The 106,848-nt window shown below is 39.8% G+C and overlaps 1 protein-coding gene across 6 annotated transcripts; it reads left to right on the plus strand.

Annotated features, from left to right (window-relative positions):
- The first annotated feature begins 1,560 nt into the window (after positions 1-1,560).
- LOC117546426 (protein unc-13 homolog B-like) lies at positions 1,561-103,928 on the plus strand. 6 transcript variants are annotated; one of them, XM_034216654.1, is made up of 36 exons: positions 1,561-2,056; positions 17,430-20,265; positions 21,088-21,110; positions 21,821-21,870; positions 21,989-22,064; positions 23,208-23,213; positions 25,416-25,490; positions 27,903-28,122; positions 29,156-29,383; positions 33,011-33,152; positions 34,269-34,438; positions 34,827-34,942; positions 35,941-36,104; positions 37,958-38,108; positions 54,238-54,306; positions 54,803-54,892; positions 55,444-55,584; positions 56,409-56,680; positions 57,115-57,200; positions 60,747-60,873; positions 61,441-61,537; positions 63,341-63,484; positions 72,658-72,735; positions 73,014-73,091; positions 81,608-81,628; positions 82,611-82,637; positions 92,316-92,404; positions 92,522-92,659; positions 93,999-94,122; positions 96,078-96,122; positions 97,879-97,950; positions 98,229-98,376; positions 98,544-98,600; positions 99,045-99,128; positions 100,610-100,769; positions 100,863-103,928. In XM_034216654.1, exons 2-36 carry the CDS (start codon positions 17,571-17,573, stop codon positions 101,143-101,145), a joined length of 6,546 nt encoding a protein of 2,181 aa, XP_034072545.1. In that variant the 5' UTR covers positions 1,561-2,056; positions 17,430-17,570; the 3' UTR covers positions 101,146-103,928. The 6 variants fall into 6 exon arrangements, 5 of the variants coding, with proteins under 5 accessions (XP_034072545.1, XP_034072546.1, XP_034072547.1 ...); XM_034216655.1 differs by lacking the exon at positions 81,608-81,628; XM_034216656.1 differs by lacking the exons at positions 81,608-81,628; positions 82,611-82,637.
- Positions 103,929-106,848: the final 2,920 nt, after the last annotated feature.

Here is a 106,848-nt window from a genome sequence, read left to right on the forward strand (position 1 = left end):
GATTTGAACACCCAGCCTTTGCAAAATAACTTTTTCTTTGTCTCATAATGAAGAGGTGCTAATTGCAGGTGTGTCTTTAGTATTTGTATCACTTCTATCCTGACTCTATAAATAACTCTAAAATTAGGTGAAATCAAATGTAACATAAAATTGTAACATGAATCAGTTATGCATTTGGCAGCATTCAAATCTGCTTTATGCTTGATATAGTTTTCAATCATGCTTTCCCTTGTCTCATAACAGCGGCATCATAATGGTTATTAGCACAATGAGCTTAGTTGTCAAGGCTGATTGCCTTGTCATGGGCCAAAGGCTGCGTAGCCAGCAGCCCTTGCTTTGATGCTCTTTTGCACTAATAGCTTTTTAATGAGCCATAAGTCACATCCACATCCTGTTGCTTCAAAACATTTCGTGCCTGTATCTTAGCCAAAACAAGGCGGGATCATTTTTGACTGGATAAAACATTGGTTAACATTGTTGTGTGAAGAGGACAAACTATGCTCATTTTCAGGTTCATCATTCTAATGTGTGCCTCTACTGTAACATGTTTACATGCTTTAATGGAGAGATGCTTCTAACAGCTACCATTTAAAATGTGTTTCTTCTTTTTCATTATACAAAAGGAATAAATCTAAATCAATGGATTCCTCGAATTTTGCGACAAATAATCCCACAATGAAAAGTGGTAGTGTATTCGTGCTGACATTATGGGTTTAGAGAGGCCATATTATGTATTTGGGGTTTTCACTTTCCTGTAGTGTGTTTTGGTGTCTTTGCATCAGAAACGCCTCCATTTGACTCCTTTGTTTACTTCCGTGACATAATGACATCATTATGTAACACTTGCGCTTTTATTGACTAACGCTCCAACACATTGTGCGGTAGAGCAAAGGGTAGGACATTTTCAACACACTCTAAGCAGTTGACCAACCACCAGAGCAGACTGGGCTCTGGTTTCAGACAGAGGGTGAAAAGAGGTGCTGCAGCACCTCTTTTTGTATGAGAAAAAAAAGACCTCTACATAATGGGCCCCTGTAATAATTCCTTAGTTGACCATTCCGAAAGTTATAATTGTAATGATAATTTAATGTATCTACGAAATCATTTCAATATTAATTGTTATTTAAATATAAATATAGTTTACCAATTTGTCACTTTGAGGTTTTTTTTAAATGGCCATTTTTCAATTATTTCTTACCTTTGATAAATATGATAACATGAAGAATAGAAAAAACACAGATATTGCTTTAGTTACTACATGCACCCTCCCAGAGCCTTGATTTGAAAATTGTGAAAATATTAAGATCAGTTGAAGCAGTAAAAACTGAAAAGCAAATAGTCATAGTCTTTAAAACACCTTCCGTATTGAGGTTATGTGCGTGCTAACTGAGTAGCATATGTTTGGCTGCTGGAGCACCAGAGTGTGTGAAAGTAGAAGTGTGTGAAAAAGAGAGAGGCTGAGGTTGGTGAGAAAGAGAAATAGAGAAGGAGAGGAAGCGAGAGAAAAGAGAGTGAGCGCACAGGACGTGGTGCGTCTGTGCAACAAGCTGCGATCAGCGAGCTAATGGCAGAAGGGAAAAGCCTGGAAGGAATATAGAGATCAATCAGGAGATGTGAGGATGTGAAATAGGGAGAGACAAGAAAAAAGAGAGATGGAATGAAAGAGAGGGAGAGGAGGAGACAGAGCGGCGTCTACACCCAATGAGAGGGTAAGAGGAATAGAGCGTTGGGAAGCGACTCGGTGAGAGTACAGGAAATACAGGGAAAGTGACAGAGGGCTTTGATTGACGTGCCCATCATGATAAGAGCAAAGGAGAACCTGGTCAAATATCTGATCCACTAACATCTTCTGATTTATCTTGGAGCTGAGCGGATCACACTACGAGGGGGTTAATTTGCTTTCCTGAACTTCAAACATGTTTGTGTTTAACAAAATGATGTAAAGCGGTGCGATCAATCTGTAAATGTTCTTTTGGGGATTGTAGACGCTCTGTTACCGGCTGCTTGGATTGCGCTCTGAAACTTGACTCTGATTTTTCCAAAACCTCCGCTTCAGGTAGGATTTCTTTTTTTAATCAAGGAGAAGTGCATGGCAGAGATATTACTGAAATGACAGATATATAATCGTAAGTGTGAAAAGATGAAGACATTTGAGGAATCTCAAGGGGATGGAGATAAACTATCATATGTAATAAATCAGGGATTTGTTCTTCATGCAAGAAGCTCTAATATGCCCTTGGGATCTTAGAAGACCCTGTGATGAACCTCTTATTTTTGTAATCTAAGATCTGTTTGAGGTTAAGTGTTGGAACAAAGGCAAAAAAACACACATTTTCTCTCTTTTCTCACACTGCACGGTCATGACAGAAATTCTATTTTTAACCAGAGCTGGTGAATCTACATGTTCTCTCCCTAGAGCTATCATAGTGCTGAGTGGGTACTTTTGTGCATACTATGAAGTAATTCTCCCTCTAGTTCCGTACACTTCATAATATGGCTCATCACGGACAATATTGAAGGGTATTTGATCTCTTCCAGCGCTGTCCATCCAGAACAGCTCACTGTGTGGGTACAGTAGTCATGATCCCCCTCATGTTGTGTGTGAGGGTGTGAGAGTGGTGAGCTCCTGGGCGTCTCCAGAAGCTCCAGGCTGCAGCTTCCAAATATAAGTAATAATGAATTAATCAGCATCAATGCTTCATTGCATTACTTCTCAACCTGTACCCTTCTGTGGGTGTTGTTGTAAGATGACACTGGAGGAGTGATTCATGTAATGTGAATTATCATATTTGCTAATTTAGAAGAAATAATCTGAATCTTTGTTCTAAATACATCTATCAGTATTTAAAACAAAGTCAATAAGCTGTACATGGGAGATTGGAATTATTACTTAGTACTTAGGTTTATTATCGTACGTTTTTATTTTTTCAGAACGGGAGGGTTGCTCTGAGGCTCTAATTTGTTACTGGGTGTACAGGAATTGAATGAATGGCTGGCAACTGACCTGGTATTTGTTCTAATAGTCAGATAACTACATGTATGGTGGCCGTTAGGTCCAAATTTGCTACAAAACAATAGAAGTCAAAAACATTTCCATTTGGAGAAACTTGCTACAGCTTCAGAAACGATGGAAATATAATTGATTGAATTGATTGAAAGCCTTTATTGTCATTGTTAAAAAATATACAATGATATTTTGGATTGTAACCAGTACTCAAGTTGAGGGGGGATGAAAACGGTCAAAATCATCCCCCTTCTAAAACGTCCATTCCCCCTTTCCATCCCTTATGTAATTGTATCAATGAACGTGGCACTGGTATTACTGCTATTTCAACATTAATTTTGCGCATTTTGAGTAAAATACTGTGGGCGAGGGAGCACCCACACACGCAATGACATTTTTACCAAGTCACTGGCGCTATGCTATGCGAGTGCCCTAGAGGGCGCCAGAGCGCCGTGATGCGCCTGTTTGATCGATGCCAGAAGCGCAGGTGACGGTCATCACAATGGCCAAGCAACCAGGAGGACAACGCGATCTGAGGGACTTCATATTTAAAAATACTAAAAATAATATTTCAGGGTTAGGGTTAAGTCAAGAGTCAGTAATCTTAGTCATTACTCATTACTCACCAAAGGTAGAATCTATGGACATAAGCAGCAATAACAACTTAGTTTGGAGTTATACGTTTTTCTCTCGTGTTAGCTAGCTGGTAAGACTCAAAACTGTTGATGAAATGATACCACCAGCACCAGAAGAGCTGAAACCCCTCCTTCAAGCAGTGAACACTCTGGTCATCTCCACAGCTGAGTGTGAACGTGGGTTTAGTCAGATGAACATTTGAACCACAACTAGAAGCTCCCTAGAGGTAAAAAGCACGTCAGCCTTGCTTTTCATCAAGTGTGTTAGCCCTCCACTGAACAAGTTCAGACCAGAGGTACAGTATATGTCAAGACTTGGCTTCAAAGCCATTGCTTAGCTAACAATCCGAAAGCAAGAGCCAGAAAAATTGAGACCAAAAAACATGATTATGAAAATCTTTGGAAACTTCTATGAGATGGGGGAGAGTGGAGTAGGCAGCCATTGACAACATTGGTCCTATTTTGTATTATCTGTATAATCTTTTAATATATTTTCATATTTTGTAAACAATTTCAATTTGCACTTAATGCCCTGTTAAAAAAAGTAACATTGGGAATGTTAACATAAAATATTTGTATTTGAACTGCAATAAAATGATGACGGATCAATATTTTTCTAATTTGTTTCCTAAATGTTTTCCTGAAGTGTTTAATTTACATAATGATTTAATGAATAACGATAAATGTAACCCTTTAGATACCAGTTTTGATCGTATACCAGTAACTGCTTTTTTGAAAAAATACACAATAATTAAATATTCTAAAAACTATTTTGACTTTATTATTAGTATAATCAGTTGATCCATCTGAATAATAAATGAGGGACTGTTAACCTACAAGATTTGTACCATAGACTTCCATTATAACCACATTTTTGTATCCCCTCCCCCCCTTTAAATTAAAGTGAAAAAAAGATGTTGCACTAATTGTCCTCTGCATTTGACCCTAAATGTTAGTGGTGCCATGGCAGCCGGGGGACCGACTCTAATTCTGAGGTGCCTTGGTCAAGAGCAATGAAAGGAGTATCTGAACATCCATAACATGCATGTTGTTTTAGGAGTATGTATAATAATGATCTTTATGCTGGTTGGTCTCCCACCCTCTGCGGGTTATCAGCACAAATTATGTCCCCATATGATAAAATCCACCATCCTCCCTGATTTTTTTTTACAACTTGAGTACTGATTGTAACCCTGTCACAAATGTGCCAAAACAAAAACTTGACAACCCATGCTCAGCATTTAGAAAACAGTCACCAACTTCACGAAGCATGCACAACGTTTACTGCATAAAACCAAATGCTGCAAAAGCTCAAAACACAATGGAAAATACTGTATATGATTGATTCTGATCAAATGGCCACAATCTGTTCACTTTAGTCCTGGATGTGTGAGTAATATCCAGTTTCGGAAGTTGAGAAAGTTATTGTAAGGGAAACTTCTGTGTAGCAACGCAGTGGGAGTCACCGACTCAGGAAGGAGACACGGGAAGAGCAGGAGCTTTGATGTCAAAACACTGATGATTTATTGGAGTTTCGGCCGGAGCATTCACATCACAATTCACAGCAGTCACGGTGAGACTGCACAGGTGGGTTGTCACGTCAATTCTAAAGAACTCTACCTCAGACCCATGTATTTAACTAGTTCTGAGAGCATCATAACAAGATTAAATCATAACACCTCTATCAGCTGACGCCAACAGGCAGGAACATAGAATCATAACACCTCTATCAGCTGACGCCAACAGGCAGGAGCAGGGAGACAGAACACTGAGAGCACAGCAGCCAAGGTTACGAGGTGCGTGTGCTCAGTCAGGACAGTTTGAACTGATAAACTGGGTCAAAGTTATGGGCCTTGGAAAATATTTCCACAACAGTTATAATGATATAAAAACATAAACAAATTGAGATGCACAGGCTGCAGTGGAGATGCTGCGCACAGCTGATCGACAGCTGGAACACAAACCACCAAATACAAAAACATAATTCAGATCCAGTCGTCATGACTCCACTCCGGAGGGATTCCCTGATCATTTCTTACAGTCTCTCATCAAGGGGGTGTCTCCTGTCCCCGGTACAAACACACTGCCTGAGGAAGGCTATGTGTATTTATTTTGTCATTAACGTTTTTCGAACCTCCATGCTGCTGCTACTCTGGTTCAAACTGCATCCACCAAACAATGTGATTTGTCTCCACCTCCCCAAAATAACCAAAATCTGACACGGTGTGAAATCTTTTTTTAGCTGTTCTGTCGTCATTTCCTGCGATCTCCTCATGCAGTCAGTCAAAATCAGTGTTGGGACTAACGCCGTTATTTTTGGCAGTAACTAATACTCTAACGCATTACTTTGTAAATTCAGTAACTCAGTTACCGTTACTACATGGTGCGTTACTCCGTTACTCCGTTAGTTTTTTTATATAGTCAACAGCCAGGCGAACAGAGATGAGAACTGTACTTAAGTACTTGAGTAAATGTACTTTGATACTTCCTGTGTCACATGCGGAGACGCGCTGTGGGCGTGTTTGTGTTGTATACTAACAAGACTATCATGGCGGCGGCGGAGCTCAAGTCTAGTTTCTCCACCTGGAGATATTCTCACTATTTCATTTTTGTCGAGCACAAAGAAAATAACGTTTTAGTTAAATGTAAGTTGTGTCTTGGCGGGTCAAAGATCCTATCTACTGCCCAAAACAGTCATTCAAATCTCTTAAAACACCTGCAAAAACAACATGCTGGGACGAAGCTAATAGCTAAGACCACAGAGACTCAGCCGACGCCACTCCACCTCCCCCTAAGCAACAGCGGCTGGATTTTAACCAAGGGACTGCTAGCCAGGAAAAAGTCGATAAAGTCATTGCACGGTATGTTGTAGAACACATGCAGGTTATTGCTACAGTGGAGTCACCCGCTTTCAGAGAGCTAGTTAGCATGATACCATGTCCGGGCGGCACACGGCATATGGGACGGAAAACTTTTTCCAACTACCTGGAGAAAGAATATACAAAAATGGAAAGCCAGCTAATATCGATGCAATCCAGATTGCATATAATGCATGTCAAGTTGATCAACAGATTGTATTATTCTCCAATGCAATAACAGTACTGAAATGAAGGCTATAAGGGCATTAATGGGAGCCCTTTTTTCAACTAACTAAAATGTTACTTTTCACAGTAACGCATTACTTTTGGGTGTAAGTAACTAGTAAAGTAACTGAGTTACTTTTGACATGAAGTAACTAGTAATGGTAACTAGTTACTGGTTTTCAGTAACTAGCACAACACTGGTCAAAATGAATATTAATACGGGGCGTTTCTTTGACTATTTATAGGCAAATATGGGCGTTACGTGAAGCCCGCAAAAGCTGTGCCGCATTTCGAGTTGATTGTGATTTATGAAGGGACATCGGCGTAGGACCGGCGCAAGTCCTGTGCCGGTACGCAGTCTTTTATGAATCGGGAAGTGTCGGTGCGTATTTATTTGCTTTGTCCTACGTAAGCAACATTCCCACACCAATCCTACGCAAGGCTTTATAAATGAGGCCCCAGGGCTTTCTAGTGGACTATTGATGTACTGTACTGCAATTTCATGTTTCCTATTGGCCGGCATATATTCCAAAGCCTCTATATATCAGCAATCACCTGATATCAGCTGATATATCGATATTATATGTGATTAAGCACTTTAGAGAAATATTTGTAAATGTTTGTCAAGTTGTTCTTGTCACGGTAGAGCGAAGGAAGCAGGACCCAAATGCAGATAAACTGATAATACCTTTATTTCAAGGATAGTGAAATAGAACTTGGACAGACAGAACACTCACCGGTGAACACAGTCAACAACAAAAGACGAACCGACCAAGACAGACAGAAAAACCAGAACTTAAATACACACAAGACTAATCACACAAACAAGACACAGGTGAGGAGGGAGGAGAAAACACAGAGGCACCAGGTGAACACAATCGGGTAATCAAGGAGGGAAAACAGACAGAAAGCAACAGGCAGGAAACGGGGGTGAACAATTTACAAAATAAAACAGGAAATCCAAAGATAGAAAAAGACAAGACAAAACAACAACACAGACAGATCGTGACAGTTCTATTCAATGAAGTCTGTAAACTTTAACAAAGCACCCACATAGTTTTGGTTATGTTTTTAATAACTTCAGGGGGGCAAGGGGTTTTTCAGGAAGTTGCCATAGCTCAATCAATAATGGCAATTAAATACGAATATCATGGTTTACTTTGTTAAACCAATGATGTTGTACAGATTAGAGATTCATAGATTTTATACAAATAATGATTAGGCCTACTGTATCTGCCGGAATAGGCTCAGTCAAATTAATGAGGAGGGAGACTAACTCCTTACTACTTTTAGACCCTAGTGATTCGAATAAGCACTTTAAAAGTTGTCATACTGTTTTTTTACTGTTGATATAGTTTTTTTAAATCCTTCGCTGATTTACAAAAGTATCTTTCCCAATGTAAGTCAATGGGAAAAAGTATTTTAGCCCAAAAGACGTCACGCACTGCCACGCGTTGCAGTACCACTGTTTGGCCACTACGAAAATGTGGTTCAACGTCCGGTGCACTTTGTGGGGAATTGGTAAAGGGTTGGGCTTTCCACCAAAAATAAGAACTACATTGGTGTTAATATTCAGCGGTGTAGACTTTGAATTTTGGTTTTCTTTGAGAGAGTTATGGTATTTTTTCTCTAAATCAATTTCTGTATCACTTGTTCTTACCCAGACGTCTCTTCATTTACTTCACTATAATGTGCAATTGCCCTCATTTCCAATATTTGTTTTTACTTCTGCATGTTAATACTGTACCTAGAATATGCCAAATGCAGGTAAGCTGTGTGAATAACTCAAAACAGGGTTTGTAAACCATGGGCCAGTCAGGAGAGAGAGAAAAGAAAAGTAAGACGGGCATACAATCCTAGAAGGCAGGTAAAAAGTAATACCAGCAAATGACAGGTAACAAGAAGTCTCCATGGTGAGACAGTGAGGGCAATTGACATTCAATTGAAGTACTCTATATAACGAGAAGTTGAGTAGGGGTTGGGAACAGATGCACCAGGGGGTGTGGAAGTGGGTGGAACCTTTGAAAATGTCACTGCAAAGTTAGGATCTTTGTGCAAAACTTGTACAAAGACAGCTAGTTTTTGCAAGATGAATATACCTGCTTTGCTAATGAGATAAGAACATCATTATTCAGAGTAATTTTGAGAGGTTTAGTTTGCCTATAACAAAGCACAAATGACATGGCAGTTTTGGACAGTCACTTCTTAGTGTCATTCACAGTCATACGCTCAACTGTACACAAAAAGTAATTGGGAAGCAGTTCACAGATCCAACAAGCACTTTCTTTAGTCATAAAAGTACAGACAAATACGGCCGTTTTTTCTCTCCTGAGGATATTTACTTGGTACAATTTCTACAGGTTTATAGTAGTCTTCTTTTAGTCCAAAGTTTCTCCTCTTTTATCATAGAAAAAGCTGTGTGAAAACACTTTTAAAACATTTACCTAACGCCAGGTGAATCTACAGGCAGCATTCTCCACCCCAATCAATTCATCACAGCGAGCTGTAAGGGAAAAAGCATTCTGTCCGGCACAGAGGTTTTTCTCTTGGATTGGCAGGAACAGCAAGTGGCATCAATGTTTGGCATCTCTGAAATGGCTGAGAGAACGCTAAATCAATTAGTCTCAGGAGGCATTGTCATTCGCATCGGGTTACTGGTGGCAGGCGGCCAGCAATGGTTCATGGAACAGACTCACTCAAGGAAACGGGGAGGAAGGCTCGAGCAGAGGGAGTGGGAGCAGGCCAGGCTTATTTAATTTACCCAGGAAAGTGATTACACCTTCCGCTTCCCAACAACCCTCCCTCCCTGTCAGAATGTTAGCTTCTGTAAGACGTTGACACACCTTGCCAGGGCGCTCCTCCTGCTTTTACAGCTTTGCTTGAGAGCCTTAAGAGCCTTCAAGTGCAATCACTTTACCTTGTATCACAATTGGTTTATGTTGCAAACTGAATTTCCTTGCAATGCTACCAGCAGAGTGATAGACCATGTTTCTGTGTGATTGTGAGTGAGAGATTAATGGAAAGAAGTACCGCTTATGTCCATCTGCACATGATATACTGAATGGATCTGGCTGTGAGCACATGTGTATGCTCCAATGTGTGTTAGAAATATGACTGATGGAATTGGACAGAGGTGGAGTGGTGATGATAAATCAATTAGATTGCGCAGTAGGTTTAGGCTAATGAAGGTGACAGCAGGGCCACGGTCTCACTCAGCATGACTCAGTCCTAAGAGTGGGTGTGTACGGTTGCACACGTTTGATCCTACTCGATGAACTGGTGCATTTTGCCTGTTGCAAAATCTAATCAGTTTTAATTAAGATAATGGATGCTTCCATGCTTTAATTATCAAAAAGGTATTTATAACTTGTGATATTTAAACAAATATTTAAATATACATTGTAAATGTCTTTCTGCTTTTTAAAAAATATATCTATTCATTCCAATCCAACAATATTATATTATAATATTATATATAATTCAATAAATCTCTTAGACAAAACATCTTTATTCTACCCTTTACAACATGTTCTAGCCATCTGTTCTAGAGAATTACATCACTGCCGAGACACATGCATATTTATATACACCATTTTTTAAGTTGCACACTATGGCAGTGCTAATAATTAAATAAATGTTCCATGACATACCCTTAAGCCATCACTATGTCCCGTTATCATGGGCTTTACCACATCGGCCAATAGCGTGACATATATTTGAGGGGCGGGACATCTAGAACAGTAAGGCGTCATCTGATTGGTCATCTATATTAACATGCAGGGAGTGAATGCATGGGACATGGAATAGGTCATTTATTGCAGTTCGAGCTGTCTTTGCAATATGTCTATCACAAACTCTTTTGAGTTCAAAATCTTTGACCTCGGATGCCACCGAGCTTTCAAAGCTCAACCAATGAGATAACAGCTGGATGAATTGATGCAGCAGGGGAGGTAACTATAGAAACAAAGCTAACTTGCTGTTTTCACCGCAAGGCTCTGCACTCTGACAAATGTGGGCCCTTATTCAAATGTAATTTGTAAATATGGTCCTTAAGAATATGTAATCTGGGGATGGGAGTTTTTCTTGCTTTTGTCTTATTTGGAGTCATTCATCCGGAATAAAAATGCAAATCATGAACACTTAAAAAACACATTGTCTTATTTTGCTCTAATTATTTTCTCTCTAAATGTACCCCTCTAATTACTATCTATTGTATCACTCTTTCAAACAGCTGTTATCAGACTTTCTTCTTGTCTTTTACTCTGTCTAACCATCTCCCTTTCTCAGCCAGCTGCCCACTATTCTTCCAGCTGTCATTATTTTCTTCAGGATTCAATCCCCCTCTTAATAGTGGTGTTTATTTTCTGTCAGGCTCTCTTTGTTCCAAACAGAATAGCATTCTCATTACAATTGTTCACACTTTCAAGACGCTTGTGAGCATGTTCTTCTTATGAATAGACATACGCACATGCTAACTTGAGCTGTAATGTATGAACTTGCTTTGATTATCCAGTGGTTAGAGTTAAATTAGAGGCATTTCCAGAACAGCTGGGCAGAAATGTTACCTGTTTTAGATTTGTAATTCTATCTTTCATTAGTAACGGTACGTCCACACAGCAGCTTTTCAAAAATCTTGAAAATCTTGGAGCTGGGCGTGTCTGAAAGCTTAGGGATTTCGCGACCAACAACCAATCACATGAATCTCCCGCCCCCGACATACAAAGCAAAAAACCCCGGTTCTTCTCCACTATTTCTTTTAACATTTTGAACATTTATGAGATTAATGTCTATGGTGCTATTTTATGCTACTTTCCATGCTGGCTAATGATACTGTCTATGCTTGCTAGCAACGAAGTAAACTAGCAACGAAGTAAACTGGATATAAAATCCCCAAACAAGCGAAAACCTACCAGTTTCACCCACTGTCTCTGCCTCCTCCCTCCATGCCTGGTTCCTCCGGTTTGTATCCCGGTAAGTAATTAGGGACTGGTCATAAAGAACCGGGTGATTTGCTACCGCAATAACTAAGTTCTCCTCCATTTTTGTGGAATATAGAAATGAACTGCGGGTCTGGTTCTCCCAGCTTGCACGCGGTTTGATTGGCTAGCGCTTGAACTGTCAGATTTGCATAAACGGATCTGATTGGCTGTCGCTTCCAGCTCAGCCTCAAAAGTTGAACATTGTTCAACTTTGGAATCCTGAACATCCTGGAAATCCTGGAAATCTTCGCCTCGCCCCCCCACAATGCAGTTCAGCGACAAGCGAGGGAAAGTGATGTCATCCCCATTCAAAGTCAATGGGCGGAGACGCGCTGGAAGCGGTGGACAAATCGCCAAAAGCTGCTGTGTGGACGGGCCGTAACTAATTACAACATCCAGAGCTAGTACATTTCCATACACTTGGTTGCATTTGGTTTTATTGGTACATCCAAAATAAAACCATTCAGTGTTTCAATTAAGCCAAACAGTCTTAATCGTTTGCTGCTAGATCTTCTAATGTTCTTAGTAAAAGGATGTATTTATCTTGCAATGGTCAAGCTACAGACATTCTTTGAAGAGATACATCCTCTTTAAATCCTTTTTGAACAGGGATGTGCTTTTCTTACAATAAGCTTGCATTTTCGTGGCTGTTTTGTGCGTCCCTGTATTGCAATATTTGTTACCAAGCAAAGGCTTTTCGTGTGGGACATTCTTTATTGGTGTTATGTGGTTTACACTGTAAACCTCTTCTCTGTACAGCACTACTACTACATACAGTTGTTTTTGGGACATTGAAACATTGTTGCTGAGAAACTAGACTGATCTAAGTGTTACGCAAACTCTAGATTGGTTAATAACTTGTAATGTGATGCAAGGTATCATGGAAACAGACTGTATGTTGGCTCCCAATGCTGCTCTTTGATTGATAGTCTAAACGTGATATTGGCAGAAGGGATTGTCTGGTTACAGGAGAGCAATTAAGACGTTGATCAATAGGTTAACAGCCTTTGAAAAGGACAGATGCTGAGGATCTTTTACAAGGCCCTTGGACCAGTCGAGGAGAGAGCCATTTAGCTAGAAGGCTCTGACTCAACTGATGAGGTCAGTCAAATCAATTGTAGTGCCTATCATTCAGAATATATATTCACCATTCAATACTTGTCGAGCTCGTAAGCCAAGCTGACTGTAATGTGTCAATGCAGGTGTGATAAACAAAAGCAGAGAGCCACATAACAGTGTCAAGGTTAACATAAAGTCAATAGGGATATAGGCGAAGAATATTACGAAAGAAAGGATCAAATACATTTTGCACAATGTAGAGCAGTAACTTAGCTTGCACTTTAATGAGGTTTCCAGTAAATGTGATATATCAAGGTCACTTTGAGTATTTGTGCATATTAAGAGATATTAGATTAGATGTCCTGGACTTAGGCCAAAGGACTGGGGGACAGGAAGAAAAAAGGCAAACAGTCATGGAAGCCACATCGAGGACTTGGTGTTAAGGCCCTATTATGCTTTTTTAAATGTTCCTCTTTTCAGTAGTGTGTAATATACGTCTTTGTGCATGTAAATGGGCTGTAAATGCTTAAATCTCAAAGTTTACGCCAGAGGGAGTTTCCCTACAACACACTTCCGCCGTGCCTGAAGCGCCTCGATTGGCCTCCTTTGTTTACGTCTACATATTGACATCAGTATGTAACACTCATGTTTCTGTTGGCTAGCGCTCCAACACATTGTACGTGATAGGCTAAGGGGTCACCACAGAGCCAGCCAGCTAACCAATCAGAGCAGAATGGGCTCTGGTTTCAGACAGAGGGTGAAAGTGGTGCTGCAGCACAGGCAGTATGAGAAAAATAAAGCATGACTCGAGCGCACAAACCAAATCTGATGTCCTTTTCCCTTCAGTATGTTGCAGAAAGACATAATAACACTGTTTTATTGTCTATTATCTTATGGAAACATAATGCAATTCAAATGAATCACTGTTATTTAAGATTTGGCCATTCAAACGAGTTGACCAGGACCATCTCCAAATCTTTGAAACTATTTTGCGTCCTGTTCTTCCCCGTTTTCAGCAGTGACATGAATGCATGCTGCAGCATTATACTCCAGAGAGAAAGAGGTACTTCTCCAAAGTAATCCTTGTTATTTGCTGGCACTGAAGCAGACACTCAGAAAATCTCCCCTTTTGGCTCGAGTACAAGTTTCTCCTTTGGTTTGTGTCCAATGTGCAATGACAGAGAAATAGAGCAAGGCAGAGTTGCCAACAAGAACACATAAATAATAGGAATAATGTTAAAGAGAAGAGAGTAATAAACTAAATAATAAAAAGGAGATTTTTTATCCGAAGCAAATTGTGATTTTGATAATAGGAGCATTGATCATGAATGAGTTTCACAAATAGAGAGAAGAGTCATAGTTATAGAGGTTGTGGGTTATTAACATGGTTAAGTCTCCCAATGCACCTGCCCTGAGCTTCCTCCCATCCTCTCTGCAGCTCACTATTAAGTAAGGCCGGATGGGGATGGTGTGGCTTTCCAACCTGCCATCAGCCAGCTGCTTTATCAGGCTCCCGGGGACAAACACAACAACCGGTATGAAGCAGTGGTGGTGGTGTTGCCAGGAAATAAAAGCATCACCATCATTTTCACCATGTTGAGGAAATGTCACCCTTAGAGAGCAGCATGTTATGGATTGGGGCTCTGTGGGTGTTGTTTGGGCAGATTGGTTAGTATTAAGGTCGGATATAACTCTTACTTTACAGTACCCATGAGCCTCAGCTGCTGTAGCCATGCAGAATAGAGTTGTGCAGAAATTAGTCTTAAACCCCGGATATAACATTGTACGTGTCTGTAATCACCATACATGTGAATGTCTGAAGCATCTCTATATCATAAAAACGGTGGTTGCTAACAACCGACTAAAATATACTAATAAACATCATCACACCAGCACGAGACCGCCTTTACTGTAGCTTAGCAGTGGTGATGCACAGCGCTGTGACCATGATGTAGTTCGTTTATAGCCTAGCGTTAGCTTTTGACTTCTGGTAATTGCTTATACACTTCAAAAATCATGTTTTGTTGTGTTAATATGTGGAGATGATGCTGAAAACCATGTGTAAGTATCATGAATATGTGTTTGCCACAGAGCATATTTCTGCCGGAATCCAACGGAAAAATCACCTTGCTTTTTGTGGAGGGACACCTTAGCGATGCCAACTTCTGCCTACAAAACTACGTCATCGCTGCACCACTCTATAAATATAATTATTCGTCATTGTAGTTGTAAAACAACCTGGCTGTCTCTTACAGATTTTTTTTAGTAAGCAATTTAATTTATTTTGTCTCTTTTTTCGCTAATTTGGTAATTCCACAAAATGTTCCCGGCCACAGTTTTGCCTTTGGAGGCAAACATTTTGCATTTTGATCAAGTGTCTGTGAGGTTCTGTCTTTGAATGAACATGGAACGTGTGTATAATTAAAATGATAGTTTTTTTTTTTTATGTTAGCCATTTTTGTTTTTACTTTGCCAGATAATATTTTGGTAATTCCACCTTGTAAGAAGCAGATTAAGAAAACTGGTGTTCAGGGCCTCTTCACATTGTACATTGTAAACTACAACCTTATGTGTTTGTCTGCGGCTGATGTTCCTCAGTCTAACACTTTCTACAGTGCAGTAACTTATGTAAGAAGAGTTGGAACATTTCTGCCTTAATGTGGTGGCTGGTCTGCACTAAGGGCGGGATGAATTTAAGTTTGACTTCATTACATTGTTCTGTCCTACTTCCCTTTTACACTTGCTGATTAACTACAGTATAGTTACTCAAATCTTCCTTAACCCCTTTAACTAAGATCAACAGTATTTAATACTTTTACGTATACGTATGTATACTTTTACATTTGTTCCTTCACTGGAACTTACTGTAGAAGAGTGGCAGAAGGGGATAGAGAAAGATGAAGACTGTTTGGTTCAGAGGTTATTACTCTCTTTTGGATCTATCCAAGCTCTGCTACAGTAAAATGTTGATAACATAACCTGCCATGTGTTGACTGTGGTCTAACTGTGGTCTATATGTTGACTTACCCCTTGGCATTGAAACCCTTGTGTTGTTACACACCAGGATACATGATTTAAGAGGAGTCTGAAAATAAAGAACATGTTACAATTTGAAACATTTATTTGAGGCCCCAGACAAAAGAGAAATAGTAAGGTGTCATTGTTTTGAAAATCAGCATTACATATACAGTAGTCAATATTAAAACGTGTAAGCGTCGTTACAATTCATCTGTGACCAAAAAAGATCACGTAAAACAGTGAGAAGAAAAGGAAAACACAACCATGTGTTCAGAATTGTTTCATGAAAAGTATTGTACATTTGTCAAAGGTAAAGTTAAAGTAAAGGACAGTCTTCTGTAGTTATCTGAAATTGAATGATGTCCTGCAGTCATTGAATAAGATTTGGAAATGGCAGCTATTGTATCATGTGCTACAACAACAGGGACCATGTGGGTCCAATAATCATACAATTCTAAAAAATTCATTATAAAATGTTATGAATGTCCTGAAAGCTAAATTGCCTTCCGATAAATTGGAACATTCCTCACTATGATGTCCTCTTACCTGTAGAACTTCAAGATAAATGCTATAATCATTTCCTGGATATTACTTTAATTCAGTAGAAATATAGAAATAAAAGAACCATCCAAAATCAAAACTAAGGTTATTTATTTTAGCCACAGTAGATTCTAACAATTGAACTATCCTTTTGATTTTCAGCAGGGACCTTTACTTATTAGATTCAACTGATATTGTCTGTTCTGACAATTGAATCTGAATATTATTGTTTCAGTATACAGTGACACCTGTGGCAAGCTATTAACAGGCATTACACTTTGCCTTTTCTTTTTTAGTGTAGTGGAGCCTCACTTCAGAGTGTTTACCGCGACCTATCTTTGGTGTTATGAAGTGACTGAGCTCGTGAAATGTCTACGGGAGGGCGGGGGAGCATCGCTGCGGGGCAACTGTGGACCTCTGTCGCCTGTCAGCGCAATTTATATGATGCCGTTTAAAAAAATGAAGGGCGGTGCCGGGCCGTCAGCGTACCGAGCCGGCCGTCAACGGCCCGCTGACGACCGGCCGTTCTGTGATTCTCCAGGTCCGCCCTGTATTCCACCGGGTCACCGCAGCACCGCGGTGCAGACGGACCCGCTGGAATACAGGGTCTACCGCGTTAAGGAACCGTTAAGCAGAACCGAAATTGTGTATTTTGTATGGGTACCCGGTACCCGGCATTTTCTTATCGGTTCTCATCTGGAACCGAGTTTCGGTTCCCAACCCTAGTGACAGCACAATATATTTGTTTACCACATTATTGACAATCAGCGTATCAAATTTGTATGTTCAAAAACTCCTTGGATTAATATGAATAAGAATCAAATGTTCATATTTTCAATAATATTGACTTCTGCTTTCTAGGGAAGGTGAGGAAATGTCTTTGAAACAAACAACTGATACATTTTTGTGTTCAGTATTTTAGACAAAATTATATTTCACTTTATACTTCAAAAGTTCACCAGTAATAGCTGGGAGTTTTTTGTGCACATAAATAATGTATATATAAATCGTTCCTCAGATGTCTTCTCCTTTTCTTGCACTCTTTAACTGACTATAATGTTACAGTTGTATACATGCTTACAAGTGTGTTATCTTTGTCTTCTCATTTTAGTCATGGACCACTGACATTGAGTGGTTTGGCTGAATAAGCTTCCCACAGAGGTGATTAATGAACTATGATACCGTGAGCAGTTACATTTGAACTCCTACAACAATGTGGGAAACTAGATGAGACCAGGCTGCTCTTGAGAATATGTTCTCCAGGAATCGCTTCAATGGACAGCATGGAGCAGGTGTTGCCCCAAAAGAAGGCACAAAGGCAAAAATCCATTCACCCAAAAAGAGGGCTCCGAACCCCAAGGTAGCACTAGTTATCAGGGGTAAAATACATCGTCTCTTGCAAGGTTCTGCCGACCATCATGTCCCAGATTCCCACCTTTACTATGGAGGTATTGAGGAGGAAGAGGGGGAAACACAGGAGAGCAGAAAGGAGCACGGAAGCAGATATCCAAAGGTTGGCCCGAGGGCTCAAGCTTATTCTCCAAAATTGTCAAATGGTAAAGGACATGGAGTAGCAGTGGGCCTACCATGTGTTGGAGAGGTGGAGCTTAATAGGGAAGGATGTTTAAGAATACCTTGCACTTTGCAGCAAAAAAGCAGCAGATCTCCAGGAAATCGGAAACGAATCTCCTTTGAGGGTGAAATTCGAGCAGCTCCTGAGCAAATGCAAACATGTCCACCCTACTGTCCGATAGAACCAGATATGAATGGAACTAAATTAGCAGGGGCAGCCAGAATGGAATTTACTTCACCCCGTATTCGGCCAAAGAGACCTTTTTCTACTGGTGACTGTGTGGACTACAACTTCAACAGAGCTCTGCCAGGCGCACTGCTGGAAGAGGACGAAGATAAAGAGGAGGAGTCAAGTGCTATCATTGAGCACATTCTTAAAGAGCTAAGGGGGATCAACAAGATACAAGAGGAAATCTCTGACCTCAGGGATTATCTGACCTCAGTTCGAGGGTCAGTTGAGGAAGTGTCATCTTGTGTAGATGCTGTCTTGATGGAGATTGAGGGTATTCGTTCTAACAAGGCTGGTTCAGGGGTTCATTCAGGTACTTGGTCGGGGGTGGGGTGCAAAGATGGACCATCCACCCGAAGAAGGCCTGCCAGTGCTTATGGAAGTTTAGGGAGTGCAATGCCAAAGTCTGCTTCAAATCAATTCCCCCAGATCGGCAATGAGCGCCATAGCATCCATGGAGAATTGCTGTTATCAAGGCCTGAAGAGTCTAGTGTGTCACCAATTGCTGAATCAGTGGATCAACAGGATCTGGAAGAACCAGAAGATACCTCTGACCATAGCTCCGATATCCCAGTAGGTGCCATAGCAAGAAAGCTCAGCTTTGGCTACGTTGAAAGGCAGGATGGTCATGATTGTCAAAGTACCAGCTCCTTGTCTTCTGGTCATAGTGAGTCAGACCTAGAGAGACCATCCTCTAGTCATGGTACGAAACAGCAAAGAGCAGATGACAGCGAGGAACATTGGCCTAACAAGGGACCACCATATGGTGCCTCTGGGGAATCCGTGTGGCATAGGGAAACTGCTTACCGCAGAGACAGATGTCGAGAGGACCATGAAGGTGAGAGCCCTCTTTGCTGTGAAGGAGCTGGTAGCTGGGATCACTACAGAGGTGCAGAACATCTCTCTCTTCGATCTGGTAAACATTACAACTCACCAGCTAGTACTTCTAGCAGGGATGAGTGGCGGTCACGGAGGAGAAGGCCTCAAACCATTTCTGCCATTACTGTTCCAACAGAAACAGACCTTGTAAAGCCCACTGCGGGATATGAATGTCCTGCTGATTGTTCCTACCATCAAAGTTCTGGTTATCATTCAGTTGATGGACATGATGGAGAAGGAGAGGAGTTTAACTATGGGCAATTAAATGACCCGAACTATACGACAGACAGTCATGTAGATAGTTATGAGGAAACGTATTCAGCATACGAAGATTCTTCAGTAGTGACATGGACTGAGGCATCCTTATGTACCACTGTGGCTGATGTGGATAGGGATTTTATTCAAGAAACTGGAGCCAACAATCAAAGCTTAGAACACCAAGTGTCTCACTCTGGCAGTGCAGATGTTCAAGCTGGTGGTTTCAATGTCAAGCGCATAAGCCGAGCTGTGCTGGATTTTAGCTCTGCCTTGCGGGGAGCATTGCGCAAAGTTGAAGTACCTGGAGCCCAGAATGATGGAGAGGAAGTAGACTTTGAAATATCTACGACTACTGACCTGCCTACAGCTGACCTGTCTTTAAAACCTTTAGTCTATGAGGCACAATTTGAACAAACATGCAACAAAACCTTGAAAGGTGATTTGGTTAATAGTTGTGCTGTAGGGGAATTGAGCAAATACAACACTCTAGACAAATCAGATATATTCTCTGTGGAGCCAATGATGGAAAAAGCCAAGAACAGCCTTACAGACACCTGTCAACACCCTTCTTTTTCGGACAAGATCCCTCCATTCCCAGATGAACTTTCAGTCTGCCCTGACCCATATTCCAGTAGCACCTCAATACTGCCTCCACCTCATGGCCTTATAAAACAACCTGCTGAAGGTCCTGCAGATCAGACCCTTAAAACCCAGCTTTCGCAATGCACCACTACAGAATCTCTCTCGATCTCTTTTTCGGCTGATGAACCAGCAACACTAGAGGAACAGGGCGAATTTGAAGTGCCACTGCCACAGCATCCAGCCAAAGACAATGTAGCCCCAGAAGGCAAAGCAGAAGGTGATGCAGCAGATGTGGAGATAAGCCAGATGGATGAGCGCAGGCTGAAGTGCATGAGGACCTTCCAGCAGATTCTCCGGGAAAAGAGGGAGACCCGACGCAGCCTTGCCAGTATGACTATGACCTTCTCTCAGGAGGAGTACGAACCAGGTAGTCATCGCTAGATTTTAAGTTGGGTGCATCTTCTGTTTTACCAGAAAATAAGCCATCTATTAGTTTTGGTTGGATAGGTACACTAACAGTACAGCATTCTTTGTTATTCCAACTATTCATGTTTTAATCATCGCGTAAGATAAAAGAGCATGATGTTATTTAGATATTTCAATGTATTTGAGTGACTCATGTTGAAATGATTATATCACTTTTAGTGATCGTAGAGGTATAGGCTTCTTTGATCATTTCAACCCCGGCTTTTGCTTATCAGAGCCTCTAAATGTTGCAGAATCTCTTTGATCTGTATATAACCGTCAGTATCCTGTTTGAGTAATACGTTCACAGCTGTTATGAATAAGACCCAGCACTTGAAAGTCCCTTAGCTATTTACTGCACCAAATGGTCTCTGCTGATACTATAATTCTTCTCCCCTCTTGGGACTAATGTATCACCTGCCACTCACTGGTCCCTTATTCTTCTTAGAGGCTCCAGCAGTAGCCATTTGCTGAATTAGAAAACATCAATTATCTCCTTGGAAAGCTCACATGACATAAAGGACGAAGGAGAAGGGATATATTAAGAGTCATTTTCATGATAAATTATACATGTTAATGAAACATTTTATGACTTAACACCCCCTTCTATCTGTAAACTCAGGGGTGCAGCTGCTTTAAAAATTACCAGCACATTTATATCATAATGAATCATACAGATTATCTTGTTATGTCAGCATGCTGTTTCATATGATGAGTCAAACTGTTCCATGACTGTTTTTCTTTTTCTGTCCGATCTTTTTTTCTTTCTTGTTCTGTTTTACAGATGGAAGTCAAGAAGGAGATCAGGTTACCTCTTTCATGGTTTCTCTCACGTTAACCATTTTTACATGACAGCATAAAGAACGTTGTTCGTTCTGTTCAATTCTCTTTATATTTTGGACATTTCCACTTGTCAGTGTCTCTTAGTTCAAATTGTTTTCTTTCAATTTCTGTTAAATGCTCATTTGGTCCTGAAAATACCATGTGTCATTGTAAAGCTAATGAAATAGATATAGGTTTAACGAGGCACCCTCAATACATCTGTGTACTATTGAGTCAATCTTCTTCCTGTCATAAACATAAAAATGCCATGCAGAAAAAAGGTTAGTATTGATTACGACGCATGTTGATGAAAAATAATATTGATGTCACTATTGTATTTTCTTTACTAGCTGTCAGACCAGAGAAAAGCATCTGTTAGGATCCCAAAGTCAATATTAAGTGTGCTTTTACTGGGAGCATGTGTTGTTTGCTATGTGTTTACTTTACGAGGTGAAACCAGATTTATGATGTTCATTTATGTATGGGGGAAAATATGATTGATTGAAAGGGCCTTGTTGGCATGTCATACTGAAACTCAACCAACCCAGTGCAGTCCCAGTGTTTCTCTCCTGTTGTTTTTTCATCTCACTTTCTCGTTTCTCCTGTTCTTGTGCATGCTCCAGTGTCATGAAATTATAAAAATCAATAAATGCCTTCAAATGGCTAAATCAGTGACCTTTGACATTCTATTGCAGAGCCGAGATCAAGATGGTGACCCCAACAAGCACGCATGGGCCAAGCCAGGGTCAGTAGCACATTTTTGTGTTGCCTAATTGTGTGTCTGAAAAAGACTCAGATGATTCAGTGTTTGCAACTTCATTTTCTTCATTTACATTCTGATCTGTGTTTGTGTGTGTGTTCAGGGGAAACACACCGTTTGGCATTGACAGCATGCCAGACCTCCGCAAGAGGAGGCCCATTCCCCTTGTTAGTGAACTGGTGAGTACATATCACTTAATGTTTGTTTACAGACTTTTTTTGATAAATGTGACCAAATTATAAATATTTTTAAATGACTAAGAGAAAGAAAAAAAACAGTACAAGCAATACAGTTATCACCTAAACCCTAAATAAACTACAAAAACAATAAAACCCTATATTGAGGATTTATAGACGTATAAATTCACACATTGTACATTTCAATTTAAAGCTCATTGGTTTACAAAATGAATGATAAGTTTAAACATTTTATTGAGATTAGTTTAATGTGTAAGCATAACCAAAATATGTTTTAAGTCACTAATTACTGACATACACATACTTTACCTGAAAATATTAAAAACATGACTACATTAAGTCATTATATTAATGTGGTACTCTGTTGAAATGTGTCATTGATAAACATGTCTTACCTAACCACTATGGGTGGAGCCACATCATTTCTACAGCTTCAGATACAATGCAAATATACATCCAAAAACACATGAAAAAACATCTTCAGCAACTTGACAAAACATGCGCAGTGTTTAATAAAAGCACTGCACGAAAAGCTGCAAATAAAAAACGCTGCCATGAACTCAATACACTCTATAAAACATGGATGCATACAGCTGGGAGCTGAGAGCTTGTCATTCATTTTTCTTATTTAACTTTATTTTTTTTTTACATAAACTAGTAACAAAATGTGTTGGTTCGTTATGCTGCAGGATTTACTGCGTATACCTTGTCAGTTTTTGTTTCTCCTTGCAACTGCTCTGCCCCAGGTTCACGGTCATCTCGGGTTTTTTTATTTCAGCTTTAATTGCCTGTTAACTTTGGCCTCAGCATTGGAAGAAGCAAAGAAAAGTAATGTTAACAAGCCGGCTGAATCACACCAGCGTCTGGAAATGTTACAATCAGCTAATTTGATCCTTCAGAAATGATTACTTGTAGTCTACTTTAAAGAAGAAAGATAGTTTAAAAAAAGAGAATTTCTGCAAAAGCACCCGCTGTGTGATTTGTTTGCAGGCGCTGAATAGCAGGATTCAAGTTGAACGTGGCTGATCCTCTCACAGGGGAACTTGTTTGTTTGTCTCTAACCTTTTCTTCCTTCTTGTTTTCTTTCCTTTCACATGTTGCCTCCCTCCATCCGCCGCCCCTCAGGCTATGGTGAGTAATGGAGAAGTGAGATTTCAGCTGCTGTGTTTCAAAATGTATTTGTTGCAAACTCTCTAAGGGTCCTGATCGTAGAAAAGGATTTGTGTGGAGGTTTGTTATGTCTTTTGTACTTATAGAAACATCAGTCATTGATCACCCATATTTGAAAATATTCTTACAAATACAAGAAACATCAATTCCTTCTTGTGAGTGCTTTCAGCTTTCTCTCCGATGGGTGTTTTAGCCTTTATTCAACAGGTTTGTCTTGCTGTGCTTCAGAGTGACAACAGCTCCATTTTCTAAAATGCCCACCTGTCTCTCTAAACAAACTAGTGCTGATAAATGTTATGGTAATTGTCTCGCATTGACTTTGAAGTACTTAAGGGAGGCACTTATCTTACTTAAAGGAGGCAGAGGTGTTCATCACTGGCTGCAGTCTGAGTGATTAGAGCTAGGAATATTCAGTCTCTGAGATCTAAGAGACCTGACTCATCTGATTAAAGAAACTCCTTCCTGTTTGATTTGACGCAAGTCCACCAGAGGAAAGGTCACACTCAGCAGGGTCTCAGGGGAAAAAAGGCACAGTTTTTAAATTCAATACATAAACGTACACAAACGATGAAGAAAGAGAATCACAGATAAGAGACATGAACAAACACAAAGTTGTGCAGATGGAGCCAAGAATTGCTTTAAAAAAGAAATAAGAAGACCTGGCAATAATAACATAACATCTCACTCGCACTGAGGAAATACAAAGTAAATCTACAATTTGGTTTTGTGATATTATTGTAAGAGTCAAAATTCCTCACATAACTTGAAAGACTGGACTTATTCTTTACAGTAAGAGTTCTCATTTTCAAGGTATTCATTTTGTGGGGTAAAAACCTTGAGTAGTGGATATGGATGTCTATTCACCACATGACTCTTTCTCATTGTGTTGCTGGCGTTTGATGCTTTTGCTTTCTTTGACAATGCAGTTTTGATCAAATATGGACTCTTAATATAAATGTTAGGAAAAAGGCTAGTGTCTGGATATCTTTTAATAAAACCACAGTGTATTTTCTTCACCTACCAGCAATGTCACTGGAAGGACATAACATGTAGGATGTTTAATATCCTGTAGTTCCACTTCCAACACTGCACCATGGCTTAGACCAACCCAGAAACAGGTGCCATCATCCACCTGTATCCTGGTCCTAAACTCATATTCACGCAGTAGGAGCAGGTCGCTCTGGCAGTTACCTCCAATAGCACATTATGCCTCACCATGATCGTGTTGAATGGTTGAACAGCATCTGAAACTCACAAATGAAGCGATGTGTATTTAGATGATGAATTACAGAGTGCTGTAGCAGATAAATGGCAGTGATCACTTTAACGTAATGAAAACTGAAAGCATGCATTGTGAGATGCTGTGAGCCGAGATACTGGGGGTTAAAAAATGGACAATTCCCAGGTTGTCCCAGCTTTGAGGTGCTGCTGTAGGATGAAACATGCATTTGAACTTCCGTATTTAGTTTATGCTGGAGAAGATCAAAGGCTTTCCCAACTATCCTGCTACAGCACTTTGGCAAACTTCTCCACATCCACTCATAGCATAACACAGAAAACTGAAATGGGTGCAGTGGGCAATTCCATTATACACTGTTGTAAATGTGCGTTACGTTACACGTCCATTTTGTCAGGATTACATTACTTGAAAGATTAAAAACCACTGAGTTGACAACTTTCACTACAGAGCCAAACATCAAGCATGAAAAAAAAAATCTAAAATTACAGCTACGGTTCAGGCATCAGCTCCCTCTCAGCCAGTTATGTGCAGCCCTGCATATATCCCCCAAATGTCAAACTATTCCTTTAATGCATAAAATCACTCTTTTCGTTTTGCTCACTTCAATACTTAATATTATAATATCAAAATCAATGACAAAAAGGTCCTCAAGGAGTGAGTCAAGAATGTGTTTCGAAAGCTGTGTTGAAGACAGAAGAAAAAAGTATGTGTGTTTTGCTCTTTTAACTTTGAAGGTTTTCCACAACCTTCAAAGTTAAAAGAGCAACACATCACACAGAAAATGAATTTCCTGGATTGTTTGACTGAAAGTTGTATTTGGCTTTCTTTTCTTTTGTTACCTTGTTTGTTTTTCTGCTTTGTTTTTCTCTCTCGATGTTTATCACTGATGCTTTTTGTATATTTTTCTCGTCTCTTGCTTCTAGTCTATGATACAATCCAGGAAAGCTGGACTCGCCCACACGCTGGCCACACGGACGTCCTTGAAAGACGAAGAGCTTGTGAGTGGCAAAATTCATATAACAAACACACACACACACACCAACAAACACACACACACACACAGCTTATCCTGAAGTTATGATGGTATCATAATCTACAGAAAGACCTGCTGTCACCTCAATGCCAACTACTCATCCAGAAAAATCTTTACACATATTTGACACATTAATACTCCCCTACTGCATGCCTGTTACACCAATATGACTCCTTTATTACAAGCATGTTTCACCCTTATTGCACTTGTATTACACCCTACTGTAATTATACCCTTTTGACACTGTTATTTCAGCCATATGGGACAGTTATTGCACCAATATAAGACCCATGTAACACCAATATTACACCCATATTACATCGTAATTACACTGTTATTACACGTATTTTACAAATAGACACAGCCTGTGAAATGGCTGTGTCCCCAAGGATCCAGAAACCATTTAAGAGTTATAAAGCTGTTTGTTGAAGATCCAAAATGCTAAAGGATCTAAATCTCGTCATCTTTAAGCAGCATCAGGGTTTATTGGAGACATGATCAGCAATTCCTGACATTCATTTTTGTATTATCATCGTTTTTGTGCTCTGCTAAGTGTTTGCGCAGCTTACTTCCGGGTAAATACGTCACTGTCAAAGAGGCGTTTCAGGAAGGGAGGGGGGGAGTGTGTGGGATAGAAACCCCTGCTGGAGGGAGCTTTGGGATTTTAGCCTTTGCAGACCATTTACATGCACAAAAAACCTATACGACACACTACAGGAAAGGGACAACTCAAAAAGCGTAAATGGGGCTTCTGTGAAAATAAATTCACAGAAGCTCACAATTAAATCTGCACTTGATATTTATAAAAAGATTTTTGTGTTTGATTGTAATACAAGGTAAACAAGAATGATATTTATGGTCATTCAGATTTTACAATTGACTTCTCTGAAGTAGCGCATAAACTGACATGTATACCAAAAACGTAACCATCGAACATGCATATGCCTTGTAGGTTATTGACCTCCCCATATTGACAGATGGGCGTTACAGAATACAGGAAAGATATTAACAAATTCATAATGTTAGCTGTTCCATCATTTGATTCACTGACAGATGGAAACAGCATATGTACAGAAATGTACACAAAACATTTTGTTCTGACTCATGAACACAGACACTATTGACAACCTGTGAAAAATATGAGCGAATGATGCTAAAATAAAAGTTTTAGCCATCCATTCAACCATATGTTTTAAATTATAACAATAATATATAGCCATAGTGGAAATGTAATTATATTAAAAGCTTTTTTTATACAGGATGCTTTATAGTGACAAGGAAGTATATCAAATGTAATAGAATAAGGTAAAAGTACAGAGAAAAAAAGTCAAAAGGATGGAAGAATTTAAACAACGCAGATTAGATCAATACAACTCAATGCAGTTAGAAGCAGATTGAGTGAATTTAGAGGCATAGATGACAGAAATTAAACCCACTGAAGAAGGTATTGTTTTTCTTGTTCCCTGCTCTTGAAACCACTGCAATGTCTTCCATAATGGGAAATAAGAAGAAGCCTTGACTCACATTTATCTTCTGTTTTTGCCAAATCAAGCTGGGCTTCTAGTCAAGGTGTCCTCTCATCTTGTGGAGATGTGTTAACCTCCTCCCACTCTCCTCCTACGCTGGGCAACAGCAGAACTCAATTATTTAAATTAATAAAAGCCAAGAATGATAGAAACACAAATTAGCACTGTTGTAAAGAGGCCCTATTGTGCTTTTGGGGGGTTTTCCCTTTCCTGTATTGTTTATATATGTTTTTCTGTGCAGTTAAATGGTCTGCAGAGGCTAAAATCCCAACGTTTAGCCATGATAAGCTAAGGGTCTGGACATCCGTAAGCGGTTGACCAATCAAAACGGAGCATGCCAGCTAACCAATCAGAGCAGACTGGGCTCTGGTTTGAGACAGAGGGTGAAAAGAGGTGCTGCAGCACAGGCAGTATGAGGAAAACATGAAGACCTTTTTAAAACATTAAAGCATGTAATCATGTCACAATAGAGGCACAACATATAAATATGAACCTGAACATGGGCATGATATGTCCTAAAAGAATTGTATCGCTTTGAAATGATCTTTCCTTAAAGCATGTGCAGGAAGAACATTATTGTTGCTTATGTAATTCTTTGCATTTCCATAGTTGTTTTCCCCTTCTTTCTTTCTTCACCTATCTCTTGTGTTACCTCTCCTGCCCTCTCTCACTGTGTTGTCCTTTGTCCATATAACCAATGTCCATATCCTTCTTCTCACGTCATCTCACACTTTTCTTTATCATTCTGTGGTTAATCTCTGTCCTTGGATAACTTCTCCCATGGCCTTTCTCTCATATAGCTTTTTTATTCATCTCCGTCTCACACCCTCTTTCTCTCTTGGATCCAACAGAAAAACCATGTGTACAAGAAGACCCTGCAGTCTTTGATCTACCCCATCTCCTGCACCACTCCACACAATTTTGAGGTCTGGACGGCTACTACACCCACCTACTGCTACGAGTGTGAGGGTCTGCTGTGGGGCATCGCCCGGCAGGGTATGCGCTGTGCAGAGTGCGGGGTCAAAGTGCATGAGAAGTGCCAAGAGCTGCTGAACGCCGACTGTCTGCAGAGTGAGTACATTTAGAGTTCATTAGATTAAAAATATGTGAACTTGAAAAGAACGAGGCCTTGAGGGGTTTTTTTTTGTTATAGAGTAAACATTTGAAAAAAATGTTGTTTACATTTTGGTTATTTACCATTAATTGTAACACAGCACATAATTGTTATCCTTCAAGCAGGTTCAAGTGCGAAACAACGGCCCAAAACATTTACATAAGGAGCAGTGCCAAAACACATGCACATGAAGTTACAGCTTCAAAAACTTGACAACACATGTGCAGCATTTACTAAAAGCGCTGCATAAACTAAACGGATCTGCTCAAAGAGTGACACTTGGCTAACTTTATAATCCCCGAATGTCTTTAAGCGCTCCAATCCCAGCTGTGTGCGTCACTTTTTAGTGTGTTTATTGCAGCATTTTGTTTTTGCAGCGCTTTCAGTAAACAGTGCGCATGTTTTGTCAAGTTGGTGAAGAAGTTTCTTCATTTGCTTGTGTTTTGGGCTGTTTTTGTGCGTTTTCACCCGTCAACCTACGTAATAAAAGGTACTAGTTATCATTATAAAAATGCTCAGTGTAGTAACCTACAGTATGAAGAAAACTCTTGAAAAGTATATACATTTGATGTTTGAGAAGTTGTGACATACATAAAACCATGCCAAAATGTCCATATTTTGTAAGTGGTTACCATATAGAGATCCACCCCATCTCAAAAGGTAATTGTTTTCTATTATTGTTACTTGTATATCTATGATTGCTACCTTTTGAAGTGAACGAAAGTTTTCAAAAATTGCCCGTGCTAGAGCTTACAACAATTGAGTTGAGCATTGGAAAGTGTTGCTAGAGGAAACATTCGGCCATCGCTTCATCGAGTGAAAGTAAGGGAGGTTGACAAAAAAAAACGTAGGGGCGTTTGAAAACCTTAATGTTACCCGAAAAGGAAAATCCATCACTAAAACATAATTTGAACATGTTGCTTCTAGTTTTACTTTTTGTTCACCATTCACCCTTCCCTTCCTGTTTCATTCTTCTTTGTTTTCCCTCAGGGGCGGCCGAGAAGAGCTCCAAGACCGGGGCGGAGGACCGGACGCAGCACATCATCATGGCCATGAAGGACAGGATGAAGATCCGCGAGAGGAACAAACCGGAGATCTTCGATGAGATCCGAAGCGTGTTCAATATCTCCAAAACGATCCACGTCCAGCACATGAAGAGCATCAAGCAGAGCGTCCTGGACGGCACCTCCAAGTGGTCGGCCAAGATCACCATCAACAGTATGTCCAATGGAATTTTAACTTTGAAATGTAAAAATAAATGTGAATAATTACCTAGATACATTAGTTGGGAGTATTAACAGTCACTATTTTTTAGTTTTAGAGGACAGACAGCGCTGCAGCATCACCATATTGTCCTTTTCTCTCTTTTCTCTTATGGCTATTGAAAGACACAACACAAAAAAGCATAAAAAGTACTTTTCAGGAACAAAATCTAAGAGGTTTATTTTCATAAAAAATAAACCTCTTAAATGACGCCTTAAAAGTAATGCAGATAACATCATCAAACAAATGCAAAAACACCACATTTATAAGCACTGACTGGCAAACATGACCTACAGTTAGACAAGAGAAGCTTTTACAACCTGTCGTTCCTTTTACTTCGTCTTTCTTCATCACAGCTAATGCACCTGCTGGATTTTGACAGGCATGTAGCAAGTACACACTGTGTCTAAGTGTGTCCACACTTGTGCTGTGTGTAGACCGTATCACACTCATATCTCTGTGAAGTCGATCTGCAGACTGAACTCAAGGTGACATAGCCTTTTATACTCAGCTGTACCTGATGAGATAAGAATCATTTTTGTATAAAGTATTATGTCCATTCAAAATAGCTAATTAAGTTTTTGCTAAATGCTACAAAACATATTCATTCATAGATGATTCAAAGGAATGCTTTACAACCATAAGTAAACTGATATGTAATGTGAAGTTAAGAGATAAACATTAAATAAGCAGGCTTCGAAACACATTTTTTGGAACATTTTGAACTGTATTGCTGTGGTAGAATGTTAGCAAAGGTGTAGCTGCATGCTAAAAGAAGTTAAAGCCGTGGTGCCCTCAAGAAACCAGCACAGTTCAAATCAAATTCTGTAAAAACCTGCATCGGTGAGAATGTGGAGGAGACTTTTAGCTTTCCCCAACATCAATACCTAAAAAAAGAATCCATCCCACATTCCTGGAAGTTGTTCCTTTCATTTGACAGTCTGAACTTTAAATAAACTTCAACTGCTTATCCACGCTTTACTCATTTGAAAAGGAAACGGGTCACCACCTTCCCTTCTTCTCCTTTTACTAAACATGACTGCTGCTGTTACCAAAGCAACCACACTCATCACCTCATATAGTGGTAGCAGTGTCGCCATGGCAGCGATTACACCTTGTCTCCCCTGATCACCACGCATGATCTCCATTAAATAGTAGATGCAAGGACAGGCACTCAGAAGGCACTTTGTTTCAAACTCATTCATGGAAATGGAAATGGTTAAAGGCGACCTTTTATGCTTTTATCTGGGTTTCCCTTTCCTGTAGTGTGTTATGTAGGTTTTTGTGCAGGTATATGGTCCGTAAAGGCTCAAATCGCTCCAACACACCGAATGGTTAGCTGGCTGGCTCTGTTGTGATTGGACTCCTTTGTTTACTTCTATAACATAATGATATGACTATGTTACAATCACACTTCTTTTGGCTAGCGCTTCAACACATTGTACATGATAGTCTAAAGTCAAGAAGTTGACCAATCACAACAGAGCTGGCCAACTAACCAATCAGAGCAGACAGAGACAAATAAAGACCTGAACATTAAAGCATGGAAACATGTCACAGTAAAGGCGCAAAATACAAATATGAAACCAGAAAATGATCATAATGAGGCCTTTTTAAGATAAAGAAATCAAGTGAGATTCAGAATTACCATTGTGGCTAAAGGCATCACACTTTTTTATACTAAAGGTTTGCTCAAGAATGTTTGTAAAGTTGTCTCTCCTCCAATGGTGTAAATACTTTAAAGAAGTTGTATTTTTTTGTACAAAGATTAACGAGTTTAAACCCTGAATTGCTATTATATACATCCTGAAGCTTTAGCTAATGTTGTGCGCTAAAACATAGTGGAGAGAAAAACTTACAAACAATATTTTAAAGGGGTCTTAAGTTGTTTTTGTGCTGGATTCACCCCTTTTTCTTGGTTTTTCATCATTTATTTTCTTGCATTTTTCATTACAATTCAATGATGTCCCCCATCTGAGATACGTATACTCAGAAATACTTTCAACTCAAATTCAGTTCAGTCAAATTGATTTTGATTCAAATTGATGCTGGACTGACAGGAGATGCTAGGGAGAGCTCTTTGAAAACACAATTGATTTCACAAGGGAATATCTGAACCAATTACTATTCAAAACCCCTTTAGCAGAGATAAAATGCGTCAGTCATTGACACTGAATCAACTGATGTTGAACTCTTTAGTGTCCTATATGGTAAAAAGTTAAATGTTCAAGTCTAACATTTCTAGCAGGTGTTACAATAATTTGATTACTATTATGCTCATTTTCAGGTTCATATGTATATGTTGTGTCTCTACTGTGACATGTCTCCATGCTTTAATGTTCAATAAGTGCTTAATTGTTCTCATACTACCTGTGCTGCCTCTTTTCACCCTCTGTCTGAAACCAGAGCCCAGTCTGCTCTGATTGGTTAGCTGGCTGTCTCTGTTTTGATTGGTCAACTGCTTATAAATGTCCCGCCCCTTAGAAGTGTGCTGGCGTCAGATATACGACTCCCTGTCGCCAAATTTGCAGTCTCTACCCCGACCTGCGGATATATTTTGGCAATGTCATACCTACTGTCTCCCCCTTTCAATGCTGGATCTCTAAAATATATGACGTACGCAAGTGTGTGCATGTTATGCCAGGGATGAATTGATCCGATGAATGCCTTAAACTTACCATATTGGATATTAGCCAGTTTCAATGGGCTCCTTAATCCTTAGCAGTCTATTATGACCTCCTGTTACCTTACATTGAAAAGTTCTTTTTGGTTTTGGACCAACTTTTAAACTCCTCTGTTGCCTTGTGACCGTTAATCATAGAGAAATGTCCCGGCTCATGAACCTTGACTTTCCATCACTCAACACAGTTTTTCTGTAGCTTGGAAGACAGGCAGGCGTTCTTTATCTTTACGCCGTTTAAGCCAGAATGTCCCAGATACGTCTCTGTATTTTATTTGTTGCAAAATAAAATGTGCAAAAGTTTTATTTAAAATTCAGCAACTTGGCATTTCGGCTTGTATGATTGAGGTAAACTCAAGGGCCGATGTTTTTTCATTAAAGCCACATCAATGCTTCTTGTCCTTTTTGAAATACTTTTGATTGCCTTGTGCGCGGTAAAGCAAAACATCGGGGAACAGTTCTTTGAGTCATTTACTGAGAAATGTTGTTACCCAACACCGGCCTGAGTCATATGTGTTACGAGGCTTTGCATAACTGTGTGGGTAATATCTGTGTGTGTGTGTGTGTGTGTGTGTGTGTGTGTGTGTGTGTGTGTGCGTGTGCGTGTGTGTGTGTGTGTGTGTGTGTGTGTGTGTGTGTGTGTGTGTGTGTGTGTGTGTGTGTGATGTGTGTGTGTGTGTGTGTGTGTGTGTGTGTGTGTGTGTGTGTGTGTGTGTGTGTGTGTGTGTGTGTGTGTGTGTGTGTGTGTGGTGTGTGTGTGTGTGTGTGTGTGTGTGTGTGTGTGTGTGTGTGTGTGTGTGTGTGTGTGTGTGTGTGTGTGTGGTGTGTGGTAGTAAAGAGTAGGTGTTTGTTGTTCTTATGCAAGTTTCATAGTCATTCACGTTCTGAATGTGTTTAATCAGTCGTCAGTGCGCAGGGTCTCCAGGCCAAGGACAGAACAGGCTCCAGCGACCCGTACGTCACCATCCAAGTTGGAAAGACCAAGAAGAGAACAAAGACCATCTACGGCAACCTGAACCCGGTCTGGGAGGAAAAATACAGCTTGTAAGTTCCACCTGGTTGTGAAGCTCAGCTGGAGCTCTCAGAGGTCTGGCAATGAAGAACTGACACAATCACTTTACAGCTGTCAGATCCTGTAACTTATAATGATAGGTCAGATGTTTTGATGGGGGGTTGTATGAGGTACTTAAACATAGATTGTATACTACCTACAGTACATAGCAATCGTCACACCCCAAGTTTTGGTGTGGAGTGGAAGTGCCAAACTGAAGCCATGAGCAATGTACTTTAGTGTACTGGGTGACAGATACACATACTAGTACTGCAGAAAGCTGTAACAATCTTTAACAAGTAGATACAAGCACCAACATGTTCATGTTATGTAAAACAATGGATTATTGCAAAAAACGTATATTATAATGATTTTTAAGCTCCAACAGGAACTATAATTGTATTTCCGTATTTAAAAGACATAACTTTGACACACTATGATCCTACTGTATATTCAAATGTATTCACTGCAACATAACAGTAAATTGGTTAAAAGGCAAGTACAGTACACCATCTGAGCAACATTTTCTCTAATATGTCCTAGCATCAGTAGAAACATAATGCCCTCTTTATATATACTTACTCCTGGCACCTGCAGCTGCATAACACTTTACAAAAAATGAAATTTCTAAGCCTTCAATCTTGGATTTTTTTGTTGCTATTGTGCTTTTTCAAAGGAGCAACCTCCATGGAGTAAATGTGCCAATTGTAGTACTTGTATACACTTGTGAAAGATGTCCCTGATATATTCAATTATCTGCAGCACTAACTGTACCTTAGCCAAATAATAGAAAATCCCACCCAAGAAAAATATTATATAAATATAGAATATTTGTACTGCTTTATCTGGCCATCAGACAGCTCTTTCCGATGGCCAGTTAAAAAAACCTCATTTCAACTTGTGAGTTGAAATGGCTTTTGCAATAAAATAAACGTTAAAAGAAAAAAAGTGTAAGGTAGACATCCCAAAACATCTAAAATATGTTTTCTCTTACAAATCATGAAATTGATGCTTACTAGGTAGTTACTACAGAATAATAGTCAGGCACCCATTTTTCAAGTATTTGTTCACATATGTTAATGTCACCCACCTGTCCTTTGTCTCCACAGCGAGTGCCACAACTCATCAGACCGTGTCAAGCTGCGAGTTTGGGACGAAGACGATGACATCAAGTCACGAGTAAAGCAGCGCCTGAAGAGAGAGTCTGACGACTTCTTGGGCCAGAGCATCATCGAGGTCCGAACTCTGAGCGGAGAGATGGACGTCTGGTACAACTTGGGTATGTAGCCGGGCGTGGTTTGCATTCCGCCCAGCCAATCAGACATAGGAACCTTTTTCTCCCACGAAAGTACCTGCTCTCTAGCAGGGGGTAAAAAGGTTCTGATTAACTCATTTTAGTTCCGGCTCTTTTTGGTGTGAACGCGACATTTCGGAACTATATCGGAACTAAAGTGGGAAAAGTACTGCGGTATTCTAGACATAGGTGTCATTTATACTGAGGATGTGTCCACCACTCGATAAATATAATTTGTTAAAAATGTTCTGAGACGTAGCTTACAACAACAAATCTTAACCAACAAATTAAGACATTTAAATGTAGTAATCATAGCAAAAATAAATGTGCACTGTCAACACAAATGTCTGTGTGTGTGTTTCTCCACTTGCAGAAAAGCGAACAGACAAGTCGGCGGTGTCTGGTGCTATTCGCCTTCAGATCAGTGTGGAGATCGAGGGAGAGGAGAAGGTGGCACCCTATCACGTACAGTACACGTGCCTTCATGAGGTAACACACACACACACACACACAAGAATACACACACATGCACACTGATACTTTAATGAGGTACACAAAGAACTCCTTATTACTACCACATCTAAATCAAGTATACACTTATTATTTAGTGTGTAAAAACAATTAGGATTATTTCTAATTCACAAATAAATAATTAATTCCAAATTCTTAGGATTATACATTTTACAATGATATATTAGACAACAAATCAGCAGCAAATTCTCATATTTGAGACAAAGAACCTGTGAATGATGCATTTGAAACAATATGTAACCGACATTTTTGTAGATAATTTTCCTGCAGATCACTGATGCTAATACAACAATATTTGACTCATTGATTAAGTACTACATGTATTTTTCAGTAAATAGGACATTAATTGACAGTTTTAATAATAACTTTGTAGGGTCAACAGAGATGCAGGTTTGAATCTTGAAATTGAAAGCCTTTTAAATGACTTCAAATTGTTTTTTAGGCTTTTTAAATTAACAGACACTTTTTGGGTTTTTCCTTTTCCTGTAGTGTGTTTTATATAATTGTGTGCGTGTTAATGGTCTGCAAAGGCAAAAATACCAGAGGGTTTCTCTCCCACACACTGGAAAAGAAAACGCTGCATATAAGCGCTATGCCAGACACACCTCAATTGGACTCCTTTGTTTTCTTCCATAACGTGGTGACATCACTATCACTTCTATTAGCTAGCGCTCCAACACATTGTACGTGATTTGCTAAGGGGCGGGACATCTCTAAGCTAACCAATCAGAACAGACAAAAATAACGCAGGTTTTGAACATTCAGGAATGTAAACTATATATGATTTGAACCTGAAAATGATCAAATATATCCTCTTGAAATTGTGAATAGTGAGAAAATAAGAACAACTAAGTAATTTCTCAACTGTGAAGATCTTCAACAGCATATACTGTAAAGCCATCTATAACACATTTGTTGATGTTGTCTTGTTCTCCCAAAAAAAATGTCTTCTGTAGAACATGTTCCACTTCTCCACGGACATAGAGGGGGGCGGCGTCGTGAAGATCCCAGCGGCTCACGGAGACGATGCGTGGAAGGTTTACTTTGATGAGTTACAGCAGGAAATTGTGGACGAGTTCGCCATGCGCTATGGCATCGAGTCCATATACCAGGCCATGACGTAAGCTCAGCGTTAAAGTGTGTGTGTGTGTGTGTGTGTGTGTGTGTGTGTGTGTGTGTGTGTGTGTGTGTGTGTGTGTGTGTGTGTGTGTGTGTGTGTGTGTGTGTGTGGTGTGTGTGTGTGTGTGTGTGTGTGTGTGTGTGTGTGTGTGTGTGTGTGTGTGTGTGTGTGTGTGTGTGTGTGTGTGTGTGTGTGTGTGTGTGTGTGTGTGTGCGCGTGCGTGTGCGTGTGTGTGTCGTTGTAACGAGAGGTGGGAGGAGCTCTCATGAACTATAACCAGCTTCTAAATTGGTTTATCACATCAAATTAGAAAAGATGACCTTTCACCTCAAAGATTGCCAGGCTGTTTGATCCGATCATTGTGGGCAGATGGAGAGAGCCTTAATGAGCACGCACACATTTATTAATGTTGTGATTTGACCTTAAAGGGACAAAGAGGGCCTCTGAGTTTATCTTGTGCAATAGAGAAGCACAAAACAGATAATATAATCATGCTAGGCAGACTTGAATACAGTGTCAGCATAAATTGCTCGGACTACTGTATGTCCCAGTGGAAATGGATAAAAGGAGCGAATCAATAACTCGAAAATGGTAATTTAAATTCACTGTGGCTGTTATAGAAAAATCACATCTTACGATCTCATGAAAGCACTCTAAACCTCAGCAACATTTTTGTTTATTTACAGGAACAGACTATTAATGTCTGTTTTCCTGGATCCTACACAAATGACTGCATGAGTTGAAACATTGGGCTTCATACAGCAATGTCTTCTTACATTTCTTCACCTAGGTGTCTCCCAATAAATCATAATAAATGAAGTGTTTTCAGCACAGAGCTGAAAACACTTCCATTAGGAAAAACATGCTGCACTTCAAAAACGATGCAAATATAAAAATACAAATGTTTAAAATTACATTCAAATTAAGAAACATCTTCTCCAACTGGTAATTATTATAAAAACTTACACAAAGTCAAAAGGATTTTCAACCTTCAGCAGTTGATTTGTCTTTTTTAGTGTTATTTATACATGTATTATTATTAGCATTGCAAAATAAATGCAATATACTAAAGAAACAGTATAGGGAGGTATAGGGGTAAAAAAACTAAAATCGTTAAAAAAGTTAAAGTTTGGGGTTACTGTACTTTTAAGATAAAAGAGCTATGAAAAAATAATAAATAAATAATGTAAATAAATGAGTTTATCTAAAAGAAAAAAAAAGGAAAATTATGCAAAAATGCAGAAATTAAAATGCTTATAATTATTATTGATATGTTATCTTTATATTTTCCCAAGTATTAATCCATGACTTCAGAGTTGTGCTGACATTAGGGTTAGGGTTAGATTTATATATTTTTTTCCACAGATTATTTTTGTAGACATTTTAAATGAAAAATGTAGAATAAAATAATTTCTCACTATTAAGGCCGAGATGTTTCTTTTTTTAATTAGTTAATATGTCTTAATAACATAATGCAAATGGACTGTTTCATGTTAAAGATGCAACTGATATATTAATCCATGGCAGTTGCAAAAATGGCCACACTTGTGATCAACCCCTTATTAATTTTAGTTGGTTTTCCTCCCGCCTCTCTGTCTATCTTCTCTCTCATCTCCAATTATGCCAAACCCTTTACTCCCTCCACCCTCCTTGATCTCCACAATGTATGTCATCTGTCCTCACGTCCTTTGAACTTTCCTTCTGGCCTATTAATGTCTTCCTCTTAACTCTTCTCTCCTTTGCTTCACCTGTCTCATCCTCCCACCATGTCCTCGCCTTTTTACCTCTTCAATCTCCTTACATTTCCCTCCTTCCAAACTTGCTAACCCTCCCTCCTTTCCTTTACTCCTCAGCCATTTCTCTTGCCTGTCCTCTAAGTACATGCTGTCAGGGGTTCCGGCAGTGATGAGCACACTACTGGCCAACATAAACGCCTTCTACGCCCACCCAACCGCCTCCACCAACGTCTCCGCTCCGGCCAGGTTTGCAGCCTCCAACTTCGGGGTAAGTGGTCACCACACGCAATAAAATAAACACAGAAAAGTCTTTCCAACACAATCTGACTTATCAAGATGATCCTTTTTTGTTTGTAAAGCAACTTTTGATGCAAAGACTGATGTGCTTATCCCGCTTATTATCACGTTTATTACGCCACTACCTACTACATAAACCAACGATTTCATTCACAGCACTGATTTTAAAAGGATTTTATTGATTTCAAAATAATCGTATTTTGCGATTTAACGTAACTTAAAATGAACAGCGGCTCTGATCGAGGTTTTCTGTAACTCAGAATCTATTCACATTTTATTTTCCATTAACTAGTCTTTAAACAATGCCAGCGCCCATACCGTTTTCCTGTTAGTGTTTACCTCCTGTCTGTCTTCTTCTATTTATTTCCAGCGCTGTCTTTTAACCTCTCTCCTTCACTTGCACTCTTTTACTTGAGGTGTTAAGCCATCATGAATTCAAAGTTTCGGTCTATCCACAAATAAAAAAAGGAATATTCAAAACGACCTACTACTGCACATAGTCACTTGATCCAACTTGTCAACTTGTTCTCCAAAGCAGAGTTCTGTTAGCAAAAATTAACAACCTCTGAAATGTCCAAATTGACATATCAGAATCGAGTATTCATCTCAGCCGTGTAATAAAGGCCAAAAAAGGCTCTTCACTGTGCCACAGAAAACGACCTCATCAAACTAAACGTGTTGATGAGGCTAGTGATCAATTATTTGTACTGTTGGGAAATGACCCAACATCATCAGTGGTGGTGCTCAAAAACCTTTGACATACATTATAGAAGTCAGTCAGAAGTTACTTCTTAAACACTACTGATATTATTCTGATAAAGCCTGGGCAGTCTCTCAAAATGACCCCGATGTGAATATTGGTTGCATCTCAATCACAGGTCAAAACAATGACAGTGGCACCGCCTTGGGAGGAGCTGCAATATTCTTGAGACGACATGTTTACCTTGTCAGTTGTTTGTCCTTCCAGAGCACTGTAGATACACAACAACAGCAAAGCATCAAGGCATTTTTTGAAATGCAGATGGTGATTGGAATGATTGAATTGGATTTCAGGCTTAAAGCACACACAGGAGTTCAGACATTCAGACAAAATAATAAAAAACAGACTTTTATAGAAGCTGGAAAAAAAAGAATTAATTAAATGAAGGTGAGAGATGTTTGAATAAGCCTTAAAGCTACAGTTTGGTTGACACAGTTTTCTTACAGAAGGTGACCCAGTTTATATGTCAAATTTCAATATTCCATGACTCCCTGTTTTTTCTTATTGGGTGCGAATGCTGTATACAGCATTCCACTATACAGTAGTTATTCTGTTTCTTTATTCTTCAACTTCATCTTCTTCTTTATTAGTGTGAATGCTGTTTACATACTATAGTTCTTCAAATCTTTAATCTTCTTCTTATTATTATTATTTCAACCAATATTTTGCCGGTGAATAACTTCAGCATAATTTCAGCTACAGAAACCATTAAAATATCAAACTATTCAGCCTTTTCAGCACAACTTTCAACTTTTTCTAAATATTTCATACTTTTCAAATGTTCAGCTTTTTAAACTCTTTTTTAACATGGAACTCAATGGGAGGAACCTTCAAATCCTCTTTTACCTACACCTTGCGTCGAATGCTACTCCTTCCACATACTTCCAGCTAGAGACTTCATTTCAACTTTAACTTCTAATGATCACAAGACCTTCAGCTATATAACTTGTTCTTCAGATTTTTGATATCTTTTACACTTTTTGAGATATTTAACTTAGTTTGGAGCTTGGTAAAGAGGCTTTCTTCAGATTTTAACATTAGTGTGTATTGCGCAGCTCGTTAAGTGCTTTGATCTCAAAACAGAGTGGAGGACAGCTTGAAATTTGTCCCAACATTATTTTAAACCTGTCATAACTCCCAAACCCTACACTCCTTGGACATAATTGTTCATGAAAAACGTAGGAAAACCTCTTCTACGTTGAAAAATAAAAATAAAATAAGCAAAAAAATTAAACAAAATGCCTCTTGAGGGCAACAAAAAAAACGTTCAACATGTCTCCATTAAGGCCCATTGTAAATTCAGCCTGATCTTTCCTCAGAGCAGCAGCTGCACATCTTTAGTAAATCTGCCAAAAATGCTACATTATTGACCCAAAAGTACACAAAAAGCAGACTCCGACGCTCCTCACGGTCCTGACATCTTCCAGGCGTTGACATTTTACCGAAAGCAGCTACCGTTTTTAAACTATAGTTAGAAATGTAAGAGGTTTATCTCTCATTCAGATCAATGGAAAGGCTCTCCTCTCACAAATCACTGCACATCACCATGGAAACCTTTGATCTCTGCTGATAACGTCGTCACCATGGACACCTTTGATGTCTGGGCTCACACACAGGTGTTATGATTAGGTGCTCAGCACGGAAACACTGACAACAAGACTGGAGTTTAAGGCCCCGGCCACACGAGGACGATAACGGTAAAACGCATTCCGACACCGGAAAGTTTCTGTCCACACGAGACAGCTCCGTTTAGCTCCAACCGCTGGAGAAGCTGCAGTACATATGCCGAGCCTGTACGTGGCGCTGTAACTTCCTCCACAAAAGCAGTGAAGAAGCATGGTTGTCATGGTTGCCCTTCTGTTTATTCTCCGCGGTGGGGAGTTTTTCGCCAGTCAGACTGTCTCAGCCTATTATTTTCTGTCTGATGGAGACTTCATACTGACTTCAACATGTTTCACATATTTTATACATTATTGGTGATGTATGGTTTTAATTAAAATATTCTGTTGCTTTTCAAAGCATTTTTACTTTATTTTCTCTTCTTAATACACATTCATTCACTACTACTTACATTGTATATCTAACTCCTTCAGCCTATTTCAGCTATAGAAACCATTCAACTATTAAATTATTCAGCTATTTCAGGACATTGAGGCCATACATTTTGTTGTTTATACCTTTTTTAAACCTTTTCTTTTATATATTAAACTTCTTCACTATTTTTCCTACTCTTCCAGTTTAACATTTCACTTTCAGTTTTCAACAAAGTCATGGCAATGCATTTGAGCTGTAACAATTTTGATTCAAATCATTTCACTTTTCTGCATTTCTCCGCTAAGTTCAGCAACACACTTACTTGGTTTTTGTAGCTAAAAGCAGCTACAGAGACCATTCAACTATTAACGTATTCAGCTTTTTCTGCATTGACAGCATTCTCACGCATTTTCAGCAGGAAATGCATTTTCTAGTTATCCCAAAGTGTCTGATCTGGACTTTACTGGTTATCTGTGCCAAGGTAGTCTCTAGAGAGGTGTTTTTACATTCCGCTTCTGAAGGTAGAAATGTTGCTTTCCCTAAAATCTGAGTTTCCAATGTTCTCTTTCTCCTCTCTCAAGGGCAGAGGTGAATAGTCAGTATAGGGCGGGTGTTAGTGTACAGTAAGCATGTTGAACGTTTTAAAGGCAAACATGTTAATGGTGTGTTGTTTTTAGATTCAACCTGACCCTGAAGCTTCCTGCTGCTAATGTTGTCAGCCAATGCTAATAGCAAGCTAGCAAACAGCATAAACAGCTAAACGTTGCTAACTACATGCCTATCCCTCTGCTAGTTGCCGATGTTGGTGCACAACAAACTCCTCCCCTGATACAAACATGTATAAATCTCTCCAATGTTTGCTCTAACAGAGTGAAATTGACCAGACAATATTTTTCCGGAGTTCCGCAGTCGCTGTAATGATGCTAGCTGTTGAACATAGCAGCGTTGGACAGCCAATGGCAAATTCTGAATTTGTCAACGAGAGTGAAATAGCAGATAACTTCCCACCCTTTTTCACATGTATTACATTTTGTGTGGGATACCCTACCCACATTAAACGATATAATAAACAGAACATTTTTATATATATAACAAGTGGCGATAGGCAAATGTTAAAGCTGACATCAATGAGAATGACCTGTCCAGAGCTAGGAGGTTTGTTTATGCTGCTTAAAGCTTCCTCATTAAAACGTAATATATTACCCATGTGGGACCGTAGGAACGGCAGTGTACTAAGCCCACGGGCCCCACAGGAGCCACAGACAGGGGGACAATGACAGTTAGAGGCCAAGCTTAATGACTTCTGGGATTTTTGCCAATAGTGGAGGCTTGAGTTGTCCTACTGGTTGCACTCAGACTCCGATGATTAATGATCGACCGGTGGCAGGTAGCTTTTGTTTTAATTGGTCAGGGAATGCAGCCAGTCTTGCTTCAGCATGGGCTACAGCTGTGGGGGTCTATATTGGGGTTGCTAAAACCCCTGCTTTAGTTTTGCTGAATATAGTCTTTTATTTCTTTGTGGGGTTCCGGGTAAGTAATTGGTTTCATTAAGCCATTCTCTTGTTTGATCATAGTGAACTTAAGTAACAGGCTAATGACTTAACATAAATTCATTCATGAATTTATGTATCAATTAATGTATGACAAATCTTCATAGAGGACAGACATTAATGAATGACTAAACGACAATTTGCTAGCGTTTTGACTCCACATAAAAACTAATTATCTTAAAGTGACTATATTTCATAAACATTGATTGACCTATGAGCTCCAAGCCATTTATTAGGGGTGTGACATACTAATAGGGAAGGGAAGAAAAGCTTATTTGTGAAGCAAGGACATTCAAAATGCTTTACATAAAGAGGCATCAAGGGAAAGAAAAAAAAAGGTTGTTAAAATGAACTGATAAGAATTGGAATAGCATTCATTAGTACCACAAACTTCTCTGCAAGGTGAGGTCGCCACTATTGTTAAAGTTACATGAGGAAAGTAATACTGCTTCCAAGAACACTAACTCCTAGTTCTTCCCAGTAGGAGAGAGTGACACACAACCATAAAGTTGTGGAGAATAGTTATAACTGACGTGGTAACCAAGAGAACCAATAACTAACTCAGCACAATTTTTTTGTAACAGTCCTCATTTGGGCCGAAAAGGTAACATAGGGATCACATTTATTCTTCTTTCTTAGATATCAAAGAATTAAAAAAAAGAAAGTTTAAATGAACTGAAAACTAATATGATTTCATTCTATATCAATTAAAAATATCGGCTTTATCTCTAACGGCCCGTCCACACTACAGCTTCAAAAAAAGCTTGGAGCTGGGCGTGTCTGAAGCTCGACCAACAACCAATCACATGAATCTCCCGCCCCTGACACACAAGCAGCTGTTTGATTGGCTAGAGCTTGTACTGGCATATGATTTGATTGGCTGACGCTTCCACCGAAAGCTTCAGAAGCTTCAAAAGTTGAGCATTGCTCAACTTTTGCAGCCTGAAATGCCAGGAAAGCTCCGCTCTGCTTCCCACAATGCAGTTCGGCGAAAAGTGACGTCACCCCATTCAAAGTGAATGGGCAGACGCGTTGGAAACCGTTTTTTGAAGCTGTCGAAGCTGTAGTGTGGACGGGCCGTAAGGTGAAGACAATTCCATTTGGGGGCTTTTGTGGCATGCCATTCTTTGCTCTATCCTTACATTTTCTCTTATGTCATCTGACAAATAAAAGGCAAAATGTTATATAAAACTTTTCTCAAACGGCTGTGGGTAATGTCCGCAGTAATGACTCTTACATGTCTAATATGTGTAATGTGTACTTGTAAAGCGCTTTGAGCACCTGTAAAAGCGCTAAAAAATATAATGCATTATTATTATTATTATTATTATTAATAATAAAATAATATTTGAAAACCATAGAAACTGTTCACACATGCTTATAAAGAGCTTAATTAAAGGGGCCCTATTTTGCTAATTGTTAGGTTCATATTTGTAATTTAGCCTCTACTGTGACATGTCTCCATACTTTAATGTTCAAAAAGCTCTTTATTTTTCTCATACTGCCTGTGCTGCAGCACCTCTTTCACCCTCCGTCTGAAACCAGAGCCCAGTCTGCTCTGATTGGTTAGCTGGCCGGCTCTGTTGTGATTTGTCAACCGCTTAGAGGTGTTTCTGTCCCTACGAGAGAATTCCCTCTTGAGGGAACTTTTATTTTATAAAATGGATACGTCTTTGCCGTAATCTATAATGATTTGTTTTCCAGGAACCCCATTGTTATATTGGTTTGCTATTCACAAATCCTTCAAAGAGGCTTGTTAATATACTGAAATTATTCCAAGTTATTTTGTAACAACTTCAAATCATTGAAGTTTTTCTTCAAATCATTGAAGTTTTTCTATCTCTCTTTTGTTTAAATGTTTTTGTTTTAATGTTGTGTAAAGCCAGTTGCAATGTACTTGTTGCCATGGCAATATGGTGATAACTAGGGATTGGTATCGAGAACCGGTACTAAGTCAGTACCGGTACCTGATTGGACGGTATTGGTATACCGTTAAGCCGCTGGACAAACGGTGCTACTATCGGTATATGTATTACGATACTTCCTTAGTTTAAACAATTCTGGTTAGTTGGGAACCCTCATCCCGTGTGACGTATCCGGTTTGATTACCACTCTGATTGGCTACTGTGAATGCCACTCGTCATCTCTCCTAACAGCACTCTTATTATTGTGAGACTCCCGGGGGCAGACCACAGGAGCAGACGCAACATCTTTCTTGAAACAGCATCTCAAGGCTTCTTAACATTTAACAACCTATTAATGATGCATACCCACTTAACGGGAAGAAACTCAGCTAACAGACGATATTAACCATTTTACCTACACAGATCAGAAGTCCAACACCAAGAGTCTAAAAATCAACACTTAGCAAAACGGGCTAACAGAGCTAACGGCTACTTTAGCACATAACTGGCAAAAGTAATATTTTCTACGTCACTTTATCATAAAAACGGTTAATCCAATGTCTCTGTGTAACTTTAAAATGATTACTGATAATTCATCATTCCAATTATAAATAATAAACGCAATAAACGGATTTTAATGGTTTGCCGACCGGAGCTTCCGGTTTAGGAGGTGCGCACGCAGCGTCTCATTTTAGGCAAGGCAAGTTTATTTATATAGCACTTTTCAACACAAGGCAATTCAAAGTGCTTTACAAAAAATTTTAACTGAATAATGGTCATGTTTACATGGATTTATGAACGGCCCCTAATTACCGCCCCCCTTCCAGAGACACACTGTCAAACACACTCATACCTGCTTGGCAAGACATTGAAAAAGTTATATTAAAATAATAAATACAAATAAATTACAATAAAAGGACTGTTGTTTAATCTTCACATCTTGTAATCATGTCTATAATTTTGAGCACCAAATTATTGAAAAGTATCGATAAGAGTATCGAAAAATAACGAAAGCAGTATCGGTATCGATAAAATCCCTAGTGATAACAAATCAGCAAAACTTCAGTTTAGCAATGTTCTTACCTTGTATCGCCTGTGTCAGTCTTTTCACTCCCTTTCTTCCTGACAACCTGCAACTGTGAGCCGAGATGACATCATCAGCTCACAGTTTAAGTTACACTGTTTGTTATGGTGTGTGTGTGTGTGTGTGTGTGTGTGTGTGTGTGTGTGTGTGTGTGTGTGTGTGTGTGTGTGTGTGTGTGTGTGTGTGTGTGTGTGTGTGTGTGTGTGTGTGTGTGTGTGTGTGTGTGTGTGTGTGTGTGTGTGTGTGTGTGTGTGTGTGTGTGTGTGTGTGTGTGTGTGTGTGTGTGTGTGTGTGTATTTTTGCGTTTGTGCGTATTATGTTTGTTACCCGGGGAAAACCCTCACGAGAAACACCGGCTGTTGTTATGCCTGCTGTGACATTAAGTTACTCCGTTCTCCGCTTGTAATTATGCCGTCACAAGCTTCAAAGTTGTATTTATCATCTGAATTTGCCGAAACAAGTTTAATGTTCTGAAAGCCAAGACTTTGTTTATTTGAAATCAGATGAAAACAAACTGTAACGGACCCTGCGGTGTTATCTATGATTACTATACGCCTAACATTCATAATGTCAGCCGGAGAGATAAAATGAGGCGGCGCTGCGGAAGAGCAGATTGCGAGTGAGAGCTGTCATCTTCCCTTTACAAGCTTCAAACATGTATTTATCGTGTGATTTTGGAAATAAAAGTTTAATATTCTGAAAGCCAAGACTATGTTTATTTAAAATCAAACAAAACAACCGAACCCCGAAAAAGTAGTTTTTTACGCAAATCCATGTTTATTTTGAAATGAGCGTTGCGACTTCCGACTGATTTCGATAGAGCGGGTCACATATTACTAGGAAGGAAAACAGCTTTAAGTACCTGACCTGCTACATAGAGTGGTCTGTTTCTTACATGTTTGCCTAATACGCAAATTAACAATAAAAGGTTAATCACCAACTTCAGTTTGGCTCTTGCATTGTTTCTGCTTTGAGGAACAGTTCCTCCAGGAACAGAGCAGCACATGACGTTTCCTCCCAGGATAATTCAATATTGTCTGCCTTTGGCAACTTCTTAAAGGCACCCTTTATTAGCTTGTGGTGGTTCTGCACCTACTCCACAAGAACAACTTTGCTTTGGTGCTGAAACCAATATGTTTATATTGGGAATTATTAAGACACTCTATTGATATATATGTTCTACTATGTAATTATTAACTGTTTATGTTGTATTTATTTTATTCTTTTTCATTATATTATCCCAATAATGGATGAATAAAGTCTATTTAATCTAATTTAGAATGTATTGTATTTCGCTCAGGCCACTTAACTGAATTGTGAGGTGAGGCCTTTGGGCTTGTCATATAAATTATTCCCAGTAAAAAGAAAATACATATATTACACATCCCATTAATTGAAACATATGTCAAATGTTGTATGAGCACATCAATTTTGTCCAGCAGCAGGGGATATTCAGATAAACACTGCAGTAGACCTGAAGGGTGTAGTCTGCCCATGTTGGGAGGGGAACAAGGAGAAAGGAGCCAATTACAAGGAAGGGCAATGTGACAATGTGTTCTTTTTTGAAGGTCAAAACTGAACTATCATTGTCATATTTTAGGTCCGTGTTTGTGTGTGGGGGGGCGGCTAGTAGAATTTAAGACATTTTGTCGGGCTCTCACTTTTTCAGAGGTCTGTTTGAAAGTTAAAGAGGCCCTGATACTATGCATTTTTGGGTTTTCCCTTTCCTGTAGTTTATTAATGGGTTTGTGTTCAAATCCATGTGTTCCTTCCCGAGCAACACACTCTCACTCCATAATCGTCCAGGAGCGACGTTTGGTCAGTGTCCGTGGCGTGCAGTTGTGACGCTCCTAGGCTCCTTCAGCTTCATAAAGGGACGCAAATAGCTTTCAACTGATTGCAATGTATTCCCATCTGCGGCGGGATTTGACGCTCATGGAAGCACGGCATTCGTTTGTGTCGGCTGTCCTTAAAGGCAATGTGAGCGTCCATTCCCATTGGATAACGGAGAATTGTATACCCGGAAGTAAGTATTCCCCTACTGTCGATTGATTTTACAGTGATATCTGCACTACTCATCGCCTAAAAAACACCAGATTATCCTTGTTAATTACACAACATTGGTTGGTTTAAATTGTGTGCAATGCTTTTGTAATTTTCCCCTTCGATTCGGAGAAACAAATATTTTTTCGGAGTAAAGGATGGCAGAAGACACTACACTACCCAGAATCCCCAGCTATCGTTTGGACTACAACATGTGCTCTGTTTGACAAACCCCGTTTTTTTTTCACCATTCATTCCAATGGCTGGCGTCTATGTCAGTGATCTTTAAATTTCTCCCTGCAGAAAAAAAAAACATGGCCGAACTTTGTTTTATTCTCGGTGTAAAATGCCTATTTTAAAGTTAGTTTGGCCATTAAAATGCGTTTTGATGTCATTTGATGTGAGAAATATGAGTTGTTATTTCAGATTATGTGTGCAGTGGATGTACATGATCTTTAGTTTGCTAGTTATTACGAAGATTACTTCAGGAAATTGTGTCCATAGAACGTTTTCATCGTTACCAAGGTGGTTGCTAGGGACGCTGCTATCGATATTATTTCTGTTATGTTGTGTAACTGTTTAATGGTGTTATCTTTATTGCTACCCCCTTCCCCGTCAATGTATAGTGTTGGTCCACAGCTCAAACGTATTAGTTTAACAAAATCCGCATCTAAAGATACGTTATTTCCCCTGTGCAATTCCAGTCTCACATCTCACAGCACATCGTCATTAACAAATACCGGAAATAGACCGAAAACATTTTTTTTTAAAAAGTACTTTATTCCGAGTGTGCTTGCTTTTCTCTTTGGAAGTCATCACATAACGGCATTGTAATACACGGTTCGGCTGAATTAAATATTACATATCTGCCGTAGTTCTGTATTTATAGAGCCCTGATGAGAAGACTTCTAGACAAACATGAGGAACTGAAAACGTGACGTGGATCATAAATATATCAGCCATTAAACAACATCTTACATTTCTTTTCACACAATACGTCTCCTTGCAGTATCAACACTAATTCGGCTGACTTTTATATTTGATCCAATTGGTAGATAGGCTGTATTTACACCATAAAGGTGCACAGCTGATATAAAGGGACACCTAGTGGTTAAAGCATGTTATTGAATTTCATTATTTTTATTATTAGATATTAATAGGATCCCTATAAAGTATATTCATTACTCGTTATTCTCTACTAATAGTTCATTAAAGACTGTATATAATGACTATTTTGCACATCCCTTTCAAGATTTCAAGATTTTCTAAGGTTTATTGACATATCATATAGGGCTACACAACTATGGTGTAGTTCTGCATTGAATGAAAAACTTGGGTCGCAGGTTCCTCAATAGTGCATTACAAGACATCTATCAATATGTGTGCATACCTCCAGCAATGTTAACTTTGTTGAAGCCCTTATTTTAATTGATATTATACATAATGTACTATACTCTTATAAGATGTATGTAGATATTTAATCTCCGGCCTTGTCAGGTATTGAACAATCAATACATAAAGAACACAGAATTGTTAAATATAAAACACAGAATTTGTGTGATTATACTAAATGATTTACAAATAAACACCACTGCATATGTACAACTGTTACACATGCTGATGTAACGCAAATGTTCCAACTTGGGATCAATAAAGTATATCTTATCTTAAGCTGATCGATGGCTACTGCCATATTTGCAAAATGTGCCTCTGAACCTTGACAAGTGCATGTTTCAGGCTTATCAATTAATGTAATGTAATGTTATCAATTAACAATAGGGGTCACAAACATAAGACCAGCTGTTAAATAAAGCTCTTCTGACCTTAGCTGGCATGTATATATATTAATGCTGCCCATTATGGGCACAAGCAATTTTCACCCATTTATTAATTATATGTTTTAAATTTGAGTGTTTTCTATCCCCTAAACCTCCAGGGATGTACACAGTTCAATACTGGCAACTTCTTATTATGGGAAATACGAAAACGTCTTTTAAAACTACAACTCCCAGTAGAGACGTGCCATAGATAGAGAACATGTTGCGAAACACAATAGCCAGCATGTGTAGTTCTGGGGACGGGGTGGGGGAGGGGGGGATGCGGTGGACCCGTTCAAATCCAGTTTTGGACAGTCTGCCGTGGTCCCATCCCATTTCAAGTGCTGTTCGAGGCTTGGTGTAACCCTCGGAGCACACTCTCCAATCCCAGAGCTTGAGGACTATCACGGGGTTTGTCAAACAGAGCACATGGTGTAGTCCAAACGATAGCTGGGGATTCTGGGTAGTGTAGTGTCTTCTGCCATCCTTTACTCCGAAAAAATATTTGTTTCTCCGAATCGAAGGGGAAAAATACAAAAGCATTGCACACAATTTAAACCAATCAATGTTGTGTAATTAACAAGGATAATCTGGTGTTTTTTAGGCGATGAGTAGTGCAGATATCACTGTAAAATCAATCGACAGTAAGGGGAATACTTACTTCCGGGTGTACAATTCTCCGTTATCCAATGAGAATGGACGCTCACATTGCCTTTAAGGGCAGCCGACACAAACGAATGCCGTGCTTCCATGAGCGTCAAATCCCGCCGCAGATGGGAATACATTGCAATCAGTTGAAAGCTATTTGCGTCCCTTTATGAAGCTGAAGGAGCCTAGGAGCGTCACAACTGGACGCCACGGACACTGGACACGATTATGGAGTGAGAGTGTGTTGTCCCGAGTCCCTCCATTGGACTCCATTGTTAACTCACGCTTATATTGGCTAGAGCTCCAACACATTGTACGTGATCGACTAAGGGGCGGGACAACTTTTATGGGGTTGACCGATCAGGGGAGACTGGACTCTGGTTTCAGACGCAGGGTGAAAGACCAAAGGCAAAATACCTTTTTGACCAATAAAGCATGGAAACATGTCACAGTAGAGGCACAAAATACATACAAATATGAACCTGAAAATGAGCATAATATGTCCTCTTGTTGATTTTATATTTTAGGGTAATGTTTATGGTTTAGGGATATGACTGGTGATACACATTTTTCTTGCATATCCTAAAAAAGGCAGCATTTGTTTGTTGGCATTGTTTTTTTTAAAGGGTTTGATGAAAATAAAAAACATTTCCCATTCTTATCCTTTTAGAGATACATGTTGGCATAAAGTTGTGAAAGTTAATTCCTTTTTCGATCCAAAACCAAACTCATCTCCTTGCGTCCCTTAATTCCCATGAGTCAGAAAGATAAAACTGTCTCTGCCTTCTGTAAAATAATTCCCAACTTGTTCCTGCCACCATGGGACAAATAGAGAGACACAAACAAAACAACAATTTAAAGAGTCTTTCAAGAGTTGATCAAAACTTGGCAATTTACTGACTGCTCTTTACCAATACTAGTGTGTTTACGCCAGGTAATTTTGGCCATTGTTTGGACTTTCATCCAAAGATAATAACATAGGGAAACCCTTTCCAATAATCTAAAAATGCACACAAATGATGCTTTGTAAAAAGGAAAGAAGATGGTGTAAGTGATTTTCAAACAAATTGTTACATAATCAAATTCACCATTGTTGGATCATCCAATGCTATTACTTTACCTATTAGATACATGTGAAACTATTGGGTTACTTTTGCCAATTTCCAGTGAGGCTGATATTCCTGCTTCTCCTACCACTTCCCTCTCGTTTCCTCTATCAGACAAAAACTAATTTTATCTCCTTAGTTTGTCAGCCATGTCGTGATTTCCCATCGCCAGAATACTCTCTTTCTCTCTCAATTCGTGTTTGCTTTCTTGGCATGACATGGAAATACATTTGTGTTGCCAAAGCATATGAAGGAAAGTAGTGGATACATTACAAAATAAGCAATGGGGATACCACTTCCTGGCCGCATCTCAGGCGGAAGAGCTGGTTGGCTGTTAATCAAAGTGTGGATGGATCCCCGGCTCCTTCTGTCCATGTGTCTGCATGTATTTAGGCAAGAGACTGAAGACAAATGGCTCCCTCTGGGCAGGCCCTTCATATGGTGGCCGACAACTGCAAATGCGCCGAAGCGGCCCAAAACATTTCAAATAGGAGAAATGCGCTGCAGCTTCAGGAACAATTTAAATATAAAACACAAACATGTGCAAAAACACATGCAGAGGAAGAAACATCATGCGGTCACATTGACCAAGCTGATAACACGTACAGTTGGCTTGTAACAATCCCCAACCATCATCTAGCCTTCGGGTCCCAGCTGTGTGCATAATTGTTTTCGTGTATCTGTTTGTTTTGAGCTTCTTGCAGCCTTTTTTATTTGGAGCGTTTTTTTATTAGGAGTGTTTTTTATTTGCAGCGTTTAGTTTATGCAGCGCTGTGAGTAAATGCCGTGCATGTTTCGCCAAGTTGGTGATGTTTTCTAAATCTGTCTGTGTTGTGAAGTTTATTCATTTATTCATTCTTTTGGCACATGTATATTATTTTTATATTTGCATCGTTTTTAAAGCTGCAGTGCCTTTTTCCTAATGGAAGTGTTTTATGCCGTTGTAGTACATTTGCCGCTATACCCTCCATGTGAGTGAGCAAGTCTCCTTAACAAATGCATCTGTTATATGAATGTAACATTAGAGAAAAATGACGGTGTTTCTTATCAAACAATCTTTTTGTGTCTAAAAAGCGTGTCATTAACACCCCGGTATTCCTCCGGAGGGTGGCTGGCATCCCCCTTAATGATAAGGAGGGAAGTTCAGTCATCTAGGAGGGGCTCAGAGTAAAGCAGCTGCTCCTTTGAGTAGAAAGGAACCTGTTGAGGTGGTTTGGGCGCTTGGTAAGGGGGACACCTGGCCGCCTCCATAGGGAGGTGTTCCAGGCACGTCCAGCTGGTAGGAGACCGGGGTCAGACCCAGAACCAGGTGGAGGGATTATATCTTTATGCTGGCCTGTGAGCACCTTGGGAATCCCCCCAATCAGAGCTAATTAATGTGGCCAGAGAAAGGGAAGATTGGCACCCTCTACTGGAACTGCTTCCTCCGTGATTCTTGATAAGCAGTTAGATGAGTTGATGGATGGATAACTCACCCCGTGTTACCTTGAATATCTGGAAAAAACCTTGTTTCCCTTGCATGCCTCGACAATAAACAGAGAATCCTAAAACTGAGAAAAGTCTTAACGAAGTGAATGGGGAACAGTCTCATTTGTCCAGTTGCAGTCTTAGTATTTACCAAACACATGCAGCTACTTCTGCATAAAATGTCTCATGATGGTGTCAGGAGCGCTGACCATCTACTATTGACATAGTTCTGATTTAGATTCTAAACAAATCAGAACTATGTCAATAGTAAGGTTAGTGACAATGCATGTGTTTTGTAAGTAGTGAACTTCTGTAGAACTGGACAGATGAGGCTTGGTTGAGATACTTTCTAAATGGATGTTTTGAACATACAGTACTTTCAAAGTTGTTAAATTAAATCCAAATATAACTAGAATTCATCAAGACTTCTCACTGTTTTTCAAATCTTGTGGAGGCAAGCAAGAAAAGCAGAGTTTCTTAAAGACTTCAAGGTAACACGGGCTAAGTGATTTATATAAAAATAGTCATTGTGTGGGTGAAGTATTCCTATAAGATCTGTGTTGAGTTAAACAGTTATTTGTCATCTTGCTGTCTCTTCTTGTCGCAGCATGTACTAAAGCAGACTGCCAGTCGTGCAGTGTTTCTCTGTTCCCCCTGGGGAAAAAAGCTTTTCATTATCAGCAAGGGTCACACAGCCAGGATCTCTAATGGTTTTATATTTTGTGCAGAAGAGTGATGGCTCCTCTTTATATGTATATATATATATACATATATATATATATGTCTCGGACAAATCATTTATTTTCCTCTGCATCATTTCAGCCCTTGTGTAATTTTCCAAAGTGCTAGACTACTTCCAGAGACAGACACTAATGGCGCATTTCCACTACAGCGCGGTTTAAGCGTGCCGTGCCCGGCCGTTTTTGGTTGCGTTTCCACTAGGCGTAGTTCCGGCTAGCGGGTACTTTTTCCCAGTTTTCTGGCTCTCCAAAGTCGAGGTTCTTTCCGGGCCAACAACCGGGCTGAGTATACTAGTACACTAGTGAGAGACTCGCTGGCAACTACAACAAAATGAACATATTTTACCGTGATTTAACTGTAATACACGTTTCTAAATGATGCCGAAGTAACAACATACTGATACCGGTTAGTAAAAACCATGAATTAATGCTTTGACAAGTCTGCAGACAGACGGCAGGCGAAAAACATTTTAAAATGCGTGTTTTTTTAATGAAGATCTGCTAAGCTAACACAGTATATGCTCCGACCGTCCACACTCACAACAACGGCCTATACAGACATAAACCAGCGACTGTATTCGCCATGACACAGACAGTCTGTGGTTTGTACTTGTTTAACTTTTGTCCAGTAACAGATATGAGGAGCTGTGAGCTCTGAGTGCTAACAGCTAACGGCTGATGTTGGTTTTGTGTGTTTCGCATTGAAGATGACGTCACGGCTCCGCCTACACTGCGTTACTATAGTTACTACCCCAGTTCCTAAACTGTAATGGAAACGCAGCATAAAGTGAGCCAGGCCTACCAAGGCCTAACTATACCGTACTAAGCCGTGCGAGGCCCTGCAGTGGAAATGTATCATAAGACACATTCAAACACACATAGAGGCTGCAAATTGTCTGTTTTGTTGCTGTCTGAACAAAAATGCCTTTCTTTTCTCTTTCTGACAGAGAGATCGTTTTGTGAAGCTCCTGGATCAGCTGCACAACTCCCTGCGTATCGACCTCTCCATGTACAGAGTGAGTCCCCGCTATCAGCTGCTTTTATTCTGTCCTTCACCACTCACAGATCTTTAGACTCAGTCCATCACACTGACATTGGCCCCATTCATTCACACTAAAGGTTGGTATGTATGAATATGAATGAAAACAAGTCGGATAAACAGCCTCAAAATGTCTTGAACTAATATTTGACTACCTCCTGCTGTCATGTGGCTTCATTATTTCCTCCAATATGCTCTTGATGTCAAAAATACTTTCTTCTTAGCTGCTCAGATGTTGTTTATTTTTCTATCTCATGGGTTCACTGCACATCTTTCATATTTTTTTGTCAGAATTATGTAACACTTGCTTGTTGTCTTCTTTATGCTGGTAATGCGTTGAACATTAGAGAGACAAACAAGGGACATGATTGCAAAAAAAGATATCGGTTAAAGAGAAAAATATGCTAAAATGCTTTAGCAAAAAACTGATGAAAAACTAAACAAATATGTATGTGTGTGTGTTTCTTTCATAGAACAACTTCCCAGCCAGCAGCAAGCCTCGCCTGCATGACCTCAAGTCAACAGTGGATCTCCTCACCAGCATCACCTTCTTCAGGATGAAGGTAGAAACAAATGATCATTTCAATAATAATCAAAATCATGATACCTTGACTTCAGAATACATGTTATTTGTTGGATGCTGCTTTTGGTTTCTGTCCTTATTTACCTGAAATCAGGACTTTTACTTGTCATGGAGTATTGTAAAGTAGCCTACTAATACTATGGTTTATTCTGAGCCCATAGTATTAGTACTTTTACTTAAGTAAAGGATCTTCTTCCAAAACGGGTACAGTGTAGACCATGGGAAGTCTCCACTGAGCTGCCTCTACAAAATGTCCAACATTTTCAATTTTGCTCAACGGCAACACTTCCATAGGAATAGATAGAAACACAAAAGCAAACACACTTACACACACTCACACACAGACACACTTTTGCACACATATTCCTGCATGACAGAGAAAAGATTGTGAAACTGTGTGTGTGCTTGTTTTCTATTCCTTTTCTATGTTTATATCCTAGATTACCTGACCAAAGGGATTTGATCATATTTATATATTTAACTACTCCTAAATGTCTGTGTTCCTCCACTTTATTTCTGTCTTGTCCGTAGGTCTTGGAGCTGCCGAGTCCTCCGAGGGCCGCCAACGTTGTCCGGGACTGTGTGAAGGCCTGCCTGAACTCCACCTACGAGTACATTTTCAACAACTGTCAGGAGCTCTTCAACCGCCAGTTCCAGCCCGCCGTCCCACCTGTGAGTTTCTTAGCATCTTTTTGAAACTCTACAGTAGATACTTGAAATGAGCCTTCCCAAATCTGGTTGACCAACATTGATATCAGTAAAATATATACATATATACACATGGACATGTTTGCTAATAAGAAATGTCCACTGGTTCTTGACAAACTTCAACAAACAAACAACAGCACATTGTTTGGCCCTTCATTTGCATGTGTTTTGGAACATTTGTGTTTTCATCTTGATATGCCACACCTGTGAGGTGGATGGATTATCCATATAAGGAGAAGTGCTCACTAACAAAGATTTACACAATTTCTGAACAATGTTTGAGAGAAATAGAACTTTTGAGTACATAGAAAAAGTCTTAGACCTTTGATTTCAGTTCATGAAATATTTTTATATTTTTCTTCAGTGTAGAAACACACCATGGTCTTAACCCTTATTGATGCACTAATTAAATAAGTCTCCATTAGTAGAGTCTCTTTAACAGTGCCTGGGAAGATTGATGTGTCTAAAGTCATCAAACCAGCCTGTGCTTAGTATAAATTAACAATACTTTAAGCTTTATGGAGTGTGTAAAGTTTCGTCACACAAACATGGAGCTAGACCATTTGAAACAAATCAATATGGATATAGCATATTATTGTATTCATTCATTCGTTGTGAATTACTCACTGAAGATCATTTATTGGAATAAATTAAGCGTTACAACTTTTTTTTGTTCTGTGCCATTCATTTCAAAGCAACATTTATTCTCTGTGCATGTGCAGGATATTCATAAGTGTACCATTCTTAAACACACAAAATGTCGTCTTCTGCCTTTTTCCCTCTTGCAGCCTAAGCCTGAGAAGGAAAAGAAGATGAAGAAGAAAAAGAAGAAGGAAAAGGTGGAAGGTGAGGAGGGGGAAAACAATGAAGAGGGAGAGGATGAAGAGGAGGAGGAGGAAGAAGAAGAGGAGGAAGAGGAGGAGGAGGAGAAGAAAGAGGAGAACCAGCAGGAGGAGCAGGGTCCGAGCATTCAGAATCTGGAATTTTGGCCAAAACTCATCACGCTCATCGTCTCCATCATCGAGGAGGACAAGAACTCCTACACAACCATCATCAACCAGTGAGGACCAGTCGGAGTTTTATTTTATTTGTATTACCGTGTGTAGTTCTCCGAAAAGTGTGTCAACTTCCATCATTTTATAGAATGTGTGCTGCAGCACCTCTTTTCACCCTCTGTCTGAAACCAGAGCCCAGTCTGCTCTGATTGGTTAGCTGGCCGGCTCTGTTGTGATTGGTCAACCACTTAGAGATGTCCCGCCCCTTAGCCTTTCACGTTCAATTGGTTGGAGCGCTAGACAGTGGAAGCATAGTGATTTCACTAAGTCACTGAAGTAAACAAAGGAGTTCAATGGAGGCGTTTCAGGCAGGGTGTGTGTGTCTTCTGCTTGAATGCATGTGTGTGTACATATCCAACTTGCCTGCGGATGCTGTCACCAGCAGATTAGCCAATATTCTCACTGTTTGCCTGAACTCTGACCTCTGCCTCCCCTTCAGGTTTCCTCAGGAACTGGACGTGGGTAAAGTCAGCGCTGAGGTCATCTGGAGGCTGTTCTCTCAGGACATGAAATATGCCCTGGAGGGTAAGAGTATGCGTGTCCATATGCAGTGTGTGTATCTGTGTGTGTAAGAGAGAGAAGGAGTACCAGCTTGCCGCCTTTGCTCTCCCTCAACATTCACACTTCATTGTTTCTTCATTATCAACTCTCCTTCTTCTCTTTCCATCATCTCTTTCAGTTTTGTACAAAAATGACTACCACCGCCGGAATAATGGTGAGATTATAGTGAAGTATAACTCAGCTGATGACAAGATATAGTCACAACATTGTCTGAGAACCAAACATAATAATGGAATAAAACAAAAAAATTCAATTGATCAAACCTCTTTGGCAATGGGTGTCCATAGAATATAGACTTGGGTTGCGGTCGATTTTTCAATTGTGCTTACGAAGGTTCCTAACGGAGTGAAGTACCTCAGTGTCAGCCATGATAAGAGCTGTTCGAATCCTCTCGATCAGGGGTTTTCAAAGTGTGGGAAGGTGAGCCTCCCCTCAGAGAACATAAGAACAGCCGCGCCCCCCCTCCCAATTATCCCCACACTTTGCCTCCTTATTACACTCACCCCTACTTTAGTGGGAACAATGAGTCTGCGTCTTTGATGCGCACAGGCGGATGATGCGGGGATGCAATGTCGACAGGAATAAACGCAGATCATCCTCTGGCTGCAGCCTTGACCGCTACTTGCTTTGATCAAAGTAAGTATTATTACAATTAAAATAAAGGGCGGTGCCGGCCGTCAGCTAACCAAGCCGGCCGTTCTGTGATTCTCCAGAACACACAGATGGCTAGTCCGCCCCTGCCAGGACCGGACCATGAAAATCCTAGCTTCAAATAATCGTGGTCATACTTCTTCCGTTTTCTGCCAGACGCTGTCTCCTCTTTCACTTTAGGTAACTTCACTAAAAATTGATCCATGTTGCCGCTCGCATAAAGTTAGCTGAAGTTAACTTGCTAGAGCTTTGAAACCTCCTTTAGTTTAGGATACACTGGACATTCCTTTACGAAAGGAAAGGAGAAAATGCTGTCCCACAATACCTTGCGGCCGCAACACTTATCGTGACAAAACATTCAGCTGTGTTCACGGAAACAGTCGATCGTGACCGAGAAATGTGTTTCATGTAAGTTACGGTGTCATTAAGCATTTTACAACTTATACCGTAACTTGCCAAAGTGCTTTCTTTTGAACGTTTAACACTATAATAATCAAAAGGAGAAATATGAACGTTACTTTTTCACTGTCGAATGATCAAATAAAGTCAAGCTGTGTGGGGTTTCTTAAACTGTTTAAAACATGATTGAATGGTGATATACACAGTGATAGATGTGTAGGCCTGACAAGTTATGCTTGCCTTGCATTAGTTTTGGGATTCATGTGGATAATTATGTTCCACTTTACTTTTTTATTTCAATTCTGACCTTGGTAATGAAGAATAGATTTTTCACTGTCATCCAGGTTCATAAAGCCTGCATAAAACAACACCATAATAGCGCACGGTGTAAAGAACACAGCGGCAGACACACATTACTAATATCCGCTGGCGCATCAATATAACATCGGGGGAATTCTCCTATCATCTTTCCTTAACCCTATGGCGTTTTTTCCTTGAATAGTGATTAAGAAAAGAAACATTTTTTGAAAATTCGACCGCAACCTTGTATTTCATTAGAAATGTTCAGAATACTATAGAAAATATGTATCGTATACTGCATTGAATGTTGACAAAAAGTGTCATTTTCTTAGACTCCTGCCATATTTTGATCCTAAAGTAAATACAGTTTCTATCTCTGTGATGTATTGCCTCTCTAGCTTTTTACATTATACTGTAAGAGTGACTTTCAATTTAAATGCAGGAACAGCGTTAACAAGCTATCAGATAGTGTTATTTAAAATGTGCTCAGCCACTCAATATTCTGTCTTCTGACTGTGACTCGTAGTAACTGTAGAGACTATATTTACAACTGTAACGTTGTGCCTGGGGAAATGAGTATTGTAGCTCAGTCAGCACCCGTTCCAAAGTCATTTACCTAGATGTTCTCCGAGTTCAAATTCACACATTTCATCACTGACAAATCCCATTTCTAGGCTATTTTCCCCTGTCTAGTATACTTCCCTTGTATTGGGTTCTAACTTTTATTATTTTTTACCATCTCTTGCCTTTGCCTTTGCTTTATCATACCTGCTGTTCTCTCTGAACTCTCATTTTGTGTTACCATCTAAGCTCCCACCACATTTCGCATCCGCAAAGTTGATTTCAGCGCTGGTAAGAGTGTATATTTCTGTGTAAAAGTGATTCATGTGTATTAATAATTAGTTATCTAGCAGAGATTCTCAACTTGTAAGAAAAGAAGGAAGGAAAGAAAAACTCCCTTCCCTTTTAGCTTTGCACACCTATCAGCACATTTTATGTATAGCAAAGTGCTGAAAGTTGATTATTCTTTATTATTATATGGTTGGGAATCTCTGATCTATAGAGAATGTTTTTGTTCATGAGAAATGAAATGTTACCTTTGCTACTTTTCACACTCTTTTCAATTATTTGGAAACTGCAAGAATAGTTTAAAGGTCCCATGTCCTGGCCATTTCTACTGATCATAATTCCATTGTTGAGGTCTACTAGAATACATTTATATTGTGCAATGTTCCAAACTCACATTGGTTTCTCATACAGCATCTCTGTATAGTATATGTATTCACTCTCTGTCCTACACGGCTTGTTGGAGCTCCTGCCCCCCCCCCCCCTCCCTATGAGCCCGAAACCAGCCCGAACACACACCTGCAGCCTGGCTGGGAGTTTGTGTGGTGTGTGTAGTTGTGTGAACGGCTCTGTTAACGGCTCTGCGGACGTAACGTAACGGCTCCGCGGATTGGTCCATGGGGTCGTCGTTACGTCACTTGGTTCCCGAAAGAAAAAAAATGAAAAAGAGAAATGTCCAACGAGGCGTTCTGGGGCAGCATAGACAGGTCTTTTCTGTGTTAGAGTTTTACTCGCTACAGGGTGTACTTTGAGGGTTTGTGACTCTGCAGACCGTTTACATGCAGAAAAACCTTCATAACACAAGGGGACGGGTAATAACCGGAAAAGCATGACATGGGACCTTTAACATAACTACATTAGTGCACTGTGGCACTGACTCTAACACTTCTCATGTGTTGTTAGTCTGTAATGCAGGAGTTGTACCATAATTGGAACCCAAAGTAACATCACCATGGAGACTGGACACCTCGCTCTCCTTCCTTCATATTTGTTGTTCTGTTTGTGACGCAAACAATACTGATTGGAATTTGATCCAATCAAAATCCAATCAGTGAAATACAAACGGTACAGAATTTCACCGCTTTGTGGAAGCATTTTTCAAATTGCAACCGGTCCAATCAATTTGTCTAACTCTGTGACAAATTCTAGGGGGGGAACTATAATTGTCACAGTGTAAAATATGGTTATGAAACAACGGGTCATTTCATTCTGGCTTTATAGGGGTTCTGAACGTGTGTGTGTGTGTGTGTGTGTGTGTGTGTGTGTGTGTGTGTGTGTGTGTGTGTGTGTGTGTGTGTGTGTGTTATTTTACAGAACACGAGAAGCATAGACTATGTAAGACTGCTGACTACATGAACCTACACTTCAAGGTCAAGTGGCTTTACAACGAGTATGTTAAGGACCTGCCCGCCTTCACAGACACTGTGCCTGAGTACCCTGCGTAAGACACACACACACACTTTCTCTCTCATTATATTTGTCTTTTCCTGTGTCCTCCGGACAAAAGACTGCTCATCTCAATTCATCATTTCTGCCTTTCTATTGACATCTACTCAGTTAGTGCATTATAAAAGACCTTTGAGAACTGTATGTCTTAACTCAAAGCAATCCTCACTGAGAAATAGCGCTGATAGTCAAATATTAATAATGATAACAAAACTAATTGATGAATCATTGTTGAAACAGATGCAAGATGCTCTAAATGAGTGAGACATGCAAAGAATGGTAACCGTGAGAGAGTAAAATCATTCCTAATAAGGCATCTCTTGTATTTATTCTTATGAAAACGGAACAAACTAAGAAATTACACAAATTTGATAGACCTTCTTAAACATATGTTTTGAAAAAGGCATTTTTTTAATCTGCAAGCTTCAGACCTAAATATAGTGTTTATGTTTGTCAAAGCAACAATATTTCAGTAGACTGAACAGAGTTGCGACCTGTTGGTTTTTTGTGTATAACTGTATGGTCCTACTCAGAGCAGGTTAAAAATAACATCTCATTCCAGGTGGTTCCTCCAGTTTGTCCTGGCCTGGCTGGCTGAGAACGAGGAGGTGTCGATGGAGTTCATGCACGGGGCGCTGGAGAGAGACAAGAGAGAAGGGGTGAGTCACAGACAAGAATATGCAGTACATGGCCTTGTAGGTAGAACAACTATATGTGAGCAAAATGTAAACTATGTTCAAATATAGAGGACTTTGAGAGATCTTTAGGGGTAACAGTGAAATGAACTGTTGTTGTCCTGCAGCTGTGATCCTAAACACATTACATCTTTCAGCAACTTGTGTTTTCTTACAGACTAAACACCATAATCAGTAATCTACTAAACTAGGATTACAAAAAAGATGTTGAATAAAGAATATGTGTGTCTTTATAGTCAGATTTCACCAAAATATTTCAAAAACTGTCCTCAAGCTTTTTAAAATCCAGCATGTGACTGTTCCTTCGACCTTGCACAGTATCCTTTCTTTTATGAGGACATATTTTATATTTTGTTCCTCTACTGTGACATGTTTCCATGCTTTAGTGATCAAAAAGGTCTTTATCTTTCTCATCCTGCCAGTGCTGCAGAACCTCTTTTTCGGATAGAAGGCGATATTGTGAATCTCATTTTTTAATTTCAATTGGTTGAGATAATACATTTGATCCAAACAGTTATGACTTTTTTTTTTACAAGATTGCATAAATGTAAGAATTCATATTCTGTGATGTGCACAGCATCCATGAACTGTGAGATAGTTTACAACCAGGAGAAGATGTAAGAGGGGAATGAGAAGTAACAGATTATTAACATTTTGAGAAACAATGGTAAAATGATTTTTAGAAACAATCACCATAAGGCTGCTTTTGCTACTAATTAACACTGAAATGTCGCTCACGATTCCTGCGTGTAATTGAAAAACTGGCAACTGGTTTATTTTTTAAATAAAACCTACTTACAGTAATTGTACAGCCTAACCAAACCTAGCATTATGTAAGAGCTTCTTCTAGAACATTTGTAGCTTCCAGCAGCACATTGAAAACACATTGTTGTGGCTGATCGTATTGTATGGAATAAGTAGAGAAAGCGCAGCTTTGTACAACACTGATATTCAAAACAGAATGAAAAACAGACCTTTTGTTCAAGGATGCTTTGATATATATTCGAGTTCAGCTTTTGGCCAGTCCTACATTATCAGAATGATGGACGAGTGTTTTCTCGATCCTCCTGTTAGTCCCTATAGAGGCACTGTATCTGTCTGTTGTGGCTCTGGGGGGAGTTCAATTAATAGTATGATTTCCAAAAATTGTTATTGGTCATTAGAGAACAATGATCACACAAGCTTTCACATAAGCAGTTTAGTTATGTGTAAACTTAATTGAAAGCATATGTGTCTTCTAGTGGAGGATTGAAGCTTGTTTTTTTAGACAGTTCAGATCTGTCTAAAAGTTACCTGCCAGTGCTGTGTGCTTGCATAATGAGATGGCATTGTCAACGCAGAGGGCACGTTATTTACCGGAACCCTTTTTTATCGGCCCTCAAATTAATTAAAGTACAGCTTTTGTTAAGTACAAAACAGAATCTTCTTCCCACCAAGGCTTATTGAAGTTACATTAAAGGGACTTACGTAAATCATAAATAAATATACGTAAATGCATAATACATGAAACTAAGATAATAACTGCAATGGTCAGAGTGCCCTGAAATGATAATAATGACACACATTCACATTAATGGTAGCTAGGAATAGAAATAGGAATGGCTTGAGTTATTAGGAGACTAAGTGGACGCATGAGTCAGGGAGGAAATTGTTGTAAGGAATCTTGAAGAAAGCAGAGCGGATGTGAAGAGTTGCTGTCTTGATTTCATGAAACCGTGGTAATGGGCTAAAATTCTGCATTTTGTGTCCTTCTCCCTCAACCTGCAGTTCCAGCAGACGTCCGAGCATGCTCTGTTCTCCTGCTCCGTGGTGGACATCTTCACTCAGCTCAACCAGAGCTTTGAGATCATCAAGAAGCTGGACTGCCCTGACCCCGCTGTGGTGGCTCATTACAACCGGCGCTTCGCCAAGGTGAGATCTATATATAGATATATATAGACGAGAGAGTAAATATTCTTACATAACTATTCATATTTCATCTTGTAGTTGTGATGGAAATTCCACACTTAATCAGCTTCTGGTAAGAAAATAACAAATACAAGCTTAAACCAAAGTTGTGTTACTTAATAAAGAGTTATAGCATTTAACAGAATCTATATATTTCCAGCTGGAAGGGCAGGTAACCCTGCACCAATGTGTGCCAAAGAAATCTGAACCAAGTTACACAGAAAAGCAATGACTTTATACAGGGAAGAGACACAGGAAGGGGAAGGTCTCAGCCAGTCATCTTACATAGTGATTACATTACAGAGTATTGAAGATCGGTGGCTAGATGGGTTAAGCTCTGACATGTTAAGGCCCTGACACACCTACCCGATTTTGGGAGTCAGAGGCTGTCAGAGGTAGTCGGGCATTCGCGGCGCCCTACTCAGGTTATTGTGTCCCGCACCGTCGTTGCTTTACGGCACATTTTCACACCTCCCGCGGCCGATTCAACATGTTGAATTCAACATGTTGAATCAGCCAAATAAATCACTCTGATTGGCTGTTGCCTCTTTTGAATGACGAATACACACTACCGCTGCCTGCTGGTAAGGACAGTTATTGCCACTCGTCGACTGAAGTCTTTGCGGTGTGTTCGTAGGCGGGCGGCGTAGCCGACGCAGGCCACGTAGCGGACGTAAAAGTCGGGATGCCTTCGGTACGCGTTCTTTGGTCTCAGGTTGGTGTGTAGCGGCCTTGTTAGGGTTGAGCAGCGCAGGGAGGACCCAAGTGCAGACAGACGATTGTTTAACAGCCACAAACCTTTATTCAAGGCAACAGGATCAACAAAAGGAACTCTATCTCCCTCTAAGCACAAAAAGGAACCCACAAAACCCCAACAGAACTTAGAACTTAAATACACACATAGCCAATCAAGACACAGCTGGGGAGGGGAGGGAAAACACAAAGACACAGGTGAACAGAATCAGGTAATCACATCTTCATATATTAAATGTGAAAATATGTCTGCGAAATGTTGACGCACATATGTAACGTATAGATAGGGAGATATCGCAGCTGAAATGCCAAATATTTTCTTAAATTCTTAAATTTGCTGATTTTCCTTTACATGATATTATATTAAAGAATACTCATTCTTTACATATATAGGCCGTTTTCAAAGAAACTTGCAATGTCTGTGGTCCAATTGTATTTTGACGTCGCCCCCAAACATAATATAATTCTCGAACAAACTGCAGAATAAGTTCATAAGTTTGGCCTTTTTTTATGAAATCAACTTTTTTATGAAATCAACTTCTTGAAAAATCTGCTCTCCATTCCATTGAAAAGGTTCCTTATGCTCTTGCCTATGCTGGTGTTCCGCTCACATGCTCTGCAGGCGACAGGACTTCCTTTGGTGAAAAAGGGACAAATATAAACCAGTTAGGTAGTTTAACAACGGATATCTTAGAGTACATAAATATCATGTAAATGAAATGTAGTAAACTTTGAGCTTCTCTCTACTAAGATGATTAGTTTTCAATAAGTACGTTTGAACACTTTCTTTTCTAATGTATGGATGTGGGGAAACTAAAGTACAAATATTATTTTTTTAATAGGATTTATAAAGTGTTTTCCATCACTGAGGCATTGCTGAATCAAAATTCCTCACTGGTGCAGCTTTTAGTAATCTTAAGAGCTTTCCCGACACAACTCTTCTTTATTGGACTTATTGAATATTATGTGCCTTTGAGATATTGGCTGATTTCAGGTTTATGTTTTTCTGTTTTTGCAAATGTATACAGTGCAGTGTGTTTGTAGTTGAACCTTTGATGTCATATTTCTTTCTTCTTATTTAATTGAAGGCAGCTGCTTTTAGGCACAGCCATTACATCTAACAAACCTTTCCCTGCAGAAGAGTTGTGTGCATGTATATGTGTGTGTGTGTGTGTGTGTGTGTGTGTGTGTGTGTGTGTGTGTGTGTGTGTGTGTGTGTGTGTGTGTGTGTGTGTGTGTGTGTGTGTGTGTGTGTGTGTGTGTGTGTGTGTGTGTGTGTGTGGTGTGTGTGTGTGTGTGTGTGTGTGTGTGTGTGTGTGTGTGTGTGTGTGTGTGTGTGTGTGTGTGTGTGTGTGTGTGTGTGTGTGTGTGTGTGATGGCTCGATCAATATAGGACTCATTAAATAAAGAATGGCTAATGTAAGCCATCACTCTGAGCTGTCCATCTCTCTGTCCCCAACGTTTGACTGCTTTTTCGATTCCACTCCTGTTAATGTCTCCGTACCTTTTCATCTCCTCCATGTCTCAGTCTTTAGTTTGTCATTTGCATCATTTTCGAAACTGCAGCGCGTTTCTCCTAATGTAAATGTGTTGGGCCTTTGTAACACCTTTGGACCTGTAGGCCACCTTAAAATAAAAATAAATCCCCCTGCCAGCATAGTTCATTTTAGAAAAGTATGAGATGACACTCAAAGACAGACAGTGGCAGTTAATAAATAAAGGGGGGGACAAGCTGTACAACGAGAGGAAATAAAGCAGACAGCCATCAGGCCACATGTTTAATGCATGAATGTATGTGCGCCAACTGGCTGACTCAGCGGAAAGTAGGGAAATCTCTCACAGCGATCTGGAGAACACTTTTTTGTAATTTCCTGTCCCCAAGTAACCATCACAACCAATAAATAACCCCGCTGGTTTATTTAGTACCCTGTGGTTTGTAAACAATCACGAAATTAATTGTTTCTCACCAAAATACTTTGTGTGTATCCTGAAGAACTAAATAATGGATTTCATAACCACATTGAACTTTTGCATACACTTTTTCATGATGTGTCTTCGGCTTGGTTTGACTTTTTGTCTGTCGGGATTTAGTAAAAACTACCGGTCCAATTTTAATGGAACTTTGTGAAAAGGTTAAGTATGGGTGTTGGAACGCTCTGAGAAATTCAATACAAAACATACTCTTTGAAGCATCATCGTTGTTTCCAAAAAAGGAATTAAAGCTCATGAATACACCAAAATCCTTAGAACGACTTCCACAGGGTTCCTTCCAAATCAAGGCGAGGCAAGGCAAGTTTATTTATATAGCACCTTTCAACACAAGGCAATTCAAAGTGCTTTACAAAAAATGAAAGACATTAAGAAAAAGGCATTTAAAATCAGACATTAAAAAGAAAAGCTAATAAAATAAACATTAAAAGAAAAAAGTACATGGATAAAAGTTACAGTGCAGTCTAAGATATGAATAGTTCAATTAAAAGCAGCGACAAAAAGAAAAGTCTTCAGCCTGGATTTAAAAGTAGTCAGAGTTGCAGCGGACCTGCAGGTTTCTGGGAGTTTGTTACAGATATTTGGAGCATAATAACTGAATGCTGCTTTACCATGTTTAGTTCTGACTCTGGGGACAGAAAGCTGACCAGTCCCAGAAGACCTGCGAGATCTGGATGGTTCATAATTTAGCAGGAGGTCAGTAATGTATTTTGGGCCTAAACCATTCAGTGCTTTATAAACCAGCAGCAGTATTTTGAAATCTATTCTTTGACACACAGGAAGCCAGTGTAAAGACTTCAGAACAGGAGTGATGTGATCCACTTTCTTAGTGTAGTGAGGACTCGAGCAGCGGCGTTCTGAATCAGCTGCAGCTTCCTAATAGATTTCTTAGGGAGACCTGTGAAGACACCATTGCAGTAGTCGAGTCTACTGAAGATAAAAGCATGGACAAGTTTTTCCAAATCCTGCTGTGACATTAGTCTTTTAATCCTAGATATATTCTTTAGGTGATAGTAGGCTGATTTAGTAACTGTTTTAATGTGACTGTTGAAACTCAGGTCAGAGTCCATGACTACACCTAGATTTCTGGCTCTATCTGTTGTTTTGAACATTGCAGACTGAAGCTCAGCGCTAACTTTTATACGTTCTGCCTTGGCTCCAAAAACCATTACCTCAGTTTTATCTTTGTTTAATTGGAGAAAGTTCTGACACATCCAGTCATTGATTTGTTCAATGCACTTACTCAGTGTTTGAATTGGAGCATAGTCTCCTGGTGAAATTGTTACGTAAATGTGTGTGTCATCTGCATTTACAGTATGGTAACTTATTTTGTTGTTCTTCATTATCTGAGCCAGTGGTAGCATGTAGACGTTAAAGAGAAGAGGCCCCAAGATGGAGCCTTGAGGTACCCCACATGTCATATTTGTCAACTCAGATGTGTATTTACCTATAGAAACAAAGTTGTTTCTGTCCTTTAAGTAGGATTCAAACCAATTTAGAATTGTTTCCGAAAGTCCCACCCAGTTTTCCAGTCGGTCTAGTAATATGCTGTGGTCAACAGTGTCAAACGCAGCACTGAGATCTAATAATACTAACACTGAAGTTCTGCCACTGTCTGTGTTTAAGTGGATGTCATTGAAGACCTTTACAAGAGCAGTCTCAGTGCTGTGGTTTGGACGAAATCCTGACTGGAACACATCCAAACAGTTATTTAAATGCAAGAAATTACTCAACTGTTGAAAAACAACTTTTTCAATGATTTTACCTAGAAATGGGAGGTTTGATATGGGCCTGTAATTGTTCATTACTGAAGCATCTAGATTATTCTTTTTTAAGAGCGGTTTAATGACTGCAGTTTTCAGGGCCTGTGGAAAAATACCTGAGTGAAGAGATTTGTTTACTATATGAAGTAGATCTGAGGCCATGCAAGGCAAAACATCTTTGAAAAATCCTGTTGGAATAATATCAAGGCAGCAGGAGGAGGACTTCAGAAGTTGTATAATGTCCTCTAGGTTTTTATCATTAATCTGATGGAATTGTGTCATGGTGTTTGAATTGATGTTAAGTGGACACAGAGACAACACATTTGCTGTTCCTGATGCAGAGGCACTGACTGCTTGTCTGATTTTCTGAATTTTGTCAGTGAAGAAGGAGGAAAAGTCATTGCACGCCCTGGTGGATAGAAATTCAGAGGCTACTGACACTGGGGGGTTAGTTAGTCTGTCGACGGTAGTAAACAAGGCACGTGCGTTGTTTTTGTTTTTGGTAATGATGTCAGAGAAGAACGATTGTCGTGCGTTTTTCAATTCCAAATTATAAAGGCCAAGTCTCTCTTTATAGATTTCAAAGTGAACCTGGAGATTTGTTTTTCGCCACCTGCGTTCAGCTTTTCGACATTCTCTTTTTTCTGTTTTCACGCTCATGGCCTTTCTCTATGGAGATATTTTCTTGCCAGACACTTCCTTTACCTTAGTTGGAGCAATGGCATCTATAACATTTTTAATTTTTTAATTAAAATGATCTACTAGCTCATTTACTGAGATGTTAGCAGGGGCAAGTGTGGAAGAAAAATTCTGAGTAAACATTTCCCTAGTATTTTCAGTTAAATATCGCTTTGTGGTTACCTCTTTTTGAAAAAAATTGTGAACAGAAATAGAGCTCTCAAAGAAAACACAGGAATGGTCGGAGAGTGCAACATCAGTCACCACAACCTTAGAGATATTCAGACCCTTTGAGATAATTAAGTCCAGAGTGTGCCCCTTATTGTGCGTGGGCTCCGTCACATGCTGAGTCATAGCTATCAAGAACACAAAACAGTTATTTTGCCCCTCTGTCCTGGGGTTGTCAACATGGATGTTAAAATCACCAACAATGACTAGACGGTCAAAGTCAATACACACTATAGACAGTAGGGCTGAACGATTAATCGATTTTAAATCGAAATCGCGATTTGAAATGATGCGATTATCAAATCGCAAAGCCTGCGATTTTTTTTTACTTTATTTTTTTTTTCTTACAATTTTTTATTTATTTTTTTAACTATTTTTAAAAAAAAATGTATTGTGTGTCAGTCATCCACACCAATCAGAAGTGCTGTGCTCCACATGTACCAGCCATTGTTAATCAATCAGAAGTAGCCCATGATAGAAGGTGATAGACAGATTGATCCAATCACCTGCCAAGTGCTTTTGAAAGTGCCTGCCCTTTCCAAATGGCTTCCAATGGAGCTTTAGATGCTTTGGTGAAACCAACCATCTGAGTCAGGTTAGTAATGCTCCATTACACGTTTCTATTACAGGGTGAATCTTAAACTGAAGCTTGACTTTAAAGCAACCCAACGGAAGTTTCATGTATGTTTAGTTCTTTCACTCGTAGCTCGGGCTGCGAGGGTGCTAGAGACGGGAGCACGTTGATACGACCTTCCTAGCCGGAGTTATGGCTGCATTTTACAATAAACTTCCGTTGGGTCGCTTAAAAACAAATATCGCAATTCGAATCGCAATCGCAATATTTGTCAGAAAAATCGCAATTAGATTTTTTCCCATTTTTTCGTGCAGCCCTAATAGACAGCAGTTCGGTAAAATCATCAAAAAAGCTTGCACAGTATTTGGGTGGTCTATAGATATTTAGGAACAGAGCTCGAGAGGAGCATTTCAGCTGAAGGGCCACATATTCAAAAGAAGCAAAGTTCCCATAAGATGTCTTCCTGCATTGAAGGGAATCATTGAACAGAATCGCAACTCCACCTCCTTTCTTATGCATTCTTTCCTGACTCATAAAACTAATGTTGGGAGGTGTTGATTCGATAAGAACAGCTGCACTGTTATTTTGTTCAATCCAAGTTTCTGTTAAAAACATAAAATCGAGATTGTGCTCAGTGATAAAATCATTGATTAAAAATGTTTTTCCTGCCAAAGACCTGACATTTAATAAAGCTAGTTTATGTTTGTTAAACACACTATCAGTCAGGTTTTTTGTAACAAGCTGTGGCTGACATGGAATCACTGCTAAATTACTGTAGATAAACTCACACAAACGTTTGAGCGCTTCCTGTATCTAAGATGATTCACTGCTCTTAATCTATTACCTATCAACACAGATATCGGCAAAGCTACAGGCAGGCAGGGCCCCGGCATGTCCTGGAAAGAGTTGAGAGTGCCATACGCCCTTGAGCCTGGACCCAGCAGATATCAGTTTGCAGCGTTTTGTACACACACATCCCTATCAGTCTTTGAAGGGGAGGGAGGACCCACCACCCTGCTCCTCTCATCATAGGAGGGCAGGGTGAGGGCTACACTCTTTTTGTAGAAAGGGGGGTTTGGAAATCTGCTTCCATCTTCATTGTATTGTTTTGGTTTGGATGATTGTGGTAGGCATGGTGATGAAGCCGGGGGAGATGGTACGCATCTCTGCTTCGTTTTTTTTGGTGGGCGTCGTTGAGGGGCGGGGGTAAAGGACAAGCTGCCAACCCTGCGTGTCGCCTTCATGCGGTCATCGAACTCCAGGGGGGTGGGCGAGGGTGAAAGGGTGAGCGGAGAGTAGAGAGAGCTGGGGGATGAACGAAGAGTATCCTCAAAGGCGTTGACAGGGAGGGTGACGGGCAGTGGAGTCTCCTCCATTTGTCTCATAGGTCTCCCATAATCAGAACATTCCTCAGGCGGGTGCAGTGATACTTCTTCAGGGTTTTCTGCAAGAGAAACAGCTTTGTGGTGTCTTACCCCTCTGATTGATAAGCTTGTCCACCCTTGTGGGAAAGCAATGTCAATGTTATGTGTGAAAAGACAAAGTTAATAACTGTTTAGGATAGACTATAGCACCCAAGTGTGTGATACCTCTATAATTTGCCAAACATTTTTCACAGTTAAACTATTGTGCTAGAAATGCTGTTCTGTCGGATTTTTCCCATACCTCACATTGAAGAGTTAATTAAAAATGAATGTGTTTAGGGAAATGGAAAAGTCGTTTTTTCTTCTTTTGGCAACACCATAAATGCTTTGTTGAACAGAATTTTCTTGATGCTTGTGAGAGCCAACATGGCTGAACAAAATGAGAAGACAATGGGTGCGTCTCACTTCGGTTATTTTTCATTTCCTCGCTCCTCGGGCTCGGTATCACCGGAAGTTGATTTGTCTGCGCCATCTTGAGTAGCGTCCCAGTCCTTATTTTTGCCGGAGGAGTGATAATGGAGGAGCTATAACCGAGGAACTACCAAACCATCCTCAGGTGAAATCCTCAGACACTCGCCCCGCCCCCTTACTGTGTATCGCTCACTGATTGGACGATGCAGCGCATGCACTGATCTGGCTGCTGTCAGACGATCAGCTGTGCAGCGTCATCACAAACGGACGTCGCTTCACGTGACGCTCCGGAGGAAACGACGTCCCATTGCTCTTAAAACTCATTTCCCTGCTTCTCGTGGTTTCCTTGCGTCTCTCCATGCTTCCCTGGTGGGAGGGACTAGTCACAGGGAAACGACGTGAGGGACGCAAAGGAATCCATTTAACCGAAGTGAGATGCAGCCACTGTCCGGAGAAACTGCTCATCAGGAGAGATCCATGATAGAGACAAATCTCCCTTGAGTGCCGCCTACAGACTCTGATTGGCAGGAAGGTCTTTGTAAAAACAAAAACGTTCACATAAAACTGAGGATATGTTGCCAAATAAACAGGGAAAGCTGTCTGTCATCAGGCAGGATGACAGTGGGACTCACACTGTCACTCAAAACAACTCCAGTTTCTTTACTCGTAATTTGGCTAGACATACTGGACTTACTTTGACTCATTTGTTTGATTTGTTCGGTGGAATTGTCATTGATTTATAAAATACATCTGCAAAGTAAGTCAACCAACAAGAAAAGTGAAAATGTACAATATTTGAATTGTGTAAAATGAAGTGAAGTTGAAGTACAAAGTAGCATTATATGAAAATACTCAGAACTTAGGGTTAGGGTTAGACTGTTCATCCCAAAGAGAAAAAAACATATCTTTCCTTCTTACCTGTGTTGCTTTTCATCTACATTGCTTTAATGTGAGTTGCTGAGTGTTGGAGGTATCAGCTGTAGAGAAGCCTTTCCTTGAAATATAACGGAACTTGATGCCACTTGTTGGGCCTCAAATTGACCCAAGAACTAAGTTTAAATAAATAGATTAATGTCTCTTTACTTATATCATGACTCTCTTACTGAACCTGATCTACAGACGTTGTTATAAGCATTTTCATGTAGGAACAGTTTTATTTTACCAACCAAATCACCACGCATAATGAAGACTGCAACTTCTTCCTTCCTTCGTATCTGACCAAACAAATGAAACTAGACGTAAATACCGGTGTTCAGATTCAACAATCCAGACGTTCCCAGAGTAAACATGTTCTTCCTGTGTTATCTTGTTCCACAGACGATCACCAAAGTGCTGCTGCAGTACTGTGTCGTGCTGGCCAAGAGCTTTCCCTCCTACTGTGAGAAGGAAAAGATAGTGAGTACTGCTGCATGGTCTGATACCAAACCTCCTCATTCAGAGCTCATCTTGATAGAGAGAGAGACTTATGCACTCTCTATGAGTGTATTCATACTTTATATGCTGCTGCCCACTTCTGTAACTCTTGAACGCCTTTGTTTCCTCTTTGTTGGCTTATTTCTTCTTCCTGTCTGTTCATGACTTTCATGTTTGTTGTTTTACTTTCTTTGACTACTTGACTTTCTGTCTCCATCTTTTTGTTACACCTGTTATCTCCCTCATCTATCTTACTCCAGCCCTGTGTGCTGATGAACAACATCCAGCAGATGAGGGTCCTGTTGGAGAAGATGTTCGAGTCGATGGGAGCAAAACAGGTGAGCAATAACAGATAAACACACACACACACACACACACACCTAACACTGGTCCTCCATCAGTGGTTCTTCATTATCTGGCATGGAGTCCTGAGAGTTTTTCAAGTCAACATGCGGCCACTGGATAGCGTTTGTTTGTATAATTTGAGGTCAAACGTCAAAACTCGATGCTGCTTGTTGGGGGGACATTTTCCACCAGGTGTTACTTATCAATGAGGGGTTCTAACCAGGCTTTCTTGGTCAATTTGTGGGAAAGGTGTGATGTTAACGACATACCCCGGATATGGCCCACAGCAGGATATAACTTTTTTTTTACTTGTTCCTTTTGAACTTCAACTCCTTTTCAAGCATGGAAGGCAACACATAAAATGGCAAACTTGTCACGCGTGGCATAGATTGAACCCCATTTTCCTTAAAATGGTGGAAACATAGAGACATAATTGAACCTGATAACAAAAATTGAACCTGATAACAAAAAAACATATATTTCAAAAGGGAAACACGCATTGAACCATGCGCTACAATGATGTCATACTAGCCAGTACTTTTGAAATGCATTTCTTCGTCCATCAAATCTCAGAGAACTTAAAGCAACATGTCTAATGAAGCAAAATGCACTAAGGTAGTGGTAGTTGTATTCAACCAGGAGTATAGTCTCATTGAGATTAAACCATTTTACAAGAGAGTCATGGCCAAGATATAGCAGCACAGTTACAGAAACAAATTAAAACTAGAACACTGAACATATCATAGTCTCCATCAGAAACCACATCAAACAAAGCATCTTGAGAGAGAGCTGCCTGCTTGTCGGTCATTAAGAAGCACTTTAAATCTGCAAATGGAGCCGCTTAACCAAACGCTCTTTTCAACAGCTCAGTGTCGACTTTTGGGACAGTTAGTAAAAACAAGTCCTCATTGCAAGCCAATGACTTTCTGTATTTTTCCTAAGTATATAAATCTGTATTTTACATGATAGAACACCAATGATAGCCTTATAAGTGAGGATATGCTAATGGTTTAGTCTACAGGTGGTCAGTGCAGACCATCCAACCCGAGCATACAAGGAGCAATGGTGCGTAAACTAAGGTGTTTTGATAAATCTTAGTGCCCAATGTTAGACAGTATCCAGAGAGCGTAGGCATTTAGAAGATGCATTCATATTTAAATCATCAAAGTCTAGCACAAACATGAAGGTTGCAGCGACAAGTTTCTTTTTGGACTCGAAAAAAGACTTATATTCAACAACATATTCAATAACTGTTTCTGGTTTTTCAATATCTGGTCTGATGTTTGATTTAAGTTTGAGCTTACAGAAGTTCACACAAGGCTTTTCTTGCTATGGTGATGAAAGAGCAAGAATCCTGTTGGAATTGGTACATCTCAGATTGTGTTTTGTAAGTAAGGTGAGAATGAGCGTGTGTCTTTCTCTCTACAGTTAACTGCTGAGGAGGACAGGGTATGTCAGGTTTTTTGTTTACCCTCGTTCCCCTCTCTCCTGTTGTTCCTGGAACAAAAACATCAACAACCAAACACTCCCTGAATCAAATACCCGCCCTGAACCCCTTGTTACCCAGTACAGTATCTATTTTAGTTGAATCCTGATATCTCCTCCTCCTTCCTATACTCCTGGTATTTACTCCCACAAATAATATGTTCCATCTAATACGATGTATGTACAAAATAAATCAATACGCCGCTGCTTCTTTCCAAAAGCTTGAGAATGAGGAGGAACCCGAGGAGTTAGATGAGGAGGTGGGTCAACCTGTCGACTCTCAAACTAATCGTTCAATTTAGAAAAAATTACTTTTTATTGCTTAAACTGTTTCACTTGTCTCACACACGGGTGTACCCAATAACATAAATCAATCATTGTACATGCTAGCTCACTGACATCGTTAATGTTATTGTCTACGCCTGTGCTCATCTTTCTACATCAAGTCAAAACTAATTATGTTAGAAAAGTTTAGGTTAGAGTCTCAGAAATATAAAAAAATCCTTATTTATTTTTCTTTACTTATTATTTTTTAATAGCAAATGCACAACATAGCTAAACGTATGTGGACACCCAAACATGAATCGTCAAATATCTGTATGCTGTCACATTAAAAAGGGGTTTTCCCTTTCTTGTATTGTTTTATATTGGTTGTGGTTTATGTAAATGGTCTGCAAAGGCTAGCATCCATAAGCTCCTCCAGAGGGAGGTTATCTCCCACAAACACACACACATAAAATAATGGAGTAACTTACTGGCTAATTTCATATATAACATTTTGAAATATGGTAGATCACTTTGTTCATTATAAGGATGTTTGTAACAAATGATACAATGACTTTGATTGGTGGTTAATTTAGGAAGTTATAATATCCTTACGAGTGTGTCATGTACTTTCAATGGCTTCTAGCTCAACCTGAAACAGCACCTCAGACTGTATCTTATGTTTTAGTTTTATCTTTATGTATTCATATTTTCTTCGTCATACTTTTTTTTCATAATTTGTTTGTTTTTATTTCCATACCATCTCCACCAGGCTATCACTGACAATGAAGGGGAGGATGACATGGTGGGTAGGCGGGCTGCATTAGCAAAAGCTGCCTGTAACAACAACAAACCTTTTATATCATTTCGTAAATGTCTTTTATTCTTTTTGTCTCAACTCACCTTTGTGTCTGATTGTGTTTCCCTTGTATCTTCAGTCTGCCTGCTCAGACTCAGAAGGATCTGAGGTAAGAGGGAATATCTGAAGCAAAACTGATATTTAAAGCCTCAAATAATACAGTTCTGTAGCTTGTCCTGAGCTCTTCAAATATAAAAATTAAGTAAAATCTTAATTTCAATATAAGGAATTAGAATGGGGAGATTCCACATAGTTTATATAAATCATCTCGTAAAATGTTCATTAACAAAGGTTATCATTGCTTTTTAATATATAGAGTAAAGTAGACAACTAATAATCTTTTGTTGAGACAACTACACGTTTTGAGTTCTTCATACTAAGAATTCCATTATTATTTTTTGCTCAGAAATTGTTTCTTTCATATTTATTAAAAACGTATAATTTTGAATTCCACCTAATAAGAATTCAACGGGACAAATTGTGCCAAATAATATTGTCATACAAAAAACAAACCTAGTCCATCAAAATGACAATATTTAAACAAAGTGCTAACTTCAGGAAGATAAAGTCCAGTTTAAAGAAGGAGAGATTGCCGCAAATGTGGGAAATCGGAGTGTAGATGAAGAACCCTGCAGATTTCCGTTGGAGACCCCATTCTTTTGCGAATCAAGCTTACATAACTTAGTTGACCCAAAACCTATAATTTGTTTATAAGTTATGTTTTGCCAACTTAACTTTACACAAGAAACTTAATACAAATTGTTGACATAACTACTCTGATGTTGTTAGCAACATAATTCAATATTTTTAGTTTACATGACTAAAAAAATCATATTCAGGCCGACAATTTCCTTTGTTAACGGACACATTACCTGTTCTCCTTTTCTCATTCGATGAACTTTCCAAGTGTGCATATTAGTGATGTGTTGCCGCCATATATCTGACAGTCGTTTTTTAGACCAATAATATGCAATAACGAAACAGCTTTAAAGCTCCTAAAATATATATTTTTCAATAACATTAAATATCAATGACTAAATAGTCTAAAACCAAAGTTTAAAAGCGATTAACATTGAAAACTCAGCTTATCTACTCCTTTGTAACTGTATGACATTTGTGGTTGAATTATATGATTGATTCAACCTTAGATTCAAGCTTTGGTTAGCTTAGGTTAGGATCTTACTGCAGGTTTGTACTTAGGGATTAGTTACTATAACAACCTAACCTGGAGAAAAATACGTTTAAATACATGTTTTCATTATGTTTAGCCTATTATTACCCAGCAGCTTCTCTCTGTGCACAGCTGATACATCCCTCCACACCCCTGATGCCCAAATGTCCTAAATAAAGCCTCAGGCAGCACAGGCTCCTAACACATTTACTGCTGTTCCTCTAATGAGTGCTTAATAGACCAGACAGTGGCCTGCAGATAATTACATTTGATAGTGTATAAAAGTGTTGTATTTAGCAGCCACTAAATGGCCTCTTGGTTGTTCAGCTGACTGTGGGGGGTCAGAGAATAAGAGGGAGTCTGACTTGGGGCAGAGGGTGAAAAGTGTTAAAGTGTAAAGTTACTTATCTTAACAGACGTTAACATTGGGATGTTTGTGAAGATACACATAGTGTTATGGGCCGCATAAATGTGCTGCTTCTTTGTTATGGTTTCCTTTGCATGAGAGGATACTTGTTCTCTGACATACATATACATATGATTTGTGTATAAAAAGGCCTAAATGCAGTGCTTTGATTGCCCTTTTTATTTTGATTTATTATGTGAAATTATATCCGTTTTCATCAATGTTTTATGGCAAACTTCATTGGACCAGAGACCATTTTAAACCCTGTCATGCTCCTTGATGGACTCTGTCCTCATACAGTTGAAAAATGTATGTGTTGGACCTTGGAGCTTTTTTAATGTAATATTTCCCTCATAAAGGAGCTGTTTATAGAAAGGGAAGCTCAAGCTTGCACCCCATGATTCAGGTTTTTTAATTCCATCTCCGTAGTGTTTTGTATTCCTTTTAGAGTACAAATGAGTCATAAGGGTGAATCTTTATATCATGGCTTGACAAACCCTTCAAGGGGGGGTGTTGTTATTGTGCTAATAAGACAATGGAGTACTACGTGTGCTCTATTACTAGCACTTAGTCTTTTGACTTTGATAAGACCAAATCTAGACAGTGAAGACATTTTTAGAAAGTAAGAACATGTTGTCTTTACAATGGGCAGTTCTGTGTGTTACTTAGTTTAAGTGTTCAATTGAGTTTAGCTAAGGTGGAAAAAGGCACTGCTAATACTGTCCTGTTTGTCCTGTCCTATCTGCCCCGTCCTCTCTCCTGACTTATCTTGTCTGCCTTTAGGTTGACAACAAAGAGAAGGAGAATAAGGTTGGTTGCTCAGACCCAATAGGTAGCGATGTGATATTTATGAACACGCTTCAAATCAGGCCTTTGTGCAGCTGGGACTTAGTGTTTTGTGTGTTGTGCTGTATTTGTGAACTAGACTTAGCTGTGTATGTTTTGTTTTTATTTATAAAACACTAAACTCCAAGCGTCAGTATGAAGTAGACGAGAAGCTAATGTTTACTGAGTTTAATAATAGTCAAATGTACCCAAGGCTACATGATGTGACCCCAAATGGTTATTAGATGAAACAGATTGAATCATCCGATCTGTGTCATCAAAATGAGTCACATTTTGCAGCTTTGTTTTGTCACTTCCTTTATAGTCTAGTTGCCAGCTTAGTAAACCCATGAATGTTGAGTACCCCATAGTTTTATGTTAGAAATGTATAGTACAGGTCCCCAGCTCATAGAAGTTGGGTTTGTTAGCATTGATGGCATTATAGCCTGTGTTGAAAAATGTCTTGGTCGATTTATACAATTTTGGAGTGGTTTTGTGGGTTATAGAGGGTGCTGAGTCCATTTCTGATATGTTCAGGATACAAACTTGCAGTTTAAACCAGAAAGTGGAAATATTTGTACTTTCTGACTACCATGATGAGTAGTGTTGCGACCATTGGATATAGAGATCACACAATGAAATTGATCTGTAGGTTGTAATGGTATTTGGGCTTTTTTACTGCACCTCAATGTTATAGTTTGTATCTACAGTAAGTTGTCTACCATCTGTCCTCCTGTAGGACGAGTCCTCAGGCTATGATGACAGTGAGGAGGAGCAGGAGAAGGTTTGCTTCCCTCAAAATAGATATCCATAACTAACCGTTCCTCTTCGGCCAGCTGTCCTCTCAGAGCTGGCTGAATTCCTCACATGTAGTTCACAAGACCTTTCATTGACTTTGCAGTGTGTTCTCTGTGTGTCTGACTGTGTGTTTGTGTTTTCTTGTTTCACATTTTGGTTCCCGTCATCATACACCAAGTTATTGTCCTCCCCACGCCTTCTATTTGTTGTTTTCTGTGTGTTTCTTTCTTAATGTCTTTGTTTTTATGCCTCTCTCTGTTGTCCTAAAGCTTGATAAGGAAAAGGTGAGCCATCAGCCATTGACACTCTTTTTTTGAATCATTGATGAAAGCTGTGTCGGTTTCTTTTTATTTTATTGACATTTGGTTATGTTTTCTTTGTTTGCACATCTTCCTAATCTGAATCCAAGAAGGAAAAGGTTTGTTTGCTACTAAGCTGTGTGCGTGCAAATTAGTCATGTTTTTATTAAGCATTTAGAGATGTGTGTGTGTGTGTGTGTGTGTGTGTGTGTGTGTGTGTGTGTGTGTGTGTGTGTGTGTGTGTGTGTGTGTGTGTGTGTGTGTGTGTGTGTGTGTGTTGTGTGTGTGTGTGTGTGTGTGTGTGTGTGTGTGTGTGTGTGTGTGTGTGTGTGTGTGTGTGTGTGTGTGTGTGTGTGTGTGTGTGTGTGTGTGTGTGTGTGTGTGTGTGTGTGTGTGGTTCAGCCGGTTTCTCCCTGATGCTGTTTTGCACTATTATAGAGCGCCTGTCGACTAATTCCTCGAAGAAACCCCCAGGGTGTCGGCTCCCACCGTGCCTGTTGTTAATAATCCTAATGATTAGTATTTTAATGGTTTATCAGTACACTATCTCTATCCTGTATGACGTTTAAACATAACGCTGTGAAAAACAAGTATCAAAGCTTGTTTTAGCTATCACCCCTCAGAGGGGAATGTGATATCAAACTGTATATAAAACCTGAAAATCAGCCACACTAGACCTAAAGGAGTCTCACAGGGAAGCGACAATAGGCGTTATTAATATCTGAGTCAATGTCTGGAGGGAACAAAGGGGAACGGTGAACTTAATCAAAGTGCCATAAAGACTGTGTCTGCTATAATGTAAGTGTGTGAATGAATGTGAGTGCAATGTTTATATTGGAGATACTGGCATCGTCGCTCACTCACAAATGTGTGTCCTTGCAGGCTGAAAAGAAAGACAAAGAGAAACAGGTTGGTGTCTAGTTAGGCTTCAGATTTTCTAATATCCATTCCTTTTCTTGAATCTATTCGAATCTGGTCTTATTCTCTCCTGTAACAGAATAAGCATTTTGAATTAACTCAAATATTCACCTAAATGTACCACGCCATTAAAAGCTAGTTCTATACAAACAGTTTGTGTCTGACAAAGAGAGAGTATGACGGTGTTGGCTTTATATCAAACATTTTCTTTTCATTTTCTGTTTTTCTTTCGCCCCAAGGAGGACGTTAAAAGCAAACAGGTGGGTGCTCCAAACGCAGATAATCAGCCTCACTTAGGGAATAACCAGTAGCAGCCTAATAAAGGGTCCTATAAGTATCTTCCTCATGTTTGTCACATATTAAATTATTTCTATTGATGTTTGATGTCCTACCCACTTGGACTAACGCTTAATGATCTCCTTGCATGGACTGAATATTAAAGGTCACCTATCATGCTATTTTTAGGCAATATCATAGGTCTCAGATATATACAAATATATAAAAAACATGTCTATGAAGTGTTTTGCTCAAAATACCAAACAGATCCCCCATTCTAGCCATGCCTCATATCCCTCTATTTCACTTCCTGTTTCAAAAGTGCTGATTTTGGGTATAAAGCTTTAAAAAAAAAAAATTGATAAAAAAAGAGGGGCGGAGCTTATGCCTGCTCATGCGGGAGATTCTACCGGCAAATTCTGCCGTGATGAAACGCCATATCATGGATTATCAAGGATTATGTCTGAAACAGTATGGAGCTCAAAGGCTTTCTCTCTTGCTGGTATACCACAAGGTGAGTTCTTTTTAATTTCCTGCTTCTTCACACACATGCTCTCCAGTACAGGTTAGCTCTGAGTGTTAGCGATGCTAATGTAAACACCGACCATATTATGTCCAAAACCATCGGGCATTGTTTCTGATAGTGCTGTGGGTCTGCATTGCCGATATTAGGTCATATTGGACGCAAATCTGGATCAGCTCCGTTGTACCCCCGTTTTTAGAGATTTGGGTATGGAGGAAAAGAGAGAGGGTTGGTTTTCTGACACTTTGTGAGTTCCCTGACACACCGGGGACACATATTTATGTATAAAAGACATGCATGCATTTTGCATGATAGGTCCCCTTTAATCAAAAATACTGTCAAACGTGGAAAAGGAAGGATTTTTTAAATGTGCTTTTAAATTTACTTTGGGTCTGTATGAGTACAAAGTGGTCGACCTCATCCTGTCAATAATTCCAATCCATTTGCTGCCACTGTCGACTCGTACTTTTCCCAGAATTCAATTCAAAGTATCGTTCATATATACCAGAAACTTGATTAGGTCACTGGATGAAGCAGCACCCGTTGATTCAATTAGTTTTTTTCCAGGAAGAACCTTTCTTTCTCAGCTTAGTCATTTTGTTTGTGGGTTGTGACATTTAAATTTGACACTTATCATTTCCCTTAACATATCTTGACTGATGTTTCTTTTTCTTATTATTATTAGTCAAAGGAGGAGGTGAACAAGGTTTGTCTGTCACAATCATCTTCATGTTTCCTCCTTAGAGATGTTCCCGCTGAATCACCTCTCAAACTACTCCTATAGATTACCCTGTTAACCATGGTTCAATACTCACCCCTGTCTTACAGTCAGACTGCTGTACATTATTGACACTGCAGGTACAATATTAAAGCAGTCACTTGAATCAATCTTGTTAAACCCGAGCCAAGAGCCCTTTTTTGACCACAAAATAAATGTAAATGGGATCTCTCTATTTGGATTATTTTATTCATTTATTCAAGTGTCTTAAATTATTTCAAAATTATTAATAAAAAACATGAGTCAATCCTGAATTTATAAAAAGTTAAGGGATACATTGGAATATTGGTTAGTCTACAATAAAATAGGGTACGTTTTATTCACTTTTCACAGCATTGCAGTGAATCGTCATAAACTCAAATTAAATAAGTTATTAATTATTTCCAACATTTGGAAAGTGATGCTGTCAGCCGGCACCATATTATTTTGGTTCTTCCATCTACACACAAAGTAGCAAGCATAAACACTATATGAGAAATGATGCTCGTGTTGCAGCTGCTTATCTTGAGTGTGTTTGTTGGTAATATATATTTTACCGAAAGCCTCGTAATTATCTTTGGCCATGAACCATCCATCTTAATTAGTTAAGTAACTGATAATTCATTGTATCAGTTCACTATCGTCCAACAAATCCTCTTTGGGATGAAGTCAGTGTGCAGCAGTGAAACATAAGACTTGCACAGGTGATGTCATTGTCCCCCTTTGTTTTGTAGGATGCCAATAAACCAGAGGCAATAAACATCAAGCTTTTATCCACAATATCATAAAACCCAGCAAAAAAAAAAACCTTGACTTTTTTCTCCATCTGCATATTTACAGTATGACCAACCCTGTGTCTGTGATACTATGGTTTGTGTGTATTGTGACTTTTCTGTCTTTTCTCATTTTTTCTTTCTGTCTTTCTGGAAAGACTGAAGCCACAGCTGCGACAAAGAAGGTACAGTTATGTGGTAGAGAGCGATAAGAAAGTCGGATAGACACATAGTGTTAGTGTTACCTGTTAGTAATTAGACACTTCTAATTTTAGTCTGTGATTCTAATGAGGTGTGTGTGTGTATGTGTGCGTGCGTGCGTTCGTTCTTGCGCACGCTTGTGTTCTTAAACTATAACTGCTTAGTCATTCACTTTTTGGTCCCTCTTAAAATCTTGAATAATTCTGAAATAATGACACATGAACTTAGAATTTGTAATTGGTGTTTAAAATGATCTATACCTAAGCCTGATAGTTTTACTGTATGAACCATAAAATGGGTTTTACATGAGCAAACACTAGATAAGGTAAGATAAGACTTTACTAATAACCGTAGGGAAATTCAGGTTTTGTAGCAGCAACAGCAAGGTAACACAGGATAGGTAAGAGTACATACAGGGATAATGTGAATAATTATTTTAGTAACGGTATAGATTAAAATAACAATTTAATTAGGTTGGGCTGTAACCATATAAACAGATGGGAATAATAGTTAATATGATACAAAATATAAAACGTCTGTGTGCTGGTGCAAATTCAAAGTATGTACATACAGTATAGTGCCAGTTATATTGGGTGTAGCCTCAGTTGAGTGCTCCTCATCTTCACTTGCTCCTCTAGTCTAGAGGGGATGGTATTGGTTTGTTTTTGTGTTGTCCATGTTTTCTTTAATATTTGCAAAGGGTATTTTTAGGTTCATGAAAGAAAATATTGTCAAAACTGTAGTTCACAAACCAATGTGTGACATCACGGTTGTTAATTCACTTCGTATAAACCATCCATGATGAAAACTCACCCAAAAGACAAAGACATAGAGGCTAATTTGGACAACAGCTAGCATGTGACCAATAAAGTGGTAAGAATCCTAAATACAAAACAGTTAGCACCAGTTTTCGGCATAGGCGGAGTTTGACATTTGCGCTTGGGGGGGGCACACCTTTTTTACTGACGTCAGTACACAGTCCCAACTATTGCGTGGGGTGCGGATACAGTAGCAATAAAGCCAGCGTTCACCGCACTGAGTATGACTTTTCCACATACGAACACAACTCGTCCCGTCATGCCCGCTGTACACACACACTCATATGGAAGGGGCGGTCTCTCCCCCCAAAAACAGTGCATTACATAACTGTGCATGGTCCAAATTTCAATCCATGTCTCCCAAGACATTTCTTCCCTCATTTTGCTAAGTTGACACATGGGTTGGATCATGTGTCAAAAGGAGGGATGTTAGAGGCTATCAATCAGGAGTGGTTCACAAGGGGGTTCACAGTAACAGCTCAAAAGCACTGTGAAGCATGCCTAATTTGCATTACGCAAAATTCTGGTAGACCAGTAAAGGTTACAGGACCCGGAGCACATCCACCTCCCACCAGGCCATTTGAGCACCTAATGCTGGATTTCATTGAGCTTAGCCCATCAGAGGGTAAGAAGCACTGTCTGGTGGTGGTTGACATGTGGTCCAAATGGGTTGAAGCTTTCCCAGTAAAAGCACAGACAGCAAATTCTGTGGCAAAGGCACTACTGAGGGAAATCATTCCTCGATGTGGAATACCAGACAAGATTTCTAGTGACAACGGTTCACATTTTGCTAATGAGGCCATTACACAGATAGGAGAATACCTGGGCTTGGATATCAGAAAGCATTGTGCTTACCATCCACAGAGTGGGGGTGCGGTGGAAAGAGAGAACGGCACAATCAAAAACAAGCTAGCAAAATGCTGTGCAGACACAGGTCTGTCATGGACACAGGCTCTGCCCATTGTGCTGATGTACATGCGGACGCGGAAACGAACACGGAGCCAACTCAGCCCATTTGAAATCCTTTTTGGTGCTCCTCCACAGTATTGACTAGGTCTAAGATTTCCGTAACACATCTTATACTTATTTGATAACTACTATATCCCTTGGTTACTTGAACACGCTACAATATTATTAACCAGTGTCCTACTTAGTGCAGAAGTAGACGCCTTAAACGTCCCAGAAATTGGACGTTTTAAAAATTGCTGCATACCCATTACTGCTGATTATTGTAATACAATAGCTGAATCAATGTATGCAAAAAAAAAACAAGGGAACTTGTGTCCTTAACCTCATACGTCACACACACACACACGTCACAACATGCGACTGCTCAAAAATGAAATTATTTCAAACAAAACATGATATTATTCAGATTTGTATTGTAACAATAATTGTATTACATCTATTAAAATATTGATATACGAAATATTTGTATTGGAACAGTTTTAGACGTAGTAATGCTGTAACATATTTCAGCCACTGAAATGCCCCCCCCGCAAAATCCGCCTATGGTTTTCGGGTTGACCAGATCTTATTATTATTATGTCTTCAATGTACTCTCACTGAACTTGGTTTGTCCTCCTGTCTCATATTGGAGTTTTTTTACCCAGTAATTGAATTCATCTCACAGGCAAAACTCCCTTGTCCCACTCACCTCCATAAGCCTATAAAGCTGTTTGACTATGCTCAAGACTTGCAGTTTACATAAGGACAGCTGCGTACTTTACATTTTTGGAAACAGACCAAGAAGGGGGCGTGTCCAGGCTTTCACTTCAATCAACATTTCTCAATTAGATTGAGAGATACTAAAACACTGTCACCTCAAAGTCATTTAGTCCCATTATATGTTGTGGCACTTTGCCCAAAGTCCTCTATCTAATAACACAGTAGAACAGTTATCGATGGCACACTTTCTACAAAGACACTTTGGGATGTCTTATCTGGCAACGTCTAGCCACTTGGCTTTGTAACATGTGGTGCATACTTGAGGTACAGCGTACTAATGAGCGCCAGGTTGTATATCACTGGTTTATGGAACGTCTGGTACCAAGTCCTCAAGGCCATTTTATCCTTCAAACTGAAAACTGCAACCACTTAAAGCTGCATGTGGACCGTATATAAATTAATTATAAAATGCTCCAAATTTGACTACAAAGTCCCCTGGATGACAGTAACTTCTAACTATTATACTGTGCTAGCACTTTAACAACAAATGTGAATATAATAATGTAAATGTTTCATGTAAAAAATGGGAGGTTCCCTTGTATTACAGGTCCAAAGAACTTGCGTGAAAGCATAGTGTGAAATAAATCGCTGAACATGTGTTATTCTGCTTGATTAGACATGAGTTTAGCCTACAAATCTTATTTTAAAATATGTTTTACCTATTTGATTGCATAAATTATTGCAATGCATCGAAATGTTAGATAGTTTTAGAGCCCAGTGTGCTCTGATTGGTTAACTGTCCGGCTGTGTTGAGATTGGTCAACCGCTTAGGGATGTCCCGCCCCTTTGCCAATCACGTACAATGTGTTGGAGCGCTAGCCAATAGAAGTGCAAGTGTTACATTGCGATTTCACTGTTACAGAAGTAAACAACGGAGTCCAATGGAGGCTTTTCAGGCCAAAAAAGAAAAGAAGCACAATAGGACCTCTTTAACCCTTGTGTTGTGTTCACATTTAGCACCCTTTGGTAATGTTCGGGTCAAATTGACCCGGGACATATTTCAGGGTTTAAAAAAAATACAGAACTAAATTCAACATGCACAATTCCTTATATATTTTGTCTTTAACTCATTCCCCAACAATATAAATGAAATATATGATTAGTTTTTGAAAATACTCTTTGCTAGATCAAATGTAACAATGGAAGTGTCCATCGTTTTTTGTGATAAAAATGTAATTTATGTTTAAAAAATATATACTGTAATAAAAACTAGGTTTCATTTTGCTCATGCTTTTCTAGGACTAATGTAAATGAAACATTTTTTCATTAATGTTTATTATTTGTAATCTGTCATATAATAATCAAAGCCCTGAAGGAAATAAAGCAATTTAGCAGCTATTGGAACACAAGAACCACACAGCCAAAAGTATTTGGCTGTGAAATATAGAGAGAATGAAACATCCATATAAATGACATAGAACAGATATAAACACAAAGCAAATAAAAACAATTAACAGTCACTATTCATAAAATACAGTATATCCAAAAAATATATTGATGAAGTGACGCTGCAGAACATCATGTGAGTCAATGGGCAAGTCCGTTTAGGAAACACATGATGTACAGAACTTCTTCGTGGGTATAGCACAGATGTACTTGTTGCATGTAGTCTGTGTCTTGGAGTCCTTTGAGGGTCCACAGACCTCACAGCTGGCTGTGGGGGTCTTCCAGAAGCTGACTGTGGGGGTCTTCTTGCTGCTGGCTGTGGGGGTCCTTCAGCGGCTGGCTGTGGGGGTCTTCCAGCAGCTGGCTCTGAGTCAAGTTCATCTTCCAATTTGCTGTCAAATTCTGAGTTTACCACATTATCCTGATCTTCAGAAATGTCTTCCTGTCCCACTTCACCGTGTTCCTCTAATGCATTCCACTCACTCTCATCCATTATTAGCTCCAAGGCTCTGAGCAGAATATCTTTTGGCCATTTTGTTGGTAGATAATTGTAGTTCTGCACTACACTGTTACTACACTGAGGTTATGTCTCTGTTTAGTCCCTCCTCCGGCGTGCAGGTGCGAGGGGGGACAGTGCGAGAAAATGTAAAATGTTTATACATTTCTGGAAGATCTAAAATGTTTATAATGTTCTAGGATAGTTTTGTGTACACACTACAAAGGGTAAAGATCAAGGGAAAACAGGATCAAACAGGTTCTCTATGCATACAATTGTGTGTGTGTGTGTGTGTGTGTGTGTGTGTGTGTGTGTGTGTGTGTGTGTGTGTGTGTGTGTGTGTGTGTGTGTGTGTGTGGTGTGTGTGTGTGTGTGTGTGTGTGTGTGTGTGTGTGTGTGTGTGTGTGTGTGTGTGTGTGTGTGTGTGTGTGTGTGTGTGTGTGTGTGTGTGTGTGTGTGTGTGTGTGTGTGTGTGTGTGTGTGTGTGTGTGTGTGTGTGTGTGTGTGTGTGTGTGTGTGTGTGTGTGTGTGTGTGTGTGTGTGTGTGTGTGTGTGTGTGTGTGTGTGTGTAAACCTCTTATGAAGGACATAAATGCGGGTGGGCATTTTTTCATAAGTGGAAAAAAATAAAAACAATTCCACATGTCCTTCACAATAAATAAGCCCCGGCCATTGAGTTTCAGGTTGAACGAAAATATCCTTATTTTATTTTTTTATTCATTGAAAATGGAAATCGGGTCAATTTGACCCGAACACCACACAAGGGTTAAGCATTAATCAGCACTTTGCTTAATTGGCCTTAAGATGTTACCTAATTCCTTTGTATTTACTGGCATTAACATGAGTCTGAATCAAACTATTCCAAACCCACCAAGACAAGTAGATCACACTGTAACATTGGCTGGTAGAATGGCAAAACAAATTGGCAAATCTGTACTTAAAAGTTTCCTTGTCCAAAAAACATTTCTTGGACCAACAAGGCTCACAACACAATCCAGTCATTACAATGGCACCACAAAGGAAGAAGTGCCAGCAATGTATTTCAGCCCTGGATTATCTTTGCTTCCAATGCAGTCAGGTAAAACTGAGCAGGACATTTGATTCCCTGCCAGATCACCTGATCTGAGTCTGACTCTTAGCTTAAAGGTAACTGTAATTTGGACAGTTCCTTTGACTTTACTAGTCAAATTTGCCAAGAAACCTGCATTAAATGTCAGTTCAGCATTACTGATTTTAGTTATTTTGACACCAGAACATCTTTACTTTGTTTGCCGTGTACACATCTCAGAAAAATAGGCACCTTTTGGTCCTGAAAATGCCTACCGAGAAAAGAAAACTCTTTAAACTCATTTAAATCTCTTCCTAAGCAACTTTCTCCTTATTTCTACTTCCAACATCAACCTCACGCTGCTTCCCACCAGGTTGATTCTACATTATTATTCACCAATTTCAGCTTTCTTTCTGTTAACAGGGGAAGGGTGGCGGCCTCCTGCTGTCAAATTATTTTCACTGAATGTAAAAAATAGATTTGTATTCCAAACGTATCTTGTGGTATACTTTTAGCTTCAGGAAATGCTGTTTATCGCTTGTAGCGCTCATTCACACACTGTTGAATGGGTTTGAAGTATTTGAATGAGCCTCTTTATACTTACTGTAAAAACTCTCCCCAGCTGAAATCTTACTCAGATCTTTTGCATTTCTTTCCTGTTTACCATTCTGTATCCATGGCACACGCTCACTATACACCCATACTGTAGAGCACCATGTGTATCTCTGACTCACTGTAGTAACAAAGTTCACCCACTGAGAAATTAATGTGGAGTTACACACGCTTACTCATCTCGGCTGCACAAATGTAATGTGCTATGTTTGCCTATTCAAACACCATCCAAATGTGCTTCATACACATTCATTTTGCTGCAAATTAAAGCTCAAACATTCACAAATAGCACTAAAGAGTTGCTGATATTAACTTGTGAACATAAGATGTTCGAACATTTTCAGATCCCAGTCCCGAGCTAGAGTTCACAAACAAGCAACTAACTTTTGCTAATGCTGACTGTAAATAACAAAACTCTAAATGGTGCTGTACTTGCATCACCTAAGACCATAAACAGAGCCTGATGTCTCATGATGGTGAGGTTGGACAGTAACGTCCTAATGTCCCGTAGATAAATTGGTGTCATATTCTAGCTGCAAATCAGAGCCTTACTGATCAATGTTTCAGTTTTAAAGGGGCTAATTTTCCGGTTTCATATTTGTATTTTGTTCTACTGAGGCATGTTTACATGCTGTAATTTTCAAAAAGGTCTTTATTTATCTCATTCTGCCTAGCCCAGTCTGCTCTGATTGGTTAGCTGGCCGACTCTGTAGTGATTTCTCATCCGCTTGTTACCCGCCCCTTAGCCTATCATGTACAATCGCGAGTGTTACATATTGATGTCACTATTTTATATAAGTAAACAAAGGAGTTCAATGGAGGTGTTTCATAGTGTGTATGGAGAGAAACACCCTCTGGAGGCAACTTTGGTATTTATGATATGGCAGCCCATTAACATGCACAAAAACCTATATAACACACTACAGGAAAGGGAACAACCCCAAAAGCATGATAGGGCCCCTTTAACCAGACACATCAGCAGAGTGTCACACCTGCTGCTCAAACCTGCATGAAATGTACACAGATTTACTTATTCTACACCCATCTGCTTGTGCAAAAACAGACCATATATTGTAAGAAATATTCCTTTAGTGGAACTTGTTTCCCCAACTGCATGTACAGTGCATCCGGAAAGTATTCATACCCCTTCACTTTTTTCAAATGTAGTTATGTCAGCCTTATTTCAAAATGAATTAAATTATTTTTTTCCTCAACATTCCACACTCAATACCCCATAATGACAAATAGAAAACGTTTTTAAAGAATTTTTCGCAAATGTGTTAAAAATAATAAAATGAAATATCACATGCACATAAGTATTCACCCCCTTTGCTATGAAAATTGAGCTCAGGCGCATCCCGTTTCCACTGATCATCCTTGAGATGTTTCTATAACTTGACTGGAGTCCACCTGTGGTAAGTTCAATTGATTAGACATGACTTGGAAAATAACACACCTGTCTATATGAGGTCCCACAGTTGACAGTGCATATCAGAGCACAAACCAAGTCATGAGGTCCAAGGAATTGACTATAGACCTCAGAGACAGGATTGTATCAAGGCACAGATCTGGGGAAGGGTACAGAAAAATGTCTGCAGCATTGAACGTCCCAACGAGCACAGTGGTCTCCATCATTTGCAAATGGAAGATGTTTGAAACCATCAGGGCTCTTCCTAGAGCTGGCTGCCCAAACCAAACTGAGCAATGGGGGAGAAGGGCCTTAGTCAGAGAGGTGACCAAGAACCCGATGGTCACTCTGACAGAGCTCCAGTGTTCCTCTGTGGAGATGGGAGAACCTTCCAGAAGGACAACCATCTGTGCAGCACTCCACCAATCAGGCCTTATGGTAGAGTGGCCAGAAGGAAGCCACTCCTCAGCAAAAGGCACATGAAAGCCCCCATGGAGCATCTAGAGGACTCTCAGACCATGAGAAACCAAATGGTCTGGTCTGATGAAACCAAATTTGGCCTGAATGCCAAGCATCATGTCTGGAGGAACCCAGGCACCGCTCATCACCTGGCTAACACCATCCCTACAGTGAAGCATGGTGGTGGCAGCTTCATGCTGTGGGATGTTTTTCAGCGGCAGGAACTGGGAGACTAGTCAGGATCAAGGGAACGATGAATGCAGCAATGTACAGGGAGATCCTTGATGAAAACCTGCTCCAGAGCGCTCTGGACCTCAGACTGGGGCGAAGGTTTCAACAGGACAATGACCCTAAGCACACCGCCACGATAACAAAGGAGTGGCTTCAGGACAAGTCTGTGAATGTCCTTGAGTGGCCCAGCCAGAGCTCAGACTTGAACCAGATTGAACATCTCTGGAGAGACCTGAAAATGGCTGTGCACCGACGCTCCCCATCCAAGCTGATGGAGCTTGAGACAATCTGCAAAGAAGAATGGGAGAAACTGCCCAAAGAAAGGTGTGCTAAGCTTGTAGCATCATACTCAAGAAGACTTGAGGCTGTAATGGCTGCCAAAGGTGCTTCAACAAAGTATTGAGTAAAGGGTGTGAATACTTATGCACATGTGATATTTGAGTGTTTTATTTTTAATTCATTTGCGAAAATTATTTTAAAACGTTTTTCACTTTGTCATTATGGGGCATTGTGTGTAGAATGTTGAGAAAACAAATGAATGTAATCCAAATTGAAATAAGGCTGTAACATAACAAAATGTGGAAAAAGTGAAGGGGTATGAATACTTTCCAGATGCACTTAGTTAGGGAGGGAGAATGGTCACTTTCAACAGTGATCTGCCAGTACAGTGTTGTGTAATGCAAGGCAAGTTTATATACAGAGTACATTTCAACACAAGGCAATTCAAACTGCTTTACAAAAATAAAAACATTAGCAGCAGAAACACATATTTAAATAATATTTAAAATACATTTAAAAACAGTCATTAAATAGGCTAGGTCCACAAGCGGAGGACCTTGGTTCGAAACTGGCTCGGGACTATTTCCCTCATGTCATCCCCTCTGTCACGCATTTCAACTCTGTCTCTACAAGAAAGGCACAAGTTGCCCAAAAAACATTTTTAAAAATAAATAAGGCCAAACAAGCTTAAAAATAATCAAACAAAAGAAAAGTCTTCAGCCTAGTTTTAAGTAGTGAGACTTGCGTTGGACATGGATGCACAGATATTTGGAGCATAATAACTCAATGCTGCCTGGGTTAGGGTTAGTGTTTAGTTTGGACACTGGGACAACCTGTCCCAGAAAACCTGAGACAGAACACTGAAACAGTTATATCCATTCAAGGGGGTCATGTAGTGCCCATTTACTGACCCATACTTGCATTTTGGTCTAATATTAGTTTAATATTAAAGTGTACATGCATTAACATTATGTTTATCATTCTCTTTGCTGAATGCACCTATATTCACCCTCTGTGTGTCTTCTTTAGCCCCTCTCTGATTGGCCTCCCAAGAGAAATTGCAAAGGACTAGAACTGTATGCATTAACTGCTGTTGACATGTAGCTTTCTATTTCAGGCTGTAAATAATTGATTGTAAAGAATTGAAATAACCTTGTTATCACTTTTTCCTCCTGTTCCGTTATGTGTGTGTTGCAGCTGGATACCGAGGCAGCCGACATCCTGAATGACCTGCAGGTGAAGCTAAACACCTTCCTGGACAACTTCAGCATGGGATTTGCCAAGAGGTAACACACACGCTCACACACGCTCACACACACACACAGACCTGTATGCATGTCTGAGGAACAAGCCTCTATCAGGCCTGCAGAAGTGTTCTCGTCTAAGTTTGTCTCTCCCTCCAGTTTCCAGGCTCGTATTAACGGCTGCATGCGTCAGATGGCTGAGCTCCTCTACCAGATCAAAGGCCCCCCCAACCACAACACTGCAGAGGCAGACGCTGACAATATGCTGAGGCCCCTCATGGAGTTCCTGGATGGGAAGTAAGTGAGAGTGTGACACACACAGTGACTCCAGTTGGATGCTGCTAGAAGAAGCTATACCCAGGATCGGATCTCTACTATACTTGGTTTGTTAAAGCACCAATGAGAGGTTCACTTTCCTTAGAACCTCTAACTAGAACAAACTCAATCAAGGAGGTGATCTGACCCAATGTTTTTCTGCAATGGAGGGGGGTTTTTTTTGGGTTTGATAAATGGACTGCATTCATATGGCGCTTTATCAAGTCTTTACGACCACTGAAAGCGCTTTAAATATATAGGATGGCTCCCTTTATAAATAAAGGAGGCCATCATTCGCCCAATCACACCCATTCACACAGTCAGCCATCAGGAGCCACTTGGTTAACTATTTTGCCCAAGGATACACCGACATGTTAGATTTGAACCCAAGGTGAAGGCATTTATATAGCACTCTCAGCCGTAGTCATGGGGAAAGAAAATTAAAAAATGAAAGCAACTTCGTATCACGGGGCATTAACGGTTTGCTTTTGTATTCATCACTTATGGAAACAACCTTGGTGAAGGTTTTTATATTATTGTCTAGGAAACTAGGAAATGGTTGCAAACGTTCATAATCTACTGAGGCTCTTTTTAAACGTACGCGTCTCTATTTGTCATGAATTGTTAATACGAGGTTGATATGTGTATCTTATTATGTTTTGAACGCCAAGTGTTGTTTTGTGCACCTTACACACTTAATGCCTAGTAAAACTTAAGTGTTTTGTGTAAAGATAACCATATTATTGTTCTCACTGTCAATGTAACTGTTGGCAGAGTTAGTCTGTTTAATAAGTGTAAGTGTTTGTCAGTATATTTGAAATTACTAGGTAAGCTTCGTTAGCTAGCTAGCTTACAGCAGATCTGCAATAATATGGTAAGGAATCATGCGATAACATTGTTAAAATACAGTAAGCCGATTAAAACGTACATTTTAGGTAACTTTCCAGTGACAGTTGGCTAACTTTATAATCCCCTACAAGCACTCCTGTCCCTGCGGTGTGAGTCACATTTTAGTGTCCCCGTTTCCTTTGCGTTTTGTTATGAGAAAAAACGACTGGTATTCTGATGATATAGTGTTAATATCTCTGATAACAACTCAGACAACACTGCACCAACCTGGCGTAAACAAAGTGGTTGAGAGGAGTGCTCATAGTGCTCCTGAGATGTGTTTGAATGTTTCTCTCCTTGTATCTTTGTCCTAATATTTGTCCTCGTCTATGCTGAAAATGGAGCTATTGTGAAGCAAGATACATTTCAGACTTGATCTCGTACTTCATGAAGACTGTAGTTTTAGCTCACATGTTGTGTTTTTTGTGTCCAGTCTCAGTATCTTTGCTGACGTCTGTGAGAAGACAGTGTTGAAGAGGATCCTGAAGGATCTGTGGAAGATCGTCCTGAGCAGCCTGGAGAAGACCATCGTCCTGCCGCAGAGCAACGACAGTCTGGTAAGAACAGTCTTAACCTCAACCGGCACAACTACATCCCGCCTAAAGCCCCTGTCACACTGTCCCGAAATTGACACCCGATGGACACACGATAAAGGAAATGTTCAAATTCGGCTGTGATCGTAGCAACATCGGGCCATTCGTGAGGGCATCTAAGCCATCGTATGATCGCTGGTGGAGTTTCTCAGGCTCCGGCAGCAACTTCGTGAGCGGCAACTTCGTAAGGCACTCGTGAGGGCATCTTGTCAAGTCGTGTCATCTTCGTGTTATCATCGGTGCATTCGCCCTCACTCTGATCGGGGCGAATGCCCGATGGCACCGATGATAACAAGATGCCCTAACGATGGCCTTACGCAGGGCAAAATTGACACACGAATTCAACACGAAAATGAACCTTTGCAAGGTCCTTCGGCTATTTTTTGGCATGCCAAAGATTTTGCCTGAAGATATCAGTACTGTATCATAGTACTTTAACATAATTGTTTGTGTTACTTTCGTTGCAGTTGTATGTCTTAAATGTAATGTAAATGTTGCCTTCGTGTGTGGTTCGGAGCCATCTTCGTGCGAAATTCACAATTCAATATTCGTGTGTCCATCGGGTGTACATTTCGGGACAGTGTGACAGGGGCTTTACCCACACCATTAACTAAACTCACTCTCACCATAAACAAGAGTACTGCACTCTTATAACATTATCAGACTCACTAAAGGCAGGTTAAAGAAAGGAAGATGGATCAGAATCAATAAAGTCGAATTAGAGGTGTCATCTTTTTAATTCCGCACGTTTTTCTTACTCGTCAAAACCTGTCCTCTGCTGCAAAAATCTCAGTCAAATCTGGCCCTTACAAAGCTAGAAGAAAAAGAACATTAACACAAGATAATGGAAAAAACTGTTTTATGATGAGTAATCAATATGCCTCATTTATTTTCTTCTGTCAAATGTATTGACAGTCATCACGATTCCAGCTTCACATTCTAATTGTTTTATTCAGAGGGCAGAGAGGGAGATTTTCAAAGACAATATTTGGGGGTGTACTTGCCCATTCTTTACAAATCACATAGACTAGCTTATTCTATTGTAGCCAACCCTTTTAGTAAATGAGGTTGTTTTGCTGCATTAATTTCCTTTGTTGTTATGTTTTTGCTCCTGTGGTAATGGAGCAGCAGACTGGGGCTGTATTGAAAAAAAATATTCTAATTACAGTTTCTGAAAACCAGCTGCCAAACTCTTTATAAAGCACAGATTTACCTAAAACAGGGTTCCTGCAAGGTGGATTTCAGACTGTTTTAGATCACATATAATATATAGGAATAATCATATATTTGCGGTAATTCGGGCAGAAGTATTAAAGAGGCCCTATTATGCTCATTTCCTGATTGGTATTTGTATTGTGTGCCTCTACTGTGACATGTGTACATGCTTTAATGTTCAAAAAGCAAGCAAAGAATACATTTTGACGGCTAGAAGGGGTGTGGGAGGGATTTCAGTGTGAATTTATTTTATGCATGTTTTCCTGTGTAACTATAGCAACACCTGCATTCACATGGTCTTGCATCAACACATGGTTTACTCCTAAGACATAAATATACTTATATTATTAATTATCTTATCAAGTGTATTGTGTCTCCACAAAGCAAAGCTCAGGCATTCATTGTCAGCTACCTGCGCTCACATATAGCAAAAAGCATTTTACTGTCATCAATGGGATCGTCAGAGCACTAAGGAAGGGGGTTGGTCAATCTGCAGATATCAATTGTGATTATGTTGAGCTGTGCTGACACCCAGTGGCGGATGGCAGCAAATTCTCCAGTTTGATTTCTTCTGTGAACACGTTGATCGTGTTGAATCCGAGCAGTTTTTCTTCTGTAGAGAGAAATGTGACAAACAATGAAGCATGAATGATTGGAAGCAGTCTCAAGGTGATCTTGATTTACCGTCTTTGTTCTCTCTCCAGGGTGCCCAGCTCCTCACAGCAGCTAAAGGACTGTCCAGTCTCAAGGTAACACATGCAGTAAAAAAAGAATTGCCACTTGTAGCCTTCTGAAGACACATAAGAAGGATTCAATTGTATTTATGTATTTGAGTTTGTTTGTTTGTTTGTAGCCTTTATTTAACCAGGTGAAGCCCCTTGAGATGAAAAGATCTCTTTTTCAAGGGTGACCTGCAGGACATTAGTTACACATGTAACATAAAAACAACAGAACAACAATAAGGATGACATACAACATAATGTGCAGGGTACAGTTTACAAACTCTATTTACAGAGACAGGTACCATGAGCATCAAACAGCATGTCACCCAGCCGAGTTTTAAAATGATGCAGGGGAACCAAAGTGCTCAGTTTTAAACATGTTTGCAGACTGTTCCAATTTAGTGGAGCTGCACAACTAAAAGCTTTCTTCCCTAAGACAGTCCTAGCACTTGGCACATTTAATAAAACAACATCATGAGATCTCAGGCAATACGTACTTTCAATTCGTCGAGAGATCAGAGAGCAGATATAAAAAGGTAGTTTACCCAACATGGCTTTGTAAATGAACATGTACCAATGACTGAGCCTCCGTACAGTTAGTGAAGGCAGACCTGCCTTGGCATACAGGGTACAGGGATGAGTAAGTGCTTTACAGTTAGTAACAAATCTCAGGGCACTGTGATAGGCGGCATCTAACTTGTTCAGGCAATAGGCAGGTGCATTCATATAGATCAGATCACCATAGTCCAGCACAGGTCAAAAGGTCACAGTGACTAGCCTTTTCCTGGCTTCAAAAGAGAAACAGGACTTGTTTCTGAAAAAGAAACCTAGTCTAACTCTCAGCTTTTTAAGCAGGTTATTGACATGAAGTTTAAAAGTAAGACAATCATCAAGCCAGATACCCAAGTATTTATAACTGGTAACCACTTCAAGTACTTGTCCTTGCATAGTAACAATATCCAAAACAGGCTCTGGTGTCTTTTTAGCTTTTGAAAATAGTATTACCTTGGTTTTATCAACATTTAAAAGAAGCTTAAGCTCAGCGAGCTGAGTCTGAATAATGTTAAAAACAGCCTGTAATTTAACACCAGCCTCCTGAATGGAGGGACCTGCACAATACATCACGGTATCATCAGCATACAAATGTAAAGTAGCTTCATTCACATTTTCACCTAAACTGTTGATATATATAGAGAATAAAAGTGGACCTAAAACAGAACCTTGAGGAACACCATTAGCAATGTTTAACCACTCAGAAGACAGCCCATCAAAGTGAACACATTGGGACCTTTCAGAGAGGTAGTTCACAAACCACCCCACTGCATGGCTGGATATGCCAATACTGAGTAGCCTCTGCTTTAAGATGCGATGATCGACGGTATCAAACGCTTTGGAAAGGTCAATAAATAGAGCTGCACAACTCTGCTTATTATCCAAAATACTAGTAATGTCATTCACCACTTTCATTGTCGCAGTGATGGTGCTATGTTGCTTTCTGAATCCTGACTGATGTCTAGACAGGATATCATTTATACATAAAAAGTCCTTTACTTGGTCACTCACAAGTCGTTCGAGCACCTTAGCCAGAACTGACAATTTGGAGATTGGCCTAAAGTTATTTAAAATAGTTGCCTCCCCTCCTTTTAGTAAAGGCAAGACATAAGCTGACTTCCATACTTTTGGAATTGTATTTGTGCTGAGGGAGAGGTTAAAAAGAGTAGTAAGAGTGTTGCCCTTAAGGAAAGTGTGTCTAATGTCCGTCTGTGAACTCTGGTTCCTGCAGGGAGGGGGTGAAGCCAAAAGCTTGACGCCCAAACAGTGTATAATCATGGACGCAGGGCTGGAGACCATCAAGGTAAGTGGACATTCAAATGTAAATTCATGAAAAACACAAAAAAAATTCAGCAGCATTTAGACAATTTCGAGACATTTGTACAATTCTTTGGCATTTCTAAACATGCATGATATAGTTAAAAGTTAGAGAGAAACTCCCTAAAGACTTTTTGTTACATGCACAAAAACCTATATTATACACTACAGGAAAGGGGAAACCCCCCACAAAGTGTATTATCAGTCTTTCAACCTTAAATGTTTACTTTCTCTCCTTCATGCTTCTTGTCTCTTCTCTTACAGCAATACTTCCACGCAGGAGGAAACGGGCTGAAGAAGGCGTTTGTGGAGAAAAGTCCTGAACTAGCTTCACTGCGTTACGCCCTCTCCCTCTACTCCCAGAGCACCGACGCTCTCATCAAGACCTTTGTCACCACACAGCACTCCCAAGGTAACCACACACACACACACACACACACACACACACACACACACACACACACACACACACACACACACACACACACACACACACACACACACATACATGTACAGTCTACAGGATTTGGGGTTGGTAAAGAGTGTTCTTAACATTTCTGCTCTCTCCTGTCCTCACAGTGCATTATGGGATGGGCATCAGGATCACTGGAAATGAGAAGATCCGACCTGATAGGGGTAAGTCCACTGCTCTCTGCATCAGTCTGAAATCAAGGCTCTATAATCATAACCATATTCTTTTGAGATAAATACACCTCGGTGAAATCTGGAGAAACACCTAAATATTAAAGGTTCATGAAATATAAACTAAAGCTTTCTATATACTTTTTGGACTTGATGTGATGACATGTTTCCTACTTCCAATCTTCTACAGAGCACACGTTTTTTATGCTGTAAATGATCACTTCCTTGTGAAGTGTATGTCACATTTCAAATTAGCGTCATGATGCTCTATTATAGCAAAAGGTATTTTAGCAACTTTTACGAAAGCTGAAATATAATATTATTATATATACATTTTAAATAACAGAGTGACTCAATGCAGCAGCACTGGCATAAATATGAGGATTAAAAGCTGTTGTTAGTCATGTTAATGTTTGTCGTGGTGGTTGTGTTCTGCAGGCTCGGGGATAGAGAAGCCCATTGGAGAGGCCATACTGCAGATCGACATGATGCTCGGAAAAGAACGCAAAATCATTGTCAAAGGTGAGAGTCATCAGATCCAAATGCACGAACAAATACAATTAAACCCTGATGTTTAAACTGCAACCTTAAATATCTAAACTACATACTGTCCCACACCTAATCTCTAATTGTGCCTTTAAAGGACCAAACGGTTTGTTTTGTATGTCTTAAGCCATTAACTTGTAGTTGTTTATACCTTGTATTTCTGGGTTCAAGTGCTTGTCCTTAAAGGGGCCTTACTATTCTAATTTTCAGGTTCATATTTGTAATTTTCTGTAACCTCAAGGTACATTTTTTATAATCAAGGCTGAACTTTGAAGCCAAACAAACATTAAGAGTCATTATTTTTGGCTCAATTCTAGGTTGTATTTCAAAGGATTGGTTATTTGAAAAGACCTTATTTTGCTGTCTAAATCAAAATAAATAGGTCTTAGGTCTTTGCGGGGTAACTTCAATACCCTTTTAAAAATGGACTAAAACAGACTGATTGTCATCAGTAATGCAAGGTGATTGGCTCTTAATAGTTTTATAGGAAACATTCAAAACATGGTCCTTTTAAATAAGGCAGCAATAGAGTGGTGCAGGGATGACCTATTTACCCGGAAATAAACTGCTCATGGCGATTCCCTCGACAAAAAAGCAATGGGATTTCTCCATAGGGTTTTGGAAAATAGCTCGAAATAAGGTCTGTGGAAAACGAACCTGTTTGATAAATGCACGTTTTGTTCAGCCGGATAATATCCACATGTCTACCCTACTTTTATAATTTTCTAATCATAAATCTAATCACCAGAAGCAAAATGCTAACGTTATGCTATAAACGAACTATAGCCGAGTACAGCAGCACGACTTCAACGTCACGCCAACTTAAGATCCATATTCAAAAATACAGATTCAAAATGGTACAAGTTGAAGCGTTTTTTGAACAGTTTGCAAGAGCGCAGGTACTTGCTTTCAAGTAGAACAGGGCAAACAAACTTAGCGGGAGTGTTTTACATGTTCGGTGTATTGACGTACAACGGCCTCGACAGCTTCTGCAGTCCTATTCAGCCACTTGGTAACAACCATCGTTTTCCAGACACGTACACTCTTCAAAAATCACCAGTGGGGTCACTGCTGATGTATTTTATGTCGTAGAACAGAACGTGATCCGTCTCTTAAATGTGTGTCAACAGACCTTATTTCCAGCTATTTTCCAAAATCCTATGGAGAAATCCCATTGGCTCTGAGACGACGGAACCGGTAGTGGTAAAATGCTAACTCACTTCCAGGTTTTAGGACTCGTCACTGCACCACTCTATTGAAAAAATACTTTTACTATATCATTGTCAGGCCCTCTTATCTTTAGAACTGACAAATAGTCATGCAAATGGGGCACATACATACTCAATTGGATCAAAAGAGAATAAAATATATATATTTACACATGCAACCACAAACACTTAATTGTATCATCTGATGGCACCATCATCCTCACTGCCTCTCTTCCTCTGTCCGTCCAGTCATCGCAGTGAATGACATGAAGTGGCAGACATCAGGGATGTTCCGGCCTTTCGTGGACGTCTCCATGGTCGGTCCCTTCCTGGCCGACAAGAAGCGCAAATTCACCACAAAGTCCAAGAACAACAGCTGGTCGGCGAAGTTCAACGAGGCTTTCCAGTTGTGAGTTTTAATTGTGAACTCTTACACCTACAAATAAGCTCAGTGTGTTGTGAGATTTCTGGCCAATTCTCGATTATCCTTTCTGCTCTGTAGTGTCCTGGGTAAGGAGTCCCCGGACTGCTATGAGCTCCAGGTGACGGTGAAGGACTACTGTTTCGGCCGGGCGGACCGGGTGGTGGGCATGGCCGTGATCCAGCTCCGGGACATCGCTGACCGCAAGAGCTGCGTCTGCTGGTGTCCGATCGGCCCGCGCGTCCAAACTGACGAAACGGGCCTGACGGTGATGCGCATCTTGTCCCAGCGGGCTGCGGACGAAGTGGCCAAAGAGTTCGTCAAGCTGAAATCTGAAACTCGTCCTGTGGAGGAGGGCAGATGAGCGGAGATGCTGACTGAAGAACAAAGAAATTGTGAAAATGTGAAACTGACATGGAGCATGGTCAGGGTGTAGAGTCAGGGCTATGTGGTTCTGTATGTTGTTTATGAGCACTTTTCATATATCATCCTCAGCAAACACAGACCATTAGAGCCTCTGACATGGAGGAGATCCTCAAAAGACAGAAGTAAGTCGACAATTTGTCATAGCTATGGTGACAAGGAAATGTATTTAATTCAAAGGGCACATTTTGGGAAAGAGATGCTTTCTCACAATGTTGAAAAAGAAGAACACAATCAGCACCAATCTTCTAATCCTGATGAAGGACTATTTTGTATGCCTGTAGCAAACTAAACCCATCATCTGTTGGTGATCCGAGATGCTTATCCATAGTCTTTACCAAACAAAGTACATTGTCTCCGTCTATCTGACTCTATCTGAGTGGACTTAGACAACAAAAACTCTACTCTGGCATTTTAGCCCAGACCTGCCTACCATTTATTTTTGATAGGTTGTTATGCCCTGAAGACGAATGCATATCAGCTCATATTAAGCTTTATGTCAAGATTCACATAATCTTACATAACAACAAAATGCCCTGGAAACGCAATTACCAGTAACTATGGTTACTAGATGGAGACTTGAGGAGCCACTGGCTGAGTTTCTCTGAGCAGCAATAGCCTTAAAGGGTTTGAAAAGTCCAGGGCTATGTCCAAGGCGGCCCTCTTGCATTGTTTCTTATCCATTTTGGCCTGTTATGCAGATGTGCTGTTTTACTGAGTCCAAAGGGGGAAGGTAAACATATGTGATTGGGTCAGCCCAGTGTCAATTGGATAAAAAACAAACGATGGGCCGCCTTACCTGTTTTATGGGGCCGGTCAGGGAGAAAAAAAAAGAAAAGATGGTTGTGTTGGCCAAAATAGCAAGGCGACCAGCAGGAAAATGTTCGCTATTCCACATGGCCAGTCAACCCCTGCCTAAAACTGCATGGACCTGAGTCGTTACTTCTGAGAGCTCATAAGGACTAATGTTTAACGTTCATAAATCATTTATGACATGAGAGGAAAGTGAGTTGGAGGAAGTAATCCCAGATTGTGGTATTGGTGACTCCTGACAGTCGGACACTGCTTAATCTGGTAGCCACTGTTTTCCCCCAAAAAAGTGAAATTGAATGAACAAATGTCTGTGCTTAGCGTGAGCTCAACAATAGAGCCAAATAAAACACAAAACAGGATCGTGTTTTACTCGATTTTGATGATAAAATCAACTTTCACACACATTGAATGCATCACGAGTCCTCATCACATCCTCTTATCCAGGCAAATTGGCACTTGTAGCAACACATTTACGTTACAGAAATAAAGATATTCAGGATACGTCAATCCAGAGAGTGCATGTTATTAAATTGCAGCGTTTCTGGAGAGTTGATGCGAAGCTTCGCTAGAAAATACCCTCAGACAGTCATATTTTTCATGTAGTTGAACCAGGAAGAAGTCTGTCAAGATGCATGTGAAATATTTTACCAGAAGGAAAATCGAAAAACTGAAATACTGAGATGAAATCATTTGAAATACATAGCCTTAAAAAATGAAATCCTGCAAACTATCGTAGCTAGCTCAGTGTACATCGTGCTCAGACTTTAGTGACGGTGTGTAGGATTTGAATTGAGTGTTGCAGATTGCAACCAACTAAATACCCTTTGGCTCAGCCCACTTTTGAACCAAACATGAATGGATACAACATTGACTTGTGAAGTTAAAAAACTAGATTTTCTATGAAAGCGAAGAACTATAGTAGAGTTGTTTAAAATATTTGACAGACCTCTGTGGCCAGCTGAACATACAGTAGTTCAGCTGAGAAGAAATGCAGTCATAAGTTTTGAATTGAGCTCTTCTCTGTTTTTGCCATGTGTCAAACTGTGACTTTAGACTCTGTTTACCTGCAACCTGCTCTTATTGTAAAAAACTAACAAAACTTGACCTGATTTCAGGGGTTAGATAATGTGAACACATGTTATGGAGGGACAGAAATGGACCTCTAAGAATGTAATATTAGTCTGTATTTGCCATTTTGAATTGGATGAGAACTCACAGTAAGTCGTACAGCCTTGCCATGCATGCACATACTTTACCAATCATATGTTTGTGGATATTTGATTGGTGTTATTGCATTAAACACACTACAAACTTAGATCTGGATGGAAAAAACATGCAGGCAGGTTGTTAAATTGACTGAAGACTAACTAGGTTTGATCCACACTCTTGTATGTTTACTACGTGCCAAGGAACGCAAGTGTTCAGCCATGTTCAGCAAGCTCTCATCAATATTTTGTTTGCAGACAGAAGTGGCCATTGTAGATATGCCAATGCTTACTGCACGATTGCCCAAAGTAGCTGCACTTTGGCTCCAAACTTAAGAAGATCTGTTTGGTCATTTAGATAAATGAAATAGAAATGAGTTTTGTCACGGATTCTGCCGTATTAAACTGAACCAACATATTTCTGTGTAAGCTATTGTTATTTTACAATGGCCACAGCTGTAGGGACTGAACTCTTGCACTCTGTTCAAAAACGAACTGTAAATTTGTAAAAAAATAAATTAAAAAAGCCTACAACCAGAGCATGTATTTATTGTATACAAAGTCACCTAGAATTGTGATCTTTTTCCTGTATGTACTGTGAAATATGAAGAACGATCAACTGTATTTAAAGTAGTTATCATTACTCTAATGTGACATATGTTGAATATACTTATAACAATATTTTGTACATAAAATATTTATGAATCAATGCAGTTGGTCCTGTCCTTTGTTCACTAAAATACAATATGTTCCCATAAGTCTCAGATCTGGATATATCAATCGCTCACCAGTGTATCTTTTTATTAACATAACAGATCAAAAGTAAAAAAGACAGACCCCCAAATGTATTGGCCTACACCTAAAAAACACAAGTATTTGTGCTTCACAAATCTTTTTAAAAGAATAATATAATAATTGTATACCACTAAAGGTTAAAATAAGGGGGGAAATGTTACATCTGGGTCTGGCTAACAAGCTAAATACTACTTTATTGGAAAGGTCTACCTGCAGTTTGTGCAGACCCACTTCTGGGAATAACACTTTTTTTTAACACAGCATCACGTTTTGCTTTAAAATGTGTGTTTCTACAGTAGCTGCAGCCTCATTGGAGATTCCATTTTAAACACGTCCTTTTCTCTGCCTTTGTAATGTTTTAAATTCTACAGGCATTGTCTCCTTTAATGTTATACTTTAATCCAAGTACATTTTTTACACAAATTCTACATGTAAAAATGTTTAAAGTAACATTACTTCAACTTGAGAAAAATCCTTTACCCTTTCCATCCCTGCCTCTACAAAGACTTTGCATAGGACTTGCTGAGTCAGTCATCATTGGAAATGTATCTTAAAGCATATTTTTACGAGCACCTATTCTGAATGTATTTTTTTTTTTTTTTTTTGGTTTTGTTATTTCACTCGAATTTCCTATTTTTTTATTTTTTTTTACGAGGACAAAGTTTACCTCTTTGTTGCTTTTAGTAAATTGGGCTAATTAGCAATACTAATAATAATAATACATTACATTTATAAAGCGCTTTTCCTGGTGCTCAAAGCGCTTACAAGCAAGTAAAACAAAATAACAACAAAAGTAGAAAGTGCTAAGCTAGGAGGAATAAGGGCAAGGGGTTAGTTGATTAGGAGTTGAAGGCAAGAGTGAAAAGGTGAGTTTTGAGGGATTGTTTGAATGATGTGAGTGTTGGCGGATCTGACGTGGCTGGGGAGGGGGTTCCAGAGTGTGGGGGAGGCTGCTGCGAAGGCCCTGTCACCCCAGGTCCGGCGCTTTGTCCTGATGTGCTGCAGTAGGTTAGCTTCAGCAGACCTGAGGCGACGGGTGGGGGTGTGTCGTTGGATGAGGTCACAGAGGTAGGGGGGGGGCAAGGTTGTTGAGGGCTTTGAAAGTGAAAAGTAATATTTTAAAGTCAATGCGGTGTTTGATGGGGAGCCAGTGGAGGTCATGGAGGATAGGGGTGATGTGGAGCGTCGGGTGGAGGTGAGCAAGCGGGCAGCTGAGTTTTGGACATATTGAAGTTTTTTTAGTATGAATGCAGGTGATCCAAAAAGTATGCTGTTGCAGTAATCCAGTCGGGATGTTATAAAGGCATGGATCAGAGTTTCAGCAGGGGTCGATGAGAGGGAGGGTCTAATGCGGGCGATGTTCTTTAAATGGAAGAAAGCGTTTTTTGTGACCTGGTTGACGTGAGGGAGGAAAGTGAGGGTGGGGTCGAGGATGATGCCAAGGTTACGGATGTGAGTGGAGGGGTTGACAATGGAGCCATCGATGGTAAGAGAAAAATCTTGGGTTGAGCGGGTAAGTGAGTTTGTTCCGATTTGTCACAGTTAAGTTTTAGAAAATTGTTTTGCATCCAAATTTTAATGTCAGTGAGGCAGGTGCTGAGCTGGGAGTGTGTGGTTGGAGAAATTGATTTTGTTGAGAAGTAGAGCTGTGTGTCATCAGCATAACAGTGGAACTGGAGTTGGTGTTGACGGAGGATTTGTCCAATTGGGAGGATGTAGATGATGAACAGAAGGGGACCAAGTACAGAACCCTGAGGGACGATTGACGGGGGCTGTGGGGGATTTGGAGTTGTTAATGGAGATGAATTGATGTCTGTCAGAGAGATAGGATTTAAACCAGGAGAGGGCAGTACCGGTAAGGCCAATGGAAGACTGGAGGCGGTTGATGAGGATGGAATGGTTGATCGTGTCAAATGCGGCTGTTAGGTCAAGGAGAATGAGAATTGAGAGGGAACCAGAGAGTCAGCAGAGAGGAGAATGTCGTTGGTCACCTTGAGTAGGGCAGATTCTGTGCTGTGGCGAGTACGGAAACCAGATTGAAAAGGTTCATGAAGGTTATTGCAGTCCAGATGGGATTTTAGTTGGGAGGCAACAGTTCGCTCCAGAATTTTGGACAGGAATGGGAGGTTAGAGATGGGCCGGTAGTTATTGAGAGAATCAGGGTTGAGGTTTTTTGAGTATGGGAGTGACAGCAGCGAGTCTCAGAGTAGGGGGGGACGAGTCCAGTGGACAGAAAGGAGTTAATGACTGTGGTGATAAGATGAGTGAGTTGGGGGAGGCAGGCCTTGACAAGGGTGGAGGGCATGGGGTCCAGGATGGAAGTTGAGGTATTCATGCCGGTGACTTGGGCAACTATGTCCAGTGAGGTAATTTGTCTGAAGGCTGTAAAAGGGTGCCTGGAAGGGGGAGGGTAGGCAGGTTCCGGAAAAGGATGGGTGGTGGACGAGACGGAGGAGTTGGCTATGTTGCTGTGTATTATTTCAATTTTGCTTTGGAGGAATGAGAGGAAGGATTCACACTTTGAGGTGGTGAAGGAGTTGGAGATCTTATCCATGGGGTTGAGGAGCTTGTTAATAGTTGAGAAAAGGGACTTTGGGTTATTGCTGCCAGATTGTATTACAGAGGAGTAGTGGAAGGAGCGTGCACTGTTGAGGGCATCTTTGTACTGCTGTTGGTGCAGTCTATAAATGTATTTGTGGATAGTGAGACCAGTTCGTTTAGCATGTCTTTCGGGGCTGGCGACCTTTAGTTTTAAGGCAACGGAGATGATCGGTGTACCAGGGGGCCGAGTGAGTGAAAGAGACATACTAGGTTTTTATTGGAGCGAGTTG

Source organism: Gymnodraco acuticeps, unplaced genomic scaffold, assembly GCF_902827175.1.
Source record: "Gymnodraco acuticeps unplaced genomic scaffold, fGymAcu1.1, whole genome shotgun sequence".
NCBI classification, from domain to species: domain Eukaryota; kingdom Metazoa; phylum Chordata; class Actinopteri; order Perciformes; family Bathydraconidae; genus Gymnodraco; species Gymnodraco acuticeps.

Excerpts from the sequence above, each read along its gene's own strand:
- LOC117546426 (XM_034216654.1), top strand. The coding sequence starts at position 17,571 with ATGTTCTCCAGGAATCGCTTCAATGGACAGCATGGAGCAGGTGTTGCC. Across the intron at positions 20,266-21,087 it reads TCAGGAGGAGTACGAACCAG|ATGGAAGTCAAGAAGGAGAT; the intron begins GTAGTCATCGCT and ends TCTGTTTTACAG. Across the intron at positions 98,377-98,543 it reads CACCACACAGCACTCCCAAG|TGCATTATGGGATGGGCATC; the intron begins GTAACCACACAC and ends CTGTCCTCACAG.